We start from the raw sequence: 122,374 nt of genomic DNA, 5'->3' as shown, positions 1-122,374 counted from the left end.
CAGCCCGACAACGGCACCACTGTGCTCTGAAACCTATTATTTCCAATGGTTTGCACCACGCCATGTGGCTTTTCACTACAACAAGCAAAGCCCAACTTCGGGCGCTGCACGCTGTGATGTATGCTGAACCCAGAGGTGAGAGCAGCCAGAATTGTAACCCCGGGAGGAAACTGGGAGAGGGCAAAGAAAAACGGGGGTCTCCCGGGAAAATCAGGAGGGTTGGCAAGTATGACCAATCAGCTGTCTTTTGCTGAATCAAATTCCATGAACCTTGTGCACCCTTTTACTTATGCACACAACTTAAAATCCACTGGCTCCTAGCCATGTTGCGATCTATTAAATCAAAGGGATGTCCTTGGGATGGCTGTTGTTATGCTAACTCTTCCCAGCAGCTTGGTAAAGGTCATATTTGATCTGTGAACGTATTTGTGCTGTGCAGACAGAGGTAGGGATGATGTTGACTGTCCTCTGTAACCAGACAACAGTGAGATGCCCTCCTAAATCCAGATTATATCCATAATCCTTTTACTGTAGAGGGGCTGTGGAATTCAATTCATTCATTCATTAACCACTTAGCCATGTGCATACCAATCTACTTAATTCTCTGTATTGTGCTGTGTAATAATGTGACTCATTGTCACTTGCATATCTTTGAATTTTAATACTAATAGCCGCAGCTGCTCTAAAATAGATTTTATGCTCCATTAAATGGAAAACTTAATACAATAACGTGCAACACTTCCAAAACATATCACTTTATTACATTGTTTGTGAAAGAACAAATTAATGGGACAAAATCAGGCAAAACAAATGTATGATCCGAATCTGCACTTGTAGTGACAAATTTAGATGTCAGTTTTTGTAGTTTTGTTTTGGAAGTATAGCCTCTAAAAGAGAAGAAGCAATGTTTTTAGGGAGCTTATTCAAGGAGGGAAAAAGTACATGCATAAGAGGAAATGAGAGAGATGTACCTTTATACAGCCGATTAGACTGTTGTCAGGCTATTAAATAGGAGTTATCAGTCGCTATAAGCCCCATAGATGTGGGTCTATTCACATGATAGATCACCGAAAGAAGTTATAAAAGAACGCAACAGCGACCTCTAGCGAGCACAAAACACAACGCTTTCACCCAGGAGACTAGAGTTCGCATCCCCTGTGAAACCCACAATGTGTAGTTGTCTTTGCGTTCGTAGCTATTTTAACACAAAACACAATGTTTTTTCCTAAACTTAACTAAGTGTTTTTTTTTTGCCTAAACCTAAAGAAGTTGTAAATTTGTTGCATAAACCTAGAGAAGTGAAGTTGTAGTTACGTTGCCTAAACCTAAAGAAGCCTTTTTGTTTCTGTTTAAAATTAGACGTTTCATTCAGTTTTACAACGTGTTGCTTTTAAGTTTCACTTTCACAACGTAGTAGGCGTAGTAGGCCCTTAATGACCCACATCTATGGTGTTTATAGCGACTGATAATGTCTATTTAATGGCCTGATAACAGTTTAATCGGGTGCAGCATAATACTTTACAACCTGGAAGATAAGGGGTCAGCAGTTGTAACTGCACAGATTTATCAGGGACAACTCTTGGGCATGTGTGCCTGTCGTCGGATGGAAGAAGTTGCTTTGGCATCAGTAGCAGCTATCTTTGAACATTAGGTAAGCTCTTAGTAAAATCACATAAGAGTTAAAATGTCTATACAGTATTCTACAATTGTGCCTTGTCTCCGTTTCCCTTAGCGACTCTTAGATCCATGGTTCAGGTGGAGACACTTGAGGACTCCAAAAGATCACCACTCCCGGACTTCTGAGAAACCCTGAAACGTGGTCACTGCAGCATGAGATCTTGAGAGTGTCAATGAGCTGTGATGTTTCATTAGTTTTTGTAGCTGGCAGACTTCTTCCCGCTGACCATGTAGAAAGGTGGAAGTCTACCTATACATGTCGATGGATCACAAAGCCCGGGTGACCCTGAAGGTCCCCTTGGACCAGCTGCTCCTGGGACACCAGGACTTCCGTTCTCACCACGGGGTCCATCTCTGCCATCCTGGCCAATACCAGCAGCGCCTGGTGCACCTGAGGATAGAAAATATGTTAAAATTAAATTTATGACTTTTTTTTATAAATTTTTCTGACATGCTATACTATGATGTTTTTTGACATACTATACTATGACTTTATTCTCACTTTCTTCATCATACTATACTATGACTTTTTTGGACATATGATACTATAACTTTTTCATATTTTTTTGGACATACTACACTATGACTTTTTGGACATACTGTAGTATGACTTTTTTTATAAATTTTTTCGACATACTACGCTATGACTTTTTTATCACTTTTATCAACATGCTATACTATGACTTTTTCTGACATACTATACTATTATTTTTTCGACATGCTATACTATGACTTTTTCATCACTTTTTTATCACTTTTGTCGATATGTTATACTATGATGTTTTTCAACATACTATACTATGACTTTTTTGGACATACGATACTATGACTTTTTTTTATCTCTTTTTTGGACATACTACACTATGACTTTTTCATCTTTTTTTGGACATACTACACTATGACTTTTTTCAACATACTATACTATGACTTTTTCATCTCTTTTTTCGACATACTACACTATGACTTTTATAAATGTTTTCGACATGTTATACTATGACTTTATTCTCACTTTTTTCATCATACTATACTATGACTTTTTTGGACATACTATACGATGACTTTTTATCACTTTTTTTCGACATGCTATACGATGACTTTTTTTTATCACTTTTATTGACATGCTATACTATGACTTTTTCATCTCTTTTTTCGACATACTACACTATGACTTTTTTCGACGAATTACTTTTTTATAAATTTTTTCAACATACTATACTATGACTTTGTTCGACATACTACAATATGACTTTTTCATCTTTTTTTGGACATACTACACCATGACTTTTTTCGACATGCTATACTATTACTTTTTTATCACTTTTATCAACATGCTATACTGTGACTTCTTCATCTCTTTTTTCGACATACTACACTATGACTTTTTTCAAGATACTATAGTATGACCTTTTATCAATTTTTTCAACATACTATACTATGACTTTTTTCGACATTTTTAAGTCATAAAAATAAAAAAGTCATAGTATGTTGAAAAAAGTGATAAAAAAAAGTAATACTTTAGTATGTCGAACATAGTCATAGTATAGTATGTCAAAGAAAGTGATCAAAAAGCCATAGTATAGCGTGTCGAAAAAAATTATAAAGTCATAGTAGTGTGTCGAAAAAGTCTAAAAAAAAGTCATACTATAGCATGTCGAAAAAAGTAATAAAAAGTCATACTATAGTATGCCAAAAAAGTGATCAAAAAGCCATTGTATAGCACGTCGGAAAAAGTGATGAAAAAGTCATAGTATGCATTTAGAAAAAAGTGATAAAAATCATAGTATAGTATGTCGAAGAAAGTGATAAAAAACTCATAGCATTATATGTCGAAAAAAGTCACAGTATAGTTTGTCGAAACTTGCTTGTCTCTTGCATGCATATTAGGACACCAACACATGCACACGTGTGCACAGATGATGCAATACACAATCCTGCCAATGGTTTCATGCTATTCCACTGATCTCTGGGGGGCTGTAATATGCCAAGAAACTTAGTAATGCATGCAATAATAACAAAGGCAGAGAAGAAGACAAGCAGACATCCATGCAGGATTTGAAAGGTTTAAAAAAATAACTTTGCAAGGAAATGCATTCAGCATGTTTGTTGGACCTCAATGATACACCAAGGTTTTTGGTGAGTAACACTCAATGTTAATAGAAATTTCTGCCTAGCAAAGTCGGTCCTAAAAAGTCAGTCACAAACACTGCTAGGGAAACTCCTATCCAGAGGCTTGAAGCCTTGATGCGGTTTCCACAAATATGTCCAAAAACAGTGTCTTCCTCTCTTGAAAATGGAAAATCCACACATAGCAGAAATATCATACCTTATATTTCCTTACACAAACAGTGAGGAAAATTTTAATTTCAGTTCCAGTTGTTAATAATGAGGAACATTTTCAGCAAGAATGTAGCCTTACCTGGTGCACCTGGTGCGCCTGTGCTTCCTTTGATTCCTACGCCGTCCTCTCCCTTATCTCCCTTATCTCCCTTTTCCCCGGCATCACCTGCAGAACAGAAGAGCACGTAGAGGACACAAATTAATGCTGAGATGAAATGGAGAGGCATACTGTTTTCACAGTTATGGGGATATAATTAAGAGACCTAATGACTCCGCTCTGATTCAGCCTTGTTTAGTGAATCATTGATTGTATAATGATATGCATGGGTGAATTCCTTCCATCTGCAGAGTGCTCTGCAGAACTTCTTCCAGTGTGCTGTGGCAGTGTGAAGACAAAGTCGTACTGCCTTGTTTTCTCTAAAGGCATCACTTAATTTCTTGCCACTACATCCTACTGTATGAGTTCTGGATGTTCTCCAGGAAAATAAAGCTATCACAGCAGGACAGCTTATCTATCACACGTGCAGTATTTGCAAACCACTTTAATGCTGTGTAAAAGATTGCTGAGGGCTACAGCTTTGGTTATCTTCAGACTGGCTTTGTTGGGAGTTCGGTATTGAGTAGTGTAGAATTAATTTAAAAAGGCTCACTGACCTTTCTTGCCTGGTCCACCAGGAAGTCCAAAGAAGCCTGGATGTCCTTTGGCACCTGACAACCCCCGAGGCCCTGCTTCTCCTGCCGCTCCAGCTGGTCCAGGGGCGCCGGGAGGACCTGCTGGTCCGGCAGTACCAGGCGAACCGATGGCTGCTGGCTTCTTCAGAAACTCTTTCATAAACTCTGCTAATTGTTCTACAAGGACAAGGAAGCAATTAGCTTAAAACAGTAAGTAGCCATGATTAGTTTGATCATGGGTTAAATATAAGTGAAGATATGGATGTGATGAGGTCAACATAAAGTGTACAAACTGCACCTTCAACAACGGCTGAGCACATTTCTCGAAGCTTATCGTCATTCACTTTTGGACCCTGTGAATGAATGAATGAATAAACATTAACACTGCAAAGAGACTGCTGGTTATTGCAAGCAAGACCATAGATTTGTACAATTTCAGTCATCAGGCATCTACTCTGCATTAGCAGAAGACAAACTGAATCTTGGTAGCTTAAAAACAGGAGATGAAAAGAGTCTGTAAAGGTGTCAGAATGCACTGTCTACAGCCATGTGAGGCTGCACAGGAATGCTTTGAGCTAAATGCTAACACACCACAATGACAATGCGAACATGCAGAGGGAAAGATTACAGTGAAGTGACTGTAATGTGGGCAGGGTTTAGCTACAAGAGTGATTTAAATCAAGTCCTTCAGATGTGATTGAATAATTAAAAAGTGGTTGTGGCTTAGCGAGTACAGCATGATACGGAGCCGTAGATCTCAGCTCACACACTTTGTTAGATCAGGAGGAGGAGGGGGGGGTCAGGGTGGCATGAATAAATTACTCGACTCTGTAACACTTTCTATGAAGACCACATCTACTGTATAGTGCATTATGACTAGTTATAAACCAGAGGTTGACTGATGGGGCTTATTAGGGCTGGGAAATATGACGATATATATCCTCAAAACAATATAAAAAATGTCTATTGTAAATATTTTTCTATATCGTTTCTATCACGATATAGGCTAGGCCTATATTTATTTATTTTTCTCTATAATTTCACTTAAGACTGTTATGTTAACTTTGCACTCAAGTTCTTAAAATGAGAAAATACTCAGTACTTTTCATTTGTCAAGTATTTAATTCACTCAGGAGTATACAAAAATTGGCTTTGCCATTTGGTTATTTCGTTTAGACTGTTATTGAATTACCAGAAAACATGCTATATCATGATCATTATCGAAATATGAAATGACCTATATAGTGCTAGAAGATTTTGGCCATATCTCCCAGCCCAAGAGCTTATAATACATTATAACTAACTATACTCACCTATACACACACCTCAACAATCAACTGTAGTAAGGACTCATAGTATGCTATAATAGTCCATGCAGTATCATAAGCATGATATTAGCCCATCCATAAAGAATTATGAATGCATTATACTACTCTACTCTTACTATGATTGCTCTGCCAGCAACCCACACTAGCAGTTAAAGGTTAAGTGTGGTTTTATTTGAAGGGCGGTGATTATTTGAATTCAAGACAAGTCATCAAAAACATATACCTGTATATACAGGAAGAGGAAAGAGAGGGATTTTGTCATTAACATTTTTTTAAATGAGTTCTGACACATATTTAGTATATACCAAGACAAATGAACAAGTAACACAGGGACCCAATCTTACAATCTTTGAACTTGAAAATGCATTTTTCATTTCACTGTGTCTTTAAGTATGTATAATGTTTACCATGTCCATCATCTTAGATTAGCCTGTTAGCATGCTAACATTGGCTAAGCACAGCTGAGGCTGATGGGAATGTCATTAGCTTTGCAGGTATTTGCTTATAAACCAAAGTGATGTGTGTACATACAGTACTGTAAGGCTGGCAATGGTAACACTTACAGGTAGACCTCTGGGGCCTGTTGCTCCAGGAACGCCTGGCTCTCCCTCCAGCCCTCGGGATCCCATTGGACCAGACAAACCCGCGTGGCCCGACTGACCTGGTCTGCCCTCGTCTCCTGTAGCTCCTCGTAGGCCCTTCTCGCCACGCTTGAAGGAAAAAATAAATCATTACCATCCCATTCTAACCATGTCCATTTTTTTTTAAACTGCTACTTCTTAATTCTTTGCTTCTTTTATGTGTGTGGGGGTTTCATCAAGATAGTTCAACTAGTTGTCAGGGGGGGTCAGCACCCTGCCTTTGCCTGCCGCCCGGCTCAGATTGCACCCGACCCCAATGCCTATCCCTTGTGAGTGGTGGGTCCACAGGACGGCGGCTCCATGTTGATTTTTCAGGCTGTGCCCAGCCAGGCCTCATGTGCCAAGGCCCGGCCACCTGACCCTCGCCAGCGAGCTCCCCCTTCCAGATTGAAATGCAACAACTCTTTTCTGGCCGATTCACATAGGGTCTGTGCTGAGCCGGAAGGCAAAGCTCTCGATTCACCGGTCCGGTAAGTAGGTACTGTATGTTCCAACCCTCACCTATGGTCATCAGCTTTGGATAGTGACCGAAAGAATGAGATAGCATATACAAGCTGCCAAAATGAACTTAACCTGCTAAGCCTGCTGCCCCCCACGACCCAGCCCCGGATAAGAGGAGGATAATGGATGGATAGATGGAGTTCAACTAGTTTATATCATTTGTTCACATCCAATGCAAGCCACCAGTAATAGCAGGTGGTGAAATTATCCATTTCTATGTCAAAATAACCTTAGGCAACAGTTTGGAAACAGTAGTGTTATGTAGTGTGAGAGCTGCAGTACAGAATGTAGTTTTTAATACCTCTCCTTTGACTCCAGTAACACCAGGAGGGCCCTGAAAACACACAAAGATGAGTTGACTTCTTTCAAATCCACTCACAGACACGTTGTTGCATTTTCAACAGACATGAGGTATCAAAACAAAACTCAGCTCCACATACCTGGTCTCCCTTGACCCCAGGATCTCCTCCTACACCTGTGTCCCCCTGTGTACAATAATAACGTGGTGAGTATGTTACTGTTGGACCGGTGAAATGGCTGTGAAAGTGTTCTTCACAGACACATTTGAAACAAAAACAGAGATTATAGTAGTTCTTACCAGACTTCCTTTTGGTCCCATTGGTCCCATATCCCCCTAGACAACACATGGAACAATTACTTTAATGTACTTCACGACAGCTGAAGATACTCGTCATTATAGATGTGGAGAGCAACATTAGTGAAATGAGATTTCTCTAACCTGATCACCTTTGTGTCCAGTATGACCCTTCAGTCCTTTGGCACCAGTGACACCTTTATCTCCTTTGTCCCCCTGGAAATATCACACACCGGATAATAATGCATTAACGCAAATTTGTTTTAACGCCACTAATTTCTTTAACCCATTAATGTAACTTGCGATATTTGGTTGCAGCGGGTTCAGTTTTAAAGAGTGAAGATACTGGCATCATATGAAACTAAAAAAACCTAAGGAATCCATTGGTACCAACATGTCATACTAGCTTGTTGCAAAGGAGGATAAGTAACGCTCCAAACTTATGCTAAATTTTGGTGAGGAAAAACATGGCCATCCTGAAAGGCGTCCTTTGACCTCTGACCTTGAGATATGTGAATGAAAATGGGTTCTATGGGTACCCACGAGTCTCCCCTTTACAGACATGCCCACGCAGTTTGGGGCAAGTCATAGTCAAGTCAGCACACTGACACACTGACAACTGTTGTTGACTGTTGGGCAGCAGTTTGCCATGTCATTATTTGAGCATATTTTTTATGCTAAATGCAGTACCTGTGAGGATTTCTGGACAATATTAATTTCATGGTTTTGTGTTAATTGATTTCCAATAATAAATATATACATACATTTGCAATAAGCAGCATATTTGCACACTCCCTTGTTGATAAGAGTATTAAATACTTGACAAATCTCATTTTAAGGTACATTTTGAACAGATAAGAAAAGTGTGATAAGTTTACGATTAATCGCGATTACCTATGGAAAATCATGCGATTAATTGCGATCAAATACTCTAATCAATTGACAGCAGTATTTTACATACATGTCTTCTATACATCTTTACATTTGATATTTTTTCCAATATAGGTTCTCTCTTCATCATGATCATGAACTGCTTTGTAAAGCATTTGGCTATTACATGTGCTCTGCAAATAAGGTTTCTTATGATTTAATTATCCATGTTATCAGTATATGAAACCTTATATATCAATAATGTCTCACCTGGATGCCTGCAGGACCTGCAACCCCCACTGGCCCTTGTTTTCCTGTTTCACCCTGGAAATTGATTACAGAGTTAACACAACTATAGTTTACATATCAACTTAATAATATTGATGCATATGAAACCTCTATAAAAGGTGTAACTAAAATCCATTCAACACCAAAATCAACAGAATTGAAACCTTAAAATGACTTACAAACAACAGAAAAGTAAATGTAAACTCACGGTTGATCCTTTATCTCCTTGTTTCCCATCTTCTCCATCTTTTCCAGACTCACCCTACATGAAAACAGATGGATGATGGGTTTGAAAATATGACTTACAGCACATGCATCAAACTAACAGATGAATATACTGATCTCACAGTCTTTCCAGGAAGTCCAACTGGCCCCGTGGGTCCCTCATCACCAGTGTCACCCTAAACCCACAACAAGGATTATGTTACTCTTCAAATTTCTATCAGCTCAGTCTGCTTGAGTGAGTTCTGATGAAGTGTAACAGTGCTGCAATAACATTTCGGATGCACTAAGTAGACATGCCTCATTAAATAGGAGATGACTCCAATTACCTTTGCACCAGAGGGTCCAACTACGCCCTGCTTCCCTGGCAGCCCCTAGGAGCAATGACACATCATATGAAAAGAAACAGACAATGTGTTATTGAAGAATGTATACTGTATTAACCCTCATCCTATAAACATATTTAACATCCTACTGTAAGAAATGACCATCACAGCAACATGTTAACTCATTTCTTCTCAAAACATTATTAGTAATGTCATTAATGTCATCTGAAGATAAAAACGGATTATCATTATTATTTATATTATTTTAGGAGAGTTAGTTAATTTGCATTTTGTGTAAAAAGAAAATAAATGACTTTATGACATTTTTATGACATTTTTAATGACTTTAATGATACTATACTATGACTTTCTTTTACATTTTAATGACATACTATACTATGAATTTTTTGACATTTTAACAAAAATAAGGTCAGTCGGGTAGCATCAAAATGTATAACATTTCTCAAATACTTTTAAACAATACAATAGGTCTACAGCCATACTAGTGGCTCTGAGTGCTTTCCCGCCATATCAGAGTTATCGTAATTTCCGACTTAAAATAAATAACATTCGCCTCAACTTTTAAATCGTAATGTTAATAAAAGCTCCATTTTGTCCGACTTGGCCTTTACTAATAACCAACTCTATAGCCTACTTTAATCATACAACAGTCTTGATAACGTGAACGCTAGCAAGTCGTTAACATGGGAATCTTTCCCATCTCTACCACCCATCCAGTATAACGTGAACGCGACATTATGCAGTGCAATGCTTTGAGCCAACCGCTCACAGCATGCTAACATGCTGATGTTAAGCAGGTGCAATGTTTACCATGGTCACCATCTTAGTTTAGTGTAGAGATATTTCACAAAAGAGCCACTAAAGTCAACCTGCTGGTGGCACCACCAGAGGAAAAGTCAGGAGATCATTATAGTGATCATTATAGCACAAATGTCTGTATAAAACTCCATGGAAATTCCTTTGATAATTGTTGAGATATTTCAGTCTGGACTAAAGGAGGGGACCAACTAACAGACCAAACATTGCCACCCCTACAGCCATGCCACCAGCATGGTTAAAAAGGTAGAACACAAACCTCTGCCATGACTTTTAAAGATCATGGCAACAAAAAGAGACAAATCTGTATTCATAGTACTCACACATACACATAACACCTCCTTTTAAATGTCATTAATGGGGCCTCACGGTAACAACGCATGGTGGCTTGCAAATTATTTACTATGTAAAAGTCCCCAGTGTGCAGTTTGTGCAAGCCTTCGCAATTCATCTAAAAAATCTCTCTCCAGGAAATAAAAGAGGAGAGTGCACAGCTTCTTTAAGGAGATAATGATGCTATTGTGCTGTTTGTAGAGTTAGTTTTACTATTAAAGCCATATCTGTAGCCTCTCACCTCACACACTCACAGGCAAAGCTCTCTTTGCATTAGATTGTCCTTCTCGCTGGTTGTTTGACTTTAATGTTGTATTGATCTGACCTGCTCTGTGGCTTCAGAGAGGAGCTGTCCTACATTAGTTTCCCTTGCGTCGATCATAATTACCAATATGGATGGCAAATGGTAAATGGACTCGCATTTATTTAGCGCTTTTCTAGTCTTCCGTCAGCATTCACCCATTCCCACACAAACATTCATACATTGATTGCAGAGGCTTCCATCCAAGGTGCCAACTTTGCCCATCAGGATCTAATCGAAATACTCATTCACACACCGATGGTTAAGCCTTCGGGAGCAATTTGGGATTAAGTGTCTTGATCAAGGACACATCGACATGTGACCGGAGCAGCCAGGGATTGAACAGCCGCCCACATATAGTATAACTGACAATAATTGTTAAGTGTATGAACTGTTTTTGATATAGGCCTATAGAAACACAATGAATGAAAATGAAGTTGGACTTACTGGAATTCCCACAATCCCCCTGACACCACCAACTCCAGCAATACCAGGCGCTCCCTGTTGAGTACAAGTTTATGCATACAAATATAACAATGAATAGAATTAGATCATTATATATTAGTCCATTTACAGTACATACAGTATTATGGCTTGTGGGCCACTGCTGATATAATGGAGAGCATGCCTGACAGAAAAGACTAGAAACATCTGGCATTCAAACATTAAGCTGCATTTAAGTGCATTGAAGTGCATTACACATTAAAAAGTGAAAAGATATTGGGGGGGGGGAAACTCAATATGTGTATATTTTTGTTAAAAAAAAAGTAATGATATTAAATATTGGAACAAAAAGCTGTTGAAAAAGAGATATGTCACCTTGGCTCCATCAACTCCAGGAATTCCATCCAAGCCATCTTTACCAGGCTCTCCCTGTAAGGACACACCACACAGTTATAACCCAGCTACACTCTGAACAGTGCTTAAGAATGAATGAGTTCAGTGTACTTACAGCGTCTCCTTTTCCCCCTACAGGACCTTGCTCTCCTTGAGCTCCCACAGCTCCCTAATCAAAGTCAAAGTTTTTTTTTTAACCAAAACAGTCTCTCAGATAATGTTTTTGCAATATAGTCCAGAAGTTCAATTGTAGAACTCACCTCTTCGCCCTTGGGACCCTCCACACCCTGACGTCCACGGACTCCCTCCACACCCTGAGAGAAGAGATCAGAGATACATGCGAGTTAGTTTTCAATTACATCCCATCCTAGTGCTCTTGGAGTAAATGCCAAAGAATAGAGGACGACTGCTTACAGGACCGCCCGGTGGGCCAGTAGGTCCTGGGACGCCATTGAAACCAGGAGAACCCTGTGAACAGAGAGGCGGAAACACATGTTTATATCATTATCACATGGCAGTAAATTACCGACGCTTTGTCACGCCCATCAGCGTGCTATACCAACGCACAAGGCACCCTTTAGCGCTTGTATGAAACGCACCGGACTTTCAATTAACTACAATGTAAACCCATCCGCGGCAATATTAAACGCTCAGAGAAAGTGCTCTAGGAGTGTGGTAATATGGTATTAAGAGTGAAAAAGAGACACAGTGGGAGGGAGGGGTGGTGGATGGGGCCAACAAGCACAAACAAACAAGACTTTCATCCAGGAGACCGCTGTTCGTGTCCTGTGCGTTTAATTTCACTTTAACGTTACAATCAGCTGTTCGTTCATGTCCCGTGTTCACAGCGTTAGGTCTCATTTTCACTTTACAAATGTAGTAATTTTAAGCCCAACCATGTTGTTTTGTTCTAAACCTAACTATAGCGGTTTTGTTACCTGAACCTAAGCAGGTGTTTTTGTTTAATTTACAACGTTAAAGTTGCTAAATTCGATATCCAGAGCATTGATATAGTAGCAAACAACAATTTGCTATATAAAGATATAGAGGAGTAATGTCTACCTGAGCAGAGAATGAAGTCACTCTCCCTATTTGTGTGTTGTAATGCAAGCTTCTTTGTGCTTTGTTGACATAGCCAGGCCGGCCGCGCATGCTTGTAGTGCATGTTCGTGCATGTGAGCCACTGCTAGCTCATCGCCGCCGCTCTGCACTGCTCTCATGCTGATAACGCCGTCCCAACCGACGTCGTGGATAGGTAGCACCCACCCTCCGGTTCCTCCTCAGGTGAACACTGTTATCTCTGTCAGCACTTTCACCGTTGTTTGCACTGTTTAGCAAGTTAGCACCATAAGTTGCGGCTCGCTGTCGCCATGTTGCGAGCCGGTGAGAGACAATAGAAATTTTTCCCATCCCATATTTAGCACCTTTAAGCATGTGTTTACTGTGACCAAAAAGTGATGCGAAGGGGTTGACAAAGCGTCATTATGTTAGTATTTGTTATAAAAATGCCTAAAATGTGATGAAACTTTGGTTTAACTTACTCTGTCTCCCTTTTCTCCCAGGGTTCCAGGGAATCCAATGGGCCCTCTTTGCCCCTAAAATGACAAAAGAGCATTTTTAAATATATACACAGTCACATACAGTCCTGTATCAACACGCTGTGACTGAGGAATACGTTTCCTCACATCATCTCCCATGCGACCTGGTGGCCCCTGAGCACCATGCTCTCCAGCATCTCCCTGTGGAAAACAACTAATTAATTACATTGCAGGAACAGAGATAATCATGTTATGCTCTTTATAGGTTGCAATCAAATCATGTTCGTGCAGGTTCTCAATCTCTTTCCATACATATGACCTGTTACAGGAAATGGGAATTCACACAGTAGTCTGTTGGTGTGTAGAGGAACCTTGTTTTGTTAAGTGTAAAAGGTAAAGGAGGGATATTAAGAAGGAACCTCATTGACTAGATAGTTTTCTGTTTTCACTCTCTCACATACCTTCTCTCCAGGTTCTCCATCTTTTCCATTCTCACCGGACAATCCTGCGTGTCCCTGAAGGCAACAATAAATCGTGTAAACAATTGTGTGCAACTTCATCAACAAATGTATTAGATTTGATGATCTTACTGTCACAGCTTAAGATTCCTGTATATTAACTTTGATTTAACGGTCTAATTGTATCCCAGAGTTTCTCCTTCTACTGAAATGGATGTATACATTATTAAAATACATTTTCCAAAGCAATTATTGGTGCATTTCCTAATGTTTTCCATTCTTCTGCTATTATACAGCCATACTTCTGTGGGGCTGTACTTAGACACAACTCTGTTTTAAATTAAATGCAAGTCAGCATGCTCAACATGTTTGCAATGACGATGTTAACGTGATATTTAAACAATTCATCATCTTATTTTAGCGAGTTAGCATGCTAACTAGGGCTGTCCTCGACCAAAGAAATTTTTCATACGATTTTGTCGACTAATCGTATGAAATACGATAATTTAATCGACAGATCTGTGAAACTGAGTTTCTCCACTCCACAGATGTGCTCATAAGTTTCTTGGAAATAAGTCATTCGGCATGAAAAAAAGCATAAAAACGACTAATCGAATAATGAAATCTTAGTCCACTAAACCAAAGTTACAGGCTAGTTGACTCAACGTCTAAGAGAGGGCAGCCCTAATGCTAACATTTGCTGATTATCACTAAACATAAAGATGAGGCTGATGGGAATGACTTTAGTTTTGCAGGTATTTGGTCATGAGCTAAAGTATTGGACAAAGTGAGATTTTGACCCGACGATGTGTTCGATGAAAAGTTAAGGCATCACTACATTTATCACAATTCATCTTCTAGGAACCATGAAGATTTCATGACAATCCATCCAATAGTTGTTGAGATATTTCAGTCTAGGAAAATCTAATTTTTATTTAAATATTTTGTCAAAGTTTGCATCATGCAATAAAATACAGTGCTAATGGGTTATTCAGAAAGTACTTTGTGTCGGACAATAAACAGCATCTATTTAAACTTACGAAACTACTAAATAATCTTTTTCATTATGTCTAAGTTTGTTGTCTGTGTTTTTGCAGTTAGCTTATGAATTTAATGCTGTAAGTCATCTGACCGTTGTGAGGCAACAGTTCCCAACACAAAACTAAATAAACTAAATCTAAATTGTTATGTAATCCAAACAAATATTGTTTTTTATTGACATTGACATTCCTCACCTTCATCCCTGGTAGCCCAGGCATCCCCTGTCGGCCAGCAGGGCAGGCAGCAGGACACTACGAATGATAGATGGGACAGACTAAACAGACACTCAACAAAACATGGCTGCTGCAGAGCCTCTTAACTCCAACGACTCCATTTGATCAGAAATTCACCGACACCGATCCAATTTGCCATGCATCCAGGAAACATTTGGCAGTGTGAAAAACAGTAAAACACTCACAGGTTCCCCGCTTCCCTCATTGGTGGCACCAGGCGGTCCCTAAAACACAGCACAGTGACAGCTTTCCCAAAATTCCCAGAGAGGTAATGTGTAAAGAGACTGCAGCATGCAATTACACCATACACTCGTGATTTCACGTGGAAATCTGAGCTCAAAAAGAAATGTATGAGTGTCCAAGTAGTGATGAGAAATTAGTATGGGGTTACACCTGTTCTACTAGGTGGTCAATATGTGGCTGATATTGAGCTTTTATTAAAGGTCCCACATTGTAAAAGTAAGATTTTCACGTCTTTTATATTATAAAGCAGGTTTAAGTGCTCTATAAATACTATGAAAGTATCGAAGCGCTCAATATACGGAGAAATACACACAGCCCGTATTCAGATATTGTGCGTTTGAAACAAGCCGTCAGGATTTCTGTCTATTTGTGATGTCACAAATATACAATATTTAGACCATTACATGGTTTTTAACAAAAAACATTCTAAATGTGTCCCACTTAATTCCTGGTTGCAGTGTTAATGACATCAGCTGACAGGAAATAAGCATGGACCCAAACTGTTGCCAGGCAACACAATTCTGTTGCAATTCTGTTGCAATTCCGTTGAAATGCACTAAAATGGAGCGTTTCAGACAGAGGGTAAATACAGGTATATTCAAGCAGACAGTATGAGGAAAATAAAGATTTTTTTTAACATTACAGCATGTAAACATGTTTTAGTAGAAACACAAAATACAAGTATGAACCTGAAAATGAGCATAATATGGGACCTTTAAAAGGCATGCAGATACTGATCATTCAGTTTTGTCTGTATTATTTTAGATTGGACCAGACCTATGTGGTCTAGGTCTATGAGGAGCCTCTGATGACACTGAAATAATTTAGCATTCCAATGTCATAATGTCAATAATGCCTGTTTAAGAGGCTTTTAAATTTAAGTAATACATGTCTAGTTGCAATATACTTGTAATTTTTGGCATGAAGTGTCCGATTCAAACACAGTGACCAGGTATTATATCGTAATCGTAAATAACAGTTTCTGCATATATGTTCTCAAATATTGAAGATCTAAAATTAAATAAATTAGAACAAACAAAAAATATAAAATACACATTGTAATATGTGTGTTGTATGAAATGTATAAAAATTATAGATTAGTAGAAGTCAATAAAACATGGGTTAGTTCTGGTCCTTACCACAGGCCCTGGTGGACCAGGAAGGCCAGGAGGCCCTGCGATGCCGGCTAACCCTCTGGCTCCAGGTTGACCCTGCAAGTACAGGAAAAATGTTCATAATATTTTACATCAGACAGTTATAAGCAAGCATTTGATATGCGAAAATATCTGTTGCATAACACTGTACAAATCTTAAATTTGTCACTATGTTTACAAATATTGTTACACACTGGTCCTTTGAAATATGTGTTTATCTGACCTCAGGTCCAATGTTTCCTTCGTCTCCTGGGATTCCTGGTTTCCCTGGTGGTCCCTGGTGGTCAGAGACAGACACACAGCAGTTAATACAGCAGCACATTAGTAGTACATGTATGAGCATGTCAACAATGTTTCAGAATAAAACAGAAGACGCAGCGAACACATACAGCGGGTCCTTCACTTGCTGGTCCCTGTGAATCAAGAGACAGGAGATGCAGATTAGTATTGGTAGCTTCTTCATGGTCGCATACTGTGTCATTTCCATGCATGTTACTTTTATAAGAGATTTTTCCAACTTACAGGAGGACCTGCGGGTCCAGGAAAGCCAGGAAGTCCCTGCAGACAAGAGGTAAACATTACTACAGTATATTACTATATGACATACTATACTATGACTTTTTATGATATGCCTCCGCGTTGGCGACAGCAGCCCAATCATTCTTGTGAACGTGGTATCTCAGGAACACCTTGAGAGAATTTCTTAACATTTGGTAGAAATATCCAAGGTCAAGGATGACACAATTTGATTTTGATGGTTAAAAGATCAAAGGTCAAGGTTACTGTGACCTAATGTCCCTCCTATTCTTGTGATATCTCAGGAACGCCTTGAGTGAATTTCTTCAAATTTGGCCCCAAACGTTCACTTGGACTCAAAGATCAACTGGTGGTCAAAGGTCAGAGGTCACAGTGACCTCACAAAACACGTTTTTGACCATAACTCAAGAATTCATATGCTAATTATGACAATTTCACACAAATGTCTAACAGGACAAAATGATGAAGTGATGACATTTTGGACAGACATGGTTGTAAACTGCAACTTTTATGCCATTTATGACTTTTTTTATGACATTCATGACTTTTTCATGGCTATGTTTGTAAAAAAAAAAAAAAATACAATTCTTACAACTGAATGATTTCAGAGTGATATAAATAGATACTCACTCTCTCCCCTACAGATCCTCTGGGACCCATTGGACCAGAAGAGCCCTGCAGAAAATAAACGCACAATCACACACAGACAGTACTGGTAGATATTAGAAAAGAGTGTGTGTCAGTGGATGAGGTGATGTTTTCTTACACCAACTCCTTGAAGGCCGGGCAGGCCTCTCTGTCCGGGAAGACCGATCTCCCCCAGCTCCCCTTTGCTGCCCTAGGAAACAGACACAACAGGAATAAAACAGCTTTATCTTCTTCCTGCATCTCTCTGCACCGTTGCTACGATACGCAGAAGGCAGTGACAGTCAACATTTAATCAATGAGAGGTGGGCCGCTCTCGTTGTTTCTTAGATCAACGACAACCCAAGCTTGTGTAGATAACAAAGTGGGTTGGACGGGAAAAGAGCAACGATGAATGGCGGAGGAACCGGTGAACATGTTGCCTTCACTTAATGTTCAGGTTCAATCAGTAACAAATGTTAAAACATTTCAGGTCTGTTATGTATCAGTGCAAATGCAATTTGTGGCGTTATTTGTGTTATCCAAGAAGAACGACTTAAACGGTGTAAAATTCATTATCCAGTTCACTGCATTGATCGCCGGGTTCCCTCACCAGACTGCCAATTTCTTTCATTTCTAGGGGTTTGCCTACGACATAAATAGGGAGTGGGATGTCTGGACTAAGAAATGATACACTAGAAGTAAACACTTTCTTGTGGCTACAAAGTACTGAAGCTTGCCTTTTTAGCAAGTAAGAAAGTACCCGTTAGCAAACATCCTCTAAATAAGCAGCCTACTCTGAGAATTTACGTAGCTTTTTTGTCAAGACAGTGATATATGAAAGAAGAAATCCAGAAACTTTCACTTTTCACTTTTTATAGTACTTTTACTTGAGTATATTTTCTTTAATGTAACGGTACTTTTAATTGAGTACAATATTTTAGTACGCTCTCCACATCTGTAAATTTCTCTCCTCTCTCTGACTGCTGATCCTTTGTGTCCATGCGTGTCATGCGCTGCCAATAGATGTACAAAGCCCAGTGGGAAGAGAGACAAGAGACATAATTCAGCCAATGTGTTGCATTAATCTGGCAAGCTAACATTCAGTAATGGTAAAGTAAAGCAAATAATATGGCTTCGATTATGGAGTGGAATTGCATCTGAGACTGAAAAGGGAGTACGTTTTTACACATCTTAATCGTTTTGGTGTGAGAAGGTTGTAACCTAACCTAAAAAATGAGACCTTCCGTGACTTTCTGGGTTTCCTCCATCAGCCTGTAGATTGCTTTTAATGTGAAGAATGCGGGCCTGTTTTTTTTTTACGGGCAAATCCAATGGATGTGACATCATGCGCCCTAGCTTCGCTTAAAGTGCTAACAGTGTGCAACTAACCGCAAACGCCAACAAATGAACAGACCCCACCACAACTCAGAATCCAGAACACACACTCTACGGAAGCAAAAAAAAAAGAAAGTTAAATCTAGTGAAGCTCGTCTCGCAAAATAGGAATGTGTCTGACGTCGGGGGGGGGAAAAAGGATCAACATCGGCCGGTCCTTTGATTTGGAGGGTGCTTCGTTCGGTTTTGGGTATCAAAACGGACCATAAGCTGGAAAAATTCCTATTGGACGGGTAACATTACTGCCAAGCATGTGAAATATACAGTGATATTGCGGTTTTAGCTGTCTATCACGTTCAGTCTCGTGTGTGTCGCCTCACTGTTTTGACCGATGCTCGTTGTACGTCCACGTAATCTTTGGAATTTCAAAGTAAAATTTTCTGGGTTGGCCTACAAAAAAATGCCATCTCTAGAATATTAAAAAAAAAAAAATTTAATAAATCAGTTTTGAAATTCTGTGAATGCTTGAACACATAGGTAAAGTGAATCTTTTCTCTGAGGTGTCGCACAAAAAGATTGAGATTGGATCCACAGCCTGCAAAGTATTTTTTTGTCAGTACACCATTTAGCATTTCATACTTACAGGATTGCCTGGACTGCCAGTAGAACCTGGAAGACCCTGGAGAGACAAATGAAACAACATTGTTAAAGAAAGCAGAGATATAAAGAGACTATTTGCTCTGTGTTAATAGAAATGATTCAGACAATAAAAGGACTTAAGGGATTACTAGAAAAAAGAAAGAGGAAACACTTACATCTCTTCCATCTCTGCCGTTTTCTCCCGCGGAGCCGCGAGGGCCCTCTGGGCCAGGGACTCCTGGGGGGCCTTGGACTGATTTGTCAGGCTGAGAGTGGAGACAACCAGTCAGAAAACCACAGTGAAATGACTGAATAAAAACTATGGATATAGCTTTTATTAAATGATTAAAACAAATTAGGAAACTCACACCTTCAGGGATTGGACTCATCAAATAATTTATCCCGAATGGTGAAATATATTACATTATACCAAATACTATTTGATGTATTATGCTTTTAAAGCAATAAAACAGAACAGAAAATTCAACAAATACTTGGACTAAGGAGGGCAATTTAATTTGGTACTTCAATGTTAATGTAACAATCTTAAAGTACATGTGTTTATTCACAGCCAGCAGGCGTGTTTCTAATTGGGATATCCCAGGTATAATTCTATTATATCTCTATGCCCTAAAACAGCAAACAAGCAAAACCACCACCATACAGTAAATTAGGTTTAGAACGAAGCAATGAGGCAATTAGGTGACCGAAGCACTGAAGTAGATTATTGGCTTCAAATCACAAAGCAAAAAGAAAGTAGAGTAGATAAATAAATACCTCAGCATTGGCAAACATCTGAAGAAGCAAGAGAAATCAGATAAAGGGAGAGTTAGTGAAAGTAGTCACACCACCCTCACCAAAAGTGTCAGCAGAAGCCTTGATCATGATCATAGTAGTGAGTATATCATGCTGTCATTTGAATATACAGCCCATAGTACACTAACACTCCTCATATACAGAACCACCTCACAGCAGCAATGTTAGCCTGAAATCTAATAGAGCGCACCAGGCCAGGAAACATCTCTGTTTATAGTGGGAAGGGAAATTTGCATCTTGATATGAGTGATTGAATAATAACACTCCAGCTAATTCTAATTCATTGCACTGCAGACTTTCTACAGATTGAGATGTGAGACAGCGAGTGAGTGGCATTTTCCATTATAGACTACAAGTATTTCTCTCAGGCAGAAATCTCATTAATTGTGCTAAAGCCGCACTGAAATGAAAGATAATATTTTGTCATGGATAGGATAACATTGTCCTAACTTTCCTGAAAAACAGAATATACTGGTTACCTCATGCTGCATTTGTAGTAATAATAATAATAATAATAATAATGAGAGAATTAATAAAATAATTAATTAAAAAAATAGTTTTTAGTAGCGATTTAAAGGAAATCAGCAAGGTTGCAAGGCAAATTTCAACAGGAAGAGTTTTGGGCCCTGACAGTAAAAAGAACAGTCTCCTGAAGTTTAGATCGGGCTATACTGTTAGTAAAGTTTTGATGTACGATCTGAGATTATGTGCAGGTACAGTAGATGGGGAATGAAAGTTCACAGATGTATGCTGGGGCTAGACCATGTAGTGCTTTCAAAGTAATACGTAAAACCTTAAAATCAATCCTGAAGTTAACTGGAAGCCGATGCAGGGAGGCTAAAATGGGGGTTATGTGATCTCTTTTGTTTGATCCAGTTAACAGTTAACAGCAGCATTTCGTGTAACTTGAAAGCGTGAGCGTGCTTTATTGTTTAGGCAGGTAAAGAATGAATTACAATAGTCAATTCTTGAGAAAAATAAACGCATGAATAACATTCTCCAAGTCAGAGAATGTTAGAAATGATCTAATTTCTGAAACCATTCCATGTTCATAAAAACAGAACTGAACTACCTTCTCGACATGATGATCAAAGGTTAAATTGGAATCAAAGATGACTCCTATATTTCTAGCATTAGGCTTAACAGAAATCGCTAGGTTAGCAAATGTGACTAGTGCCCCATATAATATTATTTCAGATTTTTCTTCATTGATCTAGAGACAGTTATTTGACATCCAGCATTTGATATCCTTTAGACAGGTTTTTAAAGAAGTCGGTCCATTGGGTTTGGTTTTATAAATAGAGTTGTGTGTCATCGGCATAGCAATGGAAAGAGATCTTATGATTGTGTATTAATTTGCCCAGGGTTGTGCAAAGTCTTTGCGACTTCAAAATGTTTCAACTGAGCAAAAACATTTGAGCTATGCAGGGGCTTGTAAACGTATGAAAACGAGAGTAAAGTGGAAAGAGACTGGAGGGAAATATTATAAATTCATAAGTACAGATCAGTTAGAGGCTCCAATCATTTCTAGTTAACTAGCTAACGTCTACAGTTGGTGTATTGGCTGTTGCATAAACCATCCAGCGGTCAAACTCTTCTCTTTCTAAAGAACAGAAACCCTAAGAAATACATCTAACTTATGAAGCCTATTGCTCATGTTACTAACTAAACAAGTGCATGCTAAGGTAAAGAGTCTTGTTTAGCAGGTTAAGCTAACTGACTTTCTAAATTTGAGGTATTAATAAAGTGATTAAACCTGCTGACCCTCTATCATAGCAAATACAGTAAAGAAAGGATAAAAGAATGAGCAAAAAACTATTCCATGGGTAATGTTTCTTAGAGTACACGCTGTTAGGTGTTGTCAGCTTGCTCCACCCTTTGTCCTCAGCAACATGGGTGGAGAAAACCACATTTAATGGTCTTAAACAGCAGGCGGCAGGTGTTATATTGCATTCCTGTCAGCTGATAATCAAGTAGCAGCAGGTAGTGTGCTTTTACAAGAGTTATTTCAGGCAGGGCAACACACGTTAGCTGTTAAATCATCTCTATTATACTGCATTATATGCACCCATCACCGAGACTTTCCAAATTTAGATGTAACTATGCAAAATTGTTATTGGGCTTCATGTTGTGTTTTATGTTGCAGGAGCTGCCAACTAACGTCAACACCAGTGGCACATGCTGTATTCTGTGCTGACTTCAGATGAAATTGTTAACCACAAAAATCTTGCACTATGCACACTATGCAGGTTTTGGTTTCTGATCTCAAACTTTTAATTTGATCAAACTTCCTCTTTGTTATTAAAGTTTGCCAGTTAGCTGAATAGTGGTTGTGTTTTTGGCCCCATGCATTGAGGTTTAACACAGCCAATGAGATCACGTCTGCCTGCTTCTTAACAGCTCTGCTTCCAAGAAATGTTTGTAGAGCTACAACTCCAATCTGCTCTTGTCCAACTTGCAAATTGTTTTGGATGAACTGCAACCTCTGGATGTTGGCTAATAAAGGAAACTGCTTGGCAGTATATGTGTTACACTTCTGCAACTCCATCTCAGCATTTCTGCCCTGGTTTTCTCTCAGCATGCTGGAAGCCCAATCAACACTGAATGAAACCACAAACCACAGCAGATGCTGAGCAGATCCGAGTCCTTGTTACTGTACCTCGGTGGCGGGCAGCTCGTTGCAGCTCTCTCTCTGGGCCCTCTTCGGGTCGCAGTGAATCAACATCCACTGGAGTTCAAACTGAAAAGAAATGTTAAATGTTACTGCAAATACAATACAGTGATCACGTCTGTCCAGGTCAAATTGATCACTATAAGCAGATGATTATTAGAACAGAATTTTTGTTGTTGTGCATCATTTAATGCAGATTACCATTAGGGGTGTAAATATCAAATATCACGATATTATCTTTTGTGATACTGTGTCGATTCTCAAAAACACTGCATCGATTTTCCATTAATAGTTTACATGCAAAGATTAACTCTGTCAATACTTTATTTCATTTGCAAAGACATGCACCCCCTCAGTGTACGCGCCCTCTCAAAGTAGTGCTATGATGTTGATGTTAAAGGGACTGTGATAAATGCAAATGTAGATCCCACTGTTCTGATTGCATAAAAAAGTCTACTTTTACTCAGATTGAATGCATATGGCAGTGTGTTCTTTATCCTATGACAGTTTTCCTAAAATAGATTTAAAAAAAATCACAATATAACGCTTTGCTTACAGTATCGTAATATATGACAATATATTGAATCGTAACCCCTGTGTCATGATACGTATCGTTTCGACAGATTATTGCCAATACTCAGCCCTAATTACCATCTAATTGACATTTGTATATTTATTACATGAATACAAAGTAATGAACTGCTATTTACTGGCTCGCTGCCCATTCTTCTGCCTTTTTACCTCACCACAGGTGAGACATTGCCATTTTTGACCGGCTCTGCAGCGAGAGCGTGCATGTAGATGAACGGCGCCCGAGCTCCTGGTTCTCTCATTCGGTAGCGGCATACAAGGAGACGGGTGCCGGTCTGCATGTGTGCCACAGAGCCGGTTGAGGATCGGCAGGGGCTTCAACCACAGGTGCTTTCCTTGTGCTGTATTTAGTTTTTTTATTCAGAGAAAATTAATTTTTCCCATCACGATATCATTGTGCACGCAGCACAGGTATCCAGCCAGAAAGCAGACGGTCCGCGAGGTATATAGGGAGTAAAGTAAAAAAACATAACAAAAATTCTATTAACGTTAGTCTAATGTAGTTTTAAATGTTTTTCCATATCTTGTCATGTATGAAAAGACCCAAAATGAACACTGCAAGCGGACTACTTGATAACTGTAAGCGATTTTCTCAAACAGCGTTTGTATAGGAAGGATTCTGTCCCAAAGCTTTTTCATCCATATAAGCGGTTGATCACTGTAACCGTGATCACTGTAAGCGGTTTCCACTGTACTGATCATTCATTTTCAGGTGTGACACTGACAAATAATGTTGAACTGCTTCGCCACGGTGCAGTTATTTCTTTGTAGTTTTGAATCAATTCCCTCTATGGGTTATTGAGCTTGATGTTCCACCAGTGCTATTTTGTGTGGGGATTAAGTTTTTCTTTTTTTCCAGCTGGAACCCTGCTGAGCCGCTTTGCTGTGACTGCAGCACTTTAGAATTATAGCAGAGCTCAGCACACATATAAACCTGAACGTGTTTGTTCACAGAGGGCACCGTTTCACTGACAGAGCTTGTAAGTGGAGTCGGTGAACATGATTAAATGCAGCAGGCGGTTCTCCATCCTCGCTTACCACTACGGAGGCGTCGGGATCGGTATCCAGCCTGCCAATGAGAGTGTCTCCCTCTGTGTTGATGGGGCCTTTGCCCTTGATGGGTCTCTGATCCACAGGCTGGCAGTCCACATACAGAGTGACCTGTTCGTGCTCCACGCCGATCATCACTTTGTGCCACTTGGTGTTGAAGAGCACGGAGAGGCCGGGGAAGGTGACGGTCTGCAGGTTGCCATCAGCGCCCATCAGGAAGTACTCCAGAGCCTGCTGGTCGCCATTCAGCCTGAGTCCGGCTTGTTTGTAGCCGTCTTCGTCCACTATTTGCCAGACGTTCCACACCTTGTTCACGCTGTTCTTGATCATGCGGAAGGTCACCATGAAGGAGTACTCGTCAGGGAAGCCGCGAGGAAAGTTCAACCTGAGAGGGAAATAAGAGCTGAGGTATCAGGAGCACAATGATTCTTTTATAGAATGACGCTCAAAGGAAAAGCTCAAAGAATTATTATTTATTCTCAAAATACTCTTTTATGTCAAAGTTAATTCATGATCATAAAATAAACACCCCTCGGCAAAACTATCATCCAGTCAAGCAAAAGTCGTGGATTAAAAATAACTTAAAAGCCTCGCCATCCCTGTTTTTGAGTGTCAAATACAAATAAATTAAAGCTACACGCTTCAAAGAAACAAGGCGTGCTATTGTATCAAGAATGAGATACTGTGAAAGAGGCCGCCTCAGTGCATAAATCACTCCTTCACCTACACATGCAGACCTGGTTAGCATCCACAGTCTGGTGCTTTCTGTGTTTTTAACAAGCCAGATTCTCAGTGGGTGGTTGCATTCATAGATGGGCGCTGCAGCCGGACTTTTAACCATCTTGTAAATGAACAAGGTGAGGCAATAAAAAAAAAAAAAAGAGTTTCCTGTCAGCCAATAAAACAAATGAAGACCACTCTCCGACTTTGCCTGAGGTGAGAAAGTCTAAAGTATGTGCTGCTTGTGTCCTGCAGGAAAAAAAACAGGGGAGGGAGTGCAGCATGAAGCCTGCTGGCAGGGACGGACTTCAAAGCACAAGTCTGTGCCACGGGACTTGTGGGGGGGGGAAATAAACATGTATTTACATTCAGTGTGACAGGCCCGAGTGGCGGAGGTGCAGGATGCCAGCGAGTTGCATAACGGCTTTTAAGGAAAGCTGGCCTGCAGGACAAGATTAGCCCGAACAGACTGGAGCAGGCACACCGAGGAGACATCTTTGGATATGTAAAGTGGTAAAGCCATGCACACTCTGTGCTGAAACCAGTTTTGTGAAATTATCTCCTGAACATCATGCCCTTCAGTTGTTAACTAAAGTGCAAAAAGATATAAATGTCTTCTATTTTGATGCCGCAGTTTCTATACGGGGCTGCATTATAGACTGGGCAAAGTGGCATCGGATCCGTGGTAATTTGATTAACTGAAAAGTAGGGGCACTGCACTAAGTTCTGTTTACTCGCCATGAGGAGAATTACTCAGTTTGAAGAAATAACCCTGATGATGACAGTCTAGGTGACAAACCAGGGGTGTGGAATTTGAAAAACATGCTCATTTACCTGGCACTGAGGGTCTAATGAAAGATGTTATTGAGATGCATTATGGGAAATGTAGGGTCCAGCATTATAAGAGCTTGACTCATACTAGGGACTAAAGAGCAGAGCAGAGGCAATGAGCTAGCCAGTGGGGCATATTTCTGTGCACTAACCTGCACTAAAAGGCACGCACGGCCAGCCCGGCTATGTCAATAAAGCACAGAGAAGCTCTGATTACAATACACATAGAGGAGATGAGACTTCATTCTCTGCTCAGAAAGACATTATTCTATATCTTTACATAGCAAATAGTTAAAGATAAGATAGGCACACTCGCTTGTTGTATTTTAGCGTTAATGTATTATACTTGTATTGCTTATATTTTTGTACTTGCTCATTCTGTAATTTTTTTCGCTGATATTTATTAGTAATCTTTTATCTTATTCGTGCCTTTAATATGGTAAATGGACTTTCATTTATAGCACTTTTCTAGTCTTCCGACCACTCAAAGTGCTTTACACTACATGTCAGCATTCACACATTCACACGCTGATGGGAGAGGCTATCAGTGCCAACTTTGCCCATCAGGATCTAATCTAAATACTCATTCACACACTGATGGCTAAACCTTCGGGAGCAATTTGGGGTTAAGTATCTTGCTCAAGGACCCATCGACATGTGGCGGAGTAGCCGGGGATCAAACCACCGACCTTCCGATTGGTGGACAACCTGCTCTACTCTCTGAGCCACAGCTGCCCCAAATATGTGCTTAAGTCTTTTAAAACAGTGCACCATTTGAGGTTGACATAACTGCAATTTCGTTATGCTTTTATAATGACAATAAAAGGTATTGATTGATTAATATATTCATTGCTGTCAAAAAAATTGGTTGCATTATGGGAAATGTAGGATTCAGTGTTCAATCATCATGACAATCCTTTTAAAATCGGACTCTTGCAGGTTGCCTAACTTTATGAAAGTGAAATACTAAATGATTCCAGACTTCCCTTTTTTTTTTTTTTTTAAAAAGGGGCTGCGGTGTCTCAATAGGGGCCCACATCTTATTTTTGCCCCAGGGTCCCCAAGCGGGGTAATCCGGCCATGATGCTACAGCTAACCTTTAATTACAAACGAGGGAAAATCAAACAGGAAGCCAGTGCTGACTTTTTTCACTCGAAACCTTTGTAACATGTAACAGAAGATAAATCATTACCAAAAAGGCATGGTGAAATATGTCTCTTATGTGCTTATCCAATCCCCCACTCACTAACATACGCATACACAAAAATGCCTCTCCTCTGCCTTTGTATCTGCCAAATAGGTTCAGACATGTTTTTCCTCTACCAATTATATGCTGCTCGCCATGCAGTAACATCTGTGGCGGTCCTGTAATAATGCAACACCTGCATCAGGAGGACCACTGCTGCCTCTCAACATGTGAGTATGCTTTTATAATTTTTTCTTTTTTAACCCTCTTTATTGTACTTACATGGTTGGAATTTGGAAGTTGGCCTCCTTGTCGAGGCGGTAGGCCACCTGCAGGTTGGTGGAGCCGTCCACCTTCCTCACACCTTTCAGAGGGATCACATCCAGCTGGAACTGGGTGATCAGATCAAAACCTACAAAGGATAATGTATTACATATATATGATGGTGTCGTAGTTGGAGAGGCTGGGTTGTGTCTAGAAGGTAACACGCAAATTGCATAACTCTTGCAAGATGGTTAAGGTTAGGCATTGACCTTGAATAGGTTAGGATAGGTCGTAGGGCAGAGAGTTTCGTGAGAGTTTTTCCAAGTTTTCGCAACTTGAGGGTTACCTTCTAGACACGACCAAGAGGCTGATAAGTAATGGATAATATACAGCGAGCCGGTCATTGTTGTCTGTTATACATAGCGATGGTCTGCTATAAAGAAATAACCGACCGTAGAACGCTGTGATTGACTAATCAGAATCGAGTATTCAGCAAAGCGTGTAATAATGCATGTAATTTATATTATAAATTATTATTATATTATAATAAATGTTGTTCTTATTGCAGTAAGTAGAAGTAATGACAGTAGCAGCACTTATGCTGCATTCACATGGAATCAGGCAGACGGTAGACGGCATGGGAAGAAAAAACAGTCTGACGAAATAGCAGGACGGCAAACGAAACACACATGACGATAAGTTGCTGGAATAAAATATATTAAATATAATTATTTAGTGTCTACTATTTTATGTAATTATTGTAGCTATAAAATGCAGCTTTCTCTTAATATTATATTGAAAACTTTAACAATTTTCTCTGGTGTAAAGGAGCTACATGACATCAGGTTGTAAATTCTGTCATGGAGGACGACAAAAGGTTAAAATATTTTAACTTTGGACGGCAATGCCATCTACCTTTACCGTTGTCGGTAGTCTCTGCTGGCCTTGCCAAATTTTTACCATCCTGCTCTCATCCATTAACGTGATATCCGGTTTGCCGTCTACTGTCTGCCTGATTCCGTGTCAATAAAGCATAAAGCATAAAGCTTACTAAGCAAAACTAACCAGCTCCTGGCGGTGCCGTCATATTTAGCTTAAAGAATGCAAATAAGTGTATTTCCCAACATGTCCAACTTCTTCTTTAAACTTGACCTAGCTTGGCCGCTTTCTAAATATGAAGCTAGAGCCAGTAGATGATTATCTTAGCTTAGCATAAAGACTGGTAGCAAGAGGAAAAAAATACATCTATCAAAAAAAAAATAAAAAAAAAAATAAATCAGTACATAAAAGTCATAAAGGTCACAAATGACCAAAATTTATATTTGCCTCCCGTTCACTCCCTTTCTATGCAAGCGAAGGGGTAACAAAACATTCGCTTCAGGTTGCAAAGCAGATTTGCTTCTTTTCATTCACGTGGAGTTCAACTTTGGTGAACGTTCAGTACGAAAAAACGCCAAAGCAGGTGATGGTCACTCGCCTGCATTCACACAGGTGTGACTGTTACAGCAGAGGTGAAAGCAATATTATTAGCATTACTTTGTGACCACAACATACAGTAAGGAGCTTGTTTCTATGAGATCATATGGCATTACATAATCTTGATGAAACAAAATGTGTCTCAACAAAACAGCCAATATAGTTTCGTTGTGACTTGGGAACATGAGCCTAGAGGCTGTGTTGGTAACTGAACAGAGCATCAGAGCACTCCATCATGGTAATGGCATAATTATTTCACAGTTACAGGAAATGTATAATCAAAACTTATGACTAGCAATATGAGGAGACAAAACGATAATGAATCACAGGTGAAATAAACAATTTTCCTATATAAGAATGAATTACTTTTTCAAACCACAGAGCAGCAGGAGTGCAGATGTGTTGTGGCTAGCAATTAAAATCTTGCTGAGTTCAGGTTGTTCCAACTCAGATTCTGTTAAGCTCAAGTGGAACGTTTTATTTGCCTCATTTGAAATCTAGTGGTGTTTTGAGGCATTAGGCGGCCCACCCTGTTCTAACTAATTAAACTCTCCATCTTCCTTTGGATAGTCCATTCTCTCTTTTAGCGATTTTTGAAGCTTAGACTTGTGGTTTTACACCAGCTTCAACCGCTGCTTTTTCTTTTGTTTGAACACAACCCGACCAGGGCTGTCCTCGACCAAGGAAATGCATAGTCGACTAACGCCTGATACGATTTTGTCGGCTTGATTTAATGGACAGATCTGTAAAACTGAGTTTCTCCACAAAGAATCACACAAAAGCACCACTTTAAATCTTGTGTTTACCAAAGGTTTGCTCATACGTTTCTTAGAAATAAGTAATTTAGCATGAAACAAACATTAAAAATTAGATATTTTCGATCAAATACATCGATATTGAGACAATATTGTAGGGTTGACCATCGGTGCTTTCACAAGTATCTACAAAACTAGATTTTTGATGAATAATCTACAGTAATGTGGCCAATGGACATAATGACCAAAGTAGCAGCTAGAACAGTCTGGAAAGTCCAGAAAATCACTTCATTAAACCAGGAAAAGACAACACTTACGCCATATTCACACCAGAGCGGTAGCGAAGTGCAGCCTTCAGCGAGCTGCCATGCAATGTCTATGAAAAGCCGCAGTCGTTTGATTCTGCGCGGAAGTGCAGCCAAACAAAAGTTGGGAAAAGTTTAACTTTTAGCGGCGAAGTGCGGCCAGAGTACTTGCAGACAAGTCAGTAAACAGATCCTATGTCTCATGTGACATGTTGACTTATGTTACCAAGAATTTCTTCCCGCCTGAAGCACATGAACACGCCTCCTGGCCGCAGAAAAATTAGATTTTTGCGGTGAGCCACACTTCGCCACAGCCTGGTGTGAATTCGGCGTTATGCCATAGTATGATATCCAAAATCTCATGTCATGTCTCAATCTCAAGTCTCAATCATGTCATGATATCAATATACTATAGATATGTTGCCCTGCCCTACTAAGAGAGGGCAGCCCCCAAAACCCGACTATAGGTCATTTTACCTGGAAGGTCATCTTGTCCACCTCTCATTGGTGGGCAGACGGTATCGCCATCCAGTCGGTTGAAGTCTAGTTCTGATAGGACAAAACAGAAAGCAAGAATCTTGTTATCCTTAAAATCCTGGTCTCTTAGCTTAATTTAATAAATGCAATATATTACCGGTCCGTTTAATTCAGTTGGCATATTCCAGGAGACAAATACAAGAGAAAAGCAATAATGTCAGAGGGGATTAACATCACAATGCACTGTGCTGCATTTTTAATGTTGGTTTCTCTTACAACTACACTTACAGCGTTTCACATATTCACACATTCACACTAATCAACATAGTGTTTGAGATTTAAAATGCAGACGGCAACAGACACCCCTTGTGGTCCAAATATGTCCTCAGAGATGGGAAACATAATGTTGATGAATATGGCAGCTAGTGTTGCATGACTGCGGCCAAAGCAATATGTCATCGGAAAAATTTTAGAAGGTCAATATGGCAGGGGAGCCACTTTTCGTTTTGTTTATGTGTATGATTTATCAAGATGGAAGTCTCCTTGGGGTGGAAACTGCAACCTGCAATTCATCACACTGCCGTTTGATTTGAGCTTTCATCATTAATGTTTCTCAGTTCTCTGAAAAAAAATCCATACTTTTATGTTGTTTGTTTTGTTAATCTACAAAAATAAAAGACTGGCCTAGTTTTTCATTAACAAACTGTTGTTGATATAAATTATGAGTGAATTTAGAAAAGCTTGATGGAATAGGGATTCAGTTTCAATACAACAGCTGTTCAGTACTTGGTACACATTTTGCAGGCCCCAAGACATGTTTTTTTTTTTTTTTTTAAACAATTTCATACAGTGGAAAATCAATTCCATGGATGTGTCAGAAGAGGGGGCTATCCCCGATTCACTACACTGCTGTAATGAAGGGGAAAAGCCTCTCAAAAAACTCTGTGAAACGAGGATGGCGACAGCCGGAGGGCCTCCCCAGTCAATAACCTGAGTCAGCTCATTTACAGTGAGCAGCGTGAACACAACACATCTGGAAGCCGTTCCCAGATCCCACATAACTGCTGAGAAATGAGATACGGCGGTGAGACGGTATTTATAATCCCACATTTTACTACCACTAAACACTTATCTGACTGTGCATGTGGACCTCAAGTTGTTAAAGTTACTGCCTGCCGCAGCATTACGCTCAGAAAGCAAGTCATTAGTGCAATGAGCGGCAGATGAACCACAATTAAGATGTCACATGCAGTTGCATGTGTGCGCTGTAATAATGAGGCAAAAAGGCAGTACACCTACTGTATCTGGCACTCACTGCGCGTTAATGTTAGATTTACTGTGTCCCCAAACAACAGAGAATGGGCTTGTTGTGATTATCAGAGGGGACATTTAATCTGATTTAATCCTGCAACACAGACCAGCACAGTGTGCCTGCTATTTCTGGCCTTTTTGCTTTGTGAGTTCTGATAAAGAGAATGACCTAGCAACGGTCAACATGCGGGCGTTACCATTAACCTGAGTCCTCTTTGTCTGTGTTTACAGGACAAACAGTTTCACGGCAAAGGCAGGCATTCATGCAATATACGGTACACTGATTTTGTGATGTGCGTCAGTGATTGTGCGTTGCCCTGTGGGTGACTTACGTCCAAATGCTGGAGCGAGGAGGAGGGACAGTAGAGCCACACAGACCTGGGAGCGCGCCGACAAAGACAGATGCCATGGTTGCTTTCTGTTCAGGAATGAAGGAGAAAAATCAGTATTCAGTCACGCATTTAATTCTCTTTGACAGTTTCTTTGTGTCTGGATCAATAAAACACCTCACATGAAGCACTTTGTTGGTGTCCTCTGTGCTCTTCCTGAGCACACAAATAGAAAGAAAAAGCTTTACACAGTTTCTCCAAATTGTGTTTGCTTTGCATTCCAGTGACGATGAGACATATTACTGTAAGTGGGATAAGACGGTGGTGCTTAATGCAAGATTTGGAGCATTCAATTGCCTCTGCATGACATCTCATCATGGCAAAGGCAACAAGGCAAAAAGTATAGACAAAGAACATACTGTATACTGTATTGAAGCCAAGCAAGATGCAATATATGTTCTTTGGCTGAGCTGACAGCTCGCAGTTAACGTTGCTAACAGTGGAAAAACAACTGCAAAAGTGCTGACAAAGCAAACAATGTTTACCTGAGTGGGAACCGAAGGGTGGGTGCTACGCTCCCGCGACAACGCCGTCGCTCGGCTGTAACTATGGCAAGCCGTTTTAACGGTTAATAGCTAAGCTTGACTATCCGGAATTAACACTAGAAATATCTACAGTTGCATTTTGACTAGTCGTAATTACATTGCGACTAGTCAGAATTCTTATAGTTCACATTGTGGATATCTGCAACTGAATTGTAGATATCTGTAATGAGAAACCCCATACACATGAATGAATGGCAAGAGTAGTTTGAATCATACTAGTCAAAATGTAATTACGGTATATCTAAAATTAGAGTTTTGCCTAGTCAATATACAATTAAGGCTATCTCGAATTAGAGTTTTGACGAGGCAAAATGACGGTGTAGATATATTTAATGAATATCCTGTCTAGCTATTAAATGTTATAACGGCTGGCCATACTGTAACTGACGTATGAGATAGCGGGCAGCGGCTGTGAGCTAATCTAAGCCAGTGGGGTACACTCACATAAACATGCACTGAAAGCATGAAAGGCCAGCCCGGCTATGTCAACAGAGCACAGAGAAACTCATTATTACAATATACAAAGAGGGAGAGCGACTTCATTATCTGCTGCCAGATTAATTAGCTAAATTACACTCCAATTTATTTGGAGGAATTCAAGCCATTTAATGGCATGCTTACATCAGTTAGCTAGCTAAACTGGACATCTCACATAGTTTACAATGAACTATGGTAAGCTGATATGCTATGTTACTTATATGTGAAAGGTGTTGCTTATAGTGATAAACCTACATTCAATTATTACCTGACTCTGTAGTAGTTGAGTTCGGATAGATTTCTCAATATTTTGCTAAGTCATAACGAATAATATTTTTCATTCTTATTCGCCCAGCAGCAAAGCTACGCTGGAAGCCAGTAAAACATCCATCGAACAAAAGTAAAAACTAAATTATTTCTGTTCTATTATCACCAATCAGATCATTTCACTATTAAATACAGGAAGTGGAGGATAAATGACAGCAGTAACCATGCATGTGGCTTTCATGGTGGCTTTACAAAGCAGTGAAAGTCTTTAAGCAGTGGGACATTTTGTCCTCACATTCAGTAGCATTAGCACACTCCTCCTCAAGCTCCTTTTGATGCATGTCCTGAGTTGTGACATCCCAAACCCATCATCAACATGACTGATAGTGATACTGAGGACTTTTCCAAAAGCAAAGGTTGTAGCTCATTAATCTGAGAGATGAATGAGGTAGGGGTGGTGTTACTAAGGGCATAACCCATCTCCAGTGTGTGAACTCTCTTGCAAATGTGTGCTTGAGGAGTATCTTCATGTGCGTGTGTGAGAGTGCACTGTCAGAGAAATGACTAATGGCTAAACCAGCAAGATCTGTTCAGAAAAGGCGTTGGGTCTCTCTACCATTCTACCCTTCATATTAAAGGAGCATCTTCAGCCCCAGTGGTATTGGCTGTCTGCCTTCCACGCCGATCCATCTATAGTCTAGACAGGTGCAGCTACACATCACTGATGAAATATGACAGAAAGGAAGCTTTCAATGTTTAACCCCTCAAATTTATAAACCCATAGGAAGAGTCTGACATTTCGGGGAAACAAATATACTGTGATCAACACTATGGATATGCAGTCAGGCACAATGAGACACCGGAAGAGTCCACTTCAATTGTGATTTATTGTAGATATGGAACAGGTGGCAGGCTGCTGGTTTTATCTAAACAGAAAATATGCACCATGTATTATTATTCAAACTTAACATAAATAACTCAAACATTGAGGTACTGCAAATGTAAAAGAGCCAAAAAAACTCACATTTCACTCAGACAAAACAATTGTCACCAGTAGAGAGTCCATGGAAAAGCAAAATGGCTCACACCTGAACTCAATATATAGACTGTGCTCCTCCCACTTCCTGCTCCTCCTGAGATAGCTGCGCCTCCAGCCCTGCTCCTCACAACAACACTTTTTTGGTATCAATCTTCTCATCTAAGAAAGCTGACGAGCATATTTCCCAGCATGTAAAACTTATTCCTTCAACACAGGTAACTATGAGCATGAAAATGAACGCTAATAGGGACCAAATCAACTACATTTTCTGCAAAGTATGATTTTGTACTATTTTTTTTCCTTAAAGGATCTCTTCACATTATTGCACAACAAGCTTCTCATAATATTTAATCGCACTTGTAGCTCTGCGTAACTGAAAAGGAAAGAGTGGAAACACAAATACGAAATCAAAATCAACAAAAGCCGTGTTTGTTCCTTTGGTACACAATGAATATAGTGACAATCTGTCCTCACATTTAGGCTAATATTACGACAACCCTGCAAAAACAAGTGCCGCTTGAAGTTTTTTTTGCATAGCAGGCAAAGAGATCCCCAGGGGATACATTTTCACTGTGAGTAATGACATGAAAGCCATTTGAAGATTGAAAGATTTATAGAGTTGACAGCTGTCTAAATGTAGGCTTTAAGCTGCACGCTCTTACAGTTTTACTTGCCACCATATATCACATTTGCTGTAATTACAAATGTGTTTAATCTGCATCCTGCCAGATTAAAGGTCCTGTTTAAGAGTTTATGTGCTGCCACAGTTCAAAAGTGAGGAAAATACTTACAAAGACCAAAAAAAAAAATCCCCAAATATATTCCAGTAAATATCAGTCAAAGTCAATTAGGTAATGACATGTCATCCACTTCAACTCCTGACATTCATCAACATTTGATGGGACTTTCCCCTTCGCCGCCACCCGTGTTGTGACATCCCTTAGGTGCTCCCAGAAACCAGAGAGTGAGCCAACACTCCTGGCATGATTTCTGCACTCTCATTTGTCTTAATTACCCCAAAATGGATCGCCGTTGAGCATGAAGCAATCGGCTGTACAATTCAGTCATTTTAAAGTCGACTGTTGCAGAAAATGTGCGGACTAAGACTTCGAGCAATAGATGTGTGAAAATGTCTTTACAGATGATGATTCTGTGGGCGTTAATGAAATGTAAATTCATTGATTCAGGCCCAACAAACTGAATGACACAGACTGGATAAAGACTCTTGAAATGTCACACAGTAGAGGTTTATAGGATGTGTGCGTGTGTGAGCCAGATTAAAATGCAAATGGCCATCTTTTTTAATCTATACTAAGCTACACATCCCATTGCACCCTGTCTAGAGGGAAAATGTACATGTTCCTCTTTTTAAATGCAGATTAAAAATAGATTATTGGTGAACACCCAGTCTGAGATGGCTCTTCATTATTATGGAAATTACACGAAAAGCTCAAAGGTTGCTGATGAAGAGCCCTGTCCAGAAATGCAACATATTTACCTGAAACCAGAGCTGCTGGAGAAGGCCATGTTTCACTCTCCTCCTTGACGGATGACAGTCAGGCTCAGCGACGAGGAACAGTGGAGTGGTGAGATGCAGGAGCTGAAGGAGCCACAGAAATGAAATTCCCCCCTGAAGTCGGTCCTACCTGCGCATGTTGAGGACTGACGGAGAGAGAAGTGGCGCAGGGGATGCTCAAGCATTTTCGGAGATCACATAAAACTTTGTTCAATGGGTTCCCATTGGCCAGGAGTTCTTCAGGAGGTGGTGGCTACATTTTATTACCAACACTTAAAAAGATGCAGAGGCCTCCATGTGTAACCCCCCCACCCCACCACCATCAACCTTCTGCTTCTTTTTTTCTTTATGGTGCCTCCTAATGACACGTATGCCTGTATGTAATTCTCTTAATAATTATCGTCAGGGTAGGGAAGAAGCAGCCAGCGAGTGATGAAATGTGGATTTCATAGTCACGTGTACTCATCAGTGTAGGTGAAGAATGCATGTTAGCCTGTGGTATTGACGTGAAGAAAAGCCTTGTTATTACCAGAAGGGCCTCAGGCAGACATGCTGTTTGTATCCTGCGTCTTATGTAATTGATTCTATGGGCGTTTGATCTGTGGTTTTTGCTGCATTTTAGGAGATCTGAGAGCCTAAAACGAGCTGATTTCTTGCAGGAATATCACATTAACCCAAATCAGAAAATGCACAGTAGCATTCTTCACCGTTATACGACTCTATTTAGCTTTGACGTTTCTTACAGGTATACGACTCATCCCATCCCAAAAAGATCTCTCAGCCCTGATAGTACGCAGCCATTTCGATGTGACGTGAACCACTTTGCCTGTGGGTGCAGGAATCTCTGAGGCATTTGTGTTTCAAAAGCATGAATGTGCTACAGATTTTTGCAACACCTGCTTTAAAGGAAAGGCAATTGTGATCTGAAAAACTGATAACCACTGCTGTCCAAGAGCATAATGACCACTTTGACTTGGACATATTTTTATGAGGGTGCATGCCACAGTGTAAAACTTAAGTATTTCTCCAATATCTGTATTCCCAGCCCGTTCTCACTCCCAGTTCACTGTTTTTTTTACTGAGGTTTTGACACAGCTGGGCATCGATACCGCCGCACAAGGCACGTAGCGCCTGGTAGGCGTTCCATAGAGTGCTACAGGAATGAGTCCTAAAACCTGGAAATGAGTTAGCATTTTAGCACTTCCGGTTCCCTCGTCTGGAGGTCAATGGATTTTTTGAATGGATTTTTAGTTAGATGCCTGAAATAAGGTCTGTGGTTAACACAAGCTGACGAGATTTTAATGTTTTGTTCTACGACATAAAATACGTCAGTAAATACCCCAGTCGTGAATTGTGAAGTCTTTATATGCCTTAAAAAAGGCGGTTGCTAACAAATGGCTAAATGAGACTACTAAACGTCATCACGCCGACTTGTCTGCCTTTACAGCCTCGTTGTGTATACTTGCGCTCATGCGACTGTGATGTAGTTTGTTTATAGCCCAATGTTAGCTTTTTACTTCTCTCTTTGCATTCATTCTTCAGAAATCAGAATTGTGGTGTGCATTTGTGAAGATTATATTGCTGAACAAAACGTGTAAGTACCATAAACATTTGTTTGCCACAGATCTTATTTTCTGCAATTATCCAAAACCCAATGGAAAAATCCCATTGGCTTTTTGTCGAGGAAACCCAGGGCGATGCTAACTTCCTGGTTTGCCTACAAAAATACGTCATCCCTGCACCACTCCATTAAGTATAATGTAAACCCTTTCACGGCAACAGTAAATGCTCTGAGGAAGTGCGCCGCGAGTGTTCTGACGTAGTTTAAAGAGCGAAAATATACATACCGGGTGGGCGTGACAGGAAGTGGATGAGTCCAACAAACACAAGACTTTCATCCAGGAGACTGCTGTTCGTGTCCCGTGCATTAAATTTCACTTTCACGTTACAATCAGCTGTTCGTTCATGTCCCGTGTTCACAACTTCTATTGTCATTTTCACTGTATACAAATGTAGTTGTTTTAAGCCCAACTATGTAGTTCTTTCCTAAATCTATCTAAGTGGTTTAGTTGCCGAATCCTAAAGTGACGCCAAGATGACAAATGGGTGGTATATGACGAGTTGGGATGAGAATGTGTTGGTATTCCTAAAACTGTTTTCCTGTGTGTACATCTTGGATTACTGGTTTATTGATCCTGGCATCTGCCCTGCTATATGATATGATACTAGAGATCAATAACCTCACAGTCATCTGATACTCTACAATTTACTACAACCAATAACATAAAGGTCAAGGATAAAATAGTGTCCTATTGCATGAATTGATTGTTTTTGTAGCTATACACCACAATGCCAGTGTGTGAGAGAGCTGTAGGGGAAACATGATACAGTGACTGGGCCTCCTCACAGATCTGGCAGAGAGATCATGTGTCCAGCCTGGATAATTGAGAGCTCATGCTCTCAATGAGAGAGCAGGCACAGACAGTGCGGGCAGAAGGAAAAGAGATGTGATTATTCATCCACGCGGTAGCCAGGCCCCATGACTAGTACACTTGTGACCTGGAGTCACATACGCCAAGGTCCTCCTGTCAGAATACAGCGTGATTCTGTTGTGGGAATGTAAAAAACAGGAGTCACAAAGCTGCAATATTAAGCTGTGGTCCACCAGCATTTAGGCTATGTGGATGTGACACCTTTGCACCTTGTAAAAGTTTTGTAGTGTCCAGTGGTGTCGATTTATTTTATGAGAGGTTATAAATAAAAGTTTGTGGACCAGAGGATCATTTGTTTCTAAAATGAGGTTAATGTGACTAACAAACTGTTGTGTCCTAAACTCGTTCTGCTCTAAACATCAGCTCAGAACAAACAGCTGGCTGACAGCCTTGTTAGCCACCCAGCAAGTCGGGGAAAGCATGCAGTCGTGCTGTAGGCCGATGAGGTGAACTGCTCACTATACAGTTATTGGAGCTAAAACGTTCTAATTTTAGCTGGTTGAATATTGATATGAACAAGCAGACATCACGGCGGTCATAACCTGAGAGTGTCAACAACACACTTTCAAACATACTGTGGGAGCCATGAATTGGTATTGGTATTCGTTAGTGTTTGTGATATTGTCATTTATCATTGTGTCATTTATTATTATGTGATTGCGATGATTTAGGAGATTTGGGTCACGTGGATATGGACGACACAATATAATCAGCTGTTCACCTGTGTGCCAGTGGGAAGAGAGGGTGAGTGGGTTGTTGTATTTTTTGTTGACCGCCACTTTGTTCTGATTGCTGTTGATTATCCTGATTTTTTGCACGTTATAGCAAGTTGATCATTTTCATTGAATAAGATTTTGTTCAACGTATTTTTGGATCTCAGTGAATTACTTTAGTAGCGCGTTGGACAAAGCAAACCAGGCCCGACTTTAGCCGCTCAGCAGCTTTTAGTTTGTTTCCTGAAGTCGCTACACGTACCTCTCTTTAAAGTGAGCTTGTTTAAATTTTGCTGAACAGCGGACCATAGATATATACACGCAGGCATTAGCCATCATAAGCTACTGGTCATACCAGACCATGCCAGAGTGTATCCTCTATGGTAGAACAAACAAAGTCCTTAACAAACTCCAGTACGTATACAGAACTCTGCCGCCCGCCTACTGACCAGTACCCGCTCAAGTGATCACATCAACCCAGTCCAGATTCTACTCACCACCTATAAGGCCTTTAACAACCTGGCTCCCCCACGACCTCTCCGACCTCCTCCACCAGCACGCCCCCTCTCGCCGCCTCAAGTCTGGTGATGCCAACCTCCTGCAAGTTTCTAGGACCAAGAGTCGAACATGGGGTGACAGGGCGCTTTCAGTCCTCTTTTTTTTTTTTAACCATCCTAGTCGCACAGTAGTTCATAAATTGTCAAAAAAAGTGAATTAATGCACGTTTCAATCTGCTTAAAACCAACTTATCTACCTCAGCCAAGCGTCAAAACTCTTTCTATATTTTAACTTTTTATTTATTTACGGCTATTCCACTCAGGTATGCACAAATAAAAAATGTACATAAAAACAGGTGGATGGAAACACACACATAGATCCTCCAAGTGTGTGGAGCTTGATCATGGTGGTGGAGCATGCTGTCGAACATGTCGCTCCAAAATCTCCCATAGGTGCTGATCTGGGTTGACCTCTGACCTCTGACTGTGAGGACTATGTATGTTGACAATATGAACTCGAGTTGAGGATAAAGCGGGTGTGTCTGTGATCATCCCCTCTTTAGATTACATCACCAGAGAGCACTTTTCTGCCAAATGAAATCAAAAGCAAGATGCCACTAATAGAGTATAACCACAGCAATCACTGTTATCCTCCGGTCTGACTTTTATAGACCAGAAATAATCATCAAAGTGTGATATTGGACTGTGTAAAAATGAGTGCCCTTGCTGTGTAACCTCTCTGAAATTTCTGCCAGGTTTTTTTTTCAGACTGTTTGGTCATCTGGGCCAAACAGTTGGAAAAAAAAAAAAATCAATAGCGCTTCTCTCTTAATCAAGAGTGCTTGGAGCTTATGGCAGAACGCCATGAGAGAAAAGCAGCAATTGACTTTGGGTTTTTAAGGAGGAAGGTGAAGCTGGGAACAGAGGAGGGGAACAGTCATCCTGCCCGGGTTCACTTCAGCATCACAGTCATAGAAAACAGAAATCATTTTCCTATTGTTGACAGCTGTTAAACACACAGTTACCAATGCCAACAGCTCATGGGCCATGGACATTTTTATTCATTTCTAGTTACATAATCCTCCCCTCCCCCCCTTATCTGACGGGTGATTAGTCTGTGAGGAGTTGTTTAACCAGGACAGATGGTGTTTTAATTTCAGTACCTGACTATCAGGAACAAACCAGACAGTGCTGGTTAGTGGTTTTCTATCCTTTGTTACTTTGCTCATATGAAGAACAATAATATATATCAGATATGTGACCTGTTTCAATCCTTAGATCACTGAAATAAAGATTTATTCTTTAAATTTAAGCCTTGTTTTATCAAGTACAGTTTCCATTAAGCTCCTGATTTACACACTGTGTAAAATGTGTTTAATGCTCTTTAACTGTCCACAGTAATTTACTTATTTTATAGCTCTTTTGTGCACAATTACTATTGAATATATGCAAGATAATACATGCATGACTGAAAATAAATATTTACCATAGGCCAGATAACACCAGATTTCACTGCACTTTGAGCAAAGGCCAGATTAACCTGCCAGAGGGCCCTTGAGTGAAAAGGAGATGTTGGGCTCCCATTAACTCCCTGTTCCTCCCAATGTACAGTGTGTACAGCTTCTATGCTGAAATACTACCTGAACCCAGATTCGCAGCTTGGTAGTTTGATTAAACACTATCATTTAGGAGTATGCAACAAATAAACACAAAAGTTAAAAGTTAAACTAGATTTTATGACCCACATTAAAGCTGCAATAGTAATATTTTTTAATTAATAATGGAATAAATGACTGTGTAATGTGAAAGGTGTCGCTCATAGCGACAAACTCACAGAGGAATTATCAGCTGACTGCAGCTTTCCCTCAGCTTTCCATAGCGTTTTAGCTTCTTTTAGCAAGTTGTTTTGGTTTTATAGACCACAAAACCGTGGTAACGCTGTTCGCCTCGCTCAGAATCCATCCTTACCACAATACAAGTGGTAAGGATGGATTGCTCTACTTTAGAGCAACAGAAGTCAGACGGCAGCTGGCGGTACCACGATTTAGCACTCTGCATCTCACGTTTCCACAGTTTCAAAGCGTGTCGGAAAACTACGGTGGCCTTTGGGTAACGTAAACAATTTATAAGGCTCTCTCTAGAGCCAGTGGTTGGTTTGTCTGTTTTGGGCTACTGTAGAAACATGGCGGAGCAACATGGTGGACTCATGGATGTATTAAGAGAACTGGATACAGCGTTGGAGGCGGGGCCCTGGTCATTCCTATGAGAGTTGCTCATTGGCGCATGAAGCCTAAATGGCTGGACTTCCGTCTGGAAAAGTACCTGTATCTTGGTGGAGTAGCGTCCGCTCAGTCACATGACTTGGTCATGGGGTCCCAACGGTCTCACTCACATGAACGGAGGAAGGGAAATAACTCTGGATTTGGCTATTAGTGCGTTTTATAACTTTAAAACTAAATTTTTTAAATAAGGGCTATTTCGGTGTTTGTACTAGTAAGTTGATTCACCTCAAAACAAATTATTCGCTGAGTTACAGACGTCTCTTTCCCAATGTAAGTCTATGGGAAAAAGTATTTTTGGACCCAAGGCATCACGTGACTGACATGGAAGTTGCAGTACCACCGTTTGGCCACTACGAAAGTTGGGATCGACGACCGGCACTTTTCCTCGGGGCTTGGGCGGACTCTATGAAGAGGACCCGCTCCCTATGTAGATATGAAAGGCTCATTCTAAGCTAACGAAAACAACAATTCTTGTAATTATACACTAATGAAAACATAGTTGTGAATATTAGGCTATATTTTATTTCTGCTAATAGATCCCCCAAAATGTTTCACACTGGCCCTTTAAATTCAGTTGATATTGTGCTTAATATGCCCAAACACATTTGGGAATATGCACCGTGGGTTGACACACAGAAGTCTGGAGCTATTAGGGCCCCTGGGGTAGCCTTACCAGGGCAGTAATGTTATAGATACTTACATTTAGTGTCGGCTAACTTACAACATCAACAAAAACCGACAGACAGGGGACAAAAAAAACTATATTATCACAGTGTTATCTGTCGGTCATCTATCAACCAGGGATATAAAAAGCATAGCCCAAATCATAAAATAGCGGTTACAGTTATTGATTTCTTCTCTGAACAGTGTTAATGTAGGCTACTTTAGGGATGATTCAAGATTCAAGATTCAAGATGTTTATTGTCACGCCGGTTATACAAGTACAATAGTGTGAAATGATTTTTGCTGGGAAGCTCCATTAAAAATAATAAGTTATATTACAATTATAAAAGAAAATACTTTGTACAAGGGCATATTAAGAATATATACATATCAGGAAGTATGAATATTCATATATAAGAAATACTTTGTACAAGGCATATTAAGAATATATAATATATATAGGCATATTAAGAATATATACAGGCATATTAAGAACATATACATTAAGAACATATACAGTATATACAGTATAAGATATACGATTGAGGTACTTTTTGTGTGAGAAGGTGTCGTATGAATTATCTATTTAAAAGTCTGATGGCCTGGGGGAAAAAAAAACTGTTCCTCAGTCTGCTGACCAGACTCAGAAAAGTTTTTTTTAAACCTCTTATTAATCTGCCATGACCTCCATCCAGGTCACGTGGCACCCGCATGCTTCTTATTGCATTAATGTTTTTTTATTTGCATAATAACACTCCCTCCTTTTGTGTCTGAGCATGGTGGTCATCATCCCTGACAGACAGCACCCTTCACTTCAGCTTTTTTTATTATAGGGGGGGCACGCTGTGACGTCAGCACCGCCCGCCCGCCCGCTGGACGCACGCACTAATAGTGCAGCAGCAGCACATACACACACACACACACACACACACACACACATTGACTATTAATATTGTCCCTATGAAATCCTCAGTCTCAGTCTGAATGCATTGTGTGCAAGACGCGAGGATCAACACAGAGACGCAGATTCCGCGACAGACGCTGCCGCACTTTCCCAAATTGAAATCCGCGTCAGGAGGAGAGAGACGTGGAGAGAGAGAAAGAGAGAGAGAGAGAGAGGGAGAGGGAGAGGGAGAAAGAGAGAGGAGGAGGAGGAGGAGGGAGACTGCAGAACATACAGGCTCTGGATGAATAACCATGGCAACAGCAGCAGCAGCAGGAGAAGCGGTGATATAAACATTGCAAACCGCGCATCCCTCCGCAAACAGAGGTTTAACTCAGCAGAGAGGCTGTCCAGACCTGAACACCTCTGCGGATATTAACGCTGCTTCATCACTGCTAAGGTGAGGCTGTGTGTGTGATTCTACATGTGACACCCTCCTTCTGCTTTAGAGGGGTATAGGTTGTGTGTGTGTGTGAGAGAGGATGGCTCATTGTTTGACATTACTATAGCAGAGAAAAGCTGTTGGATAGAGGCTGAATGAGGATGCATTTCATAGGAAACATATAGAGTCTAATAGGGAATTTACCTTCATTTATATATTCTATGGCAGCTGTGTCTTTGTCTGACATTATTGCATGTGTGGTCACTGGTCACATGTGTCCTTGTGTAAATAGACCTCCACACTGATAAGTTAACACAGCAAAAAAAGGACAATTTAAATCAAATTAGCCTTTCAAAATAAAGGTATTCAACATATTCAAGCCCTCCCGTGCTCAGAATGAGCTAAGTGAATGCAGTGTAATTGAATTGAGCTTGACAAACTATACTGTATGCTGGCAAACTGTGCAGTTCTGCATCATCTGTTTTGTCCAACGCCGCTGCTGCACACAGTACAGTGTGTGCTGTTTATTATCAGTGTTTCACAGATGCTTCAGTCTGTCCCACACACACGCTGTCTGAAAAATGAAACAAAGCAAAGCTCCCACTTCGACGTGAAACAATGCAGAGTTGTCACAGCTAGCTTGAAGGAAAAGATAAGAGGAGAAGTAAACAACTACGCAGGGTTAAATGGATCACAGTTAATCAGGCTGTTTGTACTGTAATGTGTAGCAAGACTTCATGGCCTACATGTGACTGATGTAAACATTAAACCACAAGACCACAACTGTGTCATTTGAACTTAAGTGACGTCCACCTTCATACTTTTCTGACTAGTCCCTTTGAAACACAGCACATGCACATTTGACAGCACTTGTTTCTCATACAAATGAATAGTGAGTTGTGAATACAAATAGTCAGTCTGTTTATGGTGTTGAGTGCAGATTGCATGCTTCAGCAGCTCCCACCAAAACACTACAAAAGACTCCCGAGGTAGTGAATGTAGGATTTTCCAGCTGGTTACTTTTTTTTTTTTTTTTGGCAGAAAAAGGTCTTTGATCATAAGAGAATCTCATTTGGAGATAGCGAGGATGCCGGTCACATCCTGTCCAAAGCCACACTCTCGGACTCATTTAACTTGATAACTCCACTTGGTCTCTTTTTTTTTTCTTTTTCTGTGCCTTTGCAGGGATTTGGCTTTGTCATTTTGACAACAAAGAGCCTAATACAGCATAACGGAGGGTTTTAGCTAAGATTATTCCCTCACATGATTGCTGGCTCGGAGCTTTCCAGTAAAGGCCACTCCACATATCCCAGTGTTCAGATTCTCACTCCTTAAAATCAGCAAAAAGGAAATATTGTTACAGTAACTTTTGACAGATGTCATATCTTTATAAATTGCTTCGTAAATGGTGTATTTTATTGTATTTTCATCAAATTTACAGTCCCAGAGTAGTACAATACATTCAGTTGCATCATTATCTATGGGATCTTTGTTATGATGGTGATATTGTCTTTGAAATTAAGATTTTATACTAGGCGAAGATTAAAAAACATCCTTTTTTTTAATTGCTTCTCCATTGTAACCTCCATTGTAATTAGTTTGCTTTAAATGGATTCATATTCCTTAGATTATAGCCATTCAAATGAGACCATATGCATCTAAGCCTTATTTGTTAAGGAGCAAGTCCTGCTTAATTTTGGGTAGTTATTTTAGGCGTTTTTTTCCCCCCGAGGGATAGGGCTTAACACTTTAAAACCTGGACAGAAAATCACAACAGCAACATTTCATTTTCTTGAAGGAGGTACTGTAACCCACTGGGCCTCGGTCACATATCCCTTTATTTACTGATCGTCCTGTTTCTGTTTGGTCGTGTTTGGAGTTAGATGTTAATGAATGGAATAATGCCTGAGATTAATTTCCGGCCCTTTGAGCTGTGCACACAGACAGCACAGCAGCTCCCAGTCGCAGCACACAATGACTCCGTGTTACAATGACACCTATACGCCTCCTGCAAAATCTGCTCCCTCCACATTCAGTCACTATGAACATGTTGCCTCTTCGTCCTCCTCCAAAATTGAGACGGGAGATGTCAGTCAGCATTCCCAACTGAGCTGACACTGTCAGGAGCGACTGGATGGGGTTGGGGAGGAGGAGGAGGAGGAGGAGGAGGAGGAAGAGGGTTACATGGGCAGCTTAAGGGCAGCCAGGAGTTTTAGTTTTTCCTTAAGGTGGAGGAATTACTGCAAAATCTAGCCCTCCAAGAAAGCCAGCATGTGTGCTGTGTGTGTGTGTGGCCTGCATTAAATAGTAATCAGACAGCAGATGGCTGTTTTGTAATGATTAGTGTTTAATGATTCGCTAAAAAGAGATAGTTTGTAAAATACGCTCAAGCAGCAACTTCTAAGCATCAGATGTAGCCCACCTATCCCTGTTTTAGTCAGGGAAGAACCTGGTTACATACAATACAGTAGGCTACAGGTTGTGTCGATCTGTGTGGGGGATGGCAGCATTGTGCAAAATATCAGAACATGCATTCTAACTGGGATTTGTATAACAATAGAGAGGTGAACGGGGCTCCCTGGTCAAGTAAATCATTGGTATTGTATGAAAATGACTTATTGATCAATTGATTGATTGATTGTGTGTTAACAGCCACATGTTTATGTGTATGTTTTCTATTTAATGTGATTGCTCAGCAGTCTTTCATGCAAACTACAGCCTGACAAATTGAGGCACTCAGCTAAAATATCAGAAAGAAGCTAGTTACAGCTATGATGAAATACTTAAATATTTAAAGATAATTTAAAGTCCTTAAGACTTCAGTCCTGGTTGATTTGGTTACTGACACCTGTTCCAGAATCCTGGGGCAACGTATCCATATAGAACGATTCATGATATCTTGTTTGTATGAAAACTTATTCCTCATTTTTATTTTTGTGTGGGTTTTCCTACGAATGTCCAGCAACACACATCAATTTCCACTGGTTACATGCATACAGTCTTTTTAAAATAAACTTCCATTCTCACAGGAAAACAAGGTTAGGTTTAGGCAACAAAACTACTTTGTTAGGTTTAGGTACGAACGGTGTATGAGACCAGCCTGTCTGGTACTTTGTCAGAAATACAGCAGAAGAGCAACTGATGTATCTGTTTACAGTGCCACCAAACAAGCAACCGTCAAATACCGCCACTTGGTCAGTGTCCCTCAGCGTCTGAAACAGATGTACTCAGGTAGTATAAAGAGTGGGAAAATCTACGTAGGGTGGTCAGGAGGGGAGGTTGGATGGGTCAAACATACACTGACTTTCACCCAGGAGGCCGCTGTTCGTGCCCTATGTGAAATTTGTTTTGTTACGTAACGTCCATACTTTACCAACGCCAGTTACGTAACAAGCGTAGTTATTTTACCATACAAACGTAGGCTACATATTTTAACACCAGCTATGATCTTTTCCTAACCCTAACCCTAACTTTTGTTGCATAAGTAAACCTAAAAAACTAAGTAAACCTACAGTGACACGCTGTCCTTGACGCGTCCAAAACTGACTCTAGAGGGATACCTAGAGTGTTGTAGTTTGAAGCGTAGGGCCACTGACCAAGCTGCTGTATTTGACGATGTTGGGAGTGAGAATGTGTTGAACAAACGCATGCTGTAGGTAAGCGTAGGTAGGCAATTTGAATCCAGGACGGGAATGGCGGACTCTGCCACTACAAAGGAAAACTACTCTATAGAAAAGTATTACAGAATGTAAACACATTGAAAGGCTAAACTGCTAATACCATAAATAGTATCAAAATGGGGTTTGATTCAATGAAAATCTAAAGGATGGTAACTATAAAAAAGAAGGAAACAGAAAAAAGAGAGATAGGCTGCTAGATTTATGTAAATGGAGCAATTATTTCAAGGGAATTCACTAAAAATCAACAACTTATTAGAAAATACACACAACTAACTAAACACTCTCAGTTTAATTGATCAAACACTTTTTTCCAGCACATTCCCTAGAACATTATTAGGGACTTATCATGAAATAACAGACCAACATGAATGTCTAAGTTCTGTTTCAAAGCAGTGTAAAATCCTGGTGGGGAAATACTGGATCCTGGTTGAAATAGACTAAAAATAGGCCGACTGGTATCAGCCTAAAAAAAGGGTTTTATCTGCAAAATGCTGCTAGGATAAAGCTGCCAATATTCTGTATTTTTTCTGTCAACAAATCTAATAAAAAAAGACCAAAACCAACAAAGAATTTAAGTGCTGTTTAAATAGCCCTAAGCCTTAAAAAACCCCAAGACATTTGGGATTTGTTTTTTAAATATTACAGTACATCCTTAGAAGGCAAGCTAAGGGCTGAGTGCCTCAGAGAGGTCTTATATAGACACATATTGTTAGTTTTGGTCTTTTGATGGGATTTAATATGAAAATAAGAGTAACCCCATGTTGCTCTTTGTTGTTTCATCATCATCATCATCATCATGATCATCACTGTCATCGTCATCAAGGGAAACACAGTGTATCCTACGTAGATGAATGACAGCTGTAGGGCTTTGAAGCCGTCAGCGTGGGTGTTTTGGTGTGTGCTTCGCTGATCTGATCAACTTATTGATGTGTATATACTTGTCTCTGTGTGCTCTCACCATATACTGTGGATTGTTTTGGTGAGAAAGAGAGTATAATAAGTCCCCGGACTGTCAGCCTCCATTTAATCAAGCACACAGTGTTCATTCTCCTCCGTTACTGCCTATACTGAACACATTACTGGAGAAGTGAGCAGCTCGTCTGCTTTTGAACCTCTGAGACAGCAGATAACAGATAACTAGGACGTTGGCTTATAACTCAGGAAGCAGGGAAGCAGCTTCGGCTCAACGCTGAAGAGATCTCAAGCAGTACGTACTCCAGTGTCTCACAGTCTCACATCAAATGGCCTATAACAACTGGTCACCCTGACACACACGAACAAAACTTCACCAGTGTGTCAGTGTGACACGACATGCAGAGTCAGCAAGAAAGAGGCACACATTTTGTGTGTCTTCAGGCCATTTGTAACAGTGGACAGCTAATGTAATAGGCTACATTAGAGAAGGTTACTGTGTTCGCTGTACTGCTTGTTTTTTTTGTGCCTTAATATGAACACGGTCACCTTTGTATTCTCCTCTATACACTGCTGGTTTTGGAAGGCAGAGGTTCAGGTTTTACTGAAGATTTACTGGCACCTTCTTTCTCTACACTTGGCAAGATTCTTATGATGCATCTTATCAGCATAAGCAAGGTGGAGGAGAGTGTTTCACTGCCAACTGAGAGGACACATAGCACAAATAAATACTGGTGTTGGTGAGGGACACCGGAATACATTTCTCTGCTCGTAAGACGTTACGAATCCGGTCTGTTCTCATTCCCAGGGCGTCAAATACCGACGCTTTGTCTCGGCATTCGATATCCGGTATGCGACGCACCGGGCTTTCTATTAACTACAATGTAAACCCATCTGCGGCAACTGTAAACGCTCAGGGAAAGTGCTGTGGGAGTGTGGTGACGCAGTTTAAAGAGCGGAGGGGATGGGCCCAACACACTCACAAGGCTTTCATCCAGGAGACCGCTGTTTGTGTACCGTGCGATACGTTTCAGTTTCACGTTACAATCAGCTGTTCGTTCGTGTCCCGTGTTCACAACGTTCGGTTTCGTTTCATTTTAAGCCAAACCGTTGTTGTTTTGGGGTCTGACGAAGCATGGCAAAATATGTTGGACAAATCAAAGCTGACTGTTGGCTTAATCAGAATTTTTTTCACACGAAAGGAAGCAAATCCCAGACCAAAAACTCACCAACATTAGCCAAAGTAAATTAACCTAATCCTTCACTCCAGACAACTCAATCAGAAGTAAAAAATAGTTGTGGTTGCAAAATTGAACATTTTAAACAAATTGACCCTTCCTTGAACAGTGGTGTGCATGTGGCTAGTAAGAAGGTACCTGGCTTTTTAAAGTGTCTGGAGGGTGTTGTATGTAATTTTTAGCCTTTCCAAAACCAAATACACATGAGCAAAAGCGTGAGGAATGGGTTAAACAGTGTGTGTTTATCTGCTCTAATGCAAGATGCAATCGTTAGCATGTCCGGGTTACTAGCTTACAACCTACAATAGTGTAACCAATCATTATTACTTCCAGTGTTACCAGATCTCGCAAAGAGAAACAAACCAGTTCTATGGAAACAAGCCCAAAAGAAGCACAAAACTTGGCTCTCCAAAAGAAAACCTTTTAGCTAAAATACCACAATGTGCGTGGCAGAGAGAGAGAGAGGCCACTTGATCAATGTATATATACAGTATATAGTAGGGCTGTCCTCGACCATATCAATTCTGAGTCGACTAACACTTTTACCAGAAATATGCTCATAAGTTTCTTAGTAATAAGTCATTCAGCATGAAAAAAAGCTTAAACAAACGACTAATCGACTAAAGAAATCTTGATTAAGACCAAAATGACCGATTAACTATATGTATGCAGCATTTCATTAGCAAAAAATAATGTATCTTGTATTTTTCTTTTTCCAATGTCTGTAAGCCTCATTGTCGAGAACAGTGCTGCGTTTCTTTTATGTTTATCAGTGCTGGCATGTTGAACAAGATCTGCATGATGTGCACGTATACTTTCACACTAACAGAACCTGCACGCTGCCTTTGGATCGTCCCCCACAAGGTCGATTCCAGACTTTTAATCCACTCTCTTTCTCCACTCCACTTTTTTTTACCCTATTTCGCCCACTTAGTCCCTGGCATTGTTAGCAAAGTAGCTAAAGAAACACTATCAATCGCATGATTTTGATTTGATTTTGTATGTAGTCTACAAACTAGACAGGTATAGTGGGCGGATACAGGGGACATAGGCTATAGGGAGCCCAAATAAGCAACTACACATCAGAACCAAGCCCAAAAAACGTGACAATATTTCTAAGTGACATTTCTAAGCTCAAAGTTGATTATAATACGCAGACTTGGCAACTGTGATTACTTCCAAGGCCAAGCAGCTTATTGTTAGCCAACTAGTGTGTGAGCCATGTTCACTATAGCACACTCACTGTTGTAGTATTTCCTCAATGAGTGGAAGCCGGTCCTGGATGTTATCAGATTTTAGGCTAACATTAGTGGCTCTGTTCTGCTCTTTATTTGATTTGAGGACGAATACACTCCAGCAACTTCAGCAACGTTACCCAAGATAGCATTAAGTTTGCCAAGCATGTTAGTTAGTCTTCATAATAAAGGACTTTGATTGTCCATAGTTAATCGTGATTAATTGCAAATTATTTCTTATCTGTTCAAAATGTCCCTTTAAGGGAGATTTGTCAAGTTTTACTCTTATCGACATAGAAGTGGACAAATATGTTGCTTTATGCAAAAGTAGGTATTTATTTATTATTGGAAATCAATTAACAACACAAAACAATGACAGAAACCCTCACAGATACTGTATTTAGCATAAAAATATGCTCAAATCAAAACTTGGCAAACTGCAGCCCAACAGGCAACAACAGCTGTCAGTGTGTCAGTGTGCTGACTTGACTATGACTTGCCCCAAACTGCATGTGATTATCATAAAGTGGGCATGTCTGTAAAGGGGAGACTCGTGGGTACCCATAGAACCCATTTTCATTCACATATCTTGAGGTCAGAGGTCAAGGGATCCGTATCCGTTTTTCCTCACAAAAATTTAGCGTAAATTTGGAGCGTTATTTAGCCTCCTTTGCGACAAGCTATGAAATGGTTTGTACCTAATGCAGTATGCAGTATGCTATTGTTTCTGGACAATATTTGTCATTGTTTTGTGTTGTTAATTGATTTCCAATAATACATATATCCATACATTTGCATAAAGCAAGCATATTTACCCACTCCCATGTTGATAAGAGCATTAAATACTTGACAAATCTCCCTTTAAGATACTGTACATGTTGAACAGAAAAAAAAGTGTGATTCATTTGTGATTAATCACGATTAACTATTTTAATAAATTGACAGTCCTAATTTGTATATTATAATATAGAATTTTTCACTAGAAACATCTGGCAGGCCAAATCAAAGCTTATGGTGGACCAACTTTGGTTTGTGGGGTCCACTTTGGGCAGCCCTGAATTAGACTAACTAACTTTACATTGCAAAAAGCTACAATGTGCAGTTTTTTTATTTCCATGTCTGCTAAATAATGAGCTGCCGAGGATGCTGACTTTTTGCCTATAGGACATGTAGCTTTAGCCTCAGTTTTTTTAGCACAGTATCATGTGTAGCCATGAAGCACAATAGACACTCCTTTCTACAGGATTCTCATTTTAAATCGAGTCAGCTGAAAACAGTAAAAAGGTCAGCCGGAGACGGTGTTTTCAACCAATTAATGGAGCTGATGTTACCTTAATGAGCTAGCTAGCTACAGGCCACAGTAGGTAGGAAGACTGATGGTACTCGAAGGATTATCTGCAGGCTGGAGTTAACTGTAATTAGCAGTAACTTTTGCATTTTAGTGGCAGTGAATTAACTTCTCACATTACCCCAGTGTCTGAAATTAAACCAGCCTGTCTGGATAAATCTTCACTCCTTAAAGAAAGTGGACTGAAACAGTGTTATAAGCTGAGAACTGGTCGTATTGCACGAGTGAAGTTACACTTCTGAAAGGTGTTTCACAGTGAAGACACTTGTGTGTGCACCTTCCTCCTATAGTGATGACTCTCAACACCTACAGGAACACAACCTGAATGCAGCACACATGCGGAGGATTATGTTTCAATTAGGGGGTTATTTGAGACACTTTACTGTAAACAGTGTCAGTGTTTCATCTCTTTTGTTTGGCGGCAGCTCAGTTTTTTTACTGCGTCTCAGCTTCCACGGTACTTTTCTCTGAACGCCACAGAGTATAACGTCCACGTCTGTGTTTTCTCCTGATGGTTTCAGTGGACTTAAAGTAGAATTAGACGCTTCATGTTTTTGGACGTGCCGTGGATTCACTGCAGCTTTTAATTGCAGCTAATGGAAAACACTGCTCACATGTGAGCTTCAGCGAGCCTTGGATATGTTGATCACAGGTTCTTTTAGAGCCTTCCATATTCAATGGTGTGATGCATTAGACGCATTGAGTATTTGCCTCCAGTTGTCTCATTAGTCTGAGTTAATAACCATGTTTGCAGGCCTGTATTCTTTTTTTGTAATTAGTATTTCATTGAATTTTTACATGTGTAATGTCACATTCCAATATCTTACACCCTAGAGATAATAGTCTTTATTATTTTGTTTTATTGCTAAATACAATGAAAGACTGAGCTGAACCCCTAATCTTAAGGGCTAATAGGAACTGGATGTGTACCTATTTTAGCGGTTTAGTTTGCTGTCATGTGTTTAGATGTAGGTAGCTGTATAACAGGAGTTTCCTTCAACAAGATCAAGGGCTTCAGTGCTGTGTGATCACTAAAGAGGTTTTTCGGTTAAACTGAACTAAAAGCAGGCAGAATAAATCGTGGTTAAATTATTCTTTTTCTTGTGTAAATTGGGAACTTGTACGGCAAATTCTGTGTGTGCCACATCAAAATTACATTTCCAAAATTGTCTCTTTCATGTCAAACAGGATAAGGAGACATTTGTTTCCTCAGACTTTCATATTCATCAAGAAGAGTCTAATGTAACAGCATTTAGACAATCATTGCGTAGCGTACTGAAATAAGAAAATCTATTCCTTTTTTTAAAATGTACTTCATTTTATTCTTGTATTTATTCTTGCTGCTTACTTGTTTATGGTTATGTCTAGCCCTCCGGCTTGTCTTGTGCAGTGTCTGATGTTTTATAAGTTTGGTTTCATGTTGCTCACTTGTATTGCACTTTAAACAAATAAATAATGAATGAATAAATAAATGAATAAATAAATAAATATGTAAGTAAGTAAGTAAATAAGTAAATAAATAAATAAATAAATTTCAGTGGTGGAAAAAAGAAAAAGAAAATCCTGTGAACCATAGAGAAAGCCCTTGGATACATTAGACCTTTGAATAAAAAGATTTAAAACATAATTGACTAATGCAATTATAATTTCAATGTACAAAGCAGTTAACATGTAATAGCCAGTTTTGCAGTTATGTTTAATTAAAAGGAAATATATTAAAGCAGCAGAACTATATTTAGATGTAATCTCACTAATTATACAGGTAATAATAACAATGTACCAAATGACTGACATTGACAGTAATAGAAGCTGAACTCAAATCAGCTCACAGTATCCCGTATTAGGACAACAAAGAGAGCAGCTGCACGTGCATTTACTCTGAAATAATTAAATCATTTAGGGTGGCGTTCATTTCTCCAACATTCACCTGAACAGTGATGGCGAGGACTATATTCAGAAGACGTCTGTCTTGGTCTTATACAGTCTGTTCTCCACACTGGACCGTATGAGTCATATCACCTCAGCAGACAGAAAATAACAGCGTGAGCTAGTTTTAGAAATGCCATTTGTCTTATCTTTCCACTGTGGATTCTGCTTATTTGTCTTCTGTGTCATATTTACTGTTTTTCTTCTCTGTTGACAGGTGATGAGTGGGATTATATCATGTCTGAAGTACAGGGAACACTGGAGTTTTCTGTAGAGTTGCACAAGTTTCACAATGTGGATCTCTTTCAAAGAGGGTAAGCAATTTATCTCTGAGTCATGATATTTGTTTATATTACCTGACTTCACAACTGCCAACTCAGCAAGCACATCAAATATATTCATATTAACTTGCTGACAAAGGACACCTCTTAATATTAGTCTGTTTTTTTATTCTTTTGAGTTTTTTTCTCAACTAAAAATGTAAAAAAAACAACAACACTGAACTGAATTCAACACTTAAATTAACGATACATAATGTAAGTAGTTCAGTACAATTGTTTCAAACTGAAACTGACTACTTATATCACAAGAGACCCCTGCAAGGCATTACATAATTATTTAATTCAGCAGTTCACTATGAACAAGGGAATATATCCCTCCAGATAGACTTTGGTAATTGATGGAGTAATTGCAATTTAAAGACAGATTGCTCTGACTTTTGTATAAAAATTCACCATCCCTCCAACTGATTAAAACATTGTATATCTGTACTGTATGCATTGAAATACAAAAATGTAGAAAAAGATGAGTGAATAGGACTCCTCTTGGAATGATGAAGGTACAATATAATTTATTGAATAAATAATAACCTGATGTACCACCTTCTTTCCACTACTGCTGAACAAAAACAACTCTGTAAAACTGCATCACGCCATTGGAAAAAAAACCCCAACTTTGATCTGTGCTGAATGTTGTCAGGCGTGTTTGAGAAAGTACCCATAATCCCCTGGAAATGTATGTCAGGACATCATGGGGTCTAATGAAATGGCGGTTTACAAATCAGCAGTTTAACAATCAGATAACAGATTAACCTAAAAAGGCCAAACTAAACGCAGTATGTTTGGTCAAAATGGAGTTAAGACCAGAATCAGGATTTTTGGTATCTGCCTTAACATATGAAAATATTATACCATAGAAATGTGTGATTTTTGTGAGAATAGCATCTGCAATTTGCAGTATCACCTCACATTAAAGCTAGCTGCTGAGATGTGAGATGGATATGGCTAGCCTTAGCTAAAGCTAAATTTACTCACTGATTTTCCCTCAGCTGTTATCTGTAATTGACAAATATAAATGTGTATTAAGTCAGATCTTGGTAATTCAGTTTGTTATAAGTAAATGGAGTTTATGCAATTTGGCTGTTAAGCTCCCTTTAAATCACATATTTGACTATATTGAATTGTATTTTTTTAATATTGATTTCAATATAGAATCAGAATCCTTATTTATTTTAATAATAATATTGAAAACAATGTTTTCACATAGCCCACAAGGAATTTGCTTTGGTGTGTTATAACATAAACACAAGAAAAATAAATTTAAAATTAAACTATGTACAAAAATTAGGAAACATAAATAAAGAATTGAAGTAAATTATAATAAAAATAGAAAAAATACTATAGAAATTATGTACAATATATCTGTATTAAAATGAAAGCTGTATAGAAGAAAATTACAATGAAAATATGAAAAAATACTATAAAGTACAATACATTGTATACATACAAGGAAAAATACAAATATCAATAGTAGATGAACAGACACGTAGAGAAACAGAGGTACATTTAATCTCTATGAACAATAGATAATCAGTGTGAAGTTATAAGTTATTATGATTGTAAATAAAAGAGCTAATATATATATATTTTTTTTACTTTTCCAGTTGAGTTTTTCATAATATTCCATGACTTTAAGCACCACATTTATCCTCTGCAGGAAGATTAAAACCTCTCATCGGGGCGGCTTTATCAAAATGATTTTCCCTCTCTGACCGGGATGGGCTAAAGCTTTATCATGGTAATCCCTTCAGCTGAGTGCACTAATATGTTTGTTTTTACCGGTTGCCACGTTGCTTCAGAGAGCAGCAGAGATCTGATGTGGACACTAAGAAGGATTGGCTCCCAATGTAAAGATGAAGCACTGCGGAATAAGAATAGTTTAGTTACCACCAGGACCTGTGCATCTCACCTCACAGCAATGCAATTACTGAAATCAATACAGATCCCTGTAGCAGACTGGTACACTACATGCAGCTGTACACTTTGAAGGGCCCAGTTATAGGCTACACTGATTGCATTGAAAATAATGATTAAATCTGCATTAATTTAAAAGAAGCTGATAAGCATGTAGTTTTCACTAATGGAGGCAAAGTTAGAGTCTTAGATTGCTTCAGATACTCAAATTATGAACCAGCTGCATTTTCTTAATGTAATTTATTCCATATTATTCTATTGTGCAAACAAAATGTAAACTACTGATATGGCCTATCCTTATACAATGATTCATATGATATTAGATTATTCCTCATTTTTATGTTTTCCTATGAATGTCCAGCAACACGTGACACACATGTCAATTTCCACTCCAGTCAAAATAAACATTCGTCTTCACAAGAAACAACTTGGTTAGGTTTAGGCCAAAAAACTACTTAATAGGAAAACATCAACTTGGTTAGGTTTAAGCAACAAAACTACTTATTAAGGTTTAGGAAAAGATTGACTTAGTTAGGTCTAGGCAACAAAACTACTTGGTTAGGTTTAGGAAAAGATTGACTTGGTTAGGATTACGCAAAAAAAAACCCCGACTTAGTTAGGTTTAGGCAACAAAACTACTTATTTAGGATTAGGCAACAAAACTACTTCGGTTTAGGCAACACAACTACTTAGTTAGGTTTAAGAAAAGATTGATTGTAACTTAAGTAAAGAAGTTACGTGACAAATAAATCAACGTTGAGTTCTGGTTTCACACGGAACACGAACACCGGTCTCCTGAGCAAAAGTCCGGTGTTTTTTGACACACCCATCGACCGGGACCTCCTACAATGTCTCTCTTTCTACTTCCTGGTTCAAAATAATGTGGATTACATATGAATTGATTTTGTGGGATATATGTGATTTACTGTGCATTACTTTTCATAGGTATAGCTACGAACGGTGTATATGGGAACAAACTGACTACTGATAAGTTCCATTGTCCTCCAGCATTTATATACCAAGAAATATTTCAGATGTGTGCCTTCTAAAGTAAGAAGAGGTCCACGCTCCAGAAACACTATTAGTATATAGAACAACTTAATTGTTGGCTTGTGGCCTTCTAAAGTAAATAAATAATGACGTTTATTGAAAATTAAATATTGAGTTTACAAATCTCTAAATCCCTAGGAGGTAGCGGATTCGTTTCTGACCAGTTACTGGCCACTGAGTTCACCTATTTCATTCCATAAACATTCTTTATTTACTTATTTATCAACCTTTTCCGTGCTCTTCCCTGTCAAGCCTCCATCTTTTCGGAGTGCTGTCGGTAACACACTGATGTTGACTGTGTTCACTGCCACAGTTCGGTCCTTCAGATTGCCAATGTGTCCCTGGAGAGCCGAGATGTGCTTTTACACAAAGCTGCTTTGACTTAAACTGTCAAAGTGACCTTTTCAAAGACATGTTTTCCATCGCTGCCTATAGTCAGGAATGTCATGTAAATAATCTTTATACAAGTCAGTGAGACTGTTTATATTCGGCTCTGTGCTGCTATTTTCTTTCTTGTGAAAGAAATTACTTTTGAAGCTGTAATAATCTCATCTCCTTGGATCAATGCATGTTCCTCTTATCTTTAAGTGTTGCATGTCTCGCACCAGTGCTCATCTGATACCATGTATAGTATACCTTACAGCCTTTTGAATAGAGGCGCATTATTATGTCTTTTTCATTATTAATAAACCTTTAATAATTAAGCTACATTTGTACAATTCATGGCTGATTTTGTTTAACATGACATTGTTAACTTCTCGGTCATGTCGTGAAGTGCCCTTTTGAAGCTTAAAAGCTGCACAATGTCAGTTTTTTATATAAAACCTGTCATGTCGATGCTAACGGAGAGCATCCTGTATTCCATCTAGACATGACGCTTGAATACATTGTCCTTGTCAGCAAATAGGTTATTCACTAAAGCATAGGTCCGCCTGTTTAGAAACAGGATGCACCACTTCAACTGTTTAAAAAGAAGCATATCTAACAAGTAGCTGTAGTGAATAGTAGGATACATGTTTACATTTTTAGCATTTGATGAAATACTAGTTTGTAGTGAAAACATTTTCCAAGTCAGCCTCTGACCCTGAGAATTATTTCACTTGAGCACACATTAAATTCTGGTGTCAAATAGTCATCAGTGAGAAAATATCCGCCCACAGCTTAGGTGACTCAGTAGAATTAAACTGAAATGGAAAATATCTGTGAAATAGTGAGTGTTCTTTTGCCACGAACACCGGCATTTTACTTATTCCCATTGTATATTTTCTTTATATACCCAGGCCATTTGGAGACATCAGTATGTACATTTATTCAGTGCTGTTGTAAGTGTGACTGTAATGTTTGCATCCTCTCCCTCAGGTTCTACCAGGTACGAGCAGGGCTGAAGGTCTCACCTCGAGTGCCCCACAGGTTGATAGCGACGACACAAGACAACACAGGTACTGTTTCACACACTCACACATACAAGTTATATTTTTAGGCATCACACCAGTCAGACAACACTATTCTCTTTCTCGTCTGCAGATAAGCTCCCAATTTGCTATATTTGTTCTCAGTAAACACACTTTTGCTGAACCCTCTTCGTTGTTGTTTTTTTGTCAATTTGTAGTCATTTTGCATCTCTTTGTGGTCATTCTGCAACCATTTGTGATTGTTTTGCATTTTTCTGTGGCCTCTTTGTGTCACTTTGTAGTCATTTTGCATCTCTTTGTGGTCGTTTTGCATCTTTTTGTGATAATTTTGCATTTCGTTGTGGTCATTTTTGATCCGTCTGTGATTGTTTTGTGTTTTTCTGTGGCTTTTTTCATCTTTGTGTAGTAATTTTCCATCTCTTTGGGGTTGTTTTGCATCCTTTTGCAGTCGTTTTGTGTCTCCGTGTGGTCATTTTGCGTCTCTTTGTGGTCGTTTTGTTTTTTCATATTTTTACCATTGTTTTGTGTCACTTTGTAGTTGTTTAGCATCTCTTTGTGGTCATTTGATTACCTTTCCAACAAGAAATGTTAAATGTCACTTCAAACTTAGACTCAGACCCAGGGACACCCGACCAGTTGGGCCCCCGGTAGACCTGTTCAGTAATCCATCCATGTAGTCAGTTGTGTATTTCAACAAGAAGACTGATATGTCAGAAAATTAATTTCAAATTCGACCAGATAAAATTTGCAGGTGATGTGTTTTCCAGAGAAGTTTCCAGGGTGGTAATATATAGTACAATATACGTCGTCATTTGAAACCAGAAAAGTACAATCAAATATACCCCTACTAGTAGTAATAAATCCTGCATACTTGTGTACTGTGTCACTCAATTATACAAATCCAATAAATACTTTCCATCATACAGTATCTGTAGTATAAACACTGACTGCGGCCAACAGTTGAATTTTAATCAAATGTCATCATGGCCATGATGATAGTAGCTTGGTCTTATAGTTTAGATCACATTTGGACAGGATGTGTGTTTCAGCCACAGTGGTCCAAAGGGGACTGAGTGTGAGAAAGTCTCACTTGACACAGAGAATTCTCTCATGACCACAGTTTTGTGGCCGAATAACACACATTGTGTTGTTCACGCTTGGCTTTGAAGTCTGTGTGAAGTACAGTAATCTACAGTATATCACAGTGTTGTGTGTTAAAGTACATGGTAGCACAGCAGGGAGCACTCTTATTCTGTGTCTTTCTTGGAACTGGTGAGCATAATTTTACAGTATCATGTGGTATATGGACATGTGCTACACAGTCTTCACTGGATTGTAGTCGTCTCACAGATTCATGCCTTCATATACCAGAAAATAGAGGATTTACCTCGGTATGCACCAGAATCTTTAATTTTTTATTGTGTCTAAAAGCCCCAAAATGAAAACAACCAAATAGATTTTTCAACCAGTAACACAATGTGCACAGTAAGTGAATCTACTGGTGTGTTTCTACCATCGTCCCAGCTATTAAAGCTATGCACCGGAGAACGAGAGTGGAGTCTGGGGATTTTATGGCTCTACCTCTCAGTGATTTAAGACATTTGGCTGTCTTTGGGTTAAAGACTGACTGACTCACTCTGCAGAAAATGTTGCGTCTCTAACATCTCCCAAAACTAAATGGTGGCATAGATGGTTCAACTTGTCTCAAATGTAATTCAGTTTTTGAACCCAGCGTCATTTTCGTGATAAATATATAGGGTGATCTTAACAAATAAAACTGTACTGCAATGTTTATACTCCAGGAGGAAAATGTTCCTCTTAATGAGGGATTTAAGACTTAAGAATATGACCGAAACAGGTTTAAAGCTTTCGCAGTGCAGCATAAAGCACAATATGGCAGTTAATCTTCAAAGAAAATTATATTCATTTGTGACTAGAACATTTAGGTCGAACTAATTTTCATTTGTAAATACTCCCTTTGTCAATGGTTTGTTAATTAAAATACTGATAACCAGAAAAACAAAACATGCAACCAATAAACACCCCTTTACTTAATGCTCTGTGTGTTTTACATAAATTAATTCCTAAATACAATTACTTGCAGATGGTTTGTATCATAAAAGATTCCTCACATGTCGTGTCCTCTTTTGTATTCATAGGTTGTGACACAGTGTTTCTGAAGCTACCCGAGCGCTAAAATCTAAATCTCTGGCAATGCAGAAATCCGTTTCACTGGCAATACTGATTCGCAGTAATAACGGCTATTTTTAGCCCGTCATGACTGGAGCGCCGTGTGTGTGTGTGTGTTATCCCGCTGTACTTGTGAGGCCCAGCTGACTGTGCAGCCCACTATTCTTGTGAGGACATGTGGGATTTTGAGGACATTTAGGTCTCAAATATGATCTGTTTCAGTTTATATTAAGGATAGGACTTTTGGTTTTAGGCGTGTAGCTCCTACGGTCATTATCTCCAACCATGTGTCAGTTTAAATGTTCTCACAGTGTGTTTGCGTGCGGTGGCAAGGACATGGCTGATTGTGAAGGTCTGCAGTCTGAGACACTGATTCGTGTCATTTTGAATGTTTCCTCCAAAAACACTGTGACAGCAGGAATTTCCTTTCCCTCATTAGTTCACAGATGAGATGGAGAGAAATCCTGAATAGTCAAAATATTAAGATTGCAATGTAAATGATAAAAATAGCAGTTCAGTAGACCTGCTCTCGACGGTCTATTTTTAGCGTGCTAAATCCTGGAGGTGCAGATTTACATGATGTCAGGTGAGGAAAAGAAGGGAGAGCACAGTCCAGCTGGAGGAGGCTTCAGGAAAACAGAGCTGCATTACTGTACATTGCGTCAATACAGTGTATGTAAACAGACACATTTGCTTCAGTTAGGTTTAGTTTATTTGGATACTAAATACACACAATAGGAAAACGGTAATTTCAGTGCAGGAGAGGAAGGAAGCCTGAAAGCCTTATACAGAGTCCTCCCCTATTTAAACAAATAAAAAAATTACATTATTACTCACACACATGCATAAACAGTAGGAAAAGAAAAGAAAAGAAAAAAAACAAACAAACAAAAATCAAACCTAGATATGTGGAGCCAACAGAAGCATCTTGCCATAAGGTTCAAGATGAAATGAGAAATTTCTTTAACTGTGTCCTAAAAGCTGGCAAGGAAGGAAGAAAACAATTTCAGTGGCATATTTATTGAATTCCATAACTATGGACCTCTAAATTTGATAAGAAATTGATGTCTTGATGTACAACAATAAGGTAAATGGAAATATTTTTGGTCTTGTTCGATATGAATCAATGTCTAAAGATAAAATATAAAGAATGTTAAGGGTTAACATAATATACTCTATTTATTTATCATTCATAGAATTATCCAGGCTGATGTCAAGGAAACCGACCTTGAGTGTGTTATAGCAGCACAAGCAAATATCCAGAGATATGATTAACACTTTGTCACATTTAATCTCTTCAGCTGAACACTACTAAAGTAATTAAACATTTTGTGTAATACACATATTTGCTTTTTTGTGTTCTGACGCATGCAGGCAGTTTATTTCTGGGTTAAAGCTCCATTAAAAACTCTGTAAACTACCTACCCAGCACTATACAGCAGACAGACAGAGTTAGAGAGTATAGCTGGTGAACATTTAGCAGCTAAAGAGACAGATATTTCCCTCAGGAGATAGTGGAGACCAAAACTGCGCTAATAGGAAAGTGATTATTGGACTAATCAGGTGGCCAGAAACACAACTCCAAATGAATGATAATGTTTCTCCGTATCTGCCCAAAGTGTAAACAGTTTGTTAAAAAGTTGTTGATCATATTTCAATGGTGTGTTCGCTTCTTGTTTTTGCTGCCAAAAAAAATCTGTTATAGATTTAGGCTCATGATTACGTGGGTTATATACAAATTATAATGCATTACTTTTTGTAGGTATAAGTAAGGACAGTGAATGAGAACAATCTGAATCAGGATGCAAAGGGAAATAGCTCGCCTGGCTGTGTGCAAAATGGAAAAAAAAACATGCCTCCCAACTCTATATGGCAACACTCAAAATTCAATAATTAATACATCGTATGTCAATAGCAGTGGGCAACTCCAGGGTCTGAAAAGTGAAGCCAATGCTGAAGTGCCTTCAAAATTTCATTCAAATCCATTGCAGACTTTTGGAGTAATCGTCCAAACGGACAAACCAACAAACAAACAAACCAACGCCGGTGAAAACATAACCTCCTTCCTGGGCCTTCGGCCTTGGCGGAGGTAATAAATCAGCTTTAGAGGTGTTGGTTGGCATGTTTTTTCATATTGGACGGAGCAAAGCTAGCTGTTTCCCCCTGCTTCCAGTCTTTATGCTAAGCTAAGCTAAACAAACCCTGATTCCAGCTTTGTATTTAACGCACAAATGTAAGATTGATATTGATCTTAATATCACAGACAGAAAGAAAATAAGCCTTTCCAAAAATGTTGAACTACTCCTTAAAGATTTACGCACGTCAACCTTGTAGCTTAATAAGATTCCTTCCACTCCCCTCCTGCAATATTTATTTATATATTCCTCTTGTCTAGTCCATATTTTCCTAGGCAATTGTATATTTGGCAAATAAGGAACACTGCAGCAGCATGCACAACAGTGAGCATCATATCCATATTGTAATGGGAAGGCTGCAGCCCTCCCATCTGCAGCTCCTTCCACAAGGTCATGTATTAAGCCTGTTCGCCTCACAGGCTGAATCCTGAGTATCGATGCACCACAGCCAGCTCTCCGACCAGCGTTCATCGGAAATAATCCTGTACTGTGTTCTCTGTAAAAGTGTCTGCTTGACATTTCAATTGTCTGTGCCCCTCAGACAAATGAATTGTGCGAGAAATGATGCTGCCACACACTCAACTGAAGCACCTAATGACGGGGATTCACACACAATAACATGGTGATTTTCAAGTCACAATGTGAACAGGGAGAATTGAATCGCTGTTTTAGGTGACTCCTATACTGCACAGACTAAGATACTCCCTCATATTAGTATCACGAAGAGCAATTCTGCGTTGAGAGTTTAGTGTTTTACTGATAGGGAGTGACGAGCAGACTCTCTCACACAGCAGATGTAGAGCACCAGAGGCTGTAAGCACATTATTTCCAGCACAGACTTACTGTGGCTAAAGCTTAAGGGCATTCTAGCAGGTTTTTAATGTGCAGGATGTGATAACTCCCCAACACCTGTGAGAACTGCAGTAAATGTCAAAAATGGGTGGGTTTGATGTATTTCTTTTGGTCTAACTCGCTGCAAACATCAATGGGAACACTAAAATTTATTCTAATCACATTTATATCCAAGGAGAACAAGAAGGGCGCGGGAATAATATTAAGCATAGCACATATTTTTATAGTGTTGGCACAGTTTGGGTGTCAGCTGGATGAGGTCTGCTGACTTTTATTGAAGATCATTTCTGCCAGGAAAAGATGAAGATATATGAAATCTGTCTGTGAAGATTCTCGGTCTTCCAGTTATGTAGACTGGGCAACTGGAATTGCTGTAAATTCTTCTTATTATGTCATTATGCAGACTTAAAAAGTCAAAGCATTTTTGATTAAGTCAAAGTTTTTAATTAGTATCTTATACATTTGAAGTGCAATAGACTTTTTAATGTATCTTATAATTCTGACTTACTGTTGTTATTTTATATCTAGAAATGCTGAGTCAAGGGAAACGCATCTTTTTTTTAACTAGTCTGTCCTAAGTGTTGCCTGGGGCTCTACATTTGTAATCACAATACAGGTAGACGTGTGACTGTGATCACCAACATGATGTCAGGTTACATTTTATAATGGTATTCCCAGAAAGTGTAATTTAAAAAAATTCCCAATTTATTTGTGGTTTGTTACCACTAGATCACATTATAATAATAAGCATATTTATTTATAAAGCACTTTTCTTAACAAAATTACAAGGTGCTTTCCAGAAAAAAATAAAAATAAAACGCAGATAAAAAACAGAAACAGCAACAACAATAAAATAAAATACAAAAAAATAGAGCTATCATAAAAATAAAAATACCAAAGGATAAAATAAAGTTAAAAATATAAATAGAATAGAATAGTTTGATGCAATATGAAGATTAAGCAGGCATGTTTATCGTTGTTATTATTTTCTATTTTAAGTTGTTATTTTTTCTTTTCCTTGGCTTTCATAGACATTAAAGTGACACTTTGTCATTTTTAAAGAAGAAATAACACCACATAATAATAATAATAATGATATTTTTCATGTTGAAAAGTTGAATTCATAAGCACCCCCCCCCCCCCCCCCCAAAAAAACACACCTTTAGTCAACTGGCTTACAGCCCCTGATCGTATGACCAGTCACTTACAGCATGTCAGCTAATGTTAACAAACTTTAGATGGATATTGCTGGGCTCTCTGATCCAAACATTGAAAAACATATATTCATTTTAGAGACAATTCTGAGAACAAAATGTTAAGTATAACTTACAATAAACATTCACTGAAATTCAATGCAACACCAACATAAACTACAGTCTCAAAATAACAATTACCACCTCCCCATCTCAACTACAATCTAACACTTACAGAAGTAGACCTCATACTGTGGCTATTGGATTGGATCGCATTACATTGTACAGGTGCTGCTTTCCCCTTGTGTGCAAACAGCATTGCTATCAATGTCAAAGCCGAGATCTCACTCTGCAAAGCAGCTTTCTTATCAAGGTCTTATCGCTTCTGCTCCCTCGGTACATAATGCAACGCTTAATCAATCCCGTAAAACAAGCTGGCATTAAAAGGAAGTAGCCTACAGTATGTGTGAGTGTGTGAAAGTAACAAGGGCGACTACTGCAGCAGCTACACTTCATTGATTCAGTCTCTTTGGCCACACTGAAGGGCCACCCAGCACAGAGGAGAGGGCACCGAAGCACCTGGGGGAAGATCACGAGTCCTTCACAGGTCAATCATTTATGGTAATTCCTGCGCAGTTTACAGTCTCTAATCCACCTGACTGTAGCCAGTGGGTGGGAAACCCAAACAAACACAAGGAAAATAGAATTATCAAAGTCACATTTGTCAGACTGCTATAGGCGACAGTGCTACAACTCCTTCCACATACAGTATGCCTAGAAGGATTACGCTGTCACACATCCACCAAGTCTTAGACAACAGTCACGCTCCCACACATCCATCATCCTGACTGGGGCTGCTTGATGCTGCAGGTAGTGACAGCGTTATCAGCAGGAGGCCGGCGGAGAGAGGGAGAGTGAGAATGAGACTGAAAAGAGCACAACCTCAGCAGGGGATTTAAAAGACCTCTCACGGCTCGCAGCTGGACAGCGGGAGAGCCAGTATGCAGCATGGGAGATGTTGAAAATCGAAACAGATCTGTTTCCCCCCCGCTTCCAGTCTTTATGCTATGCTAAGCTAACCTAACCTAACAGGACGCTGGCTGTAGCTTCATATTTGACAGACAGATATGAGAGTGGTATCGACCTTCTCTTCGTGTCCCGTGTGAAACTAAAAGTCAATGTTCACATATTAATCATGATGCTTTTTTTCTAAACACAGAATTCACATCAGAGCAGTGGTGGAGTGTGGCCTGCGGCGCGCTACTATGCAATGTCTATGAAAAGCTGCGGCGGCCTCTCCCGAGCTCAGCAAGCTGCGGCCGTTGGACCATAGAGTACCCACAGCCAATCAGTAAACAGAGTCCTGTGACATGTTGACCCAGGCTACAAAGAGTTTCTTGTAATTATTAAGGCGAGCGGCACTTTCGTCGCTGCCTGGTGTGAATTCGGCGTCACAAAGTAGTTTTGTTGAGTTTTTTTGCTTTGTTTCAATTTACAACGTTAAACACGCGTTTAAAACTGGGACTGTAATTCGGGAGGAAATACGCTTACTCTTGAAACATTATTGAGAATGCAGTTTAGTCGTATGGCAACGTAATTTTGTAGGAAACAGCGCTGGTAAAACGTGCGAGAATGTATGTTTGATGAATACCAACCGTCATGTCTTATGCAAACATTTATCACTTGTTCTATGCATGATGCTATGGTGTCTTGGCTCACTAAATGCTCTTAAATCTACCGGATATTAGCCTTATTTTATCATAATATCTGTTGAATTTTAAGAAATGGACAAATAGAAAGCTAGAAGCTGACTTGCTGAGTGCAGGGATATTGAGTTAGAAGTAACATGAGCTACTACTGTAATAGACATATTCAAAAATCTTGTGAATACATGTTTCCAGACCTACATATACACACTCTGATCCCTCACCAATCCCAGTAAACATTTGCAAAATTTCAGGTCACACATTCGCAAGACTCATTATGCATTTTTCAAATCTGGGTAAAAATCTGAGCACAAATTCCTGTGCAAATTTCAGGTGATGCATTCGCCAAATGAACGTTTTATTTCTGGTTATGAAAACCAGTGCATTCCTGAGACAACTCCATCTTTTGTTTGTTTTCTAGTGTAAAAGCTCTGCATGTTGGGTCATTACTGACAGTGAATCATTGATACTGTTGTAGCAACTAACTGATAGCTGTCTGTGTTAATTGGGCATGTTTTTGTGTCCCACTTCAGGAGAATGCAGCTTCAGCACTGCGGGGGTTTACGACGGCGCCGTGTTCAGCCGAATATTTCAGATCCTTTACAGGAACGAGGAGATTACGGTGAACGACTGCATGATCTTCAAAGTCCACCTGCTATTGGACGGAGAACGGGTGAGTCATGCTGGTGACATTTTCTGTACTCACACACACACACACAAACACACACACACTTCCTGTTGAGGAAGAGAGAATGGGGAATGCCATTTGGCAGCTTTCATTTTATCAGTAGCCTGGCTGTAAAATGCATGACAGATAATTACAGTCCAGCTGTATGATAGTTGAATTAAATGGCCATTAATTAATGCCTTTTATCATCCACTGTTCCCGACTGTGTTTCTGGTCCCCGCTGCAACAATACGTCCTTTTCATGACAGATTTAAGCCAGTTAATTAAAGCAGAAAGCTAACATAACGATGTAAGGAAGAAGTCATATAATCATGCTGAATAATGGACGAGTAATACTGCTCTGTCATCTGCTAAAAGTGGCGTGAAATGTCAGCGAGTGACAGTTTTTGTTCAGCAGACTTCCACCAGCTTGCTGATTCTGTCATACATTGTTATTTATTTATCATAACAAATGCACATCTATTTGAAACAATACAAAGGCAGCGTAATAGTGCTTGGGGCCACGTTTTCGAACGTATATATTGCGCTTCTTTTCTCGTCAATTTTCTTCCATCTTAACGTACTAGGAGCATTTTTCAATATATTTTTTCAAACTTTTGTTTTTGTCATGAATACTTTCACACAGAACACGAATATTATGCAGCGAAAAAACAACACACATAACTACAGTGATAGTGTGTTGGGTTTTGCTGTGAGTAGTTCAACCTAAAGGCATTTACACACCGGGGGGCGTGATGAATAAACGGCACAAAAAATGCAAAATACTTGCCTTGGCAATATTATATGTCTAAGGCTTTTATTGTGAAAAGGTAAGAACAGAAAGAGTGGATCTGGTCTGAGCTGTCTTTGTCAAGGTTGAAAGGAATAATACAATTTGCTGTCTTGGTTCGGACTACGGAGCCGCCGTGTTGTTGTTTCGTAAATATAGGCACCACTCAACCCGTTCAACACGATGTGATTGGTCAGTGTCTTTATCAACATTGCGATAGCTCAGAAAAATCAACCTTGCTCCAAAAAAGTATCCTATATTATTTTTTTACGTTCTGTGTGAAAGTACTGTATTTCTCACAAAAACAGCTCAAAAAAATACTTTGCGTGGACCTTAATTACAAAAAAAACCAAACGTTACCGTGTGTAAAAAGCCTTAAGGGTGACGTTTCCTTGACAGAGTTTAATATTTTAAGTCTGATGAAAGGATTACCAGAAAAAAACAGACTAACAGACAAAAAAAGTGTAGCAAGAATATTTTTTTTTCTATTTTCCATCCCCTTAATCATCTTGCACTCCCTCAGATATATATCTTTCAAGCTTCTGGCGGGGGGTTCAGAGACTGACCCCAGACTGAAAACTATTGACTGTTGTGCTTCACAAACACAGCGTAGCCCCTCCCTCAGGAAAGTGCAGAAACTGTAGCAAATACAAATACAAGCAAACTGATGATCAGTCAGTGAGCTCCTCATAACAGTAAAGCCCACCGGCCTCAGAGAGACTTTCCTGGGCGTACCTGGTTGCAGTTTGTTTTATTTTCAACTAGAGATATCAGTAGTTTTGAAAAGGTGATGAAAAAATTGGCTGGAATTTGGGCCCCCCAAAGCAAAATAGGGCTCCGGACGGGCTAAAGCTGTGTTCACATGAGCGACACGGCAACAGGCTACAAGCCATTTTCAATGGAAGCTGGTGATATGAAGCTACAAACTGACGCTTGTCACTGTGTGATGGGTGTGAAGCGCTACAAATCAAAGTTGAGCTGTTCTCAACTTTTTCAGCACTCCAATGAGTGTCAACCAATCATATGATTTTGTTCCGTTCTGTTTAAAAAAATGCCGTTAGCCAGTCCCCAATGATATTTAACGACATTACTACTTCAATGGCGACTTTGCGACAATGACCACGCTTGGCTGTTTTGTTGTTTTTGTCACTCGTAGTGTGAACCAGCCCATTCTCATTCCCAGGGGCGTCAAATACCGAGGCTTTGTCACGTGATACCAACACACAAGGCACCCTTTAGTGTCTGTATGAAACGTACCGGGTGTTCAATTAACTATGTAACCGCGGCAACAGTAACTATGTAACCGCGGCAACAGTAAACGCTCAGAGAAAGTGTCCCCTGGAGTGTGGTGACGTATTTTAAAGAGCAAAAAGACACACAGAGCGGGTGGGAAGGGAGGTGGATGGGTCCAACAAACACAGGGCTTTCATCCAGGAGACCGCTGTCCGTGTCCCGTGTGTTAAGTTTCACTTTCACTTTACAATCATCTGATCATTCGTGTCCCGTGTTCACAACGTTCAGTTTCATTTTCACAGTGCAAAAGTAGTCGTTTTTAATGCCCAACCATGTCGTTTTTTTTCGTAAACCTATCTAAGTTGGTTTGTTGCCTAAATCAAGCAAGTGTTTTTGTTTGTATTCACAAAGTTTGGGTTTACTGTGACTGTAAAGTGACGCCGAGGGGTCTGACAAAGCCTCAGTATGTGACGGGTTAGGATATCAGTAGTTTTGAAAAGGTGATGAAATAATTTCCTGGAATTTGGGCCCCCACAAAAGCAAAATAGTGCTTAAGGCTCCAAAAGGGCTAAGGCTGGCCCTGATGACCAAAAATACATCATACTAATTCTTAGCTACAAAGTTGTGGGAAAGTGAATGTCCTTCTTCAAAACTCCTAACAATTCTAGACACAGTAACAGTGGGAGGGTTATTGAGTTCAACAACTTGCCTCTTGGAATTAATGTGCTTTAATTGACAGACAAATGTAAATTGCCGGTGCCCCAGACTGCCCATGTTCCGCTGAGATGATCAGGCGTGTAAACCTGCCTGACAGTTATTGATGTACTGTCCTTTACGGTTTCACCGTGGGCGCGACCCCGAGAATCCACCCCTGCCTGTTGTTGTTGTTGGGAGCCACCGGAGCTCAAATTGATCGGCGGCGACAGCGATGAGACGGGGCTAGAAAGCCGGGACGTGGTGGGGGAGTTAAGATGGCCCCTGCTTGGAGCTAATCATCCATATGATAGCCACATCTCACATGTTGACATTACCCTGCACCAGCTGACATACTGTATGTCTACAGTATGGATGACTGGGTTACTTCTGCTTCAGTCAGGATGTGGATATTCTGTCTCACATGACTCTGTGCGACTCCTAATTTTAGAAGATTTCATTAAACACAGACGTTCGTGTGGAGGTGTGGAGACAGAGGAGCTTTAAGGCATATCAGATTTCAGCTGTAAGCTCTCCCGAAGGCTCTCCGCTCATTAACCTTCCGGAGGTTATCTGCCGCTCGCAGCTACAGATAGCACAGACTAAAATAGCCCCCTCATTTCCCCTGTGTACATCCGCATGTATGCTCAATCAATCGGAGTGTCAACATTGGACAGAACTGCAAAGATTTATATGTTTGCTGCACAGTATGTGAGCATGTTTTAGACAAACGTAAGCAGAAAGAGAGGAAGAACTGTGTTTATTCTAATTGGCAACACGGCACCTCAATCTTCAAAAGACTTCGCTCGCGGCGCCGTCTTTGTAGCTCGCTCATACATTTTGTTTTTCCACTTTGTTTTTTCAAATTCAAATAGGTGCCCTGTATTTCCATAAACCACGGTATTCTATGGCTCTTTGAACATGAGAGTAATTCTGTTCAACCTACATCAGATTAAAAGAAATGCAGGAACACAGGTTGTGGATCACACAGAGAACATAACACGTCATTATAAATAACTAAATCAGCATTTCAAACAAGGGCTTCGTCTGAAATTGCATACTGTGCACTACATCCTTTTGTGTGAATAAACAGTCGTATGTATCTTTTTGGACGCACTGAGCGCTAATTTACATTCATCAGTTCCTGAGAGCCTCCTTGCCGGATGGAGACGCGTAACCACGGCAACCCGTACCAACCTCATGTAACCAAACGATATGTGAGAATTAAAGTTTGTATATTGCGCCTCGCAAAGTGAAATCTTATACTTACAGTTAAATTGAAGCGTTATCGATGGCCGTGTCTAGAAGCGAGCCGGCAAACTGCAAAATCTGATCTGAGATCTGCAAAAACTTGCAAAAACTCTTGCGAGACTCACTGCCAGATGACCCATCCTAACCTTAACAATTCGAGGTCAATGCCTGACCTTAATGATCTCACGAGAGTTTCCCCAGTTTGCGGGCTCCTTTCTAGGCACTACCATTATTGACGTTACAGAGCTGTCCGTCAACGTCTGTTATGATCGTCGTTGTCACTACCGCATTGGATTGTGGAATATTTATGCTGCCGTAGTGTTCAGCGTTTGCATACTTTAACATTTCACTGGAAATAGAATAGAATTGACGTACTATTGGTTTCATTCTAAGGTTTCGGACATACAAAAAAATCTCACACTGTTTTAGCGTACTAAATAGCAGGTTAGTATGGAATTTCAGACGCAACCAAGGTCGGTCACATTAGGTTCTTTAGCAGTATTTATCTACACCATTCTGTATATACTGTAAATGTCCATCATATCCTTGTAGGTCACTTGTGATCGCTGGTCTTCATTGATTCAGTATTTCATGTTTAACATATGAGTGATTAAATGAAAAACCTAAATAAATGAGTTTAGAAACAACAAACTGCAGATGTTTCTATACAGGGTACAAAGGGTCACTCTATAAAGATGGTGTGAATCATATGCTATGGCACCCACAGTTACCAGATCTCTACCCAGTTGAACACCTATGGGAGATTTTGGAGTGACCTGTTGGATGTGCTGCCTCTACCACCATCAACACACTACTCCAACTTATTATTGGAGGACAAAGATCAGATGTTTTATGACTCCAAAGTTGAAATTTATATTGTACAAAGTGGCTCTAATGCTGGAGGCAGTGGGATAAAAAATGCCTGACCATTTTCATGTTTTATCGGTTGGCTCTTTAGTTTTATCTACCTGTATTGGCAAGAGATCGCTTAAGAGATAATAACACATTTGGAATATAAGTTGATTGCTCTTCTGACATTATACCTGGGCAAAATTTTTGCTTTTGGCTGCTATCAAGAAAATCATCATAGGGAAATGGCTGCAAGCAAACCCTCCAACCAAGGATGACTGGATTACAGTTGTCAATGAAATAAATATGGAGTATCTGACCTTTATCTTAAGGCTACAATATAGTAAACGATATGTATAACACTGGAAACAATTTAACATGTAGTGTATGTGCCTACACAGCCCAATATTTCTATGAATAGACGTCCATATTGGAAGATTCCACACCTCATGATTTATATCCAATGCCAATGTCTAGTACCAATGTAGGGAGTACAGTGTGCCTCTTTAACCATATCTTAACCATAAGCAGGTGTTTGAATTGTCCAACCAAAACTATACATTAATTGCCATAAGCTAAATTTGTCCCTAACCTTAACCATACTATAGTTGCATGCATTAACAACACTACTGTGCCATTGTTTTGCAGGTGGAGGAAGCCCTGAGTGAGGTGGACTTTCAGTTGAAGCTCGATCTTCATTTCACCGACAATGAGCAACAGTAGGTTTTCTAGCAGTGTGGAAATGTGTGTTTGTGTGTGTGTGTGTGTGTGTTTGAGAGAGAGAGAGAGAGAGAGAGAGAGAGAACACGAGACTTTCCCCATGTGCAGCTTTTATGCAAGAGTGAGAATGCAAACGAGGCACGAATAAGGGCTATTATGTCTTTTGGCTCATAGCCATCTCTTTAAACACCTGATCACAACTCCAGTGCTGGCAATACATGATTACTGTGTTTGTTTGGGACAAACAGGAGAAGAAATGGGTAGTTTGCATTGACATCATGGCAAAAAGGCACTGTTGTTGTTGGGGGCACTGCTCTTGTATTGGCCTGCAGCTGCACATTAGTGAAGAGTAGTTGTGTTGTGTTTGAGTGTTAATCTACCGTTTTTGGTCATACCTGTGTGATTGTAGTGTTTGTCAACGCTACACAGGAGTTACGGAGCTCCTCGTCTATATCATAGCATGGACACGGGTCGCTTTTTACTGAGTCTGTACGACTGTAGAATATCGACTAGGTCTCCATTACTATTCCAGTCCAGATTCAGACTCTTTCTCTCCGACTCTCTCTTTCATAGCTGCAAGGGCATTATAGGCTACAAGTCCTTAATAAAATTAGATTATTGTTGAGCAGCAGTCCACATTCTCAGACATCTTTTAAAGAGTCTGACAAAAAGGCAAAAGAGCTGCTTCTTTGAGCTACAGACTGTCAGGGTCAGAGGAAATAGATATAAACATTCCCTTATAGTAAAATCACTTAATTTGCATTTAATTAATCTGTACTCGGCTGTTTTGCATCAGCACTGTAGCATTGTAATTGTAGCTGTTTTGTTTATGTTTACATATTGTTCCCTTTCTACTAACTAATAATTTGTGGCTATCCATTGTCAGACGTGTTCAACTGGAATAAGCAACTAAAGACGCCCAACACAAGATTACCCCTTTCAGAATATGTAAAAGTATTCGTCATGTGTGTACTAGTGTAACGTCTGTCTCTCTTCTTCCATTCCTCAGGCTGGCAGAGATAGCGACCGTCCCGTTAATCAGCAGTCGGACCCTCAGCCTCCACTTCCACCCGCGGAGAGGCCTCCACCACCACGTCCCCGTCATGTTCGACTACTTCCACCTGTCCGTCATCTCTGTCTCCATACATGCTTCACTGGTTGCCTTACATCAGCCGCTAATCAGGTAGACTCCACAGGGGCTTTTTTGCAAATATTTGCATTTAACAGACCTTGAACTCATACCTGCCATCACGAATGTATTAAACATCCATGTCTGCCGTGCCTAGCAACGGTTGCTGAGCTGTGATTGGACAATTGCTGCTTATGGGAGTGGTGTTAATAATTGGAAATAGGTCTCCCTTGTTGATTTAGTATTGAATTCTTCCTGGCCACACTGGGAAGATGTAGAGGTTGTAGAGTGAAACTGTAATTGCAATCGTATCCATAATACCAAGAATACAAGACCTCGAATGAATAAACTGCTGGCACAGCTTTTTTCCTCCTTTCCTATTAGTTTTGACAGTCACCATTAAGAGTGGATCCGTTAGCTGCTTGAATGGATAGTTTTCCAAACACTCATCTGATGAATTCAGCTGTCAATATGTATGATAACTCAGTGTTTAGCCATGCATTACATAGATTACTGCAGCACTTGATTGATTGGAACAGTGGCAGCTCCCGTATCTCAGCTTATCTGTCTTCCTTCACACACACACACTCATGGTTTTTGTCCCCTGCATGTGTCCTCCCTGTTCTCTCTGCAGCTTTGCACGTACAGGGAAGGGCTCCTGGCTAGGGAAGGGCTCGCCAGAGAGCCCGAGTGACCCATCTGCCATGTCTGTAGAGAACCTCGTGTTCGGAGCTGGCTACTGCAAACCTGTCATCTCTGAGGTATGTTAACCTTTAGCGGTTCGGCTATGTTCAGTCACAGACAGTCAAAAGCCCATTTTTGTCTCACAAAGCTGCAAACAGTTCAAAATGAGCCAGTTTCTGTTCAGCTGGTTGTTCCCTTTTTTTTTTTTGCACGCAAGCAAGCAGCTAAATACCAAGCGATGACGTAAACGTGATCTCGGTGTTCGGGACAGAGGACGATGGATTTAGTTGCGATTTGTTTTGGCATGTCACCCAAAAGCAACAGGATTCAGCCCAAGTGCTGAGCAGGGAGTCATTCTGATCTGGATTACTAATCCTGGACCTGGTCTGTCATTTTTGTTGGGGCTCCGTAGAGTCTCAAGGCTTAAAGACCAGAGGCCAACACAGAGATTATTACACTGCAGCTTTTCATAATATCTGATTAACCCACCTGCCCAGGCATGTAGGCCTCAGGCTTAGCATCTGGAAGTGATCGCAGTTCTCACTGGAAATGATGGTGTAGTCCTGTCACCTCCCTCTCATGCCTTTGTGCTCATTTACAGTACAGTTAACTTGCACAATTGATGATGATTATACAGTATATGTCTTATTTTATAGCAAATAAATTATTTTATGACACTTTAATCACCTAAACATACAGTTATACTAAGCTAAACTGACCGTCTCCTGGCTCTATATACATTCATATTTAGCACACAAACATAGTATCATATCAAACTATTCCTTTAAGATTTTAAACAGCAAAATTTACATAGGTCTCCCTTGATGATTTAGTATTGAATTCTTCCTGGCCACACTGGGAAGATGTAGAGGTTGTAGAGTGAAACTGTAATTGCAATCGTATCCATAATATCAAGAATACAAGACCTCGGGTGAATAAACTGCTGGCACAGCTTTTTCCTCCTTTCCTATTAGTTTTTCCCATTTTATACTAACAAAAAATGATGCAATAGAAGCGCCATCAGACGTCGAACTGTGACTTTAGAATTCTATTAACCTTCCCAAAGTATGTCTTCCTAAAGATTTAAAACTCAAGTTTTAGTTTTCTGAGAACTTCCTAGATCAGTTTTACAACTATCCACAATTGTCTTGTTTTTGCAGCTGCGAGTGGCTCCTCCATTCCAAATGTGCATTGTAGGAAAATACGGTGGTTGCGTCCAAAATTCCGTACGAACATGCTATTTAGTACGCCAAAACAGTATGTGAGATTTTTTTAGTATGTCCGAAATCTTAGTATGAAACCAATTGTACACAACCATTTCCTGTGAAATAACCCTGGACACTACGACAGCATAAATATCCCACAAGGCAATACGATAATGACGCCAACGTTCATAACAGCGTTGAAGGACAGCTCTGTAACATCAATAATGCTTCAATTTAAGTGTAAGTATAAGATTTCACTTTGCTAAGCGTAATATTTATAAATAATTTTTTTTGATTCTCACAAATCTTTGTTGTGGTCACATGAGGTTGGCACTGGCTACCATGGTTACGCGTCTCTGACCGGCAAGGTGGCTCTCAGGAAGTGACGACTTAAATTACTGCTCAGTACGTCCGAAAAGATCCATACTGCTGTTTTTTCACACTAAAGTATGTTGAACAATAGTACGCATATTGAGTATGTAGCGCATAGTATGCAATTTTGAACGCATGCCGGTATGTCCCAAAGTTTTGAGTACTATATTTAGTATATTCACACAGAAAAAGTGACAAAAGAAAGTAGAAGTAAACCAGACAGTATTCACACTGTTGATTTTGGTCGATGTACACTATTCTCCCACGATGCAATGCACTAAGAAAATGGAAGGGCTGCTCACAGCTCATAAGATTTTGACAGCTTGATTGACATACGAAGTTGCAGGATCACTTCCTGTTAGTATAAAATGGTAAAGTATGTTGATTTAATTTGCATACTAGCTGATAAAACAGTTGGATGATTTGTATTTAGTACCTACTATATAGAATAACATCAATAACACATTCAAAATCAAGTGGATTTAGTACACATACTGTCATCTTTGGGCAAAATTACTGTAGTCAGCTTTCAAACTGCTTAGAATTTATATGTGGTATGGCCTTGGGGCACAGCTGTGGTCTATGTGTAAAAAAAAAAACCAACTCTTATTTGGACTATTTTCTGGACTGCATTTAAGTTTGCACTATTTTCATTTGATTTTTTGATGTAGCCATTATCTTCAATCAAAATCTCTTATCTCTAGTTTTCTCTTCTCAATTATTCCAACCTGTGTACAGTTGTAAAACCGTAGGTTCCATTTTTCCATCCCTCTATAACATGCATCTCTCAGGTCCATGTGGACATTACTGTCTACACTGTAAATCTTAATGAGCACTAGGTCGCCCCCCTCCCCAACACACCTCCTGGTTTTTACTCCCACCCCTGGCTGGGCGCTTTAATAAGCTCTGCATTTAGCCGAGCAGGGGGGCTTCGTTTGATCACAGTAATGAGTTCTGCTCACAAGCGCCACGTACCACGTAGCTGCAGGTGAAATCTACAGAATGCATTTACTTTATTTATTTTGAGCTTTTTTTTTTACCTGCGGCTACACTGCGTTTTCAGCACTTTTCCCCCTTAACACCACAGCATTTCCTCTAAGTGTTATGTTGCTATTTTCTATAAAAAAATCAAAAAAAAAAAAAATCACATGTTTTAGATTTCCATTGGTATCAGCTGTTACATCTCAAAAGGGAGAAAAAAGTTCCCTCTGTGGTGTAAAAGGATATTTTGAGAGGAAAACGATGGTGTTAGAAGTGCAGACACCTGAGAATCTTTAGTCTTTTTGGTGGAAATAAATCATGTTTCTGAAGATAACAACACATAAATCATGTCAACTATCCTTTGAGAAGCTCTTCTCTGCCTGTACAAACTTCTTTGACAGCAGCAGTGATTGGATGCTTAGATACCCCACCATAGACTGTATATAAGAAGTGGACATAGTCATCGTGCCTAAAGTTCGGCATTTTGGCCGTCGCCATCTTGTTTTTTTGCAGCCAGAAGTGACATGAGAGGGTGAAATTAAGTACAACCGAAACGCTGAATAAGACAATTTTAGGTGACCAAAATGTTACAATTAACTTCATGAACTGAAAACACACTGTGAAAGGGTTAAAGTTCTACGACGAAAACACAAACAACTCCCAGACCGGATAACGCCGTGGTAGCGACCTGTCAATCACAAGGTAGCCACGCCTTAAAGCATCCCCTGCTTTAAGGTCTATTTGACTCTAAACGGGACCATAATTTACTAAATGAACATCATGCTGTATTGAAGAAGACTTGGAACTAGCGATTGAGACCATAAACTCATGTTTACAATGTTTACTGAGGTAATAAATCAAGTGAGAAGTAGGCTCATTTTTCTCATAGACAATCAGATTTATTTTTGCAACTGGAGGAGTCGCCTCCTGCTGGCTATTAGAAAGAATGCAAGTTTAAGACACTTCCGTATTGGCTTCACTTTTCAGATCTTAGACTTAATTTTGTGGAATGGCTTTTCACGTGTCATTTGAGCACCATGTTGTTACCATGAAGCGGATGCAGTTAGGTTTAGGCAACAAAGCACCTAGTTAGGTTTAGGAAAAACATCATGGTTGGGCTTAAAATAACTCTGTGAACTAAGCAAAATACGTACGTAAACAATGTAACATAAATTAGAAAACACGTTACAAACGTCACTTCAAAACAACTCAACAACATTTTGGGACATGAGCACCGGTCTCCTGGTTCTGTTTGTTGGACCCTCCCACCATAAGCAGTGTTTCTCACTTCTTATTCTACGTCACTAGCTCTGAGCGTAGCATATTCACACGGATACATTTGCATTACAGTCAGTACAGACTACATGGTGTAAAAATGACATGGCAAAAGCAACAAATGCGTTGTTATTGCACGCGAAATTACTTTCAAATTACCGTGTCATTCATATGCCATTTGGTGAGACCGGGCTGAGATACCACCACACACTGCGATGATGAACTGTAAAAGTTGCACTAACAGCAGCAAACAAAAGCAGATATTCTCATGTCAGGTGACATAAACCTGAAGCACATCCCAGACATCAGCGCAGAGAGAAACTATGTTTTTAGGATAATGACTAGTTCATACTGAAAAATAGCTATTTTTCTCTGCCCCTCGCTCTCAGACTGATCCAGGCAGGCCTCTATAAAAGGTAAAGAAGAATTATGAAAGTAAACATACAGATGTTCCTTCCTGGTTTCGGTATACTGTGCCGCTGCAATTACAGAGCGCACACAGGTATGATGATAGGGCCGGAGACTTGACTTGCTAAGGGGCAAATTACAGTACATCCCCAGATACTCCGGCATTACATGCCTTTCAAAGCTCAGAGGCCCACTGGCGCTGCCAAAACAACCCAGCCGGGAGGAGATGTCGCTGGGTAGCAGACTGTTTCAGGTCAGGGAGCAGCGGACCAGGGCCACATTCAAGGCTCCATATTATGACAGCTGATGTGACCATGATAGTTGTTTAAGGCCATTAGCTCTTTGGGTAAGATAAATGAGAGACATGATTATAGTATCAAGGCTGATTTGTAGCTGTTTGGACTTGTGTTACACTTAGGTGTGTCAAAATTAACACAATAACTCATTAATGCAAATTCATTTTAACGCCACATTTCTCTAACGCAACTAACTTTAATTAGAAAACCTAATGAATCCATTTGTACCAACCATGTCACACTTGATTGTCGCGAAGGAGGCTAAATAACGCTCCAAACATATGTTAAATTTTGATGAGGAAGAAATAGCAAGGCCATTTTCAAAGGGGTGCCTTGACCTCTGACCTCAAGATATATGAATGAAAATTGGTTCTCTGGGTACCCACGAGTCTCCCCTTTACAGAAATGCCTACTTTATGACAATCACATGCAGTTTGAGGCAAGTCATAGTCAAGTCAGCACACTAACACACTGACAGCTGTTGTTGCCTGTTGGGCTGCAGTTTGCCATGTTATGATTTGAGCATATTTTTTATGCTAAATGCAGTACCTGTGAGGGTTTCTGAACAATATCTGTCATTGTTTTGTGTTGTTAATTGATTTAAAATAATAAATATATACATACATTTGCAGAAAGCAAGCATAGTTGCCCACTTCCATGTATTACATACTTGACAAATCTCCCTTTTAGGTACCTTTTTGAACAGATAAAAAATGTGTGATTAATCAGGATTACCTTTGGACAATCATGTGATTAATCGCAACTGAATATTTTAATGGATTGACAGCTCTAGTAACACTCAGTCAACACATGTATATTGCAATGTTGAAATACAGTTACTGTATACTTCTACTGCATTGTTAGAGAGCCATCTACTGGAAACATGGTCCATATTACAGCTTATATTTAGCAAACACTCAAAAGCAGGAGAAATTGTCATGAGCTTCAGGAATTATTTTTCTTGTCTTTTTCATGAAGCTGCTTGCTTCCTTTGTACCTCTCTTGGAATTGTTGAGTGTTTTATTGTATGATTTTAGCTCAACAAATTTGATTTTCAGTGTTTATACAAAATATGTTGTATTCATTATTTGTTTCTTTTATTAATCGAGCCCCAGACAAACGTTGACGCCTTTGATACTTGGTCAACTTCCTATACTTGTGAACTTTTAAAAGGTTATAACAGGGATGCGTTACATCCTCCTCAGGCCACTTGCACATATTGATCTGATTTTACAAGTCGTAGCAAGCTGTGTTTAGGGGCCATTTGTTTCGGACGTCGTATTTGATGCTCCAAGTAATTACCTTATTCGCTCCCATTCAGAAATAAGCTCTTTTTTTTATCACAGAGGTCAGTGACAAACCTGTCCAACTGTTGCAGTTGTATACTTGAACTATAAAAAGGTCAAGTACGTGTGCATGTCTTGTTATTGAGGCAGGCCATTTGTCTGAGAGGTGACTGCTGACCTACATAGCAGCTGACATTTTCCTCTGTGTCTCCTTCTCTGCAGGGAAGCTTTTATGTGCCCAGTGAGAACTGCCTGCAGAGAGCTCACACGTGGCACCGAAGGCTCTGTCGCCTCCTGCTGGTGGCACACAGGGGTCTGCATACCTACCACTCGGCACTGATGAAGGAAATCCCACAGCTCCAGCAGACTCCACTCGACTCAGGTGGCCTATGCAAAGCTCTTTATTAAAACTTAAAAATATTGTAAACGTCTTCAGATTCAAGGTCTATTGAGAATTAAAATGTCTGAAATCCCATTATTAGAGCAGTACAGCTTTGTTCTTCATGTGGACATACAGTAGATTAGTCCAGGAGATGGTTAGAAGCAGTGGTGGATAAAGTATTCACATTGTTTAGTAAAGTAAAAGTACCAATACAAGAATGTAAAAATAATCTAGCAAAATATACTGTGTTTTGGTGAGGTAGAGGTGGACCCAAATGCAGGACACATACTAAAGCAGGGGTCAAACAAACGCAAAAGTCTGTCACTGTGTGACTGAGTGATGCAGTTATACGATTGGTCGTCATAGTGTTGAAGTCTCCTCATTGGCCTTTGCCCCCCTTCAAAATGTAAAGGCGAAGAACAGTCCTTTATGCAAATGAGCGCGTCTAGCGCAATGCGTCCGGCTCACGAAAACTTCGACCAAGCTGTGAAACAAGGTGATTTAGTTCTCATATTAAATGAGATTCAGCAGTGGCATCGCCTATTTCTCGCTTAACATATTTTCAGAAGTAGATTCTGGTGGATTGTTTAGACGGAACAACATGACGTTTATGAGCAGGCCGCCATGTTGTTTCCTGTTTGAAACGGCAAGCAGAAAACCAGGGACCAATCACGTGCATTCCACAAGAGGGTATACGTCACCGCTTGAACAGCCAGTCGTACCGCTGGACTGACCATACACGGTCCAGCCACATACTCTGTTTTGACCGACTCTTGTTACTCTGAGAGCTAATTTCACAAAAAAAGAAAGTGGCCGAGAGCTACTCAGAGCACCAAGTTGTACATCACCATCTTACTTTTATAGTTCTTTATTGTTTAAGCCACCGCAGTCATTGCCTCTATAAACAATCCTGCCATAGGCGAATGGCTTTTAGGAAGTGTGCCACTAAACGAAGCCTCTGTTGCTGCGTTGGCCTACTTTGTTGGTTTGGTAAACAGAGACTGTTGTCTTTTAAGCGTCGTTTTAAGCTCCTTTACTTTCTATGTTCGTAGACCGCTACCAGCATGAAATGTCTCGTGAGAAGTAGCTGCTCGACGTTACGTCTTTTACCGACTGACACGCTTGCAACGCAAATGAGACGCACACATTTGTCATTCACATTCATGAAAAAAAAACTCCAATTCCTCATGCAAATAGTATATCTTTTAGATTTTATTGGGCTGGCTATTTTCTGAGGTCATTGTCAAATTCAGTATGACCGGCTAGTCTGCTAACATCGCCTAATTACGGCGTCACTGACGTTACCAAAATTGACAGCAGCGTAATTTGTTTTATTGACAGCTCATTGGCAAATAAGTATTTTGTGTCAGAAGGGGGCGGGATATCTGTCTGTAGGTCTTTCACCTGAGACCTTGAGCTACCGATGTGACAATAATATTTGCAGATAGAAACAATTATGAACAGTTGTGATAAAACATAAATTTTGTTTTCTTCTGAAACTATTCTTGTTTTCACTTCAGTATATGTTTAAAAAAAAGATTTAACAACCTGACATTTAGTTGCAAACACCTTTTATTTGCATAGGGTGTCTTTATCCAACTAAATTCTCCGTTTTCAGTTAGTTAGCGGGCTGAAGTTCAGTTCAGTGAGCGGGATTACGTGCAGTGCAGTCGGATCACCGGTCAAGCACTGAACAATTCGGGTAACAAATCTTTTTACTGTACTGATTGTAGTGATTCAGTGCACTGAAAAGAACTGCTTTGCCCATTACTAGTTGGAAACCACTGAACTAGAGGTTGGTGAAAGTTAAGGAGATTTATTGCAGGTCAACAGGGAATGTTGGGTGAATGGAGAGGAGAAGGTGGCTGACTGAGGCACAGAGGAACTGAACAGTTAATGTCAGGCTCCAAAACAAGATAAGGGACAGTTCTCCAAAAACACAAAACTACAGAGACCTGACGCAAGTAACTACCACGGCAGCCGAGCTGATCTGACAATGAGTGGATGGAGAAGCAGAGTAGATATAGTCTGGAGGTGATGAGTAGATGGAAGGCAGCTGTGCAGACTGGACAGGTGATGTGAATGAGCCGTAATCAGGAGGGAGAGTGCCTGGAAGACAGCCACGCCCACGGAAACACACACACACACACACACACACACACACACACACACACATACAGCAACCCTGTCTCCTACACAATTACGTTCAAATGCAACTAAACTGCATCAATTACGTTTCGAGGGAATCGTATTTTCTCCCGGATTACAGTTGTAGTTTTAAATAGTTTTAAACATGTGGTTAACTGAAAATGATGAAAGCTGTAATCTGAAATGTAACTGTGGAGTAAAGTATAAGTACCAGAAAATGAAAACCCTTACAAAAAACCTCTTTGTACTGCACTTGAGTAAATGTAGCCCTCTGCCTCACTCTATACCACTGGTTAATAATAGTACACAATTAGCTTTTATGGCCTTTAACAATTCATTTCATTAAATGTTGTCCTTAATCACCCTTTTATAGTTTTAGGCTTCAATCCCAAAGATTATTGGATTTTTATTTAAAATTCTAAATTGGCCTTATGTTCAGATCTAATTAGTATTGAAACGATTTTCAAAATAAAATATATGACTCTAGTTACTCTGTTTTATCGCTTTGTAGTCAAATAAAATCCTTTGCACTAAACTCTGTAAATAACTTTTTTCTCTCCACAGAGGTGCTGCCTGTAGAAGAAACTCTAAATCAGCTCACAATAGAGTTACAGGTATGTTCATCCACACATGTTACAGACAAGTTTCCATTGTCTTGTGATGGAGTTGTTTTGATTATGATTTTACATTCATTATTACATCCACATTGTTATGATTTCTCTGTATTTGTGTTTTGCTTTTTTGATATTATTTTAAATTTAGAAGTAAAAAAACAGCCTACCTGCTGTACCAGCCTGTATATGTAAAACCGTTAATTCTACGCACAGACAAACGTCATGGCTTAATCTAGATGTTTGGGGCTGAAAAATCATAATTTTTTTGTTGGCATGCTAACCAACACAGGATGAATTTGTAATAATTGAAAAATGAATGCTGCAAAATTAAATGATTTATTTTTACTATACTATAGGACAGTTGCTTTTAGCTTAGACAATGCTAATCAGCCATTAGTTCAAGAAGATGGATATGATTACAATATCTTCTTTGGCAACTAAAAAAAACTTTAAAACAATTTGTTTGTTAAGTCATGAAGGAAGAGGATCATTGAGACTTTAAACAATCTTGACTTCCAAGTATTGAAACAAGTCTCTAAACTAAATGTATGTGTGAACTGGTATGATGGCCCAGCTGCTATAACCAGTATTCCCACAGAGAGCAGCGTGGGTTGATTGATTGATGAGTTTACCAAAGACATGCAGGTCAGGCAGACTGCAGACACCACACTGTCTGTAGGTATAAATATGTTAGCAGGAAAAACCAAGGATCCTAGAATAGAATGTGTTTAGATAAGACTGATGCATATACTTTGATATTATAGGGATCTATTTTTTTCTGACCCCTCTCTGTCTCGATCAGCTGCAGGAAGGCCATGAGAGGGTAGCGGAGCAGATCAGCAGGGACGTGAGCCAGCTCTGCTCCCAGCTGGCCGCTCTGTGGAGCCGCTTCCTGGAGGCCGCCGTGCTCAACCCCCACATCCTCTCCTATCTGGCCCAGGAGCACCACACGCTTCGGGTGAGAGTGACACCCCATCAAAGACGTGCTTATACAACGCTCAAACGCCAACATTTCCTGTTTGTTCTCTGAGCCACAGTCCAGATTGTCTCCGTATTAGAGTGCAACGATGACATTTTTATATCCTCAGCACCCACACTAAAATACAAAAATAATACAGAACAATCAAAGTGGTTTCATAACCATTGACATTTTAGCTCCGTAAGCAGCTCCTTAAGGCATGTTGGGAGCAATTTTCTTTAAGGGTTTATAAGCTATTGAATAAAATTCTCTCTCGCCACACTGAAATTATCTAAAAAAAAGAGTAAAAATAACATTTAAACCAGCTGCAATGAGGAAGAAACCTCTGTTGGACCAGGAAAAAGATATCATATGAATTGTGAGTGTGAAAGGTTAAATATATGACTTATGGGGAGACATCTAGGTGAATAAGGTAAAAATAATTAACTAATATCACCATGACACTTCCCCAGTTGATTAATTACATTAAGGCAATACATTTTTGTATTACAAGTTTTCAGAAATTTTATATTTATATATGCATTTTGAGGCATTATCCTATTAAATATGTGTTAATTTGCATACATTTCCAGAACAGAAATCTGAACATAGGATAAAGCCATGTACAAAATTCTTGTTTCATTTTGTTGACATGTTGGAGTCAACGGTGTTTACTGAAGGAATTTTGAATATATCTTTGTATCTCTCCATTAATCAGAAAATACTTTCAAAAGTCGTACAAAAAATAAATAAATTTTCGCCATTTTTTGGGGGAATAAAATGTTCTATAAATTAGGCTATGAATGACATATGAACAAACCCCTCTGTAAAAACCTTCAGAATATAGACAGGAATGTAACTGGAAAGTGTGGTGTATGTAAGTGCTACTGAAGTGGAGATTTCTGCTTGGGGAAAAAACTAATTTTGAGAAAACATCCTTTAAAGATGTGGATTGTAAAATATCATACATTTTGGAAACACTACAAGTGAACAGGGTAAAATATCTAACTAATAGATATCACAATGAAACTTCCCCAGTTGATTCCTTACATTAAGACAATTATTTTTTGTATTACAACATTGAATTATCTAATGCTAACTTTTGGTGAATTAAGGAGAAATCTACAGATGCAAATTTACCAGTGTAAAAATATTGTTTTTGCCCATTTGTGTCTCCCCCACTGACCAAACTCTGGAGCGTCAAAGTGATCTGTGATCAGTGAGCTACAGAGGGAATTATCAAAATGATAAGATGCCGTTCTAGACCTCAGTAGCTTATACCCAGCTGAGCAAGCTAATATGATTTCCAATGTAATTTCCACCTAATCACTGGGCTGTTTAATATGAATATGAGCTTCACAGTGGAGTAGCTCTCAAGGCTCTCTTTATGTGGCATTGTTTCGTCTCAGTTGTCTGAAAAATAATGAACATGTTTGCTTTGGTATTAGATTACCCCGAGGGAATACTGTCATGCCTCCGCCCACCAGAGGAGTTCGGATTTCAATTAACACTTATTCTGTAATTATTGTGGGGTGAAAATACACCAGAAACAGTGTTCCTGCTGATTTGCCTGTCACAGTGGCTGACTTTCAAGGATGATGCATTTCTAATTGGAGAAGCTTTTGGATCAGTCACAGACCGGAAGAAGTGATATGAATCTCTCTTTGTGTGCACACCTCAAATGTTTGACTCAAACTGTTTCGTCTGTTTCTGTAAAAACACCAGGTCAGGAGGTTCTCAGAGGCGTACTTCTTCACCGAACACCCCAAAGAGATATCTCTGACTTTTCAAGAAGAACTGTAAGTATCAGCCTTCTCAGGAAAAGAAGAATTAATTCTATGAATGAATGGAGAGAAGTGTATGATGATATTATTCTGCTGGTTCAGAATCAACAGACATGGCCAGATAGCTGCAGAAGTGCGGAGCTCGGACTACCTGACCAAGATGCCTCCTTTACCTGTTGAGTGCCTGGACATCGACGGAGACTGGAACAGCCTACCTATCATCTTTGAGGACAGCTATGTGGAGTCTCCTCAAACAGGTAATATAAACACTTAATCACAGATTTTTTTTGCTTTTCAAGACAAAAGGTTTACCACAATACCCTTGTCTTTCCAGAGTGGGTATCACATGTGCCAACGACCAACTCTGATCCCGCCATCACTCATGCCAACGGGATTTCTGAAAGCGGCCAGGGAGCCAGATCACCAGCAATACCCCAGGATCCCTCGGACAGTGACGATTGCATGGACTTGCCCACATATGTCTCACTCATGGCAGAGCAAAGTAAGACCAGCATCAACATCAGAAGTACCCAGAACCTCATTCGTAGCGAGGACAGTGCTGAACCCTCTCTAGCAGAGGCAGAACACTTGAAGGAACCAGAGGAGGTTAAGGAGAACTGTAATCCAGACCTGAGGTGCATCGCAGATACGCCTTGTGATGTGGATCCAAATAGAGGAGAAGCAGTCCCGGCTCTCTCCTCGAACCACAATGACTCTAATAGCAGTGATGAGTGTCCTGCTCATTATATAACAGAAAATACCGTCCCACTTTGTGATGCTACAAATGACAGCAACGCAACAGAGAGTGAAAACAATGAAGAGGAGTCTGACATCGCCATGCCATTAAATCACTCCATGGATGATGAGAGTGAGGATGTTCCTCTCACCAGCCTACCCGCTACCTATGCGCAGCCAGCTATACCTCCCTTTCCCGGCGATCTCAGAAAAGAGATGACTCACCGCGGAGGCCTGGCCGGCTCCAAGATCATGAAGCGCTCGTCCTCGGTTATTTCGGACTCAGGTATCGAGAGCGAGCCCAGCTCGGTGGCCTGGCCCTTGGAGGCCGCACTGCGAGGCCGACCTCCACTAGACTTCTCAAGCGAACGGGAGATCCCGCAGCAAATAGTGTGTCGCCACCCGGTCCACCGCAGCTCTCTGGAAGGCCTGCAGATGGAGAGCAACGGCAGCCTCCCGAGTGTAGGTATACAGGCCTCGCTCACCTCTATTAGCTCGCTGCCCTACGAGGAGGACCAGCACCAGAGGCAGCTCAGCAAACTAACCAAGTCGGTCTCTGCGCCGCAGATAAGCAGTCCCGAAGACACTGAGGAGGACCACGTTCTGCTCAACCAGGAAACAGATAAGAGCTTAGCGCAACACAAGGATTCTTTGAAGATCAACTGCTCTTCTTTGAACAGCAATCTGGATTCGGAGCAATCTCTATTGGACCCGAGTTCAACGACAAATCTTGGCCAAATCCTCAAGGAGAATATCAGCTCTGAAAAGTCAAACCTGTTAGAGACATACAGAACCAAGTCTGTGTTAAGTGGTGTGTCTGAAGTGCTGCTTTTACAAGAGTCTGCAGGGAGCCCTCATGTGAAGGAAAGCGCTATTATTGGCAGCCAGGGGGAGAATATAAACCATCAAACACACATCAGCGGAGTAAGCGCCTCAGAGGAGGATGTGCATCTCGTTGAAGCAGTGCCCTGCAGCTGTGGAAACAAACCATGTGTGCATAAAAGTGCAGCAGCTCAGGAGAGAATTAACTCTGGAGATGAGTGCCAAAGTTTCCATCAGACTGAACTGCTTAGCGTTGAGGATCAGGAGTGTCTGGATCCCTCCCGATCACCCCAACACACCATTGACCTCCCCAGCAGTACCACCACCACCACCACACAGAGGCCGAGTGACCTCACGGGGCTGATAGCCAATGATATCGCATCACCTCTCAACCTCAATGGGATGTCGGCCGGTGAGAAAGATCCTTTAGACTGCCAGACTAAGCCCGCTAAGATCCCCAACTCGGGGCTGGCCTTCGTGAATAAGAAGATGGTGGAGGTGGTGAACATGTCGGTGTCCTGTGCGCCGACCTGCCTGCCATTTTCCTCTGCTTTGAGAGACTCTCCGTCCATCAGTGGGATGTCCGCTCGCCAGGCTACCTCACCTATCACCCATCAGCCCCTGGGCTCCTTTGGTATCATCTCCTCGTCTTCGCTCAATCCCCTGAACATGGATGACGAGACCAACGAACGAATGCTAAAGTGAGTTCATGTTCTAGCTAAGCTTATAGTGTTAGCAAAATACAAACTGTGCTGTTATTTTCTGCTTACCATACAGGCCTGCTTTATAAATCAAACTTAATGTGGTCCCTTGAAAACAACCACACAGCAGCCTGCTACAAAACACAAGAGCCACAGACTGACAACTGCAACCCACATTAGCTTTCTAGCAGGCAGAATGTCATTGTCATCTCTGTCTACGTTGACAGAGAGTGACACTGACTAACGGCCAGAAAGCAGCCTGCTACACAACTCAAAACGAGCTACAGACTCTGAACTGCAACCCACATTAGCTTCCTAGCTAATGTCTCCTTCTTATCTTACAAGCGTGGACACATGTCTTGTGTTGCACCTTAGCTTGCTGAACAAGCTACCAGCCAGATACAGTATCTGCCATGGGGGAAAAGCTGACTAGATAGCAAAAACAACTGGCAGCTGTAGCGCTTTGGACAGCTTAACCCTCTGGGACCCACAATAGACCCATTTTTGTCTTTTTTAGGGGGGTACAGGGGGTCTTTAGGGGGGGATAGCAGGTCAGCAGTAGATGTCAAATAGAAGTGGTACATCATTTGAAAGCTGGGAACCTAAAGATTAATTTGAGATGCAGCTCAGCACTGTGTGTCAAGTTGTTCTAGTCATAAATCAGAAATAAACATGAATGAATACATTAATTATTTAAAATATATTATAAAAGTGTATAAGGGTTTAGAACATTATGATTGAAATATATGAAGGTCATTCCCATGCTCTATTATGTCTCATTAGTTGTTGCGGCAATTTTTTGGGTTGATACCATTTGTTACATACATATCTTGAGGTCAGAGGTCAAGGGACCGCTTTAAAAAATGACCATGCCAGTTTTTCCTCCCCAAAATTTTGCCCAAATTTGGAGTGTTATTCAGCCGTCAAGCTAGCATGACTGCTAGCATGGTTGGTACTAATGGATTCCTTCGGTTTTCTAGTTTCATATGATATCTGGACCTTCACTCTAGCTCTAAAACTAAACTTGCTACAGCCTCTGAAAGACAGTAAAATCGGTCGGGATCACCTGCGATCCTGTGGGTCTCAGAGGGTTGGTCACTTAAGACCAAATTTAGTTACTAGCTTAATAAGCTACAGTTACTAGTGCAAGTTTATTTACATTGTCTCAGTGTCCTTGTCCGCTCAGCTTTCAATCAAACACGTCCACTTAAAGTGCACATATCATGAAAAACTAACATTTTCAGTGCTTGTGCACATACATTTGGGTATCTAGAGTGCCTACCAACCCACAAACTGTGAAATAAGACGACCCAGTCAGTTTTTTGTGGGCTTCTTAGATCAGAAAACATGTGATTCAAATAGCCATTCAGATTTGGTTCCCCTTCCTATGTCACATGCAGGCTCATTAGAATATATCGCCAAAGGCTTGAGAACTACCTTTACAAAGGGGCGCCATAATTTTTTGGCAAGCCAATCAGAGCAGACTGGGCTTTTTCCAGAGGGACAGACAGTATGAGAAAAATAATGTGTTTTTTGATAAGTAAAGCATGTTAACATGTCATAGTAGAAACCCAAAATACAAGTATGAACCTGGAAATAAGCATGACATGTCCCCTTTAAAGCCTTGGAGGCTAAGGAGCATTCCTGAGACTTTTCTTCCTTTGAGTAATGAAAAAAATATTAACACTGAATAAGTGTTAATAGTTTGGCTGTTTTTTGACAGGGTGGCTTTGTAATTGCACTTTGACATCAAGGCTGCATTCAAGCATGTTCAAATAATAATAATAGTAATAATAAAATGTGTGTTTATGCAGGCGAATGCCTTTCTGACCTGGCTGTCAGTAAGTAATGTTTCAGAAAATGCAGGCCACCTTCCAAGGAAAACTTTGTAGGAATGAGATTATAATACACACCAACTACAGGAAACAAGGCCAAAACACAAGGTTTTATGGGTATGTGGAGACGGCTGTTGACATCTGGTGCAGTAGCTGGCAGTTACTCATGCTTGGAAAGCCTGGCATAACAAAATGAAGTGAGGGCAAATACGAAGCGAGTAAGTCAAGATGAGGTGAAATGCCTCCTGAGTGTATTAAATCACATCAAAGAGTGCAGACAAATCCATCATGATTAGCTGAAAGTACAGGAGCTGGAATCGGATTTGTTTTGACTCCTCCACAGCTGAAATCTGTAACCTGGCGGGATGACAGGGTAATAAAACTTAGAGGAGCTACTTGCGAGTCTGTGGTACTTTTGTTTGGAAGCCTTGATTTGCTCGGAAGTGAGCAATGTGAACTGTAATTATATAAAAATGCAACGCAAGTTGTCTATGATATCTTGGACCAAAGAGAGAAAACTGTAGGAGTGAGTCACCTCTAAGAGATGCACTTTTAGTGGGGTTTTTTTCTTCTGTAAAATGAAATCTTAGATCAGCATTTCATCTCTCTGTGTGTAACTAAGATTGTACATTATTTGCTTGTCTTTGCACATTACTGGAATGGGCTTTTTCATTTTATTGCTAACATACAGAATATAATCTCTTTTTTTTTTTTTAAAATGTCATTTCCCTTTTCTCCAGTTTCTACAAAGCAAAAGAGGAGCTGCTCAAAGAGTTGAGCTTTCAGGCCAGTTTGTACAGCGACCTTCCTCTTCTGGCCTCAGATCTGCCCTACTTCCCCCCGGAGGAGGACGATGAGGAGTTTGATGACGGCATACACCTTGTGGTGTGTGTCCATGGGCTTGATGGTGAGTCTGCATACAGCTGAAGGTTCTGGTACACTGCAGTCCAATTCACTAAAGTATTCACGAGGGTATAGAAAACATGATAAAGTGCCCTCTAGGGCACCCTTCCAGTGGAGAAAACATGATAAAGTGCATTCTAGCATGCACTTCTAGTGGAGAAAACATGATAAAGTGCCTTCTAGGGTGCCCTTCCAGTGGAGAAAATGGGATGCAGTGCCCTCTAGGGTGCCCATCTAGTGGAGAAAACCTGACAAAGTGCCCTCTAGGGTGTTTTTCTAGTGGAGAAAACCTGACAAAGTGCCCTCTAGGGTGTTTTTCTAGTGGAGAAAATGTAATGAAGTGTCCTCTATGATACCCTTCCAGTGGAGAAAACATGATAAAGTGCCTTCTAGGGTGCCCTTCCAGTGGAGAAAACATGATAAAGTGCCTTCTAGTGGAGAAAACATAATGTGGTGCCCTCTAGGGTGCCCTTCCAGTAGAGAAAATGTGATAAAGTACCCTCTAGGGTGCCCTTCCAGTAGAGAAAACATTGTGGAGTGCTCGCTAGGGTGCACTTCCAGTAAAGAAGACATGTAGTGCCCTCTTGGGTTCCCTTCCAGTAGAGAAAAAATAATGCAGTGCCCTCTAGGGTTCCCTTCCAGTGGTAAAAATACAATGAAGTGCCCGCTAGGGTGCCCTTCCAGTGGAGAAAACATGTTAAAGTGCCTTCTCGGGTGCCCTTCCAGTGAGGAAAACAGGATGCAGTGCCCTCTAGGGTGGCCTTCCAGTGGAGAAAACATGATGCAGAGCCATATAGGCTATCCTACATGCTAGAAAACTTTCTGCGCGCTGGTGCCCTTTTTATTTTTTTCGCCCCTGCCCCTCAGACAGTCTGAGTCCCCACTGCTCCAATTCCAATGCAAGAACACAATAGCTATTAAACGGACACATCTCCAGCATACTGTGCATCCTCCCCCCCCCATTAGCATTGTAAATGTAATATAGTCTCTGAGAGTATGTCCTACAAACTTAAAAAATATCACTTTGCACTATGTAGTCTGTGAATACTAATTCCAGGCGTCTCCTAAATGATTAATGGGCCAGAGACTGTGTGTATAATTTCCTCTTTGCTTCCAGGAAACAGCGCAGACCTTCGGCTGGTGAAGACTTTTATTGAGTTGGGACTGCCAGGATCCAGGCTGGACTTCCTCATGTCTGAAAGGAACCAGGTACATTTGTAGATGACGGCGATTGGGAGCAAATTGATAACATGTTCAGTCACATTTTTAAGGCGATTTGTAAGAGCGCTGACAACCGTGCTTCTCTTTCCTGCAGACTGACACGTTTGCAGATTTCGACACCATGACGGACAGGTTGCTGGATGAGATTATTCAGCATGTCCAGCTGTACAATCTCACCATAGGAAGGATAAGGTCAGTCGCTTAACTTTAATGCTGTGCAACATACACATTACTGACAACTCTCCTTTTGATTGATTTTGATTGATTATTTAGAGGGAAAGTCAGAACAATCATCAACTTAAGCAGCGTTCTCTTTGGACAGTAGATGGCAGCAGAGACTGCACATTGATACTTGGACATGAGCGCTTTAACCCATGAGAATCATTGTTCCAGGATAATATATAGACTGTACAAAACCCTAAATGGATAAGCGGCACAGAATGGATGAAAGGCTCTTATCATACAGTGCCAATAAGTTTCTGACTTTCACATGATAGACTGTACTCCTTTATGCAGCAGTGTGTTGCCTAGTTCCCATCAAATTAAGCTATTCATCTTCCCACTTAATTGCCCTCAATGTGCCAATTTTTTTTTTTTTGCAAGAGTTTCTACCCAAGTTTGTTAACTTTCTTTATTGTGGCATAGTCTCTGGAGTGTTATAAGTATCAAAGACAAAAGCAATGGGCTGCCACAACAGCATCTGGCTCTTTCCACATTACTTCTATATTTAGTTTGGTGGGAGACGGATGAGAAGGAGCCGACGTGGCGATGAGGGATTTTGGGTAAAGCTGTAACAGTACAGTAATTAAACTAAGTGACAGACATATAGCTTCATGAATCTAATATTTCCCTCAGCTGGGAAGACTATTAATTTGTATGTGTCCTCTATGTTAGCATCATTAAGCTGTCATTGCCTTTGAGAACGTTTGAACATTTAACGAGTTAATGAATTTTCTGAAATTACAAATGTTATAGCTCAAATCAGCCTCAGATGGTACTAGTTCCTCTACAGAAGAAGAGCCTATAATAAGATATTGCACAGTGTCGTAGGTCAGCAGTGTTGGAGGCACTGTTTTTTCCGGCCACCCACTCAAGTTGCAAGTTTATCACTCTGAAAGTTGTTTGTCTTCGGCCAACAGCTTCATCGGCCACTCCCTGGGGAACATCATCATCCGCTCGGTGCTGACGAGGCCTCGCTTCCGCTGCTATTTGCCCAAACTGCACACTTTCCTCTCGCTGTCAGGCCCACACTTGGGAACGCTGTACAACAACAGCACATTGGTCAGCACAGGTGAGGCCACCGTGCAGCTGTGGGGAAAACAAAAACCCTGCATACTGCAGATGTGCTTTATTTACAGTGCTGCATTTCGATGTTTTTGTGCTCCTCAGCAGCATCTTTAATCTAAGAATATCATCCATGCTGCTCTGCTTCTACGCAGGGTGTTCAGAATCCTGATTGTGTGTGTGTGTGTTGTTTAGGTCTGTGGTTAATGCAGAAGCTGAAGAAATCAGGATCCTTGCTGCAGCTCACCTTCAGAGATCACGTTGATCCGCGGAAAACATTCCTCTATCTCCTGAGTCAGAAACCAGGTATACTGTGTGAAAGCGGATGAATTTGAAAAACAGAGACAGCATATTGACTGCCTCACTTTACGGACTATTACTTGAAAGACAAGTCTATTCAAATATTCATGAAAATGTTGTCATATTGTCTTTTTTGTCAAATTTCTGTACGTGTCAGCTCGCTAACACTCAAACCCCTGCCAGCGAGCTGCGAGAGGCCTGTGAGAGGCCTCCCCACTGTTTGAGTGGAACAAAGCAGTCGTTTGTCACACAGGCTTGAAGAAGATAAGCCTGAAAACACTATTTTACCCCTCCAGAGCTGTGGCAGCCTGACAAAATGATCCAAACCCTGTCATTTGAAACCCACCAGCGCACTCCCTTAAAAGCACACTGACAGGAGACTTGAGGAAAAAAAACACAGTTTTATCGTATCAAGCCTGTCATTGTACTTTGTGATTGTACTTTGCGTTTTACAACCAATTCGCTCCTTTCCTCTGTCTTCCTCTCTCTCTCACACACACACACACACACACACACACACACACACACACACACACACACACACACACACACACACACACACACACACACACACACACACACACACACACACACACACAGCACTCTCATTTACTCGTTTGTTTTGTGTCCCTTTTAGGGCTCCAGTTTTTCAAGAACGTGGTGTTGGTGGCGTCTCCACAGGACCGTTATGTTCCTTTCCACTCTGCCAGAATAGAGATGTGCAAGACTGCTCTTAAAGACAGAACCACAGGTCAGATGTGCATGTATTAATGCCATAGTGGATTCTCTTCTCCTTCAATATTAACAATATCTTTCAATATTTAGAACAATAATCCCATTTATCTATACTAGATTTAAGAAGATTTCTTTAGTCAATTAGTCATTTTTTAATGCTGAATGACTTATTTCTAAGAAATTTATGAGCATATCTCTGTAAACAAAAAGAAAGTGGTACTTTTGTGTGATTCTTTGTGGAGAATCTGTTAATTAAATCAACTAATCGATTAGAACCAAATTTCTTTGGTTGAGAACAGCCCTAGTACCAATCCTATACCAATGTATCTGTAAACATCACTCAGTGAAACTATCATTTAAAGGGACACTGCAACTTTTGAAAGAAGAAATAACACATCCTTCCTCTTACAGATTATAAATTAAATTCATAAACAATAAAATGCACCCTTGCTTAGTTCAGTATGCTTATTGGTTTTGCTTCTACAGCCCTATTTGTTCTGGTATGACCAGTAGGATGACGGCTTATATTAGCTAATGTTAGCAAGCTTTAGATAGATATTGCTGTGTAACTGATATTACTAAGTCAGTCCGCTGACTCAATAATCTGTCAGTAGTATGGCTCTTTTCAACTCGTGCAACCGGTGCACTTTGTGTTATATACCATTTCTGTAATTGCCACATGTGGCCACAGTGGACGTTGTTCGACAAAAGTTACCCACTTTAAGTTCAACACAACACTTCTTACTTTAACTTGTGGGTTACCTTCTAGACTGTAATCCGTACAAAACACAACTGTTTATGGGGGGCAATCTCAAAATCGGCTATTGGTCTGATGACAGTTAAGCCTCTGGGGGGCAAGTGGCAAGTCGCTTCCGGTACCAAAATCTTGTGCCGTTGCCCACAGATTCTACATATGAATGCAGAATCTATAGCCAGAGATTAAAGGGGGGGTTATGTGCCAGACTACAGTATTTTTTGGCTGGGATTTGAATACAAAAGGTTTAAGCACAGGACTAACTTTTCAAATTTTTGCACTGAAGGGCCCGTGTACACGGAAATGATCAACAACGTCCTGCAGCCACTTGTGGAGGCTAAAGAGTGTCGGCTGATCCGCCAGAATGTGTTCCATGCTCTGCCCAACACGGCCAACACCCTGATCGGACGCGCCGCCCACATCGCTGTCCTGGACTCTGAGCTTTTCCTGGAGAAGTTCTTCTTAGTGGCAGGGCTCAACTACTTCAAGTAAAGGTGCTAGTACTGTATGCTTACAGGACAGAACCCATTGGTGGCTGGTGGAGCTAATTTGGAGGACAAGGTCCTACCTTCACTTTGTACAGTATATTCAATGTATATAATCCCTGGCAAGGCCTGTATATCCCATTTGTTAGGATGGTTAGCAGCTGTTATAAAAAGATCAGTGTCTTGTGACTGTTGAAAATGCGAACTCAGAAGTCTGAGTTTGACTTGTAGCCATGCAAAACAAAACATCTGACATCCATCGCAGGATTGATTGTGGATGTTTTATGGCCTTATTAATAACCGGAGTCAGCCAGAACACTAACGGATGTTACTTGTGGTCGAGAGCATTTAACTACTTTCCCTTTAGAGTTGGTTTTAAAGCCTTCAGTGTGGCTGGTTGAATGAATTCTTCTTTAAGGGTTACACCGACGATAGTCCTAAACTATCCTTAGAACCGAGGCAATAGACGGGCAGCATTTATCCCCATGATTGTACATGAAGTATTTTGTTGTACAAATATGTTCCTTTATACAGAAATGAATATATTGTTTAAAATTATTTATTTTTTATCTGCTTATGTATCTACAGTGTAAGTAGTCCATCTAAATGTGATCTTTTGTGTGTTGTTATCATGAAAGTATAGAATGGAGGAGGAAGATAGTGGATATCTGCTTTTACTTGTGTTTAACTGTACATCAGTTCAATCTGACTCATTGACCCTGATTAGTATTACCAGAAGGCTTCAGCACTAGTGAGAATTATAGTGTCTGTGCTACCAGATGGCTCTAACTGCTGATTTAGCCTTCGCTATTTAATTGATTGTTTGCACTGATTGATTGACTAAATTTATGAACTGATCATTTGCCAAGCCCCACCCTCCTTAGTTACTGTTGCTATGCATGTCAAGTTTTCCAGACCCACACCGCACATAATTATACAGTTCACAGTGATAACTGTGGTAGACTACCACTCAAAATTCTTAGTAATTTTTTGAAACAATGAGTCCTTGATTTCAGACAGAGGTAGACAAAGGCAAGCTCCATATTTCTTTCAATTTCACTATCTTAAATAACAACCGTCGCTGGTAGTTGAGAGAGTTGGTTGAAAAAAGTTTCTCTCAGGCTGACTACACCACAGAAAAAAACAGCCCGGTCTCACCAAATGGTGCATGAATGAAATGGTATCTTTTTTAAGTCACTTTGCGTGCAATAACAACACCTTTGTTGCTTTATCATGACACGTGGAAAATGTCAAGCTATTTATACGCCTTCTCACAAGATCGGGTTGAGAAAAAATCGGATCAGACTGTTATGTTCTAATACGAAAATATCCCTGTTTCGGTGCTTAGCTTAGATATGTGTTTATTTTCAAGCAGTATGTTTTCACTTTAACGTTAAAAACAAAAAGGCTTCTAGGATGAGGACTGACTTTTGCAAATGTACAATATCGACTTACGTTGCTTGGGTTGCTGGAGTGTAATCTTTCTCCAATAAAGAGCAGGACAGAGCTGCTAAAGTTAGGCTATAAACTCTGATAGCATCCTGGCCATCACATAGAAGAGATATAGGCTACTACACAGTGAATGTGATAGTCCTGAGTGGGGCTTTTTATAACAGCCTGTAACCCAGAAACTAATGCAGCCTAGTTAAGCTCCTTCTTGAAGAACTAGTTGTGTTTTGACCACAGTTCCGGGGACATTGTACCCCCAAAAAGGCCCTGGTCGAGGGGTAGTACTCTGAAAGTATAGGAACTTTTGGTGGCAGGGTTTGCAGGGATGACCATCGCTGATTGGTTAACAATGTGCTCCTTGACCTCGGAGTAATGCTCAGTTACTACTGTAGGAGAAAAGCTATTTAGCCAGATATGCTAAAGTTTGCAGCTCACAGTAAATCTCTCTCATATAGTCCCATGCACACCGCTTCAACATGTGTAGAAATCCATAACTTGACAGGCCTGTCATGCATAGTTACGGTTGCTAAGCTACGATTGGACAATTGTTGTTCAGGGGCGGGGTTCAGCAAACGGTCAATTCTTTTGTTAAACTATCCAACAGTATCCAAGCAAATCTACCACTATAACACAATTAAGATGCATGACTTATTACCATTTTGTTCCTTAAATCATGTGACAGGGAGACAGAAAACAGGCTTACCGATACGATTAAGAGCAAATCTACTAATGTGAAAGAAACTCATTATCCATGACTATAGAGTACAATCTTATGGTTTAATCTTTCATCACTTTCTTAATGAACCATTTTAAATTAAAATTGTCGACACGAGGATGGATTTCATAAGGCGCTCATTATATTTTTAAATGGCTTAAATCAGGGTGTCATTGCTTTTGTTTTCCGGATGATTTTTTGCGTAAAACGGACCCCACTGCCAAGATTCTCCCTCATGCCCTGTCATCTTCTATAACCCAACTTCAAAATGATGCATGATGATAGCAGGGAAGCGCCGTCGTAGCAGACGCTGTTTCGTGTTTCCCGAAACATATACGATGCCATATCTTGATCATCTCATCAGCTAAATCAAACAAAATGTTGTGTGATTATTTTTTTCTCCTCGTCCTTCGCTGTCACATCGAAGCGTGACATGAGAGATGTCGTTTTTCCAGCGTACTGGGCGAGGAGTGTTTCCCTCATCACTGAGCTGTCCATCAAATGATGTTTACATTTTGACATTAGAGAACTGTTATCATAGTGTCGCCGCAGACGTCTCATATCCAGCGATGGTTGCTGCATATTATGTACATACAGAGAGCTATATTTAACCTTTGCACTGGTTTGATGGCAAGTGCACTTTACTGACAACCTTGAATCAACCTCCACTAGCTTTACAAAATCCAAACAGCTTTTTTCTTGTGTTTTTTTGGGGGTTTAAACATGCACTGATTCTTTAGATTTGAAGGTCGCACCCTGCTCTAGTCACCACGGCTGTCCGTCTCGGCCATTCAAGCATTGTACCATCTTCAAAGAGTACAAAAGATGACATCGCAAAGTGCTCTTTTCTGTTCCGGAGGCTGCTGCACAGTAAGCAGTGTGCCACCGTGATTGACTCTAATCAAATGGGCTCCTTCAGGACGCAGAGATCGTTCTCAAAAAAGCCACTAAGCAAAGCTGCGTAAGCAATCTGTGGGAGCCGCCATGCATCATGCATCTTTTCTCAACCTCCTCGACGACGCAAACACATATATTGTATATGGATGAGGCTTCAGCTTGTTTGCCTTTAGGGCCGTGCGTGTTTACCCAAAGGGGTCAGCGGGAATCGATGGAGGGAAAAAGTGTTTGTGGTATTGAGATTGGCCCCTTCAAGGGCACATATACAGGTTTGAAATTGTTTCACGAGATAGATGGCTGTGTGTACAAGGTTTCACTCGAAGGCACGGTGTTAGATCAGAAAGATATATTTCGCCTGAACTCCATTCTGTAGAGAGAAAACATATTTTTTGGTTTTGTATGACTAAATATGTCTCCGAGAGCGTTAACTGTACATTTATGCTGCTGTCACGGCTGAGAGTGAATACAGAGGTGATCCATAAATCCTATAGATCCTTGCAAGTGCTGTCAACCTTCAAAACTAGCTGACTTGAACCTTTTTTGTATTTGATTGCCCTTTACTGAGAGTCTTGTTCATGTGTGTGTGTGGAGGGTGTGTTATGTGTGTGTGAAAGGAGACGTGCTATCATCGTCTGCTCGTCGCCGGATCATCCTTCATGTGTTTGAACTGAATGTAAAAAAAAAATGTTTGACTTCACTGTGAGGAACATGTCTTTATTTCATTCTGCACTTCTTTTTTGCTGAATGTATAACATGTAAAGTACAGTAAATACTACTTCATCTGTGCCAATACTACTCTAATATTTTTCTATGTCGCTGACTGTACTGTATGTATTCCTTAGTAGCTTGTGTTCTATGTAAAAATATAAATACAAAAATATATATATACAGTATATATAGCATAGTATTATTGTAAAGAGATATGATGTTACAATAAAAAATGTTCCTTTTGCATAATTATCTTGTTCGCTGTTTCTGTTTGTCAATAATAATAATCATAATAACTTTATTTATATAGCACCTTTAAAAACAGGCTTTTGATTTCCTGTTTGCTTGAACACTTTTAACTTATTTTCATTTCCATTTTGTAAGTATCAATTATGACATTTTCCTCCCGTTTCAATGCGGTTTAACCATTTCCATTGTAACAGACATCAAATATTTATGCTTTTCAGACTATTAAAATGCACTTCTTAAAACAAATTTGACATTTCATCCAGAAACTATGGAAATTGATTAACACTTTCCTGGTAAAATATCAACATAAATGTTCAATTTTAAAGCTTAATTTGCAGATATTGTCACTGTGGAGAAAACATGATTTTTTTTTCAATGTACATCAGGTCTAGAGTGACATTAAAATCATAAAATATGGTTATTGTCATAGGCCATTTACAACCATGTACGATTAAGGTGCCTGAACTCATATTAGTATACATATACACATTACGTTGTGTGACAACTGAGAGGTTTTACATGATGGCAGACATGATCAGCATGTTCTGTGGGCTATGAAGGGATCTGAGTTAACATACTGTACTGTAGGCCTACCCATGTAATGTTTTTAGTTAAAACATATATGGTTACAACAACTGTTAATGGGAAAGGTAAATACTAACATACAAAGATATATTAAATACTATTTTTTTGTAGATGTAGGTTTGGTTAAAATATTCAAGTTTTCTTTATTATTATTATTTTTTTTTATGAAAGACCATGACCAACAATGTTTTAATTTGTCTCTCAATACTTCCCAATCTCCCCAGTCCGTCTGTCGCTCTCAGTCCCAAACTCATTGATTCTTACTGAATCTTTCAATTTTTTTTAAAAAGTTCAATAATTTCCTAAGACAACTGGACGCTGTAGTTTTTAGTAAATGTTACTCAAACAGGAGGAAATAGTGCATTTGTTGGGAACTATTTTCAGTCATGGATTAAGACACATTGCTCAAAGGCTCACGGTTCAATTTTGTATTTCTGGCAGCTGGAAATTGTACTGTATGTGGGATCAGCTCAAAATAAACTACAGTTCCCATGTTCATCTTGATAAATGAACATGTCAGTCTAATTTATGTGTTTTTAATAGTTTTGGACAACAATGGAGCTCTATGGCACAGAGGAATAAGATATATCAGGCCTTAGAAACACAGACAATATTAGTTAGCATAGGATCAATTCATTGTTTTGGTTTTATAATGAGATTTGTTGTTTATACTGTAATAAAAAAAATAGAATATCACCACACTTTGCTATCAAATCTAAGAAAAATAAAACATAGTATAAAATGACTGTTTTTACGTTCTGTTCTAATATCTTTTGCAAACAGCCAGTGTATTGTATTCCTGAGAGATCAATACAGACTCACAATACCCAACACAGTCACACGGCAGTTTGTGAAATAGTCATGCATTTTAATCTTCTTGATTTATGTACATACAGTACACACAAATTTCCCTTTTTTTCCCGAGCTGCTCGTCATGGCTTTCAACAAGGTATTTTTTGTGTGTTTTCCTACGAATATCCTGCAACACGTGACACACATGTCAATTTCCGCTCCAGGTTAAAAAAAAAAGAAAAAAAAGTTAGGTTTAGGAAAAGGTCGACTTGGTTAAGCTTAGGCAACAAACTACTTAGTTAGGTTTAGGAAAAGATCAACTTGGTTAAGCTTAGGCAACAAACTACTTAGGTTTACGAAAATATCGCAGTTTGGGTTTAAAATAACACAGGAAGTGGCGTAACTTAAGTATAAAATTGACGTGACAAATAAATCAACGTTGACTTCTGGTTTCACATGGGACACAAACACTGGTCTCCTGGGCGACAGTCCTCTGTTTCTTTTTGATGCTCAGCAAGACTTTCAACAACATATTTTTAATGTGTTTTTCTACGAATGTTCAGCAACACGTGGCACACGTGTCAATTTCCACTCCAGTTGACTTTGGGTTTCTCACGCGACATGAACAGCGGTCTCCTGGGCGAAAGTCCGGCGTTTTTTGACCCATGCATTCACCTCGACCTCCTCCCTTCACGGCGTTTGCCGCTCTTTATACATCCAGGTTCACAATTACGTGGATTACATCAGATCTGTTTTGTGCTGACCACAAAAAAAATGGGAAATTCGTGTCTATGTAGACAAATCCATAAATTCAATTTTGTATATTTAACAAACTGCTGTGCGACTGGGCTGCAATACCTGCAGACCGATGTAGCGGCCCCATCCAGACTGTCCCCCTGTCAGTGTCCCTGAGTGGTGCTTGTGCCGTGTGCAGGTCTGCGGCTGTTTCCTGCCTCCCTGAGCCGCGGGGTCCGCAGAGGCAGATTTGTCACGGCCTTTAACTTCTGTCTGTGTATATTCTATTAACGAGCCCTGTTGTGGGACAACAATGACTCATCGTTTGTATTGTCCGTCGGTGACACGCGCAGTAAACGAATCATAGCAGCAATCCCCCGCTGACGCCCCATTTCAACTGCATCAATTTATGACTTCCAGGTTTGGGATACCCCAGAGCTATAAATCTAGGCCACAACAATCCATACTCAATTTGATTTCAGGGTGTTCTTTCTCATTCCGCCGTCCATTTGTCACTGCATGTTGAACTCATGATCCAACAGAGGCTAGTTGGAGTCCCTCTACTTGCTTTTTCCTCTTTTTTCTTCCCTCCCTGAAATAAATAGAGCTCATTTTTTCCACCTCGACCCCTAAAGACATCACTCCGTCGGCGAAAACTGATGAGGGAGCCGCGCTCACACATAGTAATGCATTTCATTTGCCGCAAGTTAACAGCAATTGGTCAGTCACATTCACTTATCATCAAATGCAATGAAATCACAGCAAATAAAAGCGGCGCTCTTGTTTACAGCTCGGCTCTCGCACAAACACATCCCCTCCGAGACCTATCTTATTCTGCATGTGTCGCTCCTCCTCGCCCATAAAGCGGAGGGAAAATGATTTTGTCATTAAATCTATCACTCTGGGTTGATTGAAGCGGTGTTCATTCCATTGTTTGCCTTGTGAAGGAGGGAAACCATTAGTCCCAGAGTGATACTTTGGGCAGGCATCGTCAATAAGCAAGCCGCCAGTGGGAGTAATTATTGCTGCATGAAAGTGTCGGTGCTGGAAGGTAATAAGATCTCACGTGGTCTCATTATCTCCCATGACGCTGATGTGCAGGATTTCACACCTAAATATTAGGGAAGATATAAAGCGGCACAAACTCAGCAGAACTGGACTTTCAGTACTGGTTCCAATGATCTCTTTCTGTCTTGTTTTTTTTAATCTGGGAGTGTAAAAGATGACAAGGAAACAAACCGCCACAGATCTTCCAGTGAAATCATGTTTGTGCAGTTTTGTTTGGAGTTTTGTTTTTCCTTGAAAGGATGTTCTGACTGAGAACAGTAACACCCCAGCACAAAGTAAGCCTTGTGCTTTCAAAAGCAAGTGTAGTGCATTATTATGACCAGCAGACAGTGAAGACTAGAGTCTTTTTTATGTAAGGCACTGCTCCATAACACAAAGTGACCATAGTGTGGGATGACAGGGCTGTAAATCAACTAAACTCACTTTCTGTCCTGTATTCTGTCTTCTCATTTTAACATCATATATTTCAAAGAAAGAGTTTTAAAACTGAAAACTTGAACCTGCAGTGACGCTAATGAGAGAAATTTGGTCGTGATGTTGTCTTTAGGCCGAGAATTAAACTCTTATCGCTCAGAAATCCATCGTTTGTGACCCTCGTGTGTTACCATTATTACGACTTCTGCACAACAACAAAAAGATTGATGATGGGAATGTTATTAGTTTTGCGAGTATATGGTCATAAACCAAAGGATGAATTCACATTTTGATGTGATGATGGTGCTAGATGAAAAGTCAAATGATAAACAAACTTGTCACAATTTATCCTGAGGGGAACATGAATGTCTGCACCAAATTTCACGGCAGTTCAAAATCTCAAATGTGAACCTCAAGGTGGCGCTAGATGTAAGTGTCGGGGAATCACCAAAATCATTAGGATTCATCATTTGGGGGACCATGAATCCGTCCTGTAGTTGTTGGTATATTTAAGTCTGGACCAAAATGGTGGAACGACGGATGGACATTCATCCCTGGTGCCACGCAGCTAGCATGGTTCTCATCCCAACTCATCATATACTGATGCTTTAGGTTGAGGAAAACCAAACCGCTTAGTTAGGTTTAGGAAAAAACCACATGGTTGGGCTTCAAATTACTACGTCTGTAACGTGAAAATGTGACTTGATGTGACCACGGAAGAAGAACAAATAGCTGATTGTAACGTGAAAGTGAAACTTCTGGGGCTTAAAAGTTGTAACAGCAGATGATTTTGCCTCTTTTCAGGTGGCAGGAGTGAAAATAAGTCATTCTCAACATTTGTTGTGTTACAGTTTCAGAATGAATATGAAGGCTGGAGAACAACTGCATACAAAATAGGATGTCGGCTGTACGGGATGATTTTTTTCCCTTGACAACTATAATTTTTTTCCCAAATAAAATACGGATTTTTAGGCATTCTATTATCAAAAGGCTTGACAAAAAGTGCATATACATAGCTGCTGTAAATGGGGAAAAAATCTCCCCGGTGGACACCCATAAGTTCAGGCTGAGCCTGAATGTTTACAACGTCTGGCTCCACCCCTGGTTCAAACTCCACATGCCCAGTTTGTAAAGCATGTTTCTGTTATAAAAGCCAAACTGTGATTACTCAGGTCACAAGGGCTATTTTCTCAGACTTGACTTGACGTCCTTACAGAGCCAAAGACATTTTACAAATGTGTATACAGGCTGAGTTGTGACTGGTGATCCATTAATAACTAGAATTGCACCCACTCAGAGCGAAGACCTCTGTCAAAGCGTGACTTTAAAAAACAGATCACAGCTCTTAGCTGGCGGTTACGTGAGTTGGTCGGCTTATTATTAACACGGTGTGTTTCCATGTAACGTATCGGCGGATACCTCTCTCATTCAGCAGCCTTTTTATGTCTGTATAACGTTACACTACGTTGTCTCTCATCCCGTCAGCTACAGCTTTGTTCTTTCTCACCGCGGACGGCCAGCAGCTTCTGCACAAACATCCACACACGTATCTCTCTACTCTTAGAAGTAGGCGGGGTCACGCGTCATCACCGCATCATCAGTTATGCTGCGCATATGTTATACCCTGTGGTCTTAATGCTCAGGCTGATCGAAATACGTAAAAATATTCCTGAATCTCGATCAAATTCTAATGGATTGTTCATTGTACCACACCTCATCCCTACAAAAAAATTCATTCAAATCCATTTCAGACTTTTGGAGTAATCCTGCTAACGGATAAACAAACAAACAAACCAACAAACCAACGCTGGTGAGAACATAACCTCCTTCCTAGGCCTTCGGCCTAGGAAGGAGGTAATAAACTGACGTTGATATGCTAACTATCCATGCAATAAAAAACATATTGTAAAAGCTCAGTTGGAAATAAAAAATGTTTCTACTTTTAGAATAGAAAAGACATCTTTATTGTCCACTTGCGTGGAAATTTGTCTGTGGCTTCACAGACACGCAAACTTCACAGATAGACAAGGATTTAAAAGCATGGCTGTAGTTTTATCCTTTACCAAGCAGATCCCTCCACCTGTTTCTGAACCAGACGGCATGTAACTGACATCACTTTGAAACAGTTAAAATCGTGCTCATTCTGACTTTATCTGACGTCTGGGTGCTGCTGTTCATACAGCACACCCTCCAGCCTGTTATAGAGTAGAGGACTTCCATCTTCTTAAAATGGAAAAATTTCACTTATCACTGATGGATTGAGATCCTCTCAGACACAAGTCCATGTCTATTCCGCAATTAGTGTCTATCAGAAAATGTATCAGTGTAAGTAAAATTTCAAAAGGGGCTCTAATAGCCAGAGAAGTTATGTGTTCTATCTTCATTTCTAACAGTTTCTCCTATTTGACACAAGCGTCAGTCACACTGAATTCCTTGTGAATGAGCAATGCATGAATGGTGGCATCTTTCATATATGTAAGTTCACATATATTCTGCAATATTAAGACATATATTTTCTCCCAGTTTCCATTATTTCATCATTTGCCTTGGCTATTTCCTGATGCGAGGAGCCTCTCCAGCAGATGGTGCTACTAGTCTCTGCTCTCACCTGTTATATGACACAGGCTGCGGTTATTAAAAGGTTTCGGCAATGAAGCCATTTTGTCAGTAATATGAGTTTGTCAGTAATATGAGAGAAATATTCACACAATGCCCTTTAAATTGTGATAGATTGTCTTATTGCATTGTGTTTAGGTAGATTGGTGAGCTGCAGAATAATATGTGTGTGCTGAAATCAGACTTCCAGGTATGTCTATCTGCTGCCAGGGAGCTGATGTAAGTAAGCCTATAGGTCAGACACATGTCTAATGAGCAGAGCAGTGTGAGAGACCCGGTATAGTGCAGAGCTATGGGCAACCATATTGATCCGGAGACATTTAGCATTTACTGTAGCATCCTCACTGTGCAATAAAGTGTCAAGATGCCTACTCGTCTCTCCAGTAAGTAGTTAGAGGAGAGGGAAAAACTTCTGATTAACAAAAGTGAGAAGATAAGGCCAGGAAAACGTAAAATCTATTCATCTTTGGGCTTTAAAACCCTTACGAAAAGTAGCATACTTCAAGTTTATTTTATGAAGTATACTCAAGTAAAGTCCAAGTATATTTTCCCCCAAGTATACTTTATGCAGTAAGGATACTAAAATCAATGTACTAGTATTTCAAGTGACTACTTCAATACTTCTTGGGACTAAATTGGCCTGCTTTTTAGTTTATAAAAGTATACTTTTAAGTATACTTTGAGTGTAAGAATAGTAAACTTTGAGTACACTACATAATTTACATCCAAGTTTTATTTTGTACTAAACTTTACTATAGGATAATGATAGTACTTGATTTAAGTATTACATAAAGAGATTTGCTCCTTTTGCTATTTGACTGAATATTTTGTGATGTTAAAAAAAAAAAAAAATTCTTGCATGCCTCCGTACAAAATGTACACAATTATTGATGAATTGAAATAAATTCATATCAAAACATCCGTTTACAAACTCTCACACACTTTAATAGGCTACTTTATCAAAAGTATAGACTTTTCTGTGGGCCTATAAGGCTAGAATACTTAATTATACTTTTGTAAAATATGTCTCGACCAAAATATTAAATACAGGTATAAGCCAAGTATACTTAGACTTTTCTGTATTACTGTCAGTATAAGCTAAGTAAACTTAAGTATACTCTTGTTAAGTATATCTCTGATAAGTACATAAAAAGTAAACTGAAAGTCTACGCTCTTATTTTAAATTTAAAAGAAGTATACTAATAGCACACTTGAATAAACTTTTTTTTTTGGTAAGGGAAGCCACCGGGAGTCCGTTAACTGAACTTTTCCTTTCACTTTTCCTCAAGGTGACCAACCCCTTTGTGGTGCTGGATAATAGCAAGTCAACTTCCAAAAGTGAGTCCGACAATACCCGCCAATTTTGTAGCATTGCTGGTGAACACACTTCACCAGTCACATCCATATCATTTCTCTGATGGGGTGTGCTGTAACTGCAGGTCAGTGAATCCTGACACCAGATAGATCTGTGGGGGATGACAGGCTGTCAGGGAAGAGAGATGCTAAGAGGGAGAGAGAGAACGCTATGGTGAACAATGCAGGTTTAAAGAAATACTTCAGCATTTTGGGAAATATGCTTATTTCATTTCTTTGAGAGAGTAAGATGAGAAGATTGATGTCAATCTCATCTCATTGCTGTGTCGGTTTATGTTTTTTTTTATTCACTCTTTTTCTTTTGTGACTCTTTTTATTAGGGTTTTCGCAGTTTCTTCCTTTTTTCTACAACAGTAGAAAATAAGAAGAGTTTTTTAAAGTACATGTATTAAGAATAAAAATAAAATAAAAATGTATGCATAAATAAAATAAAAAAATAAAAAATCAACAGACAAAAAGAAAACAAATGTTGTACAGCTAAATTGTCATACACGTATGAAGGAAAAAGCAGTATTGCTAATTCGATTTCTTAATTTAAACCTTCATTTACTGTAAATTCAGTTCAAATATAGGAAAAGTGCTAATCAATCAGGTTTCAAGTTCAAAGATGTAGTTGGGATGTATTTAGCCTAGCTTAGCATAAAGACTGGAGCTAACAGCTAGCCTGGCTCTGTACAATGTCAAAAAACTACAAGGTATTTTTTTTTTTTATCAAGTTGGGTCTCATAATTGTGGCCCAATATATGTCGTTTATCCATTAATGGTGTTGATATGTGTTTGTTTCACTTTGTACAGAGCCTGGTTAGCTTTTCCCCCTTTGCAGCAAGTCTTTATGCTAACAAAGCTTATATAGCTACTGTAACCACATCCCAACTCCAGCTTCGTACTAAAAGCTCTCATTGATGTAAATATTCTCACTCTCTCTGAGAGGATGTAAATAGTTGTATTTCCCAATATGTTGGACTATTGCTTAAAGTAGCATGCAATAAAATATCTCATTTTGTTTCTATTTTATTTTTTAGTGACAAGATTTTCATGCATCACGTTTATTCCCTGTAATATGTTAATTCCGTGATGACAATGTCATCGGAGCACGACCTTCACGTTTGCCCATTACAGCTCGCTGCATTGTTAATGATGTGTTGTTTCCTACACAGCACGGCTACTGCAAAGCCTTAGGGGACACAGAACAAGCCACAGCATTCGAGTCTTGAGGGAGTTTGAAAGCTTGTTTGGTTAATCGGTATTAAAAATGTAAAGAAATTGAGATGAATGATATGTATTTTGTCTTTATAAATTCGCTCGGGGTTCGATGAAATCATTAAATGGAGAGGAATGCACAGAAACCAAAGCTCTTTCCTAAAGCTGAGGATGTGGCAATGAATTATCTGAGAAGCATTCAAGCTGGTTGGAGATTCAGCATCTTACCAAAAACTGCCGGATGGAAAAGATAAAGGCAGATCTGGCACGGGGGGTTTTAAAAAAATATGAAGTAATCTCCCTGTAATCCTAAAAGATCCCAGCATGCAAAGAAATGGTAATCCCATGTAATGATAGATGATCCTTACAAAGGTCCACTCTCTCATGCAAAAGAAAGATTGTGAAAGAAAAGGTGAAAGAGGATATACTGTGCAGGGAAAAAATATCCATACGGGCTTTACATATGGACTCTCAAGTAAGTCATCACGACTTTCGTCCTTCAACAAAATGTGCTGCATTGGCAAAACCCCAAACATGCTGAGCGAGAGATATTGTGTCTTGATATGTTCTGAATCCATTTCATTTTTTAACGACAGATTAACCTTGATCCCGCATATCTCGGGATTATCCACTCAGTGACAAGTGCATATGGTGTGCTTTTCTGAAATGCATCCAAATCCAACATCACAGCCACATGTATTCATACACATTCATCAGGATCTGCCTCCTGATCTGGAGCAGCGCTAGGACTCTCGGGAATCAACGGCGCTGTCTTTAGATGTCAGGGGCCGCTGTGATCCTCCTCTGAACATCACACAACTCCTCCGAGGCGGAATCAGTTTCTTCTCTTGCACGACATTTGTCCTCCAGATGCATTCTTGTTTACTTGTGATTCTCGCTGCAGTCTCAACCGGTTCCTTCCCCGGCGATGTGGAAGCTGCAAAGGTGTGAACTCCTTTAACTTCACTCACATGGAGCTGCGGCAGTCCTGGGGACGCATTCTCACTCCTGACTCGTCAAAATACCGACGCTTGGTCAGTGGCTCTATGCTTCAAACTGTGACGCTCTACGTACCCCTCTAGCTCTACGTACCCCTCTAGCGTCGGATTTGGAAGTGTTAGGGATGGCGTGTCACTTTCCGCGCGTTACATGTATACAGTGCCTTTTCAAAATAAACATCGGTGTTCACAGAAAACGTATAGTTTCCGTTTGTTACATGTGTCTTTTCAAAATAAACTTCTGTGTTCACAGCAAACATACAGTTTTCGGTCGTTACATGTGTACAGTAACTTTTCAAAATAAACTTCCAACCTAGGTTTACTTCGTTAGCTTTAGGCAACAAAAGTACATGGTAAGGTATTGGTTTGGGTTAGAATAAGTATATTTGTTACGTAAAATACGTACGCTTGTTACAGTACGTACTGCATAATATACTTACTTGGTGTTAGTAAGGTAAGTTACGTAACAAAACTAAGGTGGCCCTACGCTTCAAACTATGATGCTCTCTGTACAGTTTCTGCTCGTTACATGCATACAGTGCCTTTTCAAAATAAACTTGCATACAGTGTCTTTTCAAATTAAACTTCCGTGTTCACAGAAAACATACAGTTTCTTCTCGTTGCATACATACAGCGTATTTTCAAAGTAAACTTCTGTGTTCACAGAAACCGTACAGTTTCCGCTCGTTACATGCATACACTGTCTTTTCAAAATAAACTTCCAACGTAGGTTTACTTAGTTTTTAGGTTCAGGCAACAAAAGTACTTGGTTAGGCTTAGGAAAAGGTAGTGGTTTGGGTTACAATACGTACGCTTGTAACAGTACGTACTGTATAAATTACTTACTTGGTGTTAGCTAAGTAGGTTAGTTACATAACTAAACTACGGTAAAATAAGTCAACATTGACTTTGTTTCACACTGGACAGGAACAGCGATCTCCTGGGTGAAAGTCCTGTGTTTGTTTGACGGACTTTTTAAAAAAATATAATACTACGTCAGTTGCTCTGACCTTCTGATACTGACACGTCGGTATCAGACGCTGAGGAGCATTGGCCAAGCGTTGGTATTTAACGAGTTAGGAGTGACAACGGGTTGGTCCCATTGTGCCCAAGCCCTGTAGGCTAAGCCTCACTGCCTTAGGCACAAGACTGGTGAGGAGATACAGGTGCAAGACTGAAAATAAGGATTTAGGTTGAGAAACTGATAACTCCATAATAATATAAGCAAGTCATTAATATGAGACCTTTAAGGAGAGCTCCAAGAGAGGTGACTGAAAAGATCAATCTTCAAAGCACATCAAAACAAAACTCCGGCTTGCCTGTTTTATTTATTTTTTGTATTTTATACATAAAATGTCACAATGGGGTTGAAAGAGACGACAGATCTAATGTTGATGAGTCCAGCTTTTTTTTTATGGATCCAGTTCTTGCTCACTGCTGTAGAATAGAGTTTGTTTGAGGTATTGATTCATTACTGGGAATACAGAAGGAAATATACATGACACCAGACTTTCTTTTGAATAAAATGACAAATCTGCAACATCTCAGTCAGTGGGGATAGGACGCTGTAAGGGACCCAGCAGGCAGACACAAGGACACAGGTTTCAGATAGAAAATTATTAAAATAAAGCAAATAAATATGAAAAATTAAGCTAATATTAAACTAAATCTGGCTGAGAAAGAGGTCAATGAAATAGAACTGAACGTAAAATACCGCAAACTAAACTGCAACGGAATTGAACAACTGACTTAAACTAACTAACTAAATGACAAAACAGGGGAACAAATATACTTGCTGGCCAAAACCATTTGGACACATTATGGGGTGGATAAAACGCAAAGCTATATTAACTACAAATAAACACAGGCAGTTTGCTACCAACTCAGTCATAGCCTAATAATGCAAAACAAACAAAACAACTAAATTAAATTTACAAAATCCACCAAACTACAGTGTTCTCTCCCTTATGTATAGAAAAACAATATATGTCAAAAATGCAAATAAAATGCTCAGACTTTTGGAATTTTTCACAGATGTATGCACATTTTAGTGATTTTCTTTTCTTTTTGGTCAGTTGGGTTTATTTATTTATTTAATTATTCTTTTTATTTTACTTTTATTTATTTAGATTTATATAATTGTATTTATTTATTTGTGTATTATTACATTTTAAACTTGCAAAGGGTGGGGGGTTGTTCTATTGGGTTAATGAGCTTTCTCTTTCTTTGTCATTCTTAAAATTCATTGGTGTTGTGTACCTTTCCACCATTAATTGTGGTGCCGTCTTTATCCATTATACATGCATCAATAAAGTGTTGAAACTTAAAATGCAAATACAATGATTGCAAATGGCAGTTGTCTGTAACTGACCTCTAACATGAGGGAAAAGGTCAAACGAAAAGAAAACGTGAGGATAAGTGGACATGATATCATCAGATGTTTAATCTGCTGGTGTGGCCGTCACAGACTGTGTGATTTAGGCTGATTACATACAAGGATCCGTACATAAAATAACGTGCAGCACAGCCTTGACCTGCTACCATTTCTGCATTTTTTTCCTAAATGCTTTTGTCCACCTCTTTTTGACACAGAGCTTCGACAGGGATATAAGTGGGGGAAGGGTGGATTGAGATGGATGGAGGGACAGATGGGGGAGGATGGGCGTAATAGCTGCCTGGCTTTCTGTAGATGTGCCGGGCTGGTCGTTTCTTATAAGATAAGACACGGTACACAAATTTGCTCATCTTTAGTTATGCTCTCCTCCCATAATCTGTGGATATTTTGCTGCAAACGTGCAGGTAAATAATTAAGCATCAAAGTCTCATTCAAAGTTAATTGGCAGATTAGTAGATGAAGGTCATCCTCACACGATTTCACTTGCCTTACAGTTTCATTAAGAACAAGAGGAGCAACTAGGATCCATCAATTCTAAACATGTAGCCTCCCCTGCTAATGCAGTTAATTGGCAAGTTGATTAAATTTCAGAATTGAATTGAGAAGTTGGCTATTCATCCTTTTCATTTTACAGAGATATAGTTTTCTCACTCCAGGACTATGAGGGAGAAGTCTATTAATAAAAAGTAATATGATTCCGAGCTAATTTTTAAAGCTACCGAGGCGTTTAATCACCAGCAGATGTGGATTCTGGGTAAAGATAGTAGACACAAAAGATTTGACCGGGGATTACTTTTTAATGTCCTCTTTGGTGGCCGAATGGTGTTGGTCTGGAGCGGAACAGTTTGCATTGTTGGCAGAAATGCTTGCAAGAGAAAATCAAATGGAGATGTTGGCTTAAAGGGATGATTTTTAAACATGAAATCTCCGTCTTCCTCGGTGGAGACATCCAGCAGGGGCTCTAGCGAAGACAGAAGAGATGGGCCGCTTTATGAATTTGAAAGGAGGCGCAGGCTTTCGTTGTACCCTCGCGACCAGCTGGAATTGCTGGCGGAGGTGGAGCCGGAGAACACATTACGCGCTCTTGCATGGGATGTGGACAACGGCCTGTTGTGACCACTCTGTTTCATTATCATTTCTAACCTACAGTGCTGCCCACGAGCAAGAGAAAGGAAGAAATACAGTGAGGTGAATTAATGAGGAGCAGGTGATGAAAGGGTTACAGGGAATTCACGAAACACAGGATGCCCAACAAAGAGCAGTCAGGAGTCGGTTTTAATTGAAAGGAGGCCTCGTCTCATTTGGGTAGTAGCGGTGCCGGCAGCTTTGATGTTGGGATATCTAACTGTCAGGATTACATTTTAATGGTGACCAGGTAGGACAAAGAGTGAATAACAGAAATAAATGAGGACGGTTTGTTCAGGAGAGTCGACATTATGCAAGATTTGCAACAGAGAGGAGATCAATGGTGATGCATTTTTCATTATCTTACAGTGGGAGGATGTCAGAAAGTTGTACTGCTGCAGAGCCGGACTTCAGTGAGGAAGGCTGAGCACATGCAGGCTGGTACCTGTTGATACAGTACAGAGCACGAACATTCAAATAAGTCATTTTTTAAAAGGAGATAGAATATTTTCTGGATGACGGGGTCGGTTTTGTTTGCCATCAACTATTATCTGCACAAGTATTGAACTAGAGGATAGGGTAGTGCTTTAGATTACAGCTTAGGAAATACAGTGTAAATATTTAATACATACAGGGCGAACAATGAAATGCTTAATCGGGTACACACAGGTAGGTAGAATTGTACAAAGACTACACTTGCAGTGATCAGAGGATCCACATGGAGGAGGCGAAATTAGTATGTGTGAATGTTCCGCATAAGAGTTCAATTTTGGAGGACTTTGACCTGCAAATTTGCGCAGTTGATCAATACAAAGCTGGACAATGCTGAGGGCACGGCGAGTTGAAGAGTCCCAAATGGAAGCAAAATGGTAGCTTATTAGTGGTCGTGCCTAGAAGGTAACCACCAATTTACGAAACTCTCACGAGATGGTTAAGGTTAGACTTTGACCTCAAATGGTTAAGGTTCGGATAGGTCGTCGGACAACGAGTCTCACGAGACGTTTTCGCAGGTTGAAGGTTACCTTCTAGACATGACCCTTACTAGCTGTGTTGGACCATTAACTTTTATTTTAACCTCCTCTGTTGGAGTGTTAACTGCTCCGCAAAAAAGCAATGGTTTGCAAACGATTATGAGACAGGTGTCGATGATACAAATACGTCTTTTGAATAAACAGTGTAGACCTATCGTCCCTGAGTGCTAAGTGACTGTTAGCAATCTTGTTATTTTCTCTCTTTACAGTCAGTGACTGAGTGACTGAGTTAACGGTTGGCTCGCCAGCTCTGCCAGTAGTCACTCTGTCACCAAGCGTCTGATCCCACCTATTGCGTGGACGAACGATTGCCATTTGGTGACCGTCACTAACAAGGTTACTTTTTTTTTTTTAGGAGGAACTTATAAATGAAATACAGTGCACTTTTTTTTAATCCTGGGTACATATTAAATAGTTACAGGGCACTTACTTTGTTAAAAAAAAAAAAGTTATATAAATAAAGGATAATGTACAGCGAACCGGTCATTGTTGTGAAATATACACCGGCAGGGCGATCTTACATCGCCCTGCCGGGGTCTATTTCACAACAATGACCCGCTAGCTGTACACTGTCCCACTTAATACACGGCTACTTACTTAAGAAATCTATAATAAAACACAAAAACGGTCCGCCAATGTCCGACATCAGAACTGCGCCCATCGCAACGGTCTGTTATAAAGAAATAACAGACCGTAGAACGCCGTGATTGACCAATCAGAAGTGAGTATTCAACAAAGCCCTGTAATAAGGGTTAATATAAAACATGATATATTAACTTTCATTGTGCACACACCTTTAATCGCTACAGAAATTTTCTCAGCCTCATGTAACAATGCAAATGGCAAATGTCAGGAAGTTGTTACTTTAAGAGAGGAGTGTTACATTGTGGGTACGAGGATGCTAACTATGTTGTTACTGGTGAATAACTCACTAGTGAATCTCGGCCATGGATGTATTAAAGCTGAAGGCGAGATTGGAGCAAATATGATTAAAAAAAGTTATTTATATTAAACGGTCGCTATACCGTGACAGTAGTACATGAAACAGGTAACCTGAAAAAAATGATGTGCCTCTGTGTCCTCCAGTGTCCTCCAGTGCTCCTAACGGCGTCTGCAAGATTTCACAGACTGGAGGAAAACAAGCAGTCAGAGCTGACCTGGGATCTGCTGTCCATCTGCCGTCTATGAGAGCCGGCTGTCAATCACTCGCAAACTCCGACAAAACGGTCAAACTAGGCAGCGCTGATCAAATATGAATCAATATTATATTACGTTAATGCCTATTTCTTGCCTCAAATGTTTTCAGAATCATCTTGTGGTGCACGGTTTAGCTGTAAAATGAGAATGTTTGTGACCCAGCAGCCATGTTGAGATTTCTTGAAGGAACGCAAAGCACTGGTCACATGACCGGAGCACAGCCAATAGGAACGCTCTCTCTCTGAAATGACCTGTGATTGGCCAAAGTCTTCCGATTTTTTAAAGCCTGAAAACAGAGCCGTGAGGAGGTGCAGAAGTCTAGTTTTCTCTCAGAACACTTGAATTACAATATGCTGAAAGGTTATTATGGAATTTTTGCCCAATGATGCCAAAAATGTACTGCCTACTGCAACTTTGAGAGAGTGCTGTTAATTCGTCCCAGTGGCCACTCGTGGGACTGCAATGAAAAAATCCCCAACGGCCCAAAAAGCATTTCCCCCATAGACCACCATTATAAAAAACACATATAAAACGTTTGACAGGACAAATCCAAATTTAAACATGTCCAATTATTACTCCTTTTATTCTGAATTTTTAAATCACGAAAGTTTTTTATTTGTAAAACTTTTGGGCTCCCTGGGCCAGGAGAAACGCTAATATGCATACGCAGTGGACCGCACAACACTGAAGTAAACACAGGAGCTATAACATAGCTGCCAGGGTACTATATACTGTATGCTTACACATTTGTCTTAGTTTTCAGTAAAGAGGAAGTATTTTATTGGTACTGTACATCATATGTACTAAATAATTGCACTGTAATTCCTGATTTCATTACTGTTACTGCTTTTGCTAAATTTGAAGTATACAGTTGTGAAAGCATGATGATCATTATTATTGTTAGACATAAAAGACTTGAACAGTGTAAAGCTGGCGGCCACACTACTGAGGGTAATGCTGTGGCAGCGTAATTCAGATTTACTGAGGCTGCAATGTGATCTACTGTGATGACCAAAATCAATCCAGTGGGCGTACCGGCTCCCTCCCACTGTGGAATATTGTGCATCGGAGAAGTGATCAGAAATATGACTTACTTTCCTCTTTTTCCTTTTTCAGACTAATACACACACACACACACACACACACACACACACACACACACACACACACACACACACACACACACACACACACACACACACACACACACACACACACACACACACACACACACACACACACACAAACCAACTGTCAAGGGAGAGGAGAAATTCAGCAAGCTCCAAAATGTACACAGTTCGCTATTCAAACAGCACCTGTTCAGTAATGATAGATCAACACTGTGAGGAGAATGAGAGAGCATATTTAAGTGGATGTTTACATGAGTAATAACTTCAACCATATGGATTAGATTATTGGACCATATGCACTTCGGCACTTCATCTGGGCGCCTTAGTTGCTGAAGTTACACACAGAAAAAGAAACCCTGCAGGAAAGAAATCAAAGCTGCTTCAAATCCCATAAAATCGACCACATTTCTCCTTTAGAAAACAAAAAATGATAATATTGGGGGCATAAAACACAAATCTTTTTAAAACCCTGCAAACGTCACCATGCCTGAAGACCTTTCCCAAACAGAGACTGAGTTATGGCACATTAATAGCTTTTTGGGGTTTAAAAGAAAAAAAGGAAAGCAGGTGAAATTAGAAGTCTGTTCTGGAAAAAAGCAGCATTGCTTTTTGTTTCACAGTGTTTTTAAAAGTACAAGTTACTCACAGACATGGCAGATTCGCATGGGGATTAAGATCACAAACGACCTCCGCAATTATTTCAAATTAGTAGAGGTCCCTGGGTGGTACTTGTCCCGTGCGAATATAACTTAAGCCATTAACAGAATAATCAATGGATAATCATAATGTTGCATCACTACAGTTGCAATTTGTAAAACTTGACACATGGGCCCAATACAGAGCGAGGCATCAAGATTAGAAGATAATGTAGGACCCAGTTAAAAGCTGTTTAAAATAATTAGGGCTGTCAATCGATTAAAATATTTAATCGCAATTAATCGCATGACTGTCTACACTAAATCGCGATTAATTGCAAATGAATGACATTTTTATCTGTTCAAAATGTACCTTAAAGGGAGTTTTGTCAAGTATTTAATACTCTTATCAACATAGGAGTGGGCAAATATGCTGCTTTATGCAAATGTATGTATATATTTATTATTGGAAATCAATTAACAACACAAAACAATGACAAATATTGTCCAGAAACCCTCACAGGTGCTACATATAGCATAAAGATATATGCTCAAATCATAACATGGCAAACTGAAGCCCAACAGGCAGCAACAGCTGTCAGTGTGTCAGTGTGCTGACTTGACTATGACTTGCCCCAAACTGCATGTGATTATCATAAAGTGGGCATGTCTGTAAAGGGGAGACTCGTGTGTACCCACAGAACCCATTTTCATTCACATATCTTGAGGTCAGAGGTCAAGGGACGCCATTGAAAATGGCCATGCCAGTTTTTCCACGCCAAAATTTAGCATAAGTTTGGAGCGTTATTTAGCCTCCAGACAGACAAACTAGTATGACATGGTTGGTACCAACGGATTCCTTAGGTTTTCATATATATATATATATATATATATATATATATATTTCAGTAGCTATTGTAATTTGTTGGGACATATTCTCAAACAAATTGTCATTCATCAGTTATCACATATGTGGTCAGACAGTGATGGGCTTTCAGGGTCGCCGGGTAGAGCTAAAAGATAAGATAGATACAACCTATAATTAACATTTTGTAAAGTTGCACTTAACTTTACCAACAACAACCACAGCTTGACATGTATTATACTAATATAACATTGTGCAACCTACAGTTTAGCTCCGCTCCATTTATCATTCCATTAACCAAAAAACTAAATTGTCCATTTCAGTAGCTTGAATAAAAATGTTCCCATGTATCACTGCGTTAAGATTGCAGCCACTTCATTATCCACTGCACAAACTCCAGAAATAACATGTCATTAAAATAAAACTGTACAATTTAATTAAGTGAAATCATTAAATACGATGACTCTTTCTGGTTCGTTCATTTCCAAAGTCAATGGGAGGCTGCGCATTACTGAGCAGCATCGAAAAGCGAACTATATTGTGGATCGGCGTATCTGATTTGATTATGATTTGGTTCAACAGGTAAGGACTACAGCAGTTCTGATGGCCTGAGCTGTAAACAAAAATCCTATTAGGTCATGATAAATGATTGTCTATCTGTGAAAAAACTGTTCCATCTTTCTCCCATGTGCCTCCTAATTATGTTCCTCGGCCCCGGTGAATTTAAAGAGGTAAATAATGATATGATTTTTTTATTACGATTCATCAACTTTGCCTTTTGCTGCCGTTGGAGCCGGAGAGTGCCCCGAGTCATCATCTCTCATTAAGTAATGAATAGTGATTGGTATGAAATTACTTCACCCCACTCTGCTGCCTGTCCATTAGTCCGTTAATCAACAATATGTGACTGCCAGGCTGCACAAAATCCTCTTGCAAACAAATCACCCTCGCCCTCCATCCCTTCCCTTCCCCTAAAATACAATTCCTAATTTGCATAATGAGGGCCAAAGGAGGGCAATGTTTGCTCATAATCAAAATGCATTTATTCACAGGAAGCTATCCTGTTGCACCCGCTTAATTCACACCTGCTCTTTTCTGTAATCAAAGCCAGGGTTCAGCTGGAAGCGCGGGCCTTGTAATATGTTCTCCTAGGGCCCAGAGTCTGTGAACTGACAAAAGAAAGATTCAAAAAGCTTGGAAAAGTACAAGAGAATCAGGAGTTAACCTTGGCTGATACAGTACAATATGCACAAAACCCAGCAATGATTCTCATACCAGGGTTATACAATTGGCTTAACTAAAAAAATTTCACCCATGAATTATTTAAATTATTGGTTGTAAGTCATCAAACTACTATTTCTTTAGTACTGGGGATGTTCGTATTGGATCCTCTTCTGGATGTGATCTTAGGTTCTTAGTCTTCTTAGAAGGCAGCCCGGTCGCCAAGAAAAACTGTTGGCATTGGACGTTTTCTGTAAATTAGGGATATGTTGAATGGCAACGTTTCTGGAAGCACTGCAAAGCAAGTAGTTGAATAAGCAAAAAGAGACACAAAGGGTGGGCGGGAGGAGAGGATGGCTCCAACAAACAAACATGGTTTGTGTCAAGTAACAATCAGCTGTTCATTCGTGTCCCGTGTTCACAACATTAAGTGTCATTTTCACTGTGCAGACATAGTAGTTTTAAGCCCAACCATGCTTTTTCCTTAACCTAACTATAGTGGTTTTGTTGCATTGTTACGTTACGTTGTCATGTCATTTCTAACCTTAACTAAGTAGTTTTGTTGCCTAAACCTAACCAATCGTTTCACAACGTTAACCACGTGGCATTGCTTTTCTGCAAGGTTGATAAGAGGCTGATATGAAACGTATTTATTTTCAATGTATCCGTGGTTTGCAGACATGTCAGAGTGAGTGAATATTGGACTACAATTTATCAGGTGGCCAGAAACTTCTAAGAAATTCTATTGCTCCGTGTCTAGAGTGTGTAAATAGGGAAATGTTTGCTACCACGTTTGCCATATCAACTTTTTAAAGTCATAATATGTCAGTCTGGTGGTTTTGGCTTGTTGTGCTGCCCCCGTTAATCCCAATTAATGCAGCTTTAAATGAACCATATTAAGAAATATATACAATTTGATACATTTTCAGTGGCATTTGTGTAGGAATACACTTTCTTAACAAAGTTTTTTTTATCTCTATATGCCAGTTTCATGGCAGTGGGTTTGTTGTCTAAAAGCGCAGAGAAGCTTTCCCTAACTATAGTGTGCTCAGTGCTAATATTTAACATTAACTAACAAGAATGCAGTGGAGCTGATGCATGCTAGATTTTAAAGAGAGCCTCCGTAGGCACACAGCTATCAGTTAATTAAATAAAGAGCCAATAGCAGTGGAATATTTCTAAAGAAAAGGCAGCTCACCTATTTTCAGAAATACCATGTTGATGGCTTGTCCTCTCAAAGAAACTCAAGCGGCATTCCCAGTTTAACCATACTGAACTTCAAGGTGAATTGCTGCCCCCACAACAGTTTCTTTCATAGTATGAAAGCAACACTTGTGACCACAGTGCTGCTCCGTAGTTGTTGTCTATCCAACATAAACAGACTATCTAATGCTGTAACACTGTAATAACCTTTTGGCTTTTAAATCCTTTTTCCAACCTTCCATACAAAAGCCGAGAGATGTGCCGCCCACACATCTGGTCAAAAGCTCTCTAGTGAACAAAACTTCAGAAAAACCTGCAGCTGACCACTCTACTAATGGTAAACATTAGAGCACAGGGCCATATGGAGCAGCAGGAGGTTTACTGGTGCACCGGTTGACCTGTGATCCAGCAGTGTGTCCACCAAGATACAGAAGAGATGCTGTATGAGAGTTCATAGTGTGTGTTCTGTATTTTACTAGTGGGCTGGTTGGCTCTTTGCAGAGGAAATTAATCAAAATCAATGAGTCCTCCCCTGCAAACTTTATTATCTCAGCCAGGAGATTATGTATTCAGTCGTGTGTGTGTGCATAACTGCATCTGTCTGTCCATTGCTAATCTTGCATACTGCTGGAGCCATCAACCTAATATTTTTTGTGCTCATTTATGACTGTATGCTCAAGGACCTCTCATGGGTGCAGTGATTCCCACTCTTTGAAACCATATTTTATTGACAACATATCGACAGTTTTATACCTTTATTGGCTTCTGACTACTCTTAAAGCTGCAGTGGGTAGAAATGGAGAAAATATGATTAAAAAAAGTTATTTTTATAAAACGGTCACTATATCCTGACAGTAGTGCATGAATAATAATAATTTTCAGATAATCTGAAAAAAAATCGGTGTCCTCCGGTGA

General features: G+C 39.9%; 2 protein-coding genes across 2 annotated transcripts; one reads left to right on the top strand and one right to left on the bottom strand.

Annotated features, from left to right (window-relative positions):
* Nucleotides 1-723: 723 nt before the first annotated feature.
* Nucleotides 724-34,788, bottom strand: col9a1c (collagen, type IX, alpha 1c). The gene is made up of 40 exons (XM_074613934.1): nt 34,726-34,788; nt 34,498-34,627; nt 32,530-32,568; nt 32,356-32,441; nt 30,713-30,784; nt 27,718-27,847; nt 24,687-25,083; nt 23,046-23,126; nt 20,348-20,365; nt 19,747-19,836; nt 19,575-19,610; nt 17,736-17,807; nt 17,600-17,644; nt 16,955-16,990; nt 16,822-16,845; nt 16,656-16,709; nt 16,418-16,489; nt 15,221-15,259; nt 14,997-15,053; nt 13,765-13,818; nt 13,451-13,504; nt 13,307-13,360; nt 12,180-12,233; nt 12,026-12,079; nt 11,881-11,934; nt 11,748-11,801; nt 11,376-11,429; nt 9,461-9,505; nt 9,257-9,310; nt 9,118-9,171; nt 8,892-8,945; nt 7,896-7,967; nt 7,755-7,790; nt 7,597-7,641; nt 7,458-7,490; nt 6,578-6,724; nt 4,985-5,039; nt 4,669-4,863; nt 4,094-4,180; nt 724-2,068 (listed from the first exon to the last, which is right to left on the bottom strand). Coding segments are annotated over exons 2-40 (2,859 nt in total). The 5' UTR covers nt 34,500-34,627; nt 34,726-34,788; the 3' UTR covers nt 724-1,868.
* A 9,012-nt stretch (nt 34,789-43,800) lies between these two features.
* On the top strand, nt 43,801-100,875 carry fam135b (family with sequence similarity 135 member B). The gene is made up of 20 exons (XM_074613487.1): nt 43,801-44,246; nt 54,785-54,881; nt 59,229-59,308; nt 67,891-68,030; nt 73,489-73,559; nt 74,570-74,743; nt 75,324-75,450; nt 81,419-81,578; nt 84,291-84,340; nt 85,143-85,298; nt 87,024-87,097; nt 87,185-87,339; nt 87,417-89,340; nt 91,916-92,082; nt 93,196-93,287; nt 93,394-93,491; nt 94,439-94,590; nt 94,779-94,889; nt 95,521-95,634; nt 96,659-100,875. The coding sequence occupies exons 2-20, from the start codon at nt 54,805-54,807 to the stop codon at nt 96,862-96,864; spliced, it is 4,128 nt and encodes a 1,375-aa protein (XP_074469588.1). The 5' UTR covers nt 43,801-44,246; nt 54,785-54,804; the 3' UTR covers nt 96,865-100,875.
* The last annotated feature ends 21,499 nt before the right edge of the window (nt 100,876-122,374 follow it).

This window comes from Sebastes fasciatus, chromosome 17 (genome assembly GCF_043250625.1).
Source record: "Sebastes fasciatus isolate fSebFas1 chromosome 17, fSebFas1.pri, whole genome shotgun sequence".
NCBI classification, from domain to species: Eukaryota; Metazoa; Chordata; class Actinopteri; order Perciformes; family Sebastidae; genus Sebastes; species Sebastes fasciatus.
This window is presented reverse-complemented; position numbering and strand designations above follow the sequence as displayed.

Excerpts from the sequence above, each read along its gene's own strand:
- col9a1c (XM_074613934.1), bottom strand. Across the intron at positions 16,991-17,599 it reads GAGGATCTGTAGGGGAGAGA|GGACTTCCTGGCTTTCCTGG; the intron begins GTGAGTATCTAT and ends TCTTGTCTGCAG. Across the intron at positions 15,054-15,220 it reads ATGAGGGAAGCGGGGAACCT|TGTCCTGCTGCCTGCCCTGC; the intron begins GTGAGTGTTTTA and ends TATCATTCGTAG.
- fam135b (XM_074613487.1), top strand. The coding sequence starts at position 54,805 with ATGTCTGAAGTACAGGGAACACTGGAGTTTTCTGTAGAGTTGCACAAG. Across the intron at positions 73,560-74,569 it reads TTCACCGACAATGAGCAACA|GCTGGCAGAGATAGCGACCG; the intron begins GTAGGTTTTCTA and ends TCCATTCCTCAG. Across the intron at positions 74,744-75,323 it reads TTACATCAGCCGCTAATCAG|CTTTGCACGTACAGGGAAGG; the intron begins GTAGACTCCACA and ends TTCTCTCTGCAG.